Below are 144,179 nucleotides of genomic sequence, written 5' to 3' on the forward strand. Positions count from 1 at the left end.
ATAGTGACAAGTTATCGGTGACTTGTATTTTGGCATATTGACGCGTATTTTCACAAGTTGATGTTTGAGTTATATATTGAGAAACTGATTATGACGTGTATATTGACAAATATTTTCTATCTGTAAATTGACACATTTATATTGACTTGTACATTGTCAATTTGATGCCGACAAGTATATTTGCAGGTTGTAAAATGACAAGTTGTTATATACTGACAAGTTGATTTTGACGTGTAGTTTCAGCGTACGGCGGGGTTCACAGTATGGCACGACTCCAGAGAGAACTGTTCAAGAACTACTCAGCCGACATCCGACCGTGCCTCAACTACAGCCGTGCGACACACGTGCAGGCTAAGTTCTACATCGCCTCCGTCATGAGTTTGGTGAGGTGACACGTGACAGTTTGTGGCTTTTTGTAGTAGTGTGACTTCTTCTTCTTCTTTGTTCTTAATTTTTAGTTTTGGAAGGGATCCCCCTCCAAAACAATTAAGGATTACGTGTCAACTGTTTATGCGCCATTGAGGCCATTGACTCCGATTTCAGCCTGCTTTTCTTTTTGGGTTTGCTTCCCTAGCCTTTGTCCAACCAAGAACAAACTACAAAGCAGCAGTTGTTTGATTTTGGAGTTGTCTCTCCTAGAAGAGTGGCTGTCCCCAGCTAACGAGCCTCATCTGCCAGAGGGTTCGAGCTGGAGACTTTTCGGTTTAGCAACTATGAGCTTTACCGACTCGACCACGCCGACCCCTGTAGTAGTGTGACGTTTTGTGACATTATTGACATTATGTGACACGTTGTGTCGTTGTGTAATGGGTGACATTATGATACAGTATAGACTTAATGTGACAGTTATGTGGCATAAGGATATATCAAGTGATATCATGTAATATCATATTGTATCATATTGTAGTAAAGTGAAACTATGAGATATTATTGACATTATGTTACATTTTGTAACATTATGTAGTAGTTTGACAATATGCGGATATTATTGACATATTGTGCCAATGTTTGTCATATTTGTATGTCACTATGTCAAATTACCTGGCATTATGAATGATTATCAGCATTGTGACAAAAATATGTGACACTATGTGACATTTTGTGAGACAGTGTGACGTCGTATAACAACGAGTGACATTGTCACACATTTTGTGACACGCTATGCTATTTTACGATTTGATTTGATTTTCTCAGGGTTAGTTCCTCCTTCCCCCCTCCCTCTCTCTCTATTCAGCACAGTAACTAGTCTTCACAATGTATTAGCTGTCTAAGAACTGCAGTTGTTGAAGTTGTTTAAATGAGTACCTATTACATGATACATATTTTCGTATTCTGAGCCATTATTTTACAACACACACACATCAGAAACACACACATCCACATACATACCATATACACATACACACAGAGTTGGGGGAATACGAGGATTAAATTACACACGCAGATTCTCTCCCTTACATTCGCTTGGCTGCTTAGACTACACAACCTGAGTACACTCCCCTGTTTAAAGTTGTCCCAGGGGAGATAAGAATCTGGAAACGGAAAGATTGGAGAGCCTACGTCATTAATTCCCTTTTTTTTTGGCTCGATTGAATTGTGCAATGTGGTTGTAGGTTCGAAAGGTGATCCACTGATTTTAATGTGCTATAGAAAGGTGATCCACTGATTTTAATGTGTTCTAGAAACTGATTTTTACTCATAGATAGCCTGATTGGCTGCAATGGAAATATATTTGTGGAGAAAAATATTATAATTGTTTATATTTAGCTAAATGCCTTACATAAACATATATCGGGTGTTATAAGGAATGTAGTTTTAGAATTTCAACAGTTTCGAAATTAAAATACATCTAGTTAAATAAAACGGCACACACTTTCTGTTCATGCGTTTTCCTATATATTTATAAAAAAAAAAACTTCACTCAAACAATCAATTAACCACATTCAAAACAATTTCACATGCACACGTGAATATTCACAAATAACTGCACAAGAGTCGTAACAATTTTTACTTTCTCGTATATACGAAGTATAGAGAAAGTCTTGTAATCGTGCAAAAAAAAAAAAATCGAGATTTTTGCAAATCTCGACGTTTTACACCTCACTGATACGGAGAAACATAATTTTGCAATCTTGTCCATATGTCTGTGTGTCTGTCTGCCTGTCTGTCTGTGTGTGTGTCTGTGTGTAAACACGATAACTTGGGTACCGTTACAGCTAGGTTGATGAAATTTCATATATAAGTATTTTATCAAAATCGTAGATCCGTATCAACTTTTTAGCGATTTTCGATACCCGGAAGTGGTACTTTTTCTACTTTGAATTTTTCAAAAGCCTATAACTTAAGTACTATTTCAGATAGATAAATGAAATTTCACATGTAAGTAATAGATCTAATTCACTACCTTCTATCAAATTTTGAGTAATTTTCGTCGACCGGAAGTACTAATTTACGCTATTTCCGATTTCTCAAAAAACGCAAGTAAATTTATAAAGTACTAATAATATTGCGCACTATTATGCACATTTTGTTTCGGCGTTTGTTTGGTGCGCAATGTTTTTTGCTATGAGATTCTATTCTATTTTTAAAAGTTTAAGTAATTAAAAATCATGTCTACATTCCAAGTTATATAAGAACGAGCCGGCCCGCGGCATAACATACGCCGTTATTTAGTTGTTGTTTTTTCTACTTTTCAGTAATTCAAAATTTGTGAATTCGACAGTACCAATGCTGCCACTGAAAATATTTCTTTAAAACACTATAAGTAGCTCGTTAAGGACCATACCCCCCCCCCCTTCCTTCCCTCCCCCCCTCCTCCTCCCCCCCCCCCCCCCCCTACGTTTAAAATCGTTGGCTCTGCTTGTAAACATTTAGAGTGAACACAGCTCACTAAAACCATGTAGGGGTGGGGAGGTAGGGAGCGCGTTTACAGCTTGTTTTCTAGGCGCGTTTGCAGCTTGTTTTCTAGCGGCTCCCAGAAGAGAATTATATATATAGATATTCGAGAATGTTTAGGGGAGATCACTCCCGGTTTATTTTTTAAAAATAAGTTTTGTTATGAACCCCGTCTAGTACACAAATACATGCACATAAAATTAATTCACATAAATAATAGTAATAGTAATATGGTTGAAATTACTGCAAAAACAAATATTTTATGGACATTTTTTTTTCTCTTCTCTAGGACATCAAGAATCAGGTGTTGAAATTTAGTGGCTTTATTTCACTCGTAAGTCAATAATTGTGTTTCGTATGTCGCATTGGGTGGAGGTATATCAGAGGCGTAGCGACGGGAGGCGGGAGGGGGTACATATGTCCCCGGGCGCCGACCCTTGGAGCTCATTTTAGCTGCTATTTTGAATTATAAATATAAAAAAAATATATATGGGTGGGAGCGCCAAATTGTTTGTCCCCGGGCGCCGGGAGGGGTCGCTACGCCTCTGAGGTATATATGTAATATAAAAATACACATTATCAGCTTTTGTCTTTAACTAAACCCGCTCCTGATAAATATCATACACGCTATAGCAAAACAAAGGAACAACATTTATGTTTTCTTGTAAAATAAAGATTTCATGATAGGCCTTGACATTTTAAAAAAAAATCCAAAACGATGCTAGGATTATAATCAGTGTTTCTTTCAGACTTTTTTTCTGGGGGGGGGGGCGGACTAAATTTACCGGGGGGGGGGGCGGACACTTTTAAAGTATATATTTTCTATATAAATTCCATTTCGTATGGGGGGCCGTAGACTTTCTTTAGGGGGGGGGGGCAAAGAGAAGAGATTCTGGAAGAAAGTGTAAAACAACTCAATTTTCATTCACATTTTTTTTAAATTGTCAAGTAATAGTTCGCACTCTTATTTAAGAACATGGTTATTTTTAAAATAATGAAAGCCTATATGTATAATTTGAATGCTACATAATATCATTGGTAAGAAATAATTTTATGAAAAAAAATACGCAATTATCACAACTACAGTTTCGATACCAAATGGTGGTGCCTCGAGATAGATAAAACCAAAAGTTTAAGTATCTCGTAACTGTCTTGTTACCCCAATGTGACATTTTACACATTTTTTGTTACCCCAATGTGACATTTTACACATTTTTTGTTACCCCAATGTGACATTTTACAAATATGACATTTTACACATTATGTTGTTACCCAATGTGACATTTTACACATTTTTTGTTACCAAATGTGACATTTTACACATTTTTTGTTACCAAATGTGACTTTTACACATTTTTGTTACCCCAATGTGACATTTTACAAATATGACATTTTACACATTATGTTGTTACCCAATGTGACATTGTACACATTTTTTGTTACCAAATGTGACATTTTACATATTTTTTTAGTTACCCCAATGTGACATTTTACACATTTTTGTTACCCCAATGTGACATTTTACATATTTTTGTTACACCAATGTGACTTTTTACACATTTTTGTTACCCCAATGTGACATTTTACATATTTTTGTTACCCCAATGTGACATTGTACACATTTTTGTTACCCCAATGTGACTTTTTACACATTTTTGTTACCCCAATGTGACATTTTACACATTTTTGTTACCACAATGTGACTTTAACACATTTTTGTTACCCCAATGTGACAATGTCCAACAGGAGTGGAAGGATGAGTTGTTGATATGGAACCCAGAGGATTACGGTGGCATCAAGGACATGGTTCGGCCTCAGAAGACAATATGGAAACCGGATATCGCTGTGTACAACGCGTAAGTTATTTTTATCTTTTATTGGTCTTACAGTTTTGAGGTGTGTGTGTGTGTTTGTGTATGTATGTGCTGTTACAAATCTTATCTTGTTGTTACAAGTCTCAACTTTGAACTGTTTGTATGTGTACTTTTACAAGTTTCAACGTTGAACTTTGAACTGTTTGTGTGTGTGTACTGTTACAAGTCTCAACGTTGAACTTTGAACTGTTTGTGTGTGTACTGTTACAAGTCTCAACTTTGAACTTTGAACTGTTTGTATATGTACTGTTACAAGTCTCAACTTTGAACTTTCAACTGTTTGTATATATACTGTCAAAAGTCCTAGCTTTTTCTATATTTTCTATATTTGTTGTTGTACGTCTTACTTTCAACAATTTGAATGGATGCTGTTACTATTCTGCATATAAGACTTTTTTTGTTTAGAATTTACCTAAAATAATATACGCTTATGTTTAAATCACTTATTTACATTTACGTTGCTATTTTTATCCTATACTTTTAACTAAGCATGTGTTCTACTATTACCTAATTTCCAACCCAACTTTTTGCACCTGCGCCAGCATAGAGAAGGTTTACCTGGGTGACGACGAGGTTCTGGTAGAGATCAACTCTGACGGCACCATCAGGTGGGAGCCGGTGACCAACATGGAGGTCTCATGCAAGGTACTCACCTGTCATTAGCTGTTTCCGGTTTTACGTCTATTTGTTATTATAATCACCTATAACTTGCCATTGATTTCTACGATTGCCTAAAAGCTGTAAAATATTTTACTAGATTACTGTAGGGTATCCGAAGATGCAATCAAAATCAGTTTATTTAGTGTAAGTAAAAGTAAAGTTTCCCTTTCAAACCTGTCGGTCTACGGGGAAAGTGAATTAGAGTTCAGTTTTTTCTGTGATCTCGGCATATGAAGAGATAGTGTGGTCAGCACAAAGCCCAGCCGCCTTTATTTACCCTAACATGAGTTAGGTACCCATCAGAGTCGGGTGGTCTCAGGGACGATCCACTGACTTGAACCCGGATTCGAACTCGAGACTTACGGGTCTACCGCTAGACCACTCCGCCCCATTTTCCCACGTTTTCTTTAACTTGCTTTCGCGTCTGTTTGTTTGTTTGGTTCTCCAATCAAATCTTGCGATCGAAATTTCGGGCACTTCCCAGTTAGCTAGCGCTTCCCAGTTAGCTAGAGTGATCGCTTGCATTATTGTGATGTATAGCATTTATTTTCTACTTTTTAGTTCAATCAGAAAACGTGGGTTTTTTTTTAACTTTTTTAATGATAATTATTTTAGTGTAAGTTTCAACAACGTTGAGAGTTGGATCTTTTAAATATGAAGTTAGAAAACATAACCTCGACCTTCTATCAGCTCCAAAATATGCAGCGAGGTCATTATTTCCAACTCAATTTCACCTTAAGGTTAAGTAGTTCATCTGTTTCAAAGACCTCGGCATACAAGGGGATAATGTGGTCAGCACTATACCCAATCGCCTTTGTTTCTCTATCGTGAACTGGGTGGACTTAGGGACGTTCTACTGATTTTATCCCGGATTCGAACTCTACTGCTAGACCACGACACCAATTGTAGTTTGATGCAGTTACTTTTATTAATCTGCCCCATGTGTCTTGGGCTCGAACGGGAAAATATTATATCAATCTCCATGCTAATATTATATTATTATATTCTGCATTTAAAGTTATTCTATAATTAAAATTTAAATTGAACATCAGTGAAATAAGACGGTAAGAATGTTCGGCTAGACACGACCTTATGGTTGCACCTATCTGATCTAATGTGGTCACACCTATCTAATGTGGTTACACCTATCTGATCTAATGTGGTTACACCTATCTAATGTGGTTACACCTATATCGTCTGGTACAGGTCGACATCTCCAAGTACCCTTTTGACGAGACCACCTGCACCATCAACCTGACGTCATGGATGAGCGATATGTCTAGCGTCAATGTGAGTTCATTTCGTGAGTTTTACTAAGGGGCGGGTCAAAGGTCACAGGTCATAGGGTTACCTGTAGGCCAGTCGAAGGTCAGGTCATAGGGTTACCAGTGGGTCTGTCAAATGTCAAGTGTAGGCCGGTCAAAGGTCAGGTCATAGGGTTACTAGTAGGCTGGTCGAAGGTCAGGTCATAGGGTTACCATCAGGCCGGTCAAAGGTCACAAGTCATAAGGTTACCAGTAGGCCGGTCAAAGTTCAGGTCATAGGGTTACCAGTAGGTCAAAGGTCAAGTTTAATGGCCGAGAGTATGAGGGTAGGCTAAATGTCAGGTCAAACGGCCATCCAGAAGACACGTCAGAGGGTCTAACCCTAACCCTGGCCGACCAGAGATCAGGTTAAAGGTCAGGTCAAAGGTTACATCAAAGAGCAGGTCAAATGGCCAGTCATAGATCCGGCCAAAGGTCAAGTCAAATGGCTTGTCAAAGAGCAGGTCAAAGAGCAGGTAGAATAGAAGAAAAAAGGGTATGTCCAAAGACAGGCCAAAGTGTAGTTCAGAGGTCAGATCAAATATGAGGTCAAAAGGCACGACAATAAGCAGATCAAGTGGCAGATTAGAGTGCAGGTCAAAGGTCAGATTACAGTGCAGGTCAAAGGTCAGATTAAAGGGCAGGTTCAATTATAAAACAGTTGTTTTTAAACATTGGTATCTAAGAGACAGACTTTAAAATAGTGTTTAAAGGCGGAAGGGTTTGAAATGAACTTTTAGGGTAGAGGTTAAGATAGTGCTAATTGTATAAATTTTGAAGTAAGTTAACAAAAGACATTAATCATCATCTGGCTTTAGCTTCTCATTATTACTTAAATTAAAGAACAGTCCATTCCTCCCCCAGCTGTTCGCTAAGGACCCACCCATAGACTTGTCGAATATCGTGTTACTTAAATAAAAAAAACAATCCATTTGCCCCCAGCTGTCCGCCAAGGACCCACCTATCGACATGTCGAACATCGTGGTCAACGGTCAGTACTGGGTGACCTCTGGCGGGGTCACCCGTAGGATCCTCAACTACGACGGTACGGGATACATCTACCTGGGGTTCGAACTCAAGCTCAAGAGAAGGCCTGCCTACCTGGCTATCACGTGGGTATTTCTTTTGTGTTAATTCATGGTCTAAGTGTAAACATTACGTAGGTATTTTCTTTTGTCGAGTTCACGTAAAAAGGTCTGAGTGTAAACATCACGTGAGTATTTTGTTTTGTCGTGTTCATTCATGGAGGTCTGAGTGTAAACAAAAACTAAATCTAACGACATTTGTTTTTCTGTTGTAAAACAAAAGATCTGCTTCAAAATCATGGGTTTATTTCAGTTATTTGCTCCTGGGGTGCACTTAACCATTGAACTCCCCATTCCCGGAAGTTTAAAGTTAGAAGGGCGGCACCTTACACTTCCGGGAGTCGGGGGTGGGGGGGGGGAATAGTTAAGATGTATATTTTCTACATAAATTATACATTTTTTTATATTTTGTACGGAAGAGGAGGTAGTGAGTGAGGTGTGCTACGGAGGGTGGGGAGGGGGTGAGGGGGAAGTGGCACTTCACGAGATGCCTGACCGAAAGAAACACTGTTCAAAATATTGTATTTATATTTGCAAAAACAGAAAGTGCTAGATCACCAGTGTCGTTTTCTCTCTATTTTTATCGTTTTGTTCATGCTGAGTTATTTATGCGAAACATTTAATCAGAATTTTTTAAGCATCTCTTCCTTGTCCTCCTCCCCCACCCCTCTCCACCCGGACGAACAGAAAAAATATATATATAATTATATAGAAAATATATACTAGTCCGACCCAAAAAAAATTGTATGCACCTTTAAAGTTTACGGTGTCGTTCCTTCTCCAGAAATAAATGTCTGAAAGAAAAATCGCTATTCTGGGATGGTATTTTTTACCTTTAAAGATATCTACTACTTATAAAATGAACGTTAATTATGGTGATGTCATGGCCGACAAAGACAAACGTTTCTATGTAGTGTTTAGAGTTAGGTAATTAATTTTTCAAAACTAAAACTCACGTCAAAAACATTTTTTAATTAACGAGACAAACACTTCCACTTTTGTATAGTTTATATAACTAAAACAATGGTGAAATTTAATTTAAGCAGCATAGAGTTTTGACAAGAAAATAATATACCCTGTACTATTTGATTGGAACCTACTTTCTTCATGCATTTTAGCCGTACCGGGCAGGCTCCGCGAAAATACTACATGCAATGCAGTCATGTAAGAACAACATATTCTTACAATTCTTACAAATAAATGACTAGGTGTTGCTTGTGTGTCAATTATTCTGATCTAAAACCCGTGATCGACATAGTATTTATTAGTGGATACATTTTCTAATGAAAAAATAAAACAAAATTTCTTGACTAGGTATCATTGCTTTTAAATTAATGTTTTCAATAAAATCACATGTAATGACAATGCATTTGGTTAACGTTATTTTTTTTCTCAGTTGAAAACTAATACATTTGGGTTGAATTTTCCTGTTTGATAAAAAACAGTTTTGAATTAATTATTCGTGTTAAAAAACACACATTTGACAATATTTTTTTCAATAATATTTCTTATAGAGATTTTTTTTTACATAAAACAATTTTACGTTAATTTCTCCATTAAAAAAATATGACAAATTTCCGTTAAGATTTCCCTTTTAAATATGACAAATTTCCGTTAAATTTTCATTTCCCTTTTAAATAAGACAAATTTCCGTTAAGATTTCCCTTTTAAATATGACAAATTTCCGTTAAAATTTCATTTCCCTTTTAAATAAGACACATTTCCGTTAAGATTTCCCTTTTAAATATGACAAATTTCCGTTAAGATTTCCCTTATAAATATGACAAATTTCCGTTAAGATTTCCCTTTTAAATATGACAAATTTCCGTTAAGATTTCCCTTTTAAAAAACCAAACACACCTGACCGTTTTGGGTTAATTTTTCCCCGTCCCCTGTCAGCCTGCTGATGCCGGTGTCACTGTTGGCCGTGCTGAGTGTTGTTTCGTTTTTCCTGTCGCCCGAGGAGCCAGAAAAGGTGTCGCTGTCGATCACCATCCTGCTCTCGTTCACCGTCTTCCTCGGCGTCATTGACAACGACCTGCCCGAGGCATCAGATGACCTGTCCCTGTTGGGTGAGTCCAAATAAATTTCGTATTTTAATCTAATCCAGGTTTTATTGGCGCGGTGACACTTTGAAAGAAATTTAAATATGCACTAGATTAATTCACACAAGTAAAAAGAAATGTAAATAAATGAAACAAAAGAGTATTTGTAAAAGTGTATATCTTTGGTTGTTAAATTTTTTGAAAATTAATACATAATACAACTTGAAGTAGGGTTAAACCATTCTTTTAAAGTAAAAAACAAAAAAACATAATTTAGTGATCATAATTGCTGTTGAAATATGTAGATTTTTTAATACCTTATTTATTATAAGAACAATTTTTACCACCTAGAACTTAAATTCTAGTTTTATTTAGTTAATTTTTTCATATTTTATATTACATTGTATTTTTTTACTTAACTGTTGCAAATGATTCACCTTTGTTTGCAAATATTTTTCTTTATATTGTTTACAATGATAATTTGCTAGGGCTAGGATTTATCTCAAGCTAGAGGCTAGTTACATCTAAACTATTTCTTTTTTTTTCTCCTTCATAGCTTAACCACTAAACTAAAACTGTGTATTTTTTCCTTACATCACAGTTGTGTATGGAAGTTTTCTCTTTAAGCATATTTCTTGTTTAGTTTCTCATCACAGTGTCAACATCCTCTCTCCCACATTTGTGTATGTAGATCCCCCCCTCATCAACCCTCCCATTGTAAACCTCCCACCTAAAACCTCCTCTCTCCCACAGTTGTGTATCTCGGCTGTCTCCTCCTGCCCTCCTCCCTATTTAAACCTCCCACCTAAAACCTCCTTTCTCCCACAGTTGTGTATGTAGATCCACCCCTCACGCCCTCCTCTCATTTTAAACCTCCCACCTAAAACATCATCTCTCCCACATTTGCGTATGTCGGCTGCCTCCTCCTGCCCTCCTCCCATTATAAACCTCCCACCTAAAACCTCCTTTCTCCCACAGTTGTATATGTAGATCCCCCCCCCCCTCACGCCTTCCTCCCATTTTAAACCTCCCACCTAAAACCTCCTCTCTCCCACAGTGGTGTATGTCGGATGTCTCCTCCTGCTCTCCTTCCTGAGTGTGGGCGGTAACGCCGCGGTTTTAGTGCTCTACAGACGAGAGCTCGTCATGAAAATCAAGCGCCATCACCGCAAGAGATACCGTGCCAGACCATCTCAAGTTTGCCTCCCTTTCCGCTACCACGAAAACAGTTTACCAGTTCCGGCAGTCTCGGAAATCGACGATCAATCTGAAAAGATTGTGCATAGATTTAAATGTGAAAAAATAAAACATGGTACAACGGTGTGCTGTACTTACAAGATGGATTCCCGGAGACTGAATAACTACTTTTTTGGGGCAAATATTTTGGTGTTAATTGTATTACTCTCTGTAATTAGTTTCTTTATGTGGAAATAAAACAAACTCTCTTTTTTGACTACTGACTTTAAGCGTTTGATTGACAAAGAGTCGTAATTATAGTATAACGTTATTTTTTTTATCCAATGAGTTATTCCCAATACTAAAATTCGAAAAACATATTATGGTTGAGTGACAATGCTGTGGATTGATAGATTTAAAAATTAGAAATTCTTACGTTTTCCGCAGAGACGAATATATATTTTTACAGTTTAACGAAATCGTTGTATTAGAAGTGTGTCAAAATTGGCTTACAAAATTGTCCGCATACCCACAAACAGATATTATTTGAGAAGCTTTTATTTATTATTATAAACTTGAAAACACTTTTCATGAAAATTCACAATACAATAGAACTGATGAGATGGTAAAATTGAAGGCCAAATTTTGAGATAAATGAGTTCAACGATTAAAACTTTACCATAAATATAACGTTTTTTATAACGTTTTTATATTATTTGTTTGTTTGAAAGAGCCACTTAAATAAATTCTTCAGTTTAACTATTTGTATGTAAGATAAAGTTAAACTAGAGGAATAACGATCACTGCTTGGTTTGATTTTCACGAAAATGTGACTTTAGAACTTGTATCAGTAGGTTCTTGAAGTGTATGTATTATCTCATCGGTCCTATTGTATTGTGAATTTGTATGAAAAGTGTATTAAAGCTCATAGAAGAGAATATCTTATAATCTTAACGAAGAACTAGCACTCTAATGGAATGGGCTGGGGTAAAAAATAATTGTTTGCTTAGATAATGATAAATGTGATCAATTCAAATTTGTAGCATTTGAGCATAGACAGAATACCGTCTAACAAACGACTCAGACACCCCTTATATTACCAACATCACATTTATACAGAAAGTAGGCTACGTTCCGATGGAATGTCAAATGAAATCTAAGATAGCCAACTCACTTGCTACTGGAAAGCTTGGAGTTTATGAATCTCACAAACACAAAAGATTGGATGCAATGTGTGCAATGAAACACACACACATATATATATATATATATATATATATATATATATATATATATATATATATATATATATATAATATATATATATATATATATATATTATGACATATATATATATGATATATATATATGATATATATATATATATATATATATATATATATATATATATATATATATATATATATATATATATATATATATGTATATATATATGTATATATATATATATGTATATATATATGTATATATATATATATATATATATATATATTTATATATATATATATATATATATATATAATATATATCATATATATATATCATATATATATATATCATATATATATATATATATATATATATCATATATATATATCATATATATATATATCATATATATATATTATATATATATGTTTACGGTCAAAGCCCGAAGTGCGGCCAAAGCGCGGATTGGCCGGCCAATCCGCGGATTGGCCGGCTCTCTTGGCCAAAGCCCGAAGAACTTAGCATTAAGATCGTATTTTGTGCATTGGCCGGCCAATGCGCGGACTGGCCAGGACGTACTGGCCAAAGTCCGAAGCGCTTAAACTTGACAGCGTATTTTGTACATTGGCCGGCCAATGCGCGCACTGGCCGGCATGTCCTGGCCAATGTTCTATCTAGACTAAGTTGTGATCGCATTTTCATTATTCTGGTTGCGTTTTCATTGAGATCGTATTGTTTAGCTCTTGTTTGTATAGCATTCTATATGCAAGGCAACATGGATCAAAAGGGCCGTCAGACCATGAGACAGACATAGCAGATGGCTGTCAAAAGAAACAAATGTAAATCCATGTTAGTTTCCATATCAGGCTCCTCGATAAAATAGTTACTGAGGAAGATCTTGAGAACATTGAACAAGAAATGGAGGTTGCCATAATTGCAACGACATCCTCAGCTAACATATTTACTGCCGTGGCGGAACGTCCAGACCAGTTGCGTGACAATTATGTGGCCAACAGATTCTGTATAGTTTGTGAAAAACACTGTAGTGCAGCTCATTCTTGTGGATCCTGTGGCAACGATGTCCATGTTATGTGTGGGAATACCCAATGAAGCAGACGAAGGGTACGGAGGGAACATTATCTGCAGATTGTGTCACAACAAACAAGACATCATGGAACACAGATCAGCAGCTCATACTGGCTTGCAAAACTCGAGGTGCTAAGATGCTTAAAACATCAAATACAAAATTTAAAGATGGTGAAGTGGGTGACAATGTACGCATCCTTTTTCCAGATGTTAACAGAGGTCACGGTGATCCCCGAAGCGTGATTGCAGTTGTCATGAGCGTCGACATCGCTTTCTACAAGCTAGGAACGGAACGTAGTGTTCTAAAACAAATATATTCTAGAAGTGAGTTTTCAATTCTTCACGAAAAACTGCTCTTAAAGTCGTCAGTTGGCACTGAGGAAAAATCTCTACGTACCATCGCATCTTCACAATCATTGACTGGGGGCCAAGGCTACACTCGCTGCAATTGCACAACTAAGTGCACAACAAATCGCTTCAAGTGTAAAAATAACAAGCTGCTGTGTAATTCTAAATGCCATAAAAGTTCATCTTGTTGTAACAAATGATGATATTGATAGATTGAGACTATATTACAATAAAAACTTTGAATATTTCTGTCATTTACTTTTATTAATAATCAATAAAGACTTAATTTCATGATCCATACGGCATTTTAAAAAAAAATCTGCTCACGATCTTCTAATTCGGACTTTGGCCGGTCTTCCCTAGCCAGATGATCTTCTAATTAAGACTTTGGCCGGTCCACCATGGCCAGTCCGCGGACTGGCCGGCCAAAGGCCGAAATGAAGAGCTATTTCAGACTTTGGCCGGTCCACAATGGCCAGTCTGCGGATTAGCCGGCCAAAGACCGAAATCAAGCAAAGTTTCGGACTTTGACCGACCTATGGGAGGCGATATTGGCCAATGCGCGGATTGGCCGGCCAATCCTAGCATTGGCCGACTTCGGGCTTTGACCGTAACATATATATATATATATATATATATATATATCATATATATATATATATATATATATATATATATATATATATATATATATATATATATATATATATATATATATATATATATATATATATATATATATATATATATATATATCATATATATATATATGAACAACCAATAGCATAATGAATTGCATCGTTAACAAGTTAACTCCTCAATCTTTTACTTGTAACCTAGTATATTTCAAACAAACTCTTTTTATTAAATCAGTAAAAGAAAAGAAATACTCTCACTATAGCTAAGTTATATCAAATTGTAAACAATGATAATTATAGACAAGATGTAGGCTTGCTGAAAGAAAGAAATAGCCTACCTTAAATTGTCGGGGTTTTTTTGGTTTTTTTTTAAAGACGTGATTAGTTTGTTAAATAAATACTTCCACTATGGGTAAGTTATTTCAAATCGTAAACAATGATAATTATAGACAAGATGTAGGCTTGCTTAAAAAAATATATTGTGTTTTTTTAAAGACGCGTTTAGTTTGTTATTATTTATTCGAAGCCGTAACTAAAAGCAGTTACAGTATTAAGATAATATTAATACCCAAGGTCTACTGGTACTTATTTTGGTTATATTATTAGTATAAATTGCGCAATTGTTGTATTTTGAGTACTCATGGTATTTTAAAATCTAAAAGTTGGTCATAGCAACAAATAACCGCCAGTTTTTATTGTTATCAATGGAAATCACGTTTGAAAAAAATCAATTTAGTTCTAAAATGTGTATCTGCCTCTAGCTAATGAGGTTTCAAATTTTAAGCGAGAGAGAAGAGAGACTTAAAAGCCCTATTGCAATACTGTTGAATAGTTTCAATTGTTCTAATTAACATTCACGATTTAATTAGTGTCAATTCCCTCCCTTATCAGAATTCTTAACAACAAAGGGAAATAACACATCATAAGCTCCAAAGTATGAAACGAAATTTAATTTTAAATAAAAGTAACAAATACATGCAAAAACTTTAAAAATATTTTGTAGTAGTTTATATTATGTTACATAATTCTTTGTCAGTCTTTTACATTCTGATACATTTAGGATTCTCATTTTACTCTTTTCTTTCAATATAAGTTATAGTTTATCTACATTTAAAAATGTATAATTGTTTTTTACAATCTTATATCAACACTATAACCGGATAACAAATATTGTTTATCATTTGACTTTTTTTTTTCATATCACTCCCATCCGCATTGGGTTAATAGAAAATTTGTATAGCACAGGGGTCGGCAACCTGCGGCTCGCGAGGCCCGCATGCGACTCCTTTGCTGTCAAGATGCGGCTCTCCAGCTCCTTGCACAAATATTAATAGCTATATTATTTCTTCATCAAAACTCACACAAAAAAAACTATATACTGTAAAGAAACACAACTTTAAACAGAATAAAACACTCATCAGAGAACAGTGAGAGTAGGTGAGGTAGAAAGTAAATGGACAGCTGACAGCCGCTTGGGCACCAGGCCTAGCCCCACAGCCGCGCTATAGCCAGCCCCGTAGCGACAATTCAAGGCTTGCCACTGCCCAGGTGCCGACGTTTTTAATATCGTTAAATGGGGAATGTTATTTTATACATAATGCCTTTCTCTATCTGCTACTAATCATTTATTTGACCTGAGTGACCTAGATTTTTTTTTAGCTATAAGCTTCCTACGGTTTAGCCGGTACAAGACGGTGGGGTAAGAGTTTACCCTGCGTTCAGTGGGGTGGAAGATAAGCGTGGTGAGAACCAAAGGACAGAAGCGACCGATACACTGTTATCAAACCGATATCCAAGCCAGTTAGTCGCAGATTGAAGACAGATCCTGAAAGGTCATGTCGATAAAGAAAGAAAAAAAAGCTTCTAAAGTGGAAAAACACACACACACACACACACACACACACATATATATATATATATATATATATATATATATATATAGGCCTATATATATATATATATATATATATATATATATAGGCCTATATATATATATATATATATATATATATATATATATATATATTATATATATATATATATATATGTACCTGTTTTGTTAACTTCCGCTGTTTAGTTCGACATTATTTATTTTTTTAAAGTATCAACTTTCTTAAATATGTAAAGCGGAAGTTTATTTACTTACTGAAAAGAAGATATTTGTTGTTGTACATATACATGCCTGATAAAATGAATGAAAATTAAATTAAATTAAATTGTGCTGTTGTTGTGATTTTGTTCGTGCGATTCTCAACAAGGCCATGTAGTTGTTGTTCGTTTCTTTATACTTACAAGTCAAGTCATGATTTCAAGTCCACTTTATCTGAAGTAAAAACACGTTTACAATAGGAGGTGGAAAAAAGTTTGGAGATAAAAAAAAATGTTTAAACATGTGTCATGAAGGGAAATGTGTTTTAATAAATTCTCTACCTCGAGCTATTTAAATTTTAACTAAATTTGTGGTATTAATTATCATAAAGATGATTTTATAGATTTAACTTAACTGTTCAAAAAAGAAAAATCAACCCATGCCTTACCTGTCCAACCCATGCCTTACCTGTCCAACCCATGCCTTACCTGTCCAACCCATGCCTTACCTGTCCAACCCATTTCTTACCTGTCCAACCCATGCCTTACCTGTCCAACTCATGCCTTACCTGTCCAACCCATTTCTTACCTGTCCAACCTATGCCTTACCTGTCCAACCCATGCCTTACCTGTCCACCCCATTTCTTACCTGTCCAACACATGCCCTACCTGTCCAACTCATGCCCTACCTGTCCAACTCATGCCTTACCTGTCCAACCCATGCCTTACCTGTCCAACCTATGCCTTACCTGTCCAACCCATGCCTTACCTGTCCAACCCATTTCTTACCTGTCCAACCTATGCCTTACCTGTCCAACCCATTTCTTACCTGTCTAACCCATGCCTTACCTGTCTAACCCATGCCTTACCTGTCCAACCCATGCTTTACCTGTTCTTAATGCCGATCCAGGACTAACGTGTCCTCAGTGTCTATCCTTTGATTTACCTGTGCTCCGTGCTATTCATACGGCTTATACAAACGTAACTACCTCTCTCCACACCTGTAGGCTGATGATGCCAATTACCATGCTGGCACTGATGTCACCTGTCCCCTTCTTCCTCTCACCTGAGGAGCCGGAGAAGCTGATGGTGGCGCTGTCGCTGCTGCTGTCCTTCACCGTCTTCATCGACTTCATTGAGGGCAAACTGCCCCAGAACTCGGACAACATCTCGTTCCTTGGTGAGTGGGGGGAGGGGGGGGGGGTGGTGAGAGGTAGGCTGAGTGGGGGGTGGTGAGAGGTGGGGTGAGGGGGGAGGGGGGTGGTGAGAGGTGGGGTGAGAGGTGGGGTGAGTGGGGTGGGGATGGTGAGAGGTGGGGTGAGTGGTGGGGTGAGTGGGGTGGGGATGGTGAGAGGTGGGGTGAGTGGGGTGGGGATGGTGAGCGGTGGGGTGAGTGGGGTGGGGATGATGAGAGGTGGGGTGAGGGGGGAGGGGGGTGGTGAGAGGTGGGGTGAGTGGTCGGGTGAGTGGGGTGGGGATGGTGAGAGGTGGGGTGAGTGGTGGGGTGAGTGGGGTGGGGATGGTGAGAGGTGGGGTGAGTGGGGTGGGGATGGTGAGAGGTGGGGTGAGTGGTGGGGTGAGTGGGGGTGGGGGTGGTGAGAGGTGGGGTGAGTGGTGGGGTGAGTGGGGTGGGGATGGTGAGAGGTGGGGTGAGTGGTGGGGTGAGTGGGGTGGGGATGGTGAGAGGAGGGGTGAGTGGGGTGGGGATGGTGAGAGGTGGGGTGAGTGGTGGGGTGAGTGGGTTGGGGATGGTGAGAGGTGGGGTGAGGGGGGAGGGGGGTGGTGAGAGGTGGGGTGAGTGGTGGGGTGAGTGGGGTGGGGATGGTGAGAGGTGGGGTGAGTGGGGTGGGGATGGTGAGAGGTGGGGTGAGTGGGGTGGGGATGATGAGAGGTGGGGTGAGTGGGGTGGGGATGGTGAGAGGTGGGGTGAGTGGGGTGGGGATGGTGAGAGGTGGGGTGAGTGGGGTGGGGATGGTGAGAGGTGGGGTGAGTGGGGTGGGGATGGTGAGAGGTGGGGTGAGTGGGGGAGGTGGGGAGAAGGGGGGGTGAGAGGTGGGGTGAGGGGGGTGGTGGTGAGATATGGGGTGAGGGGGGTGGTGAGAGGTGAGGGGGGTGAAAATAATAGAGACACCGGGGAATTGGTGTATCTTGAAGAGGGATATTATGGTGTAGGAATAAAGTTGGCATTAGGGAATAGGTGTTTTATAGTAAAGGGTGAGGTGTTGTAGGAAAAATGGGGGGCACCAGGGATTTGGCGTTTTTTTGTTTGTTTTTTTTTTTTTGGTGATGGGTAGGGTGTTTTAGGAATAAAGTGGACACTAAATATGTCATGAATTTGTGCTGTTTCTTGGGTGAGACTATTTAACCAGATTTGTAAAAATATTTGTGATGGAGTGGTGTGAGAGAATTAAAAAAAACTGAGATGTATTGGAAATCAAATAAAGCTGTTCCAACATTTGTTTTTATCTATGAGAGGAAGGGAGATGAGAAAACGTCAGTCGTTGACCTTGTCAGACCCCAATTGTCACACCTCACTATCATATCCCCACTGTCACACCTCACTATCATAAACTCACCCCAGCTGTCATACCTCACTATCATACCTCACTATCATACCTCACTATCATACCCCCACCCCCAACTATCATACCTCACTATCAAACCCACACCCCCACTGTCACACCTACACCTCACTATCATATCCCCACTATCACACCTCACTATCATAAACTCACCCCAGCTGTCATACCTCACTATCATACCTCACTATCATACCTCACTATCATACCCCCACCCCCAACTATCATACCTCACTATCAAACCCACACCCCCACTGTCACACCTACACCTCACTATCATATCCCCACTATCACACCTCACTATCATACCTCACTATCATACCTCACTATCATACCTCACTATCATACCCCACTATCATACCCCACTATCATACCCACACCCACACCCCCACTGTCACACCTCACTATCATACCCCACTATCACACCCCCAGTTCACTCCACACTGGCACCCCCCATTCCTAACTATCACACCTTTTTTCCTCACTCTAACGTCCTTCCCCACTCCCTTGAATCACAACACTGCATCAGACTACCGCACATATACCCCACTCCCCCCACACTCACACACCTGTTATCGCCACACCTCCCCACCGCCTCTACCAATCAAACCTTCCCTCCTCAGTCATCTACCTGGCCGCCCTGTTCATCCAAGCCTTTCTCGGCGTCATCGGCAACACCATCGTCCTAATCCTCAACGCCCACGACACGCCGAAACCCAAGCCCAAGCCCATCAGGGGAGACCACGCACCAGCCCACACAACCACAGCCCACCACACCACCAATCTATCCGTGACGAAGAACTCCACACCAAACAACAGCGACTGCCTGGGATTCGAACCCCAGGAACAAACTACCCCCGGGGCTGCACCTTCTTCAAGAGCGTACAAGATGAACAAATGTTTCTTGGCTTTGAACACCACGGTGCTTCTGTTAAGCTCCTTCTTAGCGTGGTTCTTTATACTTTATTAGCTTTAAATAATTAACAATTAGGAAGGCAAATTTATAATTTATGCTGAATGTACATGGATATGGACCAAGTGATATATCATTCCATTTTCTTTGTTGCTTTTGTAATCTATAATAATAGTTTCGCTGTCTGTCTATCTATCTATCTATCTATCTATCTATCTATCTATCTATCTATCTATCTATCTATCTATCTATCTATCTATCTATCTATCTATCTATCTATCTATCTATCTATCTATCTATCTATCTATCTATCTATCTATCTATCTATCTATCTATCTATCTATCTATCTATCTATCTATCTATCTGTCAAGAACGCTCTAGAGAAAACACAAGGAAAATAAAAACATGCATAGTAATTCGAAAAACGAAGTATGACGTCGACACATTTAGCACAGAGTTGAAAATAATCTCAAACCAGAGAGTGCACACAGTAATATAATGACGTCATTGATTCTGGCGTAAACATTGAATAAAGAGGAAATGTTGTCTAATCTAAGTGGTTTGCGTGAAGAGTTTCTTGCATACAATTCTTCGGGTAGGGGCGAAGCCCCACCCCCCGCGTAAAAACGTCTGAGCCCCCCCCCCCCTCGGGGAGGGGGCGGACACTGGAAAAAGTATATAATTATATTTCGTTGAATGGGACGGTAGACATGTTTTTTTAGGGGGGTGGGGGGGGGGTGTGGGGTGTGGGGGGGGGGGGAGGTGGGGTGGTTTTAATTTAGACTTTTTCCTCCCCGGAGAGGGGTGGGGGTACTTGAAATTTTCGGTGGCGGGGGTAGAATTTTCGGGGAGGGGGCGGACACTGGAAAAAGTATATAATTATATTTCGTTGAATGGGACGGTAGACATGTTTTTTTTTGGGGGGGGGGGGGGGGGGGGTGGTGTGTGTGTGTGGGGGGGGGGGGTGGTGTGTGTGGGGGGTGGGGGTGGGGGGGTGGTTTTAGTTTAGACTTTTTCCTCCCCGGAGAGGGGTGGGGGGTACTTGAAATTTTCGGGGGCGGGGGTAGAATTTTCGGGGAGGGGGCGGACACTGGAAAAAGTATATAATTATATTTCGTTGAATGGGACGGTAGACATGTTTTTTTTTGGGGGGGGGGGGGGGGTGGTGTGTGTGTGTGGGGGGGGGGTGGTGTGTGTGGGGGGTGGGGGGGTGGTTTTAGTTTAGACTTTTTCCTCCCCGGAGAGGGGTGGGGGTACTTGAAATTTTCGGGGGCGGGGGGTAGAATTTTCGGGGAGGGGGCGGACACTGGAAAAAGTATATAATTATATTTCGTTGAATGGGACGGTATACATGTTTTTTGGGTTGTGGGGGGTGGGGGGTGTGGGGGGGGGGTGGGGGGGGGGTGTGTGTGTGGGTGGGGGGGTGGTGTGTGTGGGGGTGGGTGGGGGTGTGCGGGGGTGGGGTGGGGGTGTGTGGGGGGTGGTTTTAGTTTAGAGAAAAGAGACAGCACTATCAGCCTAGCGCCCGGTGTATCCTTCCTCAACGGGCCATTTTTCTCGTACCTCTATGTTATTCCATTTTCTTGATGTTGTATTTTTAATACCTCTATGTAGCAGTTTTAAAGCACACGTTTTTAATGTGGACCAGTATAGTCTACTTCAAGAAATAATTGTTTTGTAGTAATTTTTAATGAATTTTACTAAGTATTTTACTAACATCATGATATAGAGAAAGTTCACACAAAGACCTTAAAGATTAAAGTGTTTATGGCATATTATTATAATTTATACAACAGTTTAAAACAGGTCTAGATTAGACTGCTAAAACATTTTATAAACTTTAGTAGTGAGTACAGTTAACAGAACTATAATCGTGTGTAGTTGCTCACTGTTTGTGTACTTGTGTGTGCTTCTAATTTTTATATTTGGCATTATCATCTCATTGCCTTCATTCATTCCTGAACATGCTATCTCAATTTCATCACCTTCTTATCATTAACCTGATATTACAACGTCATCAATTAATTGTCATTTAGTTGACAATTTAGAAATAGTGTTGTACGACTTGGATGTGGGTGACATACAGGTGATTAAAAGAGTAGAAAGAACCAACTCTTCGTGCTTTTGGATAAGTAATTAACATTCTCCAATATTACAATAATATGTGCCTGGGGTGGTCTGGCGGTAGAGCCAGACTGCTTTAACCAGTGGTTCAAGTCAGTAATGGGACGGAGTGGTCTAGCGGTAGAGAGCTGGACTTCTAACCCGTAAGTCTCGAGTTCGAATCCGGGTTCAAGTCAGTAGACAGTCCCTGAGTCATCCAAACTCTGATGGGTGCCTAACTTACGTTAGGGAAAGTAAAAGCGGCTGGGCATAGTGCTGATCACACTATCTCTTCATATGCCGAGGTCACAGAAACAAGTGAACTTTATTTCACTTGTCCCATAGACCGTCAGGTTTGAAAACTGAACTTTTTCAAGTCAGTAGAATGTCTTTAAGTTCACCCAGGATCTCTGAAGCAGATGAGCTCTACTTCATATGTACCATAATGTCTTGGTCACGAACGGGAAAGATGATATAGCTATTACTAATAACAAATGCTGACAAGTATAGATTTTTTTTGTTAGATCAGTGATGTACGATTTACTATTTTGTCCTACTTTTCAAAACAAAACAAAACCTCTTACGGAAATCTATTATGTTGATTCAAAGCGATTTGATAAGAGTTTAATGAGCTTTATTTTTAAATACCTTTATATATGTGTGCATATAAGCGTCTATGTCTTGTAATATGTAAGCCGGTTTGTCTTTTGGGGATTTTTTTTTATTACAGGTAATTTCTTATGCACAATCTGTAGTATATTTGTTTACGATTGTTATCGATATTTCTAAACGCAAATGTTTAACGATGTTAGAGCACTTTTTTTAAATAACAGAAAAATAAACCAAGTTTTGAAGGTGCTGGATTATGAACTATGTGTAGTTTTTCTTTCATTATATAATGTTGATGTTGATGTGTAAGTGTATGGTGAGAATGTGTATGTTTTCTGTATGTGTGTGAGTGTGTGTGTGAGTCAAACGATTGTGAGAAATTGTAATAAAACAAGGCAATGTGACAAAATCTTTACTTCAATTAAGATTACACTTTAACTAAATCACAACCAGGAATTTTTAAAACATGTATTTGGAGCTGACACTTTGGGAGTTTTGTACGCCCCATCACTATACCGACCCATTTGGAGTCTTCCTGTTTTGCCCAGCAGAAGGGTGGCGGCGTGGTCGAGTCGGTAAAGTTCGAACCCTCGGGCAGATGAGGCTCGTTAGCTGGGGACAGCCGATTCTAGGAGAGACAACTCCAAAATCAAACAACTGCTGCCTTGTAATTAGTTCTTGGTTGGACAAAGGCTATGGAAGCTAATAAAAAAAAGCAGGCTGAAATCGCATGGCCTCAATGGCGCATAACAAGTTGACACGTATATGTAACCAGTGTTTCTTCCAGACTTTTTTCTCCGGGGGGGCACTTGAAATCTTCGGGGGGGGGGGGGGGGCGGTAAACTTTCTTCGGGGGGGGGGGGCGGACACTGTTAAAAGTATATATTTTCTATATAAATTATATAAATTTCATTTCGTTCGGGGGGGGGGGGCGGTAAAAAAAATTTCGGGGGGGGGGGGGGCTTTGCCCCCCCCCCCCCCCCCCCCGAAGAGATGCCTGGAAGAAACTCTGTATGTAACTGTGTTGGAGGGAATCTCTTTCAGCACTAAAAATAAGCATGCTGAAGAAGAAAAAGCCCCAGCTGAAGATTCAGAACGAACAACAGTCTCTCAGTGTCTTCCCCACAATGCTACTCAACAACGTTACAACAGTGTGATCGTTAACCAATAGGACAGTACAATGCATGGCTAAAACTTCATAATACTATTCGTTTAAAATAAGACCCTGTTCAAATGGGAACCGCTAAATAGGTTATATCCCATGATGGCGTCGCGTGGTCTGGTGGTAGAGCGCATAACTGCCAAACTGGATTTTTTTTTTCTCCGTGAAGGGGGGGGGGGGGTAAATTTCCGGCATGGCGGACATTGATTCGGCATGATTGGGTCGGCATGGTCGAGTCGGTAAAGCTCATGGTTGCTAAACCGAAAAGTCTCGAGTTCGCACCCTCGGGCGGATGAGGCTCGTTAGCTGGGGATAGCCACTCTTCTAGGAGAGACAACTCCAAAATTAAACAACTGCTGCCTTGTAGTTTGTTCTTGGTTGGACAAAGGCTATGGAAGCAAATCCAAACAGAAAAGCAGGCTGAAATCGGAGTCAATGGAGTCAATGGCCTCAATGGCGCATAACCAGTTGACACGTAACGCTTAATTGTGTTGGAGGCGTGGTCGAGTCGGCAAAAAGCTCATGGTTTATAAATTCGAACAAAGTCTCGAGTTCAAACCCACTGGCAGATAAATCTCGATCCCTTCCAACACTAATAATTAAGAACGAAGAAGAAAAAGAAGAAAGGACATTGATTTAATTTTATGTTTTATATAAACTGTTTTCTGTTTTGTTGGGGGGGGGGGGGAGGTTGACGTAAATGATGTATGAATAAATCTCGGCGAACCAGTCCCTGAGTCTACCGTCAGAGTTTCTTCCAGGCATCTCTTTTTTTTTTTTTTGGGGGGGGGGGGGTCTACTGCCCCCCCCCCTCCCAACGAAACGAAATTTATATAGAACATATATACTTTTTAACAGTGTCCGCCCCCCCCCCCCCCCGAAAAAAGTCTACCACCCCCCCCCCCCCCCTGAAAATTTCAAGTGCCCCCCCCCCCCCCCCCCCAGGAGAAAGTCTGGAAGAAACACTGTCTACCGGGCTCTAGTGAATAACTGATTAACATCATATATTCATTTCCCGTTCGCGCCCAAGACTTTTTAAAATAGAAAAGAATCTCATAGAAAAAATGCGCACTAAGTGAACAGCAAACAGTGTGTTTAATAGTGCGGAATACTAGCAGGCCTACTTTATAAATTCAAATGCCTTTTTTTAGAAATCACAAAAAGTCAAAAAGCGTAAATTACTACTTCCAGTCAACGGAATCTACTCAAAATTTGATAGAAGGCAGAGAATTAGATCTTTTACTTATATGTGAAATTTCGTTTAACTATCAGAAACAGTTCTTAAGTAATAGGACTTTGAAAAACCAAAATTGGAACCAGTTCCACTTCCGGTTACATGAAATTGCTGAAAAGTTGATACAGAACAAGAAATTAGATATAATACTTTAATATATTAAACTTCCTCAACCTAGCTGTAACGGTACTCAAGTTATCGTGTTCATAGACACACGACCACAATTGCGAAACTGTGTTTTTCCGACTCAAGGAGGTGTATAAGTATAACGTCGAAATTTGTGATACTTCCTTTATACTTCGTATACGAGAAAATAACATTAACAAGAAACTGATTCAAAATGGGACACATGTAGCCTACACTAAAGGATTTCGAATTGTAGGGACTAATGTTATTTGCTGTGGGGAGTATAGCTAAATAAAGCAATTAGTAAAAAAATAATTTTAAAATCAACACAGTTGATATTTTTATCATTATTTTATTTAAATTAATTTTAATTATCGTCCGTATAGTATATTATATTACCAGCATTACTTAAAATGTTAATTAGGTGTCGTCCATAAATGACGTCACACTCGTAGGGGGAGGGTGGTCCGTTATTGTGTGACGGTGTGTGATGAGGAAGGGGGGGGGGGGGGGGGTTCAGATGGTGCGACGTCACACTTTTCCATTATAAAAAAGCAATGTTAGAAAACGAATTTTAGCCGTTATTTCGCGTTTTAGAAAACTGTTTTAATAAATTGTAATAGGAATTTATTAAAATACTCAATGTTGATAGAGTTCAGACAAGATTTTGGAAAAAATATCCATCCATGTTTTAAGAAAAAATCAACTGCAATATTGAGGGGTGTTGTAGGCTGAGGTTTGGCGACGTATTAGAGAGGGGGGGGGGGGGTCTGGCTTTTTGTGACGATGTGTGACGCAGGGGAGGGGGGGGGGAGGTAAAATCGTCCAAAAAAGCGTGACGTCATTTGTGGGTGACCCCTTAGCATACATTCATTTTATCAAGTTGTCAAATAGCATACATTCATTTTATCAAGTTGTCAAATAGCATACATTCATTTTATCTAGTTGTCAAATAGCATACATTCATTTTATCTAGTCAAATAGCATACATTCATTTTATCTAGTTCTTAAACAGCATACATTCATTTTATTAAGTTGTTAAACAGCATACATTCAATTTATTAAGTTGTTAAATAGCATACATTCATTTTATCTAGTTAAATAGCATACATTCATTTTATCAAGTTGTTAAATAGCATAAATTCATTTTATCAAGTTGTGAAATAGCATACATTCATTTTATCTAGTTAAATAGCATACATTCATTTTATCTAGTTGTCAAATAGCAAACATTAATGTTATATAGTTGTTAAACAGCATACATTCATTTTATCTAGTTCTTAAACAGCATACATTCATTTTATTAAGTTGTTAAACAGCATACATTCAATTTATTAAGTTGTTAAATAGCATACATTCATTTTATCTAGTTAAATAGCATACATTCATTTTATCAAGTTGTTAAATAGCATAAATTCATTTTATCAAGTTGTGAAATAGCATACATTCATTTTATCTAGTTAAATAGCATACATTCATTTTATCTAGTTGTCAAATAGCAAACATTAATGTTATATAGTTGTTAAACAGCATACATTCATTTTATCTAGTTCTTAAACAGCATACATTCATTTTATTAAGTTGTTAAACAGCATACATTCAATTTATTAAGTTGTTAAATAGCATACATTCATTTTATCTAGTTAAATAGCATACATTCATTTTATCTAGTTGTCAAATAGCAAACATTAATGTTATATAGTTGTTAAACAGCATACATTCATTTTATCTAGTTCTTAAACAGCATACATTCATTTTATTAAGTTGTTAAATAGCATATATTCATTTTATCAAGTTTTTACTTACAATAAAGTATAAAGCCTAAAAAACACTGAGAACAAAAACCTTTTTATTTACTTATGCAGCCAAAAAAAAAACATACACACTCTTTACCCAATTTAATCCTAATGAACATAAATATGTATTTTTAATAGTTTGGTTATTATCAGAAAAATAGCATTATATCTTTTACAATTAAAATCTTTTAATCACTTTATCATCTACTATTAATTTGTAGTATTTTGTTCCATTACTTTTATAACTCCTTTATTAGAAATCATCCTTTTATCCCAATTTACTACTGACTAAAAGCAAAGATTTGGCGACAAGTTGATTATACTACACCCATTACCTCAGTTTAAAATATTGATCCAAGAAAATGTAATAAGAAAAATAGTTTAGCTAAAGAACAAATTGGCCAAATACAATGGAATTATTATGATGTGTAACTAAACAAAAAAAATTTTCAGTACTTGATTCTGTCGCTCAAGTATTTTAGGTCTAGTCTCTGATGCACGCTTCTATACCAAATGTATTAACAGATGTCTTGTTAAGGACGATCTGTAAGTAAAAGTTCTGTTACACAAACAGCATATTCCAATTTTCTCCTTTGAATGCACAAGCTGATGTCCTTTTAAATGATGTTTCAACTTAAAAGTCGCACCACAAATATTGCAAACAAATGGCCTCGTCCCTGTATGCACAACTTGATGTTTATATAGACCAGACAGAGAACTGAATGATTTGGAGCAAACAGTGCAAGTAGGCCTATTACTATTAGTAAATATCTTCTCTAGATGAGTGAAGCTATGCTGCTCCAAAGCTCCATTACCAGTAAAACATTTATTACAAGCTTTACAACTAAAAGAATTGTCTTTACCTTCTATATGGCTAATGAGATGATCTTCTATTGTAGATTTGTAGCCAAAAGTTCTGTTACACAAAATACATCTGACGGGTTTTATTATACTATGAGTATACTGATGACGTTTTAAATGATAATTTGTTGCAAAAGTTTTTGTACAAAGCCTGCAAGAATAAGGCTTCCCCTTTTCATGTAAATGCTGATGCCGTCGAAAACTTGTACGATTAACAAAAGTTTTACTACAAAAACTGCAAGAGAATGTTTGATCTTGTGCATGGCTAGCTTGGTGAACAAGCAAAGAACACTTAAAAGAAAACGATTTGAGACAAACATTGCAGGTGAATGGTTTCTCATGTGTATGCACTACCTGATGTGTTTTAAAACGACGCCTGGTAGTAAAAGATTTATGGCAAACAGGACATACAAATAAATCTCTAGACAGTGAATGTGTAAGACTGTGCTCACTGCAATGATGTTTAGTTAGAAATGTTTTGCTGCAAACACTGCATGAAAATGACTTAATCCCTGTATGCATTTGTAAGTGCCTAGTTAAATTAGATTTGTTGTTAAAAGTTTTTTTACACATGTCACAAGAAAATAAACACTTGGGTTTTGGCATAATGCAATTTTTAGACTTGTCTTGAAAAGAGAACTTTCTATTAAATTTCTTTTAAAGATGTGTTGGATATTTATCCTCTAGATTAATTAACAAGTGCTTGTAAGTTTGTGGTATTATCCTTAGAGAATGATTACACATGACACAATGATACTTTCAGATGTTTTTGTGTATGTGAAACTGTTATTATTAAGCACATGGTTATATAGACCATGCACCATTTGATATATTGTTATTCAACAAATCTAAAAAAAAAACACATTTGAATCTCCATGAAAATTGACTGGTTTTTTTAATGACTTGTAAGTTGTATAACATTGGACTGTAGAATCACATTCGGTGGACTGAGATTTAACTTGGAATGTTTACATCAAACAAAAAGCCTTCACTGCTGAATGGAAGGAGATTTGTACAGGAATTATATAACTAGTCAGCTCCAAATGGCACTATTTTGAGAAAGAAAAATGTATTAAGTTAATATTACACATTTTAACTAAAAGCTACAATACATATATTAGAATTATGGTATATGACTATTCACAAAAGAAATTAATAAATTTGGAGTTTTGCAAAACTTGTAATGGATATACATAGCAAGGGAGAATAGGTTAAATTTAAAAAATTCGGCCTAATGAGAAAAGTAGTCTAGATGGCTTAGTTACTACAACTAGTGCTAGAAACTAGAGCTAGTATTAGCAGTAAGTCATTTATTAGATTGTAGGAAAAAAAGTCACAGGAAAAAGTCACAAATATATATTTGCATGGGATTTGTTAATACTCGTGTGTATTAAATATTCAGAAAATGCAAATCAACTTACGATTAATTAAATATAATGAAATGTGCGAAGGTTGTATGCGTATAGTTATATTTATAACACACGAAAATATTTAGTGTGAAGTATTTACGTTTTAATTCCTTTATACATATGATATTTAATACAATTTAATAAAATGTTCAAACCTTCTCTTTTTTTATAGTGTTTGTTAAAACAAACTTTAAATTAGCGCAAAATGGCATAAAAACGTAGTTCATGTGAATTGCCACCAGTGTTTCTTCCAGACTTTTTTCTCCGGGGGGGCACTTGAAATCTTCGGGGGGGCGGTAAACTTTCTTCGGGGGGGCGGACACTGTTAAAAGTATATATTTTCTATATAAATTATATAAATTTCATTTCGTTCGGGGGGGCGGTAAAAAATTTTCGGGGGGGCTTTGCCCCCCCGAAGAGATGCCTGGAAGAAACTCTGATTGCCACCCTGAACTCATGGCCAAAATAGGTCAACCACCTGTACTGCCCACGTTTATCACGCTCATTACATAACAAAACAAAAGATCAAAACAGAAAACCGACTCCGTACAAAGGTTGTCATTGAGGCAAAACGTCAACAACAAGCAATATGGTCGGACGAGGAGAAGCCGACCAAGGAATGACCAACGGCAAAAACAAATATGCAAAGCACAATGATGTGCCAAAATTTCTTTTGTAATTAATTTTTCTACCGCGTATTAATATGTAACTTCTTCTTCTTCTTCGTTCTTAATTTTTGAATATGGTGGAGGATTCAGACAACAAGTCCAACTTCATGGACAAACCGGACTGTGGTTTCCAGTTTGTCAGGTGTCCCATATAATTTTTCCCTGAGTGGGGTGGGCTGGGGCCAGTGTCTGCCTCTTGCCTGGCTATACAGAGTACAATCCTGGAGTACGTGCTCCGTGTTTTCCGGGGCCTTGCCACAAGGGCACATTTCGCTACACCCAACCTTCAGTTTTTTGTGCATGTGTTGATTTAGTCTGTTGTGGCCTGTTCTAAGTCGAAAGATTATGTATTGTTGTTTTCGTGTTAAATTGTAATAGCCGTCGTCTTTAATGTAGTGAGGGTGTGTGACAGACCACATTTGCGTTTGTTTGTGTTTAATTATTCTTTTTATTTCTTTTGGGTGTAGCGAAATTTCCGGTTGTGGTTTCTTTCCCCCAATTTTTGCCAGCTGGTCTGCGATCTCGTTACCCTGGATCTGGCAGTGGCCCGGGATCCACTGCAGCACAATTCTGCTGCAGGTATTTTTTAGCCTCTCTAGTGCTGTCATGAGTGTTTGAATATAGGACTCCGGATTTTGTAGGGATTGCAGGACTGATTTGGCATCTGTAAGAAATACAATCTGACTATTCGGTGATTCAGGGTGTTCTGACAGGAGGTTTGCTGCGTGTTCTAAAGCTTCTTTTTCTGCCCTGAAATTGTCGGATAGGCTGCCTGTGGCTATTGCCTTTTCCAGGCTTTTTCCGCTTGGCCATTCAATAAGGATGCCAGCCCCGCCGTTTTTTGTGGCATCTTCAGCTGAGCCATCTGTGAAAACTCTAATCCAGGTATTGCTGGGGTACTGATCCTTAATGTGTTTATTTGTTATTTTCTTAAGTTCTTCTAGATCATAGTCAGATTTTTTTCCTATGGTGTCTATTGAGTCAATAATGGTTAAGTGACAGTGGGAGATCCAAGGCGGGGAGAGGTTTTGAGTTTTTATTGCTTCAGGAATGATATTTTCGATTTCATATTTCTTTTTCAGATTCTTTGCTTCTTTGATGAAACTTGTTCTTTGTAGACTGGTTGATGGACTGGGTTTCTGGAGTTTTTGTTTTAGGTTATGGTTTTCCAGTGCCTCTAGCTTTGTGTAATGAGTGAGGATTTTTGATTCTCTTCTTTCTTCTATTGAGCTAAGAGCGGCTATTTCCTCCATAGCTTTTATGGGTGTTGTTTTCATGGCTCCTGTCATTATTCTCAAACCAATGTTCTGAACTTTGTCAATTTTGCTAATATTTGTTTTTGCTGCTGAGCCCCAAGCCGAAGCACCATATTCTAACGTAGGTCTCACATAGCTGGTGTAGGTTTTTTTCAGGATGTGGTGATTTGCTCCCCAGTCTGTTCCTGCCAGTTTCCTCATTAGATTAAGTCTTTTGATCCCATTACTTTGTGTGTTTTCTATTTGTTTTCTCCAGGTAAGTCGAGTGTCAAAAGTGACTCCTAGGTATTTGGGGTGGTCATTTTTTTCTAGCTCTTGGTTTTCTAGGGTAAGTTTCATTTTTTGATGTTTAGTTGATAAGGTGAAGATTGAGTAAGTTGTTTTCTTGGTATTGATGGATAAGCCCCAGTTTTTGGTCCATTTGCCGAGCTTGTCAAGTGTTTCTTGAAGACGAAATTTTGAGGTACCAATATATTCCTCTGTGCTGATTAGTGAAAGGTCGTCTGCAAACATGCTTCTTTTTACTCTCCTTGGTATGTTTTCATTTAAGTCATTTATATAAATGAGGAAGAGAGTAGGAGACAAGACTCCTCCTTGAGGGACTCCATTTTTTATAGTTACTGTGTGACTTCTTTTTCCTTGCATGGAGACTGATGCTTTTCGGTTGCTTAGGTAACCTTTTATCCAGTTTAGCATGTTATGAGATACTTGATGGTTTATTAGCTTTAGAATTAAGCCTTGCTCCCAAACCTTGTCAAAGGCTTTTTCAAAGTCGACCCACACTATTGAGGTTGTTTTTTTTTCTTGAAAGCCATCTTATATTTCCTGAGAAATGAAGGTGATTTGGTCTTCAGTAGATCTGCACTTCCTGAAGCCTGCCTGTTCGTCTGCTAGTAGATTGTTCGATTCTAGAAACCAGGTCAGTCTGTTGTTTACTACTCTTTCCATCAGTTTACAAACGCAGCTTGTTAAACTTATTGGGCGATAGCTATCGACTTTGTTCCTGGGTTTTCCTATTTTTAGAACAGGTATCATGATTGCTTTTTTCCAAATATTTGGGATTTTCCCAGATTTCCAGCTTGCATTAAATATTTGGAGCAGTTTTTTCTTAGCATTGGGGCCCAAGTGCATGAGCATATCATTTGAGATTTTGTCAGGGCCTGGAGCTTGCTTAAGTTTGAGGAGCTTCATTGCTTCTCCGAGCTCCTTCTTGCTAATTCGAGCTACCATTCCAGTGGAGGAGGGGGGAGAGACTTTCTGTAGTTTTTCTTTAACTTCAGTTTGATTTTTAACCTCTTCTACTCTTTGGTGGCTGATATTTATTTGTCCCACTTTGCTGAAGTGGGTTATAAATTCTTTTGCTGCATCCTTTTCTGTTTTGATCGTGTTTTCAATGTCGATGACTATGGGAGTAGCTCTGTTTTCTTCTTGGTTTAGCCTTTTTGCAATACTCCATAGTTTGTGACCATCTCTATCTACATTGAGGTGTTCTGTTTTTTCTTGCCAGCTTTTCCTCAATGCAGTTAGATACTTTTTTCTAAAGACTGCGTTTGCTGATTTTAATTTTATGTTATTTTCTACAGTGGGATTTTCTTCAACAATGTTTCTAGCATCAATTGTCTCGTCATGGAGTGTCTGGAGTCCAGTTTGGGATATAATTTTTCCTTGCTCCCCTTGGAATAGATTTTTTGGCTGCTAACAGAACTGCTTTTGAGAAGGCTGTGTATGACTTGTTCACCTGTTTGGTTTTACAGTTGATTGGTCTTGTGTAGGAGTCTGTGAGGGAAGAGAAGAGCTCCCAATTAGCTTTTTTGTAGTTCCATCTAGGGCGGGGGTAGGCTTCAATTGGCCTGTTTGATGTTTCTATCTGGATCAGGATTGGTCGGTGGTCGCTAGTGGCTAGTTGATCTGCAACTTCTCTTTTGCATTTTTTGGATATGCCATTAGTAGCAAAAGCTAGGTCGGGGGTAGTCGTGGTTAACCAAGACCTTGAGTAAAAAGTTGGTTTATCATCAGGTTTATTTAGAAGGATGAGCCTATTTTCTGCTTGCCATTCTTCAATTTCCTCTCCTTTAGCATTGAGGTCAGGGTAACCCCAGCTCTGGGAGTGGCTGTTCATGTCTCCCACAACCAGGCACTCTTCGCTGTTTGGCAGGGAGATGCGGTCCAGTTCCAGGTCCTTATCAGGAGGACAGTAGCAATTGAAGATATTTAGGTTACCTTCTGCAAGTATGAGTTTGGTGCCCATTATCTCAGATGCTGTTGAGTTTGGTATAACGATATCTGTTGTTGGAATGTCATTTTTTATGAGAATGAGGATACCTCCTTTAGGTCTGTTTTCCCTGTCCTGCCTTATGCAGGTGTATCCTCTAATAGAGAAGCGAAGATTGTTGTTGAGGTGAGTTTCTTGAATACAAGCAACGTCTACTTTATTTTCATGTAGGAATATTTTTAAGGCTTCCTTTTTTTTATGAACTCCCTCTGCATTCCACTGCAGGATAACAAGTAATTTGTTGTTTTCCTCACTATTTTGGCCAGTAGAATTTACCTTCTGATCCTTGCCCCTGGCTGTCCAGGCAAGAATAGAGGAACCACCAGCTCGCTTTTGTGGGCTCCTTCGAGGCGGAGAGCCCGGCCCCCTACCTGCATATATGTAACAAAATTTGAGGTTTTTAAGTAAATTGCGTCATATTATTTTACGTATTATTGTTATAAATCATAATGCTCTTACGTTTGTAAAATGCTACTAAAACAAAAACAACCCACACCAATAAACACCCACAATTTTACAGTTCTTAACAATTAAATCAAAGTATTTCTTTTTAAAAAAATTGTGACTTTTTTCTGTGATTTTTTTCCCAATAAAATGTTTCATTTGTGACTTTTTTCGGTGACTTTTTTTCCTAGCAAAACCTGTGACTTTTTATCTGCGTTTTTTTTCCTGTGACTTTATTTCCGTACACCATTTATAATAGTAATAGATAGGCCTATATACTATATTATATTAGTTATATAGTACATAGGCCCAGCACAGTGGTTCTTAAAATTTTTGGACATACCAAACACCACTAGTTTCATATATGCATTCACCACACCCTTCCTTATAATTCTATCGTCCCCACTGACAAAATCAGATTGTGAATCATATGAATCAGGTGTGTCTTGACCTCCACTGAACCCATGAGACAGACTGAACCCCAGGGGATGGATTGAACTCAGGTTAAAACGCAATGCACTAGTGTGTGTGTGTATATATATAAGTGCGTTTTAGGTGCGTAAAATTGGCCAAGGCTAGTAATGTGAAAAAAGTTCCATTATTTTAAGGCTTTAATAAAAGTATATTTTGATATAGCCTATTTGTGTCAAATATTATAGATAACTGAATAATAAAACAAAATCAATAGCTAAATATATCCATATAGGCCTGAAATTAACTTTAAACAGCATTGTTTGCGGGCAAGATTTACTATATAAACAGCGGCCATCTGTAAATTAGCATGGTTTCCCCTGAATCTCAAACTATAATTTTACCAAAAAAAACTTAAACAAGATGGCTGCTAAAGTAAATGAGCTTGGTTGTCTCTTATGAAAACATCACTAGTCTTTATTTATCACTGAAAAGTTTTAGGCTAATACAATTGTTTAAAAACAGGTACATGAATGAAACTTTGAAACATTTGATTTTTGTAACTTTTAAAAATGTGAAATAGGCTTATTACTAAAATTTAATGAGTCACCTTTTTTCACATTACTTATTACTAGATCTAGTCTCAGACAATTTTACATACCTAAAAAAATAGATTACAATTTTTTTTTATTTGTGAGATTACCTAGATTTCTAGATCTAAATTAATAATCAAATCATCACAAAGTCAAATTTGTCCGAAAATGATAATAATTAGCTAAATTCAAAATTCATCAAATTATCCTAAATAAATAGGCCCCTACTATTAAATACTATTTTACTATTCCACTCACTGCCAGGAAAAATTGAAGGAGTATAATTCCTTCAATTTGTCAGGTTCAAGATTTTGTTATCATTTAAATAGATCTAGATTCTAGACTTGATCTGGATTATTAAAAAGGTAATCTATAGTTTTAGGTACGTAAAAATCGCCCACGGCTAGTAATGTACCAAAAAGGTACCTCATTGTCAAGGCTTTAGAAGTATAGTGTGATATATTTGTGTCAAATATTATAAATAAATGAATAATAAACCTAAATCAATGGCTAAATATATCAATATAGGCAAGAAATTAACTTTAAACAGCAGTGTTTGCGAACAGGATTTGCTATATATAAAAAGCGGCCATCTGTAAGTTAGAGAGACTTCCCCTGAATCTCGCGCTATAAGTTTATAAAAAAAAACTTCAACAAGATGGCTGCTATAGTTAATGAGCAATGTTGCATCTGTTGGAAACATCGCTAGTTTTCATTTATTACTGAAAAGTTTTAATTCAATTGTTTAAAAACAGGTACATAAATGAAACAGGGAAACATTTTTGTATTTTTCAAAACATAAATCCTCCTCAAAACGTGAAATAATTATTAAAATTTAAGGAGTCACCTGTTTTTCACATTACTAGTCGCGGGCGATTTTACGTACCTAAAATGATAGATTACCATTAAAAATTATATTATATTAGGCCAGGTCCTAGGTAAGTGCCTAGGCCTATTACCTATTACTATTATAATTATATTATTAAAAATGATTCATTAGGCCTACGAATTAGTCTAGGGTAAAACTCCATTTTAGCGTATTTTATTCTCTGTTGCTTGTTTACCTCCAGTTGAGCGTATTTTATTATAATAACCGAAACACACCAAAACATTAGGAAAAAACGATTTATTTAGGCTATTTGTATTGTATTTTTGTTTTAACAAATGAATAAAAATCAACAAAAATCAAAGAGACTGACTTTGTTTTAGATTTTGATAATTTACTTTTGTCAAAACTTAAAAAAATCCAAATTTAGAATATTGAATGTGCTAGATCTATGTTCGTGTGTCAGTTAGAATTTTTAAGGCAATGGGTGAAGTACGTACTCACAATTGCAAGGCGGTTAAGTTTGTATTGTTACAAGTATCTCCCAGGCATGATACTACTACTAGACTATAAATAAACATTTATTTATGAACTTGCAATGATGCCAAAACTGAGGCCAACACAATTTCAAACAGCTATGGTCCGAGCTATGACGTATGCCGATACATACAATTAAAGTCAATGTGAACTTACTGTGAATCCTCGACCGTGTAAGGATTTTTCTCCCGCTGACGATCACACGATATTTAATTGGAACAGTTCTAATGCTTTTTTATGTGTTTTTTTACATTTTCTAATCAAAAACCACATTCATAAAAAAATAAGTAGATCTAGTGTTTTCCTAACGTTTTTGTGTGTTTTGGTTGTGTTTATAATTTTAAGTTTATAATAATTTAATAATAAAATAAAAAATACGCTCAACTGGAGGTGAACGTGAAGCGGGGGAATAAAATACGCTAAAAAATACTTTAAAAAATGGCTAAAAATGGAGTTTTACCTTAGTCTAGTTAACTGTTTTTACCGTAGTCAAAGTTAGGAATTAAAATCGTGCATGTAGTTTTTACTTAGCACTAGAATCTAGATCTACTAAAATGAAAGTTTAAATTTCCTGCGTAAGCTACTGAAAAATTACTTCCTGACTTCCTCAACTTACTGCAATGATAAACATGCATAGGGTCGCCTAGTTTACGAAAACTCGCAATATATTAAAAAAATTTCATTCATCCATTAGTTTACTAATAAATAACAATTGCAGGAGTACAACATTTCTCTACACCACCCATGCCTCTTATTATAAAATATCAGAAAATGAAAATTCACCACCCTAATCCCTATTGACTTAAATTCTAATAAAGGTATTCCATAGGCTACATAAAATAGCGACCCACTCTTTTCTTTTTAGTTATTTGGTTAGTAATTCATTGAAATTTAAAGAAAATCATTTATTTTCTCATTTTAGCGCATTATTACACAAATGCTTGTTATTAAAAACGTTTTTTGTGCATTTTTTACAAGCTTTTATTTAATTTGCTCCCTTTGTGGTGCTTTTGTCTTAAGTTCTTAATGTTAATATTAGAGGGGATTTCTTCAATTTAAGAAATTAAAGTTATGCGTCATATCTGGATTTGCTCCCATATATTTTGTCCACTCAACAACAATATGCATCAGCTTTTGGAGTTTCCTCTCCTGGGGTCCGCTCTCGAAACTTTTTGGGTCAGTAGTCATGAGTAATCATCCATAAATGACGTCACGCAGTGGCGTAGCGAGGTCGGGTGTCACCCGGTGCGGCACTTAATGGTGTCACACCCCCCCCAGAGGCGTAGCGACCTTTCCCGGCGCCCGGGGACAAACTTTCAATTTTCGATTTGCACACCCCCCCCCCCCTCCACCGTTGTCGGGATTTGTCAAATTTCCTCTTTAAAAACTATTTAACACTCGAATTAGTCACTTAATTAAGTGGAATTATCATTTTTCTCTATATATTTTGCTATTTTTTGCCTTGGTGTCACCTCCCCCCTAAATGGTGTCACCCAGTGCGGTCCGCACTCCCCGCTTTGCCACCGACGTCAAGCTTTTCTGGAGATTTTTAAACACCCCCCCTCCCTAGGGACTTCACACGTTAGTCTACAACGCCCCCCCCCCCCCTCAAATTTGCAGTTGAATTTTTCTTGATATCATCGATATTTTTCTAAAATCTTGCTTGAACTCTGTCAACAGAGTATTTTAATTAATTTCTAGTTTGTTTGTTTTTTTAGTTCTAAACGAACATAGAATGTGAAAAGCTTGTCTTTAAAATGTCTGTCACAATTTTTTATATAATAACTTAATAACTCTTACTTGTAAAAGATTTGTAAAAAAAAAATCTTTTTGGTAGAGTAGAAGTGCTTTTGTTTTTTTTTCCTCTGTAACTGTAACTAAAAGTTCTGTTGCACAAAGTACAAATGAAAGTTTCTATTTCTTTATGGGTATGCCAGCAACCTTTTAAATAGATATTTAAAAGTTAAAGCCTTATTACAAATACTGCAAGAGTTAGGTTTTCCCTTTTCATACAGAGGCTTAGCTCATGTTGGTGAAAATAGTGCTGATTCATAAACATTTTGCAACAACATTACTCATTAGCAAGACATTACTTTTGCACTTGGAATTACCCTCAAAGCAAAAATTATTACAAATTAACAAACACTGCAAGATAATGTGCTCCTGTATGGACTACTTGGTGTGGTTTGAAGCTATGTTTGCAGAAAAATGTTTTATTATAAAAAAGAATTTCAAGCAAAAATGCCATGTGTAACTGAAAACATCAGTTGATGCTCAGCTAAATCTTCTTCTTCTTCTTCGTTCTTAATTATTAGTGTTGAAGGGGATCGAGATTTATCTGCCAGTGGGTTTGTTCGAATTTATCAACCATGAGCTTTTTGCAGACTCGACCACGCCTCCAACACAATTAAGCGTTACGTGTCAACTGGTTATGCGCCATTGAGGCCAATGACTCCGATTTCAGCCTGCTTTTCTTTTTGGATTTGCTTCCATAGCCTTTGTCCAACCAAGAACAAACTACAAGGCAGCAGTTGTTTAATTTTGGAGTTGTCTCTCCTAGAAGAGTGGCTGTACCCAGCTAACGAGCCTCATCTGCCCGAGGGTTCGAACTCAAGACTTTTCGGTTTAGCAACCATGAGCTTTACCGACTCGACCACGCCGACCCGCTCAGCTAAATAACTTCTAGCATCAAAACTTTTACTATAAATACTACTATTTAATTTAACTGCAAGTTAATAAATTCTGTCCTGTGTGAATGAAAAAGTGATTTTTCAAATAGCTATGTCAAGGAAAAGCTTGTCCATTTAATCTTTGTTCTTACTTGTAATTTTGAAAAAAATTTCCTCCAACATAAATAGTGAATTTTTTTTAGATTACTTGCCTTGTATTTCTTTAGATACTATTATTTAAGTTATAAAATTTTAATATTTTTTTACTTCAAATATTGAAACAGTTTTCTGGTACAATACTTGACCAATCTTGATTCTACTTCTTTGGTCTAAAGCACTAGTACTAGTATACCACATCAAAATAACATTCTCTCTGGACATCAAAACAACTCAATATCAACTTCACAAAACAATATTTGAATATCTAAAATCTCCTTTAAGTTCTATTTTTTCCATCATAGAATTTAAGTTGAAACTAATGACTGTGAATACCTAGTATTTTGACATTTATTTAACACAATTAAGAACCCACTCAGTCAAAATTCTATCAAATAAAACTTTATTAAATTGTTGGTAAAAATGAACATTATGCCAACTGCTTCTTTAATTCAGTTTGTCAATGTTTGTATTAACACTTCTTTAATAATTCAGCTCTTTTAATTCCTCTTCTGTGAACATCTGAGCCATTTTCAATTTGATCATTATTTGTCCTCTGGTTGAAAGCTTTTTAAAAAACTCTGCATACCCTAAGAAAAAATAATCCACTCTGTCTAAATCTGATTTTATTTCTTCAGATGAAACAGATGTATCAGAGTCAAAAGATACTTTTCTTTTTTTCTTGAGCCCATTGTGCTGTGAGGACCTAGCCTTGTCTTTGGTAGATGATGTGGGATATATTTCTGTTTTAATAGAAAGCTCAGGAGATGGAGGAGTGTTGGATTCGCATGACATTACGAAAGGTTCTGATTTGTTGGATTCACACGACATTACGAAAGTTTCTGATTTGTTCGATTCACATGACATTTCAAATGGCTCTGATTTGTTGGATTCACATGACATGACTAATGGTTCTGATTTGACCATTTCATCACCAGAAACAGAATCGACATTGTCATTTGTGACAGAGCTGCTAGATGTACCAAAATGTGGACGCATGAACTCCATATGATCCATCCACTTCCATTTAGACTGACCAGGTTTAGAATACTGACCCTTTATACTTCTAGCATAAGTATCTCGGAGGTTTTTCCACTTTCTTCTGATCTCTTCACCTGTCAAAAGAATGACATGATCATTTGGTTAATAGATCTATATTAATATGTTTTTATGTGTACAAAGTTAATTTAGTTATTTTAAAAGTGCATTTCATAAAAAAGTTAATCAAATCTACTTTCAATTTTTGAGCTCTATTTGTGAAATATTCTGAAATATTCAAGTCCTTCTACCTGTATAAATCTTAAAAAAGTCTCTATGTACATTTTTACACATATAAACACCTGAATTGCCTCTAGTTACTGATCCCAAAATGACCATTTACGTCATACATAGTTAATTTGTAATTTAACATTCCTTTTTACCCAATTAAAAAAAAATTTAATATAGCATATTTTTGTAGGATTCCATGACAGTAAGTTTTAGCCAAGTTATCCAAGGTCACTGTATTAGGGGTTTCGTCTGCTTATTTTAACAAATGGATATGTGAATTTAGGAACTGCTAATCAAACGGTCTGGAGTTCAAATACAGGCTTGGGTCTGTTAAATGTCCCTGAGTCCACCCAACTAATATGGGTATTACTAGCGTTAGGGAAAGCAAAGGCGGGCTGGCCATAGTGCTGACCACACTACCCCTTTATATGCTGAGGTCACTGAAACAGATGAACTCTACTTGCCCCATGGACAGACACAGGAAATCATACAATCCAAATTTAGTAACCCAATCTATTTAATCTGAGTGCAAAAAATCAAAGAACATGAAAATAAGAACTATAGGTGTATTTCACACAAGAAAAGATAGCTAGCCTAATAAAAAAAAATGCAATGTTAATTTATCCCTCTGTCGAATGCATGAAATGCTGACATTGTACTACTATTGTCATTGACGATAAAAATATATACAGAAATATAATATATTTCAAGTCCACATTGAGATGTGACACACACAAATATGTAGTCACAACTGTTATACTAAACAACTATACTTTTATTAATTACCCAAGTTTTACAGCATGTATCAGATTTTTATTTATAAATCTGTGCAAATCAGTGTAAATCAAGGTCCCATTCATGTTCAATCTGCATAAAAGACCTTGAAGAAAGTTTGTATCCTAAGAGTTACTAATATGATAATGCAATTTGGAAATGAAAATTTTTTTAGATGCGTTTTTTAGTCACTTTGGAAAAAAAAAAAACCTTTTTAAATTCTAACTACACTGAGAAAAATGCGTTTAAAAGGGCTTTTACTTTTAGCTTCAAGCACTTTTTGGTTAAAAAACTGAATCATGACATCAGTTGCCACCTAGGTAGGTGAGATGTATGGATGGATACTCCCCGCACCTTCACCCACATATAATTAATCGCAAAGCAAAAACGTTTAATATGAACAGTAGGCCTACCCAATTTAGAATCTACAATTAATACTAATAGTTTCGCTGTCTGTCTATCTATCTATCTGTCTGACAAGAACGCTCTAGAGAAAACACAAGCAAAATAAAAACATGCACAGTAATTCGAAAAACGAAGTATGACGCGGTCACATTTAGCATAGAGTAGAACATAATCTCAAACCGGAGAGTGCACACAGTAATACGACGTCATTGATTCTCGCGTAAACATTGAAAAAAAGGAAATTTTGTCTAATCTAAATGGTTTGCGTGAAGAGTTTCTTTCATACAATTCTTCGGGTAGGGGCGAAGCCCCACCCCCGCGTAAGAACGTCTGAGCCCCCCCCCCCCCCCCCCCGCCCCAACTCAAAAGAAATGTCGTAATCGATACTCTATAATAAAATTACCGCCTAATTAATGTGTCTAATCTAAAAAGTGGTTTTCTTGCAATTTTTTTAATGAAATTCTTCGGGTAGTGGCTAAGCGCGACACCAGTGTTTCTTTCAGACTTTTTCCTCCCCGGAGAGGGGTGGGGGTAATTGAAATTTTCGGGGGCGGGGGTAGAATTTTCGGGGAGGGGGGGCGGGACACTGGAAATAGTATATAATTATATTTCGTTGAATGGGACGGTAGACATGTTTTTTGAGGGGGGGTGGGGGGGGGGGGGGGGGGGGTGGGGGGGGGTGTGGGGGTGGGGGGGGTGGTGTGTGTGTGGGGGGGGGGGTGGGGGGGGTTAGTTTAGAGAAAAGAGACAGCACTATCAGCCTAGCGCCCGTTGTATCCTTCCTCAACGGGCCATTTTTCTCGTAAACAATAATTGTCATACACAACATCAAGTTCAGTTGGCCTATATGTTAAGTGAATAGGAATAGACCTACTGGACATGAAAGACCAAATATAATTTTAAAAGGTAGGCTTAATTTATAAATTTCAATTTTAAAAAGTTAATTGATAAACGGTCTACACATTTTTAAACACACTGTATTTTTTTTAAAAATAGCGCCATATAAAATATCATTAAAATGGTTTACAGTACTTTCTCCAGTCAGTGTATTTCCAAACAGAGTGTATGCTATTGTTTTACAGTCACAGTTATTTACATATTTACGGAAGAATACCAAAGCTATATCTGATGAAATAGTGGGATTACCCTCATTAAGACAATATAAAGTTTAATTAGGCATATGTTTTTTTTTTTACTATATGACATAGGATAGGCCTACTATTAATTTAATCGAAGTGACTACGAGGAAAAAGATTTTTCTGCAAAAAATATGAAACTCAATAGTTCTGCGCATGTGCAGTGATCTTAATAACTGTGCTAGGGCTAGTGTTAGGGTTCTGCAGTTTGTTTGTAAACACACGCATGCGCAGCACCATCAAAAACATCGCGATATCTTTTTCTGGCTAGAATCAACCTAATTTACTATGTTTATTAAAAAAAAACAAATGGTAGCTGCAGTGAGGTTAATGTAATTAGTAATAAAACAGATAGTATTAGTTACCTCACAAGTTAAAGACAGTTACGATAGATTACCGGAAATCCTGCTCACAAACACTGCTGTTAAAAGTTAATTTCTTGCCTATATCTATATTCTATATTGATATAGAATATAGAATTATACTAATCTACTTAGATATTGATTTAGGTTTATTATTCATTTCTATAATATTTGACACAAATATATGAAAATATACTTTTAAAAGCCTTGACAATGAGGTAACTTTTTCGTACATTACTAGCCGCGGGCGATTTTACGTACCCAAAACGATAGATTACCAAATTCTCGACTACTAGATCTAGATCTAGGTCTAGATCTAGATTAGATCTAGATCTAGATCTAGACAGAGTAGAGTTCAGTAGAGTCAGTAGAGGCTTAACTGAATTTTATCATAATTTTATGAGTTACCATCTTCACCCAGAACGCTTCCAATCTCATCAAAAATTTCATCTTTGAGACTGTTATTTTTAAAATCAGGATGTCCTGCGTCATACATTATTGGGTAACGTTGAATCATTCGTATTAAATCTTCGGTACGTTTCTTTCTAGCCGCCATTCTCGTTGATTTACCAGCAGTAAAAAAATGTAGATCTGGGTAGATCTTTATCAGTTATAAATCTACCTACCGCAAAGAGAAAACAAATCCGAAAAAAGTCGCAACACATTGTCATGCCGATACTAATACACCAGTCTGTCGAGGCGAAGTGACCCTGTGAGATATGGACTAGTGTTTAGTAGACCAGTTTTAATAATACCCGGGGGATGGAAGTATATTAAAAATAAAATAGTGATGCCAAAATACTAAAATAGAAATCGCGGTGACCAGATGTTCTGTGTGGCAAGTTGTTCAGCAGCAGTTAAGCTTATTTCTACCACTCTATTAAGTTGACAACATTTTGATCGACTAAAATAAGTTAAAAAGTAACAGGTTTGATTATTATTGACTAAAGGACCTCTGAAGGACTAAAGTAATTTTTTTTTGGATTTTTTAGTTGATGTAGTTGCCCGTCTTGTGGAAACAAAAATTCAAAAATCTACCGGCCGTATACGAGAAATAAACAAATTCACATATCTGAGAAGCGTGATCAATAGAGACTGAAGGGGACGGGAGGAGGGGGGGGGGGGGGGGGGGAACAGAAGCAGTGTTTCTTCCAGACTTTTTTTCTCCGGGGGGGGGGGGTACTTGAAATTTTTCGGGGGGGGGGGGGGCGGGTAGACTTTCTTTGGGGAGGGAGGGGGGGCGGACACTGTTAAAAGTATATATGTTCAATATAAATTTCATAGTAGAGGCCCACAGGCGTAGTGAGGGGATAGCGGATTGCACCGGGTGACGCCATTTAAGGATGGGAGGTGACATCAAGACAAAAAATAGAGAAACATAGGGAAATAAAAATGATCACTCCAGTTTAAAAAAATGATTAATTAGAGTTAAATAGACAGTTAAGAGCTCAGTAGACAAATCCCGACAAGGGGGGGGGGGGGGTGACACAGTGATACAAATCTGCTAACGATTAGGGAAAACTATGCCACACCCAGCTGTATTAATAACCGACTAAACATCATTAGTATTATCTGTAAACAGTTTTAAAGCTATCACGTAAGGGGGGGGGGGGGGGGGGGGGGGGGGGGTTAGGGTTTACACCAACTAAACGTTGCAAAAATTTGCCTAAGGAGAAAGTGGGGGGGGGGGGGGGGGGGAGACACCATTAGGTGTCCCAACGTGACAGCTATTTGTTCATTAATAATTGAATGGAATGGCAAAATAAAAGAAACGCTGCTTGAACTAATGATTTGGTGATTAAAATGGCTCTTTTTATTTAAAGTTTAAACATTTATTACAGGGGAAATTTCTAATCAATGTCAACAGAGTTTCTTCCAGGCATCTCTTGGGGGGGGGGGGGGGGGAGATTTTTAACCCCCCCCCCCCCCCCGAACGAAATGAAATTTATATAGAAAATATATACTTTCAACAGTGTCCGCCCCCCCCCCCCCCCCCAAAAAAAAAATTTCAAGTGCCCCCCCCCCCCCCCCCCCCCCCGGAGAAAAAAGTCTGGAAGAAACACTGAATGTCAATATTTATAAGCTAGTGGTTATTTAATTTAGAACTTAAATTTTTTAACCACGGCCTATGCATCTGGATATCTACAGTGAGCTGCCTTCCATGAACAAGTATGGAGATCTTCAATCATGTATATTATTTACAATTTTGGCATAGTATTGTTAATGTAGATATAGTTAAGACAAACTTTAAACCTTTAAACTCACAACAGACAAAAATACTTTGCTTTGTTTTCAAGCATAATTTATTAAATTGTAAAATATTGTTTAAACAACAATAAAGTTTTGATACATTTTAGTTGTTAAAAAAAGAAAATCCAATCCACCAAAATAAAACCCAATTCAAATACTGAAATAGTTGAAAAAATGTAAATTTCAATAAAATTACCTGATAGTATACTATTTTAACAGAATGTAATTGTTGTAATCTATTATTTAAACTTCTGCCTATGCACTTGATAATGCCTTATTAAATGACTGTTTCTTGAAAATTTTCTACCACAATCAATGCAAGAAAATCTTTTCTCCCCAGTATGCACCATCTGATGCTCTTTTAGATGACCACTTTGGCGAAATGTTTTACCACAAGTGTTGCAAAGATATGGTTTCTCTTTTGTGTGAAGAGTTTGATGCTCTTTCAACAGTTTTTTTGCGTGCGAAAGGCTTAGCACAAACGAGACAAACAAAAGGTTTCTCCATTTTGTGCACTATCTGATGCTGCGTGAGGTATTTTAAACAAATAAAAGCTTTACCACATTCAGTGCAGGTAAAAATCTTCTTATTACGATGTGTCAGATGATGATGAGTTAAACTGCTCCTATCAGAAAACATCTTATTACAAACAGTACATAAAAAGGACTTTTCCTGTGTGTGTACAAGCATATGGCGAATTAAATGGCTGTTTCGAATAAATGTTTTACCACAATCATTGCAAGAGAACCGTCTCTCCATTGTGTGTGTTTGTTGATGCTCTTTTAAATGACCATTGTTGCTAAAGCTTTTACCACATACATTGCAACTGAAGCATTTTTGCTTTGTATGGCGATGTTCATTTGTCATGTTATTATAAGATTGACTGTGTGTAGTGTGAGGAAAAAACATGTCACTTAAGTTCTCAGATTTAGGATTCAAATATCCCATAACAGGGAAATTATGTACATAAGGCTTATCTTTAGTATGTACAATATGATGTCGATTCAAATGGCTCTTTCGAGCAAATTTTCTACCACATACCTTGCAAGCAAATTTTTTTTCTCCTGTATGTACTAAATAATGCTCTTTTAAATGGCAATTTCTGTAAAAGGTTTTGTAACAAACATTACAAGTAAATCTTGCTTCTAAATGAACAAGCACATGATTGTTTAATTGCCATTCATCTGAGAAAGTTTTACTACAAATACTGCAGGCTAGAGGTCTATCTTTTAAATGTACATTATAATGACGTATTAAATGACTATTTCGAGCAAAGCCTCTACCGCAAACACTGCAAACAAAGTTCTTTTTTCCTGTATGCAAGAGTTGATGCTCCTTCATATGACTTTTCTGACGAAACATTTTCCCACAAACATCGCAAGCAAACCTCTTTTCTATCACATGCATGCATGGGTGCTCTTTTATATGGTTATTTTGTACAAAGAGCTCATTACAAAAACTACAAGCAAATGGATTGTACTTTGTATGAAGAAATAAATGATGTTTCAAAAGACATTTCAGTTTAAAGCTCTTGTTACACAAGTTGCAAGAAAAAGTTTTCTGTTGTACTTTTGAAGGTACAGAAAAATCAGCTTTGATAGGGTAATTGCATATTTTACAGTTCTCATGTTCCTCTGAGTGAAATTTAATATGTTTTACTATACAGTGTCTTGTCTTATACCATTTATTACACAGGTCACATCTATAAATTTTTGGGAATGTCTGTTGAAATATATTACTTATCTCATTATTTTTAAAGTCTTGATAAGCAACTGTTGGCTGTATATCCGCAGTTGTGTCAACTGTTGACATATAATTGCCAGTAAAATATGTTTGCCCCACGGCATCATCAGTATCAACAATTTCTGATTTAATCTGTACTGGCATTAAGAATCGAGTTGATCTTGCCTTTGCATCTGTTGTACAAGGATCATCATCTGATTCTAATTGCACATTATTTGTATGATCCATTATGGTAAGTTAGCAGTTTGTTCAGGTAGACCTGTAGTAAAATTAAAAGTTCACTTAGTGGGTTTAGTCTGTAAATCGTTTACGTTTTTCTAGAAAAAAAAATTAATTCCATACATCTCATAGCATTATTTATTTGTGTGATGAAGATCAGATGATAAATAATTTTAAATAAAAAAGATTCCCTTTATGCTTATTTAAATGGTTTTACAAAAAAAAAATAATAATTATCAAGATATAGGATAAAAATATAAGATATAACAGTTAGGATATAGCTAAATATGGCCAAAAGAAAAAGACATCATTTAACAAAATGATCTAAAAATTTATTGGTGTATTTTATTGAGTAAATAATGATAAATAATTGTTTTAAATAGGTTGAAATCTTGAAAGTGAAAGACATTTTTAAGAAAAAATTGAGTGCATGTTTTATTATACAACATGATCATACAAATTTTATATGTATACTTTGCATTACTTTTGTACAAGTAAAATTCCCTTTTGGTCCTGATGGCCAAGGGGTGGGCAAAGTAGAGTTCACATGTTTCTGTGACCTCTGCATCAGAAGGGATAATGTGGTCAGCAATATGATACATGATACAACTTTAACCAGGAACCTGAACTCCAGACTTAATGCCCTTATGACTTATGAGTTAGCATACAAACGCTTTATAATTCAAACAAGCCGTCACACTTTTTTACAAAGTATATGTATTTTTTTGTTCTTAATTTCATAATTTGTTTATAATTAAACAATATTTGTTTTAAAAAGCCGAAACTATAGTTTTTTCTTGTTGTCACATGAGACTATGAATGTAATTTAAATGTAAACTATCTTTAGCCTTAGCGGTAATTAACTGAGTTATCCAGATGAATTCCATAAAATTAGCCTATATTACATATTATTATAATTTTATATACTATATTCTATATAAAGTATATAATAAAGTAAATAAAGTATATTATAGTATTTATAGTATAGGGCATAGCCTATTCATGTCATAGGGCATATTAAAATTCAGAAAATGAAAATAAATTAGTGCAAAATTAACAGCAGCTGATATACCTAAAATAATTGCTGCTAGCCTATATTAAACATTTGGTAGACCTACGTGGTAACAAGTTCAAGTACTTACTACAGACTACAGACCACATCCATCATATATTATTTTTAATATTTAATATTTTAATATGATCATTATATTGCGACATCATATTATAGAATATATTATTAATAAATTAATAATTATTACCTACTTTATTAGTTATTACTATTATTAAGCTACTAAATAGTAGGCCTAAATAAATTACTTTGTTCATAGAATCTAGTTTCAGTTATCTTAAATAATGATTCTTTAGAAGTTTAGATGTAGTATGTACTATGCATATTTAGATCTTAATTTAGAAGATCTAGATCTAGATTCTAGTAACTAGTTGTAAAGATGCCATCATATTCATGGGTGTTAAGTGGTTTCCCTTGGTTATTTATATGGTAGCTTAGTTACCGTACATTACCGTTACAGTTTTGTGACGCCTCTGCCTCAAACTATCACCTCATCGAAATTGCAATTCTAGTAGAGTGCCATACAAGAAAGAGGTGCCTATTTATCGCAATGTCAGTGCACTTTTGCATCTATCTTTGGGATAGTTACATCATCATTTTATGGATGTGGGCTATCAGCAACAGAGCGTTTTATCCAGGTTATTTACATGACGGGCAGTGTTTCTTTCAGACATTTTACTCCAAGGGGCGGGAGAGAGGGGGGATTATTGTTGTTTAAGATGTATAGAATTTTAACGATTGTTTCTCAAAATAAAGGCAAATAATGTTAGTTTTTTTTTTAAATTGTTAGACATGGCATTTCTGGGGGTAAGATACGCCTGTACGCGCCTAGATGTATTGGCTATGAAACTGGATGATCAGATTCAGATTCGTTGTAATACACTAGGGCTTGCTGGTCTTAGTGTTTAACACATCTGGCCCGATTCCATCTGATGGGAACTGGTGGTCTCGAAACCATACTTATCATCACTCTGCTTTATTTCAAAATGTAAAATACCCCTGCTTTATTACAAAATGTAAATTATCCCTAATTGATTACAAAATATAATTCCTGATCAGTAGACAGAAACGCCATAATCAGTGTTTCTTTCAGATTTTTGTTCTCCAAATGGGCACTCGAAATTTCCGAGGGGGGCGGACAATGGTAAAGATATTTCGTTCGGTGAGCAGAAGACGGTGGGTTTTTTTTTGGGAGGGGGGGGGGGGTTAGAGTGATGGGATCAAGACCATTAAAAAATGCCCGTCATATTACAACAATAGCAAAATCTTAAATATCAGGTGCTTTAAATATAACAAGTTTTTCATGTTCGCCGTGTAGATTTTATGGCCAAGTGTGTATAGCTTTATCAACTTTAAAAAAAATATTCTTTACTGATTGTCTGCTGCGCGCTTCTGTGGGTCATAAGTAACGCCCGCAACACTACGGCTATCAAAGCAGACCAGGGGTCTCCAAACTTTTCAGTCCGAGGGCCGCATTAACTATCAATTTTAAGTTCGGGGGCCAGTTTCTTCCCGGCATGTCTTTGATTTTTCTGGGCAAAGTTCCTCAGCCATCACCAACAAACGTTTTTTTTCCGTGGACAAAAAGATCTCCGCGGGCCGGATGAGAGGACCTCGCGGGCCGCATCCGGCCCGCGGGCCATAGTTCGGAGACCCCTGAAGTAGACCATCAGGAAAGCGTTGCTGTAGGAAGCCTAGCTGGTCGAAGGGATTACAGTTCTACAGAGGCGTAGCGAGGGGGGGTGAGGGGACATATGTCCCCGGGCGCTGACCTTAGGGGGGCGCCAAAATGGGTTGAAAAAATAATTTGAAAAGTTGAGAGGGGGGGGGTGCAAATCGAAATCTTGAGGGGGATGCAAATCGAAAGTTTGTCCCCGGGCGCGGGAAGGGTCGCTACGCCTCTACAGTTCTACCCACTCTACCAAGCACGAAGCGGTGGGCTCTAAACTAGCCTGGTCATTTATTGCTGTCATTACATTCGCATTTGGGTCTAAATCATTGCTCCATTTAGACATCGTTTAAATAAATCTTTTTTTTTCTTAAAGTTTTTATCTGTTCTTGTATCTGTTATTCTGTTTGTTTTATCAAATTTTGTAACTCAACTATCTGTCATCATATTGTATTAGGCATCATCGGAAAGCTGGATTTCTCATGTATTTAATAGTATTTTCCGTCATCTCGGAAACACAGAGCTTACAATCGGCTTTACAAATTACACAGAAATATATTTTCGTGACCTACTTTTTATCGGGAAATTTCGAAGGAAATCGCTGCATTAGAAGATGTCAAAATACAATATGATGACGGATATTACATTTTCGTAGAGAGCTTGAAAGATTGGAAAAACATTTTTTTTTTCAATTAGGAGTCATCCATAAATGACGTCACGCTTTTTTTGACGATTTTTACTAAACTATTACAATTTATTAAAACAGTTATCTAAAACGCGAAATAACGTCTAAAATTCGTTTTCTAACATTGCTTTTTTATAATACAAAATTGTGACGTCGCAACATCTGAACCCCCTCCCCCCCCCCATCACACATCGTCATAAAATTACGGACCCCCCCTCCCACTTACGAGTGTGACGTCATTTATGGATGACCCCTTAATAATAGGGTCATAAAAATGGTATTTTAAACACATTAAAATGCCTCATTTAAAGTTATTATTTTCTTAATACAAAAGTATCCAAGGGTGCAAGAAACCCATTATGATGAAAAATCAGGATTTTGGTAATTTTTTTAATGCGCATAAAAGCCACCCTTAAAATATATATATATATTAAGTAATTATTAAGCTTGATTGCCGCGAATAACTGTTGTGAACTATTTTAACGCATACAATTCGAACACGGACATTATTTGCAAAGGGCAGTACAATTATTGCCAGCACTTGTTGGGTTTTTAAAAAACAAATATTAATTGTCTTAAAAGTAGGCTACTGATTGTTTTTTTTTGTTGTTTTTTTTTTTTAAACTTAAAAATCGAATATTTTTTTATTTTTAAAATTCAAAATTACTAAAATGTAAAAAAATAATATATTAAAAAAAACGTGAAAAAAAGGAGAAAAACAACGTTCTTTCATAAGTCAAACATAGAAATCTCTTACATATTTTAGTGATAAAAGCTAATACTAAAAGAGCTAGTATGTTTTTTTATTATTACTTTCAGTGAATTTAAAAACCTAAAAGGTTTGATGGTTGTTTTTTTTAAAATAATATCCATCGTTTTTAAAATTAGAAACTAATGATTAGTTTACGAGATCTAACTTACCATCTACATAAAATAATCGCAATTGTCCGTATGGAAATTGCGCTAAAAAAAGATTCCTCTTTCTTTAGACCTAACGATCAATTGGGCAGATGAAGTGGCGTCCATGTGTTTCTCGACCTCGCCTTATAAAGGGATAATGTGGTCAATACTATGCCCAGCCGCCTTTACTTTCCCTAACGTGAGTTAGGTACCCATCAGAGTTGGGTGGACTCAGGGACGTTCCACTGGCTTAAACCCGGATTTGAACTCGAAACTATCGGGTTGACAGTCTAGTGATTACCATCTACGTTTCCTAATAAATAATCGAGGAAAGGAAAGTAATGACATGGTTATGGCTGTTGCAGAGGCGTAGCGAGGGGGGGGGGGGATGCGGACCGCACCGGGTGACACCATTTAGGGGGGTGACACCAAGGCAAAAAATAGTAAAATAGTAAAATATATAGAGAGCAATTTGACGGGGGGGGGGGGGGGAATCGAAAGTTTGAGAGGGGGGGGCGGGTGCAAATCGAAAGTTTGAGGGGGGTGCAAATTGAAAGTTTGTCCCCGGGAAGAGTCGCTACGCCTCTGGGGGGGGGGGGGGGGTGACACCATTAAGTGCCGCACAGGGTGACACCCGACCTCGCTACACCACTGGGCTGTTGTATTATGGATTGAAGTCATTTTGTTACAGCAGGGGGAATGAGTACTTGCACATATGCATAATCATACGAATAAACATTGCATTATATCCAGTAGTGTAATACAATTTTCACAAAGGTAAAAGATCTCCTAAAATGCATTGTCTGGTATGGAATCCCCAGTCATAACAGGAACCATTAAAGAAAATTTTGCCTAGGTGTTCAAAGAATACAGATATTTAAAGAGACAAGAGAGAATGTATCTTCTCTGGGGATGGTAAAATTATTAAATTAAACCATGAGGAGTTTGGATACATGGATTAGCAAAGTGGCTACTGGCAAGTGGTTTCTGGGACTGGGTAGTGTTTCTAGCAAGTGGTTTTTATATTATTGTATGTGTAGTCTATATGCATTAGAGGCTTATATCTGAATAAAATATATTTGTTTTATAATGGAAGAACATTGAGATAATACCAGTTTTCATGAAGTCTACTGCAAATTTCTGAATCACTGAAACAATAATAACACATTTAATTTTATTTTAATATGAGAGTTATAAAGCTACATAAAAATTGATAATGTAAGCTAAATATGATTTATTTTGAGCAAACTTGCTAAGTAATAATAAGGCATGAATAAAAACCTTTAAAATAACAAACGTTTAAATGAATCACTATATTTTCCTGTACATGCTCAGGACATATGCAGGAGAGGAAGTAAAGTTCATTTGTTTCAATGACCTGGGTACATATGGAGAAAGCGTGGTCAGCACTATGCCCAGCCGTCTTTGTTTCCCTAACATGAGTCAGGTAATAAATCAAAGCTGAGTGGACATTCTACAGACTAAATCCAAATGGACATACAATTAAAAAAACATGTATTTTATTTTGCAATGGTCATAAAACTAAAAGCGTTGGTTATTTTATACTATCTACTGTATAACAACGATTGAAATATGTATTCAAAAAACACTCTTGTCGCAAAGACGTTGAGTTATTATTAACAGGTTATATCTTCCTATATAGGCCCTACTAGGCCCTATGTAGCCTATAGATACAGAACTACAGAACCATTTTAATGTGTCTTCAAACAAATTTTTAACTCGAGCACAGCTGACAAAATTTTTACCACAAAACTAGACCAAAGAAATTTTTTGCACAAAACTCGACCACTGCCAACAAAATTTAGCATAAAACTAGACTGTTATGATGCATGTTATAATCTATGCTATAGATTGGCGCGAATGAATGTTGTTGCGAAAGGTATGTTGAACGCAAGGAATGATGACGCGTATGGTGCGACAGTGACGTTCTGGTGTAGAGACTGGTTGCTAGGTATTGTGCGTGAGTAGTATGATTTTCTTCGCCTTGGTGGAAGGATGTATGTGAGTTGAGAGTACAGAATTAAAGATAAGAAAAGAAGCCTGCGTTCCTCTCATTGATTGTTGGTCGTCCACGTCGTCTTAGTGAATGATGGTACAATGTATGTCTGTGAACACATCTCCACATGGTAGTGGTTAAGAAAAAATGGTATTGGATCAAATAACCAAAGACCCTCACTCAGCGTAACATAGACCACGAGGACTTTTTTCAGGAGGTCAACTTGGACTTTTACTGCTGTTCCTAGGACCCAGTCCACCTATGATAGCACAAAACTTGACCACTGCCAACAAATCTATAGCACAAAACTTGACCACCTGACATTTGTATGTTATTTAACCACTGACATTTTTAACAAGCTGTAATAGATTGAGATAATTGTGAGGTCAAGGGAACTCACTCTTCTGTATTAGTTATATTTATAATATTGTTATCTTGAGTGATGTCCCTTGTGCTTTGTACTTCCTTCCTCTCTGGTTGTCAACATGTAGTTAGACCCAATAAACGTTATATACAACCACATGCTTCTATCGTCAATCCATCACATTTTGGCGACGAGGATAAAAATCTACTAGAAAGAGCACCTACTTACGCAAAAAAGAGGTTTGCTAGAGCTTATTAGCTAAGTATTTCTAGAATAATGGCGCTGTATGGCCAAATAAAAGAATTTGATGCGAATGATGAAATCATTCAAGATTACCTAGATAGGTTAAGCTTTTACCTTGAAGCAAACGACGTGACGATAGAAGCCAAAAAGAGAGCTGTTTTGTTAACAGTCATAGGGCCTCAACAATTTAGGCTACTAAAAGACTTATGCGCACCAGCTAGTCTAACTACCAAGAGCTTTAACGAGCTGAGCAAATTGCTAACAGACCACCATGCGCCTACCCCATCAAAGTTTCTATGTCGAGCTAGATTTGACAGTAGGACTCGTCAACCAAACGAGTCAATATCAGAATATGTTGCTGCTTTACGTCAATTAAGTAGATTTTGTGAATTCGGAGACACGCTGTCTGACAGACTATGTGAAAAGTTTGTGACAGGTGTAAACAGCCCTGATATTCAAAGAAAGTTGCTGCTCGAGTCAGATCTAACATTAGAAAAAGCAATACAACTTGCAACTTCATTCCAGCAGTCATCAGATGCGGCGAAATCTCTTACGCCTTTAGAGATCCATGCAGTAAACAGCAGGTTAGTCAATAAACATCAACCCCAACAGAGCATTCCAACTTATGCTAAACAGCCTGCACGTTTAAAGCCTAGATCTAAATCTAGTAATAATTATCAAAAATGTCATCGATGCAAAGGTCCCCATGCATCTCATCGGTGCAAGTTCAAGTCTGCAACTTGTTATAAGTGCAGTAAGCAAGGTCACATCGCTAAGGCCTGCTTTGCAAAGTCTTCGTCTGTTGCTAAATCTAGCCAGTCAAGACAGTACCGCAACCAAAAGCAGCACTATGTTAACTCTCACCAAGACTACCTAACCCAAACAATGAACCACTCTACCTGTGAAAATTCTCAAACTGATTCGCAGCCGGATTTCAACCTGTTCTCTGTGAAATCAATAAGTCATGCTCCCATCAATGTACCAGTTTATATCAACGGTAAGAGCATCAGCTTCCAACTTGACACTGGAGCATCTCTAACAGTCATAACAAAGAAAGATTTTGACGCTGTCACAGGAGGATCAGTGCCTCTACAGCCATGTCACAAGTGCCTAACAACATACACTGGTGACAATGTTCCGGTAATAGGAGAGTGTATGGTTCATGTAAGTTATAATGGTCAAAGTGTTAAACTTCCTCTTCTTGTGGTTGAAGGAAATGGACCACCATTACTAGGTAGGAACTGGTTAAGTGATCTTAAGTTAAATTGGAAGAGTATATGTTCATTGAACTATACAAGAGAATCTAGTCTTACTTCACTAGATAAAGTAATATCTGAAAATAAAAGTGTTTTTGGCAATTCTGGATTACTAAATGATAGAACAGTGAAGATAAGCATTAAAGACACAAATCCAAGATACTGCAAAGCTAGAGTTTCACCTTATGCAATGAGGAATAAAATTGAAAATGAGCTAAGTAGATTGGAATCTAATGGCATCATAAAGAAGGTAGACTATTCCGATTGGGCAACGCCCATTGTGCCAGTGTTAAAGAAGGATGGTTCTATAAGAATTTGTGGAGACTATAAAGCTACACTGAATAAGCAAATAGAGCTAAATAGGTACCCTATTCCTAACATTGAGGAAATTTCTTTGAATTTGGCAGGAGGAGACAAATTCACTGAATTAGACTTTAGTCATGCTTACACTCAACTAGAACTGCATCCAGATTCAAAAGTCTATACGACAATAAACACACATAAAGGACTCTACCAATATGAAAGACTATGTTTTGGCATATCATCTAGCCCTGGAATTTTCCAAGCTGTCATGGACAGTATTTTTAAGGACATTCCAAATGTTTGTGTTTACTTTGACAATGTGTACATATCTGGTAAGAATGACACTGAACATCTTAAAACACTTGATAAAGTATTGAAAATTGTTGGTGAAAAAGGTTTAAAGATAAACAAAGATAAATGTCAATTCATGCTGACAGAAATTAGTTTTCTTGGTTATATATTAAGCAAGCAAGGTATCAGACCTCAACCTGAGAAAACAAAAGCCATTAAAGAAGCACCCAAACCTGAAAATACCCAACAACTAAGAGCTTTTTTGGGCTTGATAAATTACTATGCAAAGTTCATAGGAAATCTGTCTGGTAAACTATCACCACTGTACAAGCTGCTACAGAAAAATGCAACTTGGCACTGGGGTAAACAACAAGAAGCTGCTTTTAATACAACAAAAGAGGCTTTGTCTTCTGACACCTTACTAACTCACTATGACCCAGGGAAAAGACTTATATTAACATGTGATGCTTCACCAGATGGTGTAGGAGCAGTCTTGTCCCACATGGATGAGAAGGGTGACAGACCCATTGCTTTTGCCAGTAGATCTTTGAACCAGGCTGAGAAAAATTATTCTCAGTTAGATAGGGAAGGCTTAGGCATCATTTTTGGTGTTAAGAAATTTCATAAGTTTCTGTTTGGTAGGAAGTTCACCATCTTTACAGATCATAAACCATTGCTAGGTTTATTTGGAGAAAACAAAACCCTACCTGAGCATGCCTCACCAAGAATTCAAAGATGGGCTATCACACTAACTGCATACAATTATGAATTGAGATACAAACCTGGATCTGAGAATAGTGCAGATAGTCTTAGTAGATTACCTTTAAAAAACCAAAGCCTGAGCTATGTACCAGAAGATGTATTTGTTCTCTTCACTATCATGGATAACTCCAAAATAAATGTGAATGATGACTTAAGGCCATATAAAATAAGAAATAAAAACCTTTGTGAAGATAATATAAAAGATGGAGAAGATGCAGTCCATTATCAGTCAGAGTTGCCTAAACAAAGTATTTGTAACTTAATAAATGATTATGGTGATATGGCAATTTCAAATGTGATCATCAAACAACCTTGCTAACATCATTAGCACTTACAGAAACTAAAAGGGTAACATCAAAAGAAAAAAAAAAGATTTTTGACATTTAATACTTTCAGATGCCAATTCAAAAATAGTTCCATTAAATCATGACAACACATGCATTGAAAGAGAATTTGGTGTTAATGATAATGTGTATCTAAGAAATTATGGGAGAAAGGAAAAATAGATACCAGGTCAAATTGTTCAATGTACAGGACCTGTGTCTTATAAAGTTAAAAATAACTTGTGCAGATAATAAGTGTGAATCTATCAATCCCACCAAATCTGAACAGTTCACACCAACTCAGTTTGTTCCACAACCAAGTTCTGTTGATATGAGTGAACCAAGTTGTCTGGAGTCAGAAAATGTAAATTCTGGAGTTAATGATTTAAATCCTAGACCTCCTGAGATAGAGAATCCAAATGGTCAGAATATTGAGTCACCAAATCAAAAGCCACTGAGAAGGTCAAACAGGACAATCAAAGTCCCAAATAAGTTAGACCTATGATTTTAAAGGTCAAAAGGACTTTGACATCATTGTTTTGTATTTTAATTATGTTGTAACATATTGTGCATTGTTTGTAAGGATGTAATCTACCATAGTGTTCATGTTACAATATAATTGGTGATTTTAGGATACTATCAATTGTTCTATTGAGAGATGTGTTATTGTGTTCTAAGGGTAAAGGGATGTAATAGATTGAGATAATTGTGAGGTCAAGGGAACTCACTCTTCTGTATTAGTTATATTTATAATATTGTTATCTTGAGTGATGTCCCTTGTGCTTTGTACTTCCTTCCTCTCTGGTTGTCAACATGTAGTTAGACCCAATAAACGTTATATACAACCACATGCTTCTATCGTCAATCCATCACACAAGCTATATCTTAAATTACAGATATTGAACCATTTTAATCAGCAAAGCAATAAAAACTTATGAGAATGGAATAGTTGAAATTTAAAATGGAGCATAAGTCAACACGAAATTGCAGTTACGATAATAAAATATAGTAGCTCTCCTTAGCAGAATTCACTGCTATTACAACTATAGAGTGTGATACAATAGTAACTTATATTCACAGTTAAATTATTTATAGAGCTTACATAGAGACAAAACCAAGCAGATAAGTATTAAGCATAAAGCATGCATAAATTTTATAAATATTGAAAGTTGAAATGTAATTATGCAAAAGACATCTAGTATATTCTTTTCAAAAAATTTTGCCACTTGATTGCTGTTATTTTAGATAAAAATAATTTCGTTTTTACGTTAAATCTAATGTCTTTAAAATGTTAAATTACTAAAGAACAATATAAAACTAGTGAACCAAACATTTAATTGAAAATGTGAATTTCATGCTATAAAATAGACATAATATCTACTACCAAATAATTTTACAAAATTGATATTATTACAAAACTAGTAAAAAAAATAGAAGTTTAAGTAACCACTGTAATTAGGTTTCCGGGTGATTAAGTCTTGAAAATCTTGAAACATGTTCAGTCTAGAAAATAAAGAAGCAAATAATATAAGCTTATATGTCAACGGGAGGGTTAAAATCTATTTGACATTATATATATATTAAAATATATATATATATATATATATATATATATATATATATATATATATATATATATATATATATATATAGGCTATATATTTAAACAAGTAAAATTAAGGTATTATGAGATTTGGAAATTGTAATATTACCATAAGCACACCATGATAGAACCTTAATTCTGGAGATACCTATCCTCCATTGCACCTTGGCTTACGGTATGTAAGTATAGGAAAATAATACTTTAATATACTTAAACTTACTTGAAATTTAGGAAAACGAACAAGAACATCACATTGTATTGGTAGATGGCAGGTATAAGTAGCTTCTTTTAGCCAGTATTTTTTCAGAGAACTTCCATTTTTAATAACTTCAATAGTGTAGCCATCCTTAAAATTAATATTCAAACAAGTCAAAGTTTAAATAAAGCCATTTGACTCTAACTTAAAACAAATATATGTCTTTTTTAAAATGACATAATCAAACACTTCAATATTTTCATGTAAAAACTATCATAAAACAGATTTTCCTATTTCTATTTATTTCTTGTGCAATTAATTCATACATTCAGTGATTCTTTGAAAATAAATTATGTTATTTAGTTGTACAGTGACTATTTTTATATTGCTGATTATCTTATAAAAATTAAAGAGGACAATAATTAAAGCTGTTACAACTGTGAATTATTAATAATATAATAATAACTGTACTTCATAAAGTCTTTAAGTGGAAATATACATACAAGAATATTTATTAAAACAAGCTATTAGACAGCTTATGAATTATGATTCGATTATTAAAATTCCATACTCTATGAACAATGTGTAAGTAGTCGTAGTAAAAGTAATACATATGGTGTATAAAATTTAAGAATTATGGTTTTAAATTATAGAAGGGCTTTTAAATTTCATACTTATGTTGATCGTACTGTATAATAAAAGCAAACATATTATTATATTCAATTTTGAGCAATTTAAAAAAGATTATGTCAATGTTTATATATGTTTTCTATAGTTTCATGTTTTACCAAGTTCAAATAATTTAGGCACTGATATTCTTTATTTAAAACAAAAAAAAAACTGTTGTTTACAGTCAAGTCCTTTGTTGCTAGGATAAGCTCTTTCTGTTCTTTTGAATCATAAGACTTAGATTTAGTAGGTTTCTGAAGGGTCCATCTAAAGTAAATTTAAAAAATATAAATGTAGATGTAATTTATACTGATAAGTATAGTGGTAGATGAAGATATTGAAAATTATATAAATACAAATACAATGACAAAAACAAATATAAATAAATAATTATCTATCTATATAATTATATATACACATACATATTTACATATATCTGTGTGTGTGTGTGTGTGTGTGTAATAATATACATCCACAAATACACAAACATAAGTTTATATTAAAGATAAATATAAATTAAACATAAATAAAGAAATAACCCCTACCGAAATATAAAATTTGAAGCCATTAAAAAAACTGTGTTTGCACATGTTTATACATAGGTGTGAAGCCCTTTGTCCAGAAAATAAAACATTTGGTAACTTAACACATATGTAGGTCTACATATCATAGACAGTTAAACATTTTTTTAAACCTGTGCGTCATTAAGCTGTCAGGATCTGTATCAAAATAAATCTTCTCGACATCATCCATGCCCACTGGCTCATCCATATCTATTGGAAACCATTGTACCTCAAAGGTTCTTATCCCTTCACCTAGCATTATAAAATAAACAATTTTGAGAATAGTAAATGATCTATTAACCAACGACATCTAAAATCAGATTTAATAATAAATTCAAATAATGGACATAGGATGTTACATAAATTAATTTTAAAAAATAATTTTTTTTTAATCAAGTTTAGAGTTTGAACAAATCAAAATTAATTAGGTAATGAGTAGTATTTCATAGGATTTCCCCTTATGTTATACATTAACTGAATTATAATTATCCTCATCAGATTCTTTAGTAACTGAATTATAATTATGTTCATCCAATTCAATAAAAAAAAGGTTTTAATGTGTATACATACTCAGGTATTTGTCAACTGGTACGCATATGGCACAATGCTTAAGACTTCCCAGACAGCTAATCACTGTAGATGATTCTAGTTGAGGAGTCATCTATGTTTTAATAAATAAAATTGATGTATTATCACCATTTTGTTATATAATAATCTAATGTTGTAATTATCCAAACTTATATTTAAAAAATATAATATTATATATAATATGGTACTGAAAACAATTAATTTTTAATCAATGATAAATCTTTCAAGCGAAGAGACATTAAAACAGAACTGAATTACTAATTTAGGAATCTCTCTAGATATATGTGCCAAGGTTGCCAATGGTTCAATGGCTATGTACATTCGGTAAGTGCCTGAGTGCTCTGTGAGTGGAACATTAAAAAAAGGTGATTGGCCTTGACTTCAAAGAACATGTGCCATGTTTTTATCTGCCCCTTTTATTATTGAATTTAATAATCTTTTAATTAATTTTTAATGTTTAATCTAAGATGTAGTGACTAAAATTAGATATTCTTGCATTGTAGTCAGAGATAAATATATCTGGAAAATTTGAATTAAAGTGCTGTGTTAAAAGTGGGTTAAAATTAAGTAACAAGATTGCCACAAACAGACAAACAAGCAAGCAAACAGACACACAAACAAAAATATCATGCTAGCTAGCAAGCTAGCAAAGATACAAAAAAATAAACAAATAAAACAGCAGAAAATAAATTTAGTAACACAAATCACTCACCCTGAATCCGATACTTTTCATTGTCGGGTTGTAGATCAGTAGCCAATAATGATCAAATCTGTTTGATAGGCCAACGGTGGTTGCAGGGCTGTTAATCAAAACAAATTTAAGTATCTATTTACAAAATTAGTAGGTTAAAAATAAGCAATACTACTTGGCATATTTCAGATATGTTAACAATCAATAAAATCATTGCTTTGTATTAAAAGTACACAAATGAAAAATTCACCACTTTACACATTATACGTTTTGCAGCAATTGCCATTGATTGTTTCAAACAGTATTTTTTGTGTACACTATAATAAATTTTAATTTTGTTTTTTAATTGTAATCAAATTTTAAAACAAAGAGAATTTTCTTGAAAAAATAAAATGAGTTACTATTATGTAAGACATTTTCTTGAAACTGCATTTTTAAGTCAAGCTAAGCTCCAGTGGTGTTCTGTTGATTGCAGTAGGCCTATATTTTGGTAGCTTTAAAAACACTTACATTTTTACACAATTATATAATTTGATGCTTAGTTTAGTATTAATTCTGATTTAAGAAACCGTTGACATTTATAACATTTATTATTTGTTACTTGTGTAATGACAATATAATTTTACTTTTATTAAAACCCTACAGTAGTTAAGTTAAAATCACTAGCACAAAAGGTAAAAGAAACTTATTATTAATAGAAACAGACAATAACAATTACAAAAATTAATAAAAATAGTTTACAAAAAATATATAAAAATGCAAGACTGATGCTTATTTTAACACTTCTTCTGGTAATATCCAAACTATTTCACATTAAATTTATATTTGCACTGTTCTTTCTTTACATGGGTTGAGTAGAAATTCAAGTGTATATTACCTAAACCACATGTTTTCATACTTTTTAACATCATATGCTTGTGGAAAATCTAATTGCTAAAACAGAAGAAAAAAATTTGTTTGTATATATTTACATATATATATATACATATTGTAATATAGTGAGACTTGTGAAGTCAAGGGAACTCACTCTTCTTGTATTAGTATTATATTTATACTGTTATCTTGAGTGATGTCCCTTACATGTATACATATCTTTGTCTCTCGTCACTTCCGTATTATCTCGTTATCATCATGTAGTTGAAGGCCAATAAACGTTTTATATACAACCACATGCTTCTATCGTCAATCCATTACACATATATATATATATATAGGTTTATATAATTACTGTAGATCTTTTGCTAACATTGTTTTTTTTACAATAAAAGAAGAGATTGTTTCTACCTCTTCAGTCCCATCAATTTGCCATGGTTCTTTCTCCAAAAGATGAACAGCCTCAAAATAAGAGCCAAAAGCTATGATAGCATGTAAATTGTTTATGTCTTTCAGTTCTTCTGTTCTGTAAATCTTAAAGTTAAATACATGCCATATGAAGTAGTTCAATTTGAAAGTCAGTTTTAAAATCTTAAAATAATTTATTTTAAATTCAAATTATATTTGATTTCTGTACATTTGTTGAACAAAAAGCATCAAATAAATTCCAAAAATCTTGTGAAACAAATTGAAAAATTTAATACCATAGCTCCATTGTGGTAAAACTGTATACATTTCTTCTTAAAGTCAAGCTCACACTTCATAGTGTCCCCTGTCTTACATACGTGTCTTGTCGAGAATTGTTTTTCCTTGAGGTAAATACTGCAAAAAAAATAATAAAATGGGAAAAAAACATTGTTAAACATGTATTAATCAAATTTGTTAAAATAAACAATAAAATATAATTATACTTACTTAAGGAACAAAATAAGATTTAAATTTAAAGACATAATCATCAGATTAGGCCATTAAAAATGGTTTGATCATTAAGAAAAATTCAACCAACAAATTATTATGTTCATCAAAGACTAAATAAATGATACAATAGAATAAAATAAAATATTATGATGCAAAAATAGTTTAAAACCAAATTAAATTTTTAGTCTAAAACAAAAATAATCACTTTATTGAAAAAAAAAGTGAAAAAAAAATGACTACCATCCATCATCGGCATGAAATCCAAATGAGTCTTGTGTATGCCCAGGTAGATCAATTTTAGAAAAATTCTGATTGCAAAGGCCTATGGCAATTACGCTCTTGCTACCCAGGTTTATTATCCCTAAGAAAAAGTGTTTAAGATCAGAAAATAATATGACAACAATTTAAAATAGCACATAATTTAAAAAAAATTTTTTTCTTCTTTTAAAATAGAGATCTATCTACAACAAATTTAGCTAACATAAATATAATGTTTATAAAATTTAGTCATGGTTACATAGCCCAAAATAGTACCTTAAAGATGAAACAATAAAAAGAATAAAAGTAATCAGAGTTTCTATCAAGTATTTGTCTGAGGCTTAAGGGAATAACTTGCTAAACAATTACATTTTTTCCTTCCAAAATTAAGAAAACACATGATACATCAGAAGGTATACCTTTTTAATGCAGTAAACTTACTAATTGAGAAGGATGGGCATTTAGGAGTTAAAGGTCTGGCACTTAAAAACTGACCAAAAGTATTTCTACCATATATGCTGTTAGCTGGGTATGCGGTGTGTCTGTTAGATATTTGAAAAAGCATGTGTAAAATTCCTAAATAAAGATGTAGTTCTTCATTTTAATAATAGTTTTTGTAGCTTAAGTAGTACTTAAACTTAAGAAGAAAAAAAATGTCTGCATAGAAAATTAAAAGTAAGATGAGGGCCTACATGCTTAACTTCAAATTAATTTTTTTAACAGAAATCCTAAAACTTTGATAAATTTCAAGAAATTTAGAATAAGCCAATGTTGTATGAGCCACTTAATTTTTTTTTTAAGGTTGTTTCATTGCAGGATAAAGGATGCATGCATACACATACAGGTTAAACTAATTAAAGTAAAACTATAAACTTAAAATGCTTTATTTAATGTACAGTAAAATGATTAACACAAACTGAAAACTTACAATAATAATCCAAATTCATGACACACAGCCACAAATTGATTCTTACAGGAAAAGTATGCTGGAGTTATAGGATTCTCCATTTCAGAAGTTGATTTTCTAAATTTCTATAGCATGAACAATTAAAAAAATAAAGAAAGAAGATGTTCTATGTTTGTATATAATTAATCCTGTCTTCATTCATGAAATAGGACAGACTTATATTAAATAAAGATTATTTGACTGACACTTTTGTTAGTAAAGGAAATTTTGGTTTTATAGTTATTGTAAAACTTTTAAAAACTAGCCCCTGAAAATCTGTCAAATAAAATAATTGAAAAAAATCACTACAAAAAAAAAAAAATATTATAAGCTAGTATGTAGCTTAAAAATATTAATTTTTTGGCTTTTCAAGTGGACAGATGTTGTGATAAAATAATATGCAATGCAAAAATAGTTATAATGTTTTAAGCTAAAAAAATATGCCAAAGGTAAATCACATTGGGGTATTTTAATGATTATGTACAGATTTATGTAATGGTAATTGACAAACTTATAAGAAACATCAAAACATTTTACCAAAATTTTTTCAAACTTGAACACAACAGTATCACCTCGATTAAAACCTAGTGTTTTGTCGATTTGATTCTGGAAAATTGAATTAAAGTAAAGTGTTAGTTTTATTACCCTTAATTCAATAGACTATGGGACTGGATAGCACAGGATTCAAAACCAAAAATTTGAGTTGAGATTAAAGGCTTGAGTCTGTACGGTTAAAATAAGGCCTACATATTTTCTATATAATTTATGTATTTTTTTCTATTTCATCTGGGATGGGTGGTGGTGGTGATGAGGGGGAGGAGAAGAAGAACACACATCAGAGATGACATAAATAAACTGTTAATTTAATCTCTTATGATATATCTTTACATACTTCTAAGCCAATTTTTATACTCTTACTTATACTTATTATTGGTGTAAAAAACATTAAGATTTAATTAGACTTACACAGTTTTAATCTAATAAGGTTAATTAGTCCCTACAATAAAAAGCTACATTACACACTCAATGACAAATACCCTACCCTAATTTCTCTTAACTATAGTCACATTCTGCAACAGAATATTTTTGTATTGTTCTTATGTTTTAGGCACAGAAATCAGAAATATATTTATAATTGATTCTAAGTAAAACCAGATATTAATTGAAAATGAAACTTTAGTAACAATTCTAAAATAATATGCTTATAACAAAAATTGTTGAGGTTAACATATATTAATTAATAATATCTATACAAAAATGTGAATTTTATACTCACTGATTGATGCCAATAACTCACATCATTCTGAAGTTGATTTTTATAAGTATATTCAAAGGCTTTGAATGGGAATATTTTAATAAGCCTTCTCTTTTGTTGTCTCTGCTTATTAATATCAATATCCCTATAAAATAATGTGTAAATAAATATATAAATATAGCCTAGCTAGATCTACATACCAATAACTATCCACCTATACAAAGATTCAAAGCATTTCTTTTTTATTACATGTGTATTGTTGATTCTAAAAAAAACTATTTAATTTAAAATTAATATATTACATTACCTTTGGTACATGGCATAGGACATAAAGGAAATAAATATTAATGTTACCTTAGAAAAATTAATATTTATTTACATTTTTAGGCACAGTGGTGCCTTAGACCTTCCTAGATTTGTAAACTCAACCTCATCATAAGCTGACAGAAGCAATGGAGTTGTTGGCATTGCTTTCATTTGTTCATAGCTTGTTACCTCTAAATTAGGTCGGAGATATGATTCCACAGCCTGACAAGGATTTTGAAAATGTATCAGAAATTTCTTGCTGTTAGATTTAAAAAATGTCAAATTTTTAAATTTTAAAAGATTGAAAAACATATAGATCTATATCAGAAATACAAATAAATGTTTTTTTTAGTAGCACATACTGTTTTTAAGTTCATTGTTCAATGTTGAAATAATAAACAATAATAAACATGTTCAGATTTTCAATAATAAGACTAACACCATTGATAAATATTTGAATCATCAAAGATTTATTGTGGCATCTGAGGTAACATACCTCATTGTTGGGCGCTCATCTATTATAAACTATCTTCTTAGAAATTTCCAAAGGTTTATATGCACAAAAATATGGATACATGTCTATTGGGACGTCAAAAAAAGAAGTGCAATGTATTGGTTATTGTTATGGTTTTTCATATATTGATATTTAAATATTTTTTTATAGCAATCTCTGTAAATTGTTATTGTAATTTGGAATAAACATGTATGAGAAACTGTATAAATATTCCCCATGTTTTAAAATTAACATTTTGATTAGGCAAGAGGCCAATTAAAATTATTAGTGAGCTAATGTTATATGAAAATGTCATCAGATTTGCTCAATGTGCCACTTAAACCCTTAAATACATAAACAACTCCTTACCCAGGTCATCTCAGCACAATTTTTACAAACACCACAATGTTTACATCCAGTTACATGTGTCTCACAACAACACTTGTGTAGGTTATCTCCTTTGACCCCATTAAATTCACAGTAGAGTCCCTTTTCACAGCAATTTCCACATAAAGTACAAATTGTTTTTCTGCTATGTTCTTCTGAGAGTTCCCATTGGTGGATACAGCCAATAGAGCCATTCACTAACAATTATAGTAAAATATTAATAAACACTTAATGTTACATTAATGTCTAAAAGTAAATAATTTTTAAAAAGCTAGTCATTTCAATAGTAAATTGTAGTTAAAAATTTAAAAAAATCTTTTACCAAGTTTAGAAGGAATTAATTCTTTATAAACAAAACTAATTCCCATTCTTTTTATTATTTCATCTATAACATCAACAAAAATTGAGAATAGAGTGAAAGTGTTTTCTTGAATTTCTAGCATTGATTCTTGGCTCAGCTTGTCAGTATTTTGAGGTTGGAAGCAATGAGATTTAACCTTCAAAACATGATCTGTAAATCAATTTAATACTAATTTTAATTTAAAAAAAAACAACCCCAAAATTAAGCTTTAATTTCATAAATTAAAACGTGGCCCAAAATAGCAGGTTATGGTTATATTTAATAAAAAAATAAAACCAAACTATAACAACATTGAAAAAACTGAATAATGGGCATGCATAATCTGACAACAATTTTTGAAAATTGAGCTTAACTTATTCTTGTAAACAAAGATTCAATTGTCTAATTGAAATGTGCGAGTTACTTATTAAATAAATTTATATCTAATATTTTTACCTCCTTTAGTATAAAATATTGTTTGAATATCTCCATTCTGAAAAACACACCATTCTTGTCCAATCACTATGGCTTTTGAAAAAGTCAAAAATCTTGATACACATATTGAAAACATGTGCTTGGCTGATGTATGAAGCAAATGGTATTTCCTTTCAAGTTCTGTGGCATTTGTATTAGCTGATTGTATGAAGTCAGACTACAATCAAACAAATAGAAATAAAAGGTTTAGGATTATTATAAAGTAATGACAATGGAAAAGTATTTTTACCAGTGAATTTCTGCAACTAAATTGTAGCCTATTAGAAATAAAGTTTTAAAACTCAATAAAGAAGTATTTACAGGCTTTTTAAAAAACAAACACAAGATTATGATATTAAGGAAGAAGATTTTTAATTAAACTTTGACTTACAAGCTGCAAGGCCTGTTGATCAATCTGCATACAATAGCAAAAAACTGGGTCATCTCTGCTTGATCGAAGACACGGAATCCGTTTGATACCAATAATGGACAACACTTTAATTATAGTCTCCATCTGAAAGAAATATTTGCATTGCATTTAATAGCTCGCATTTACATTCAAGCATTTCTAGACTTTTATGTACATTTTAAACTCATTGTCATGTGTTTAAACATTTTTAACCGGCTAAATAGAAATATGGTTTAAAAGGAATGGAACTCCCACCTTGCTTATTTTAAATTCATTTTTAGAGACAACTTTCATTTAATGCTAGCTGAGGGCATGTGCACTATGTAGCCTTCTCACCAACTAATATTATAAAAAAATACAAATAATCTTACTTTTAATGAGGAAAAAACTCACTTGTGAAAAAGAGAGATTTTTTGTGTTTGGAATAATGTCTGTCAAATTATTCAAAATGTTTGTCTTTTCACCAATGCATTGTGCTTGTTTGCCTGACAATGCACTTGGCAAATTCTTGAATTTTCCTTCTAGTTGCAAGAGAAATTCCCTATCAACTGCAACTTTTGCTTCATTCATTGTAAAACACAAAATCTGACCCTGTAATTAAAAAAAAAGTACAAAATTATGTTATTATACATTACTTTAAAAATTTAAAACAAAATTAATTGTCAATTTTAATATTAATGTAGATAAAAAAAAACTGTAATTAAAACTAAAATGGGCAAAAAAAAAACAACCCAACCATTTTTGTAAACTTCTTGACACAACCAATGTTATTTACCTTATTCTTAAGATAACCAATTTTAATTACCTTATTCTTAAGATAACTAACAGCAGCTTCACAAATATGAGTATTGGTCCCAAACGCATTAGGTTCAGCTTTTAACAGGTGATCTATAAACATAATATTTTCTTTCTTCAAAACTTCTCTAATCTTATGTAGCCCTTCAGCAACTTTTTCACTCAGACTATAGAATTGTCTATGATAGGTTAGGTCAGCCTCACACACATCAATAATATGTTTGCACAGCTCTTCATGACCCTGAAGTTTATTTGAATAAATAAAAAAAATGTTAAAATAATGCAGCTTAAGTACATGAACCAAAGAAATGAGAGATTTATAACCAGCCTAGTCTGGTGTGTTTTGGTGTTATGTATATTTTTATATCGTACCTTGCCTGATGAAAGATTGACAGTCTTTAAAGTAACTCTTAGATTCTTTAGAAACCTTTCAAGGCATTCTTTTTGCCAACAAAGATTACTATAGAGTTCTTGCTTTTGGAAATCCATTGATTTCAGTTCACTGAATATGTAGAAAATATAAATCATGTTCAAAATGTTTGTGACAATTAAACTATAATACATTTTAAAATTATGAATTTTTCATAATTTTACCTTTCATACTGATGGATGTATTGTGTTATCAATTCTATGATTGAAAACTGAATTCCTTCACTTAAAGTTTTCTCTATCAAATGAAGCTTTTCATTCAGGTTGCCATCATTTTCTTCCAGCCCAACTAATGTAAATCTGCAACCTTCTATAAAGTTTGCAACATCTTTTGGTGGTATTGATGCTACCTACAAGTTGAAAAGTATAAATCTTTAGGAAGATGTATAGCTTAATTAAAAAAAGCAAAACATTTTAAATTCAGCACCATGTTACGCTTAAATTGTTTTTGATTTTACTATAGTCATGGAAATCAAACATTTTAATAGTTTTTTTTTTAAACACTGACATAATTTATACATGTTTTGTAATTTCATATTATTTTTGATATATGACTATATATTAAAGTATTCTACCACAATATTTGTCCATTTAAAAAACAATTAACAATTTTTTTGTGATACAAACTTTAAAGTTTTTTGAAACAAAATGATAATTAAAAAATGGAATGAACAATTGGAAGTGTTTAGGGTTGTTGAAAGCCATCAATAAGAACTGACAACTAAAATAAATCTACACCACTAACATTGGGAAACCTGATTATGTGAAAAATGTCTCAGATTTATTTAAAATTCTTTATCAAATACATAGGCTACAATACCAGAATATTATTGACTCAGAAACACAGAAAAACCATCTGAAATTATGATAAAATGTAATCTTTTTGATGGCATGCAGAAATGAGACATTTTTCAAACTAATCCTGTTCATGAATAATACAATTAGCAGACTCCTTGCACTTTTCCTAATATTACTTATAGATTTTTTTTGGATATATAATGGGAAACAATTCTTTTATTTCAAATCCAAATTTATAATGAATCACTTTTCCAAAAGATATTTCAATGTACCTAATCTTGATGAAATTAATAAATCTTGCTGTAGTGATAAAATTAAGTAATGCACACATATTAAAATAGACCAAAAATGCAATCATTATAATTGTTTTTTTTTTAAACTAAAATCTCAGGTAGGCATAAAATTAAAGTTTAAACAGAAGCATTTTTAAAATGTTTAACTATTTTTAAAATTAAAATTTATTAAACTAGAAAATACTATAGTAAATTATTTTGTTAAATGTACATAATTTGTTATCTAGGAAATAGCCTACATTTAATAAAAAAATTACAAAATAGCAGATTAACTAAATATTATTAACTTTTGTTTATTTTTTAAGGATTTTTATATGAACACAAAAAAAACCACAAGTACATAAAAATATACGCTTTAGTGTAAGTACATAGTTTTAATGAATGTGTGTATTAACATAATCACCTTTTTGGTAGCTTTATTCTCTGAATCTTGAAAGTAATTGTGTAAAATAACCCCATTCCCTCCAGGGTAAACATTCACTGCTGGATAAATTCCATTTGATTTGTATTCAAAATCAACTTCTTGCACCTGAGAAATTTAAAAAACAGACATGATTGTTTTTTTTAAAAATATATTCTAAATAGTTAAGGAAAATTATTAATTAGAAAATAATTTTTAATATTTACACAACCATAGTTGATAGTTGTGCTGCTATAATTTTAAAATCTTTTTTATCTTACTGTACTCGACCAATTTATTAGTCATGATACTAAAGTAAGTAAGTAAGCAGTTCCCTTTTGAACCTGACAGTTCTTAGGGCAGGTGAATTAGAGTTCACCTGTTTCTGTGACCTCGACATACGAAGAGACAGTGTGGGCAGCAGTATGCCCAGCAGCCTTTACTTTCACTATCGTGAGCTGGATGGACTGAGGGACTTTGTACATACTTGAACCCAGATTTGAAATTTGAGACTTTCAGGTTAGCAATTGTATGTTCTACCATTTGACTACTCCTTCCCAGAAATATTAAAATTTAGGCTATATTCACAGTTTTTTTTTAACTAACATGGCTGTCATAACATTGCACTGGATCTTGCTTTAGCAATAATTGTAACCCTCAACTTAAAACTAAAACTAGGTTCTAGTCCTGGCTTATTACTGGTCCTAGTTCTTGTAAACTGGCCAGACATTGTTAAACACATAGAAGTTAGCTGAATCAGAAGTAGATTTTATTTTTAAAAGTGGTGGTGGATAAGGAGCACAACCAGAAAGGTCCAAAAAAACATCACAAGCCAAACACTGGATTGGAACTCACACCGAAAAAACAAGGGGTTTATGCCAGAAATGTCCTGTGTAAGATGTTTTAAGCCCAAAATGGGAGATGCTAGATTGACATGACCAGATAGGAAATAAAAATATTCCTTAAGGAACCAAAAAGAATAATTATAAGAAACCCTAATTATGATCCTCAACCTTGGGCAATGCCAGCATGAAAAATAAATAGTTACAACACATTAATACTGTCTCGTTGGCATTTTAATAGAAGCAAACAGGGATTTTTAAAAATTATTAAGTATTGTCTCGTTACAAATTCAATTACTTTTCCTTATAGAAGTTTAATATTTTTTTGCTAGTTTATGGTAATAAAAAATAAAAAATATTAAGAAAACAATAGCAAGTTTTAGTTAGTTGTTCATAAAAAAAAATTATACTTTGATATTGTTCTTTGTAAAGTAAAATTGAAGAGTTTGTTCATTCTCAAGCAATCCATTTTCTCTGAACTTTGCCCTCTCTACATTCAGACCACAGCCAACTGTGTCTCCTGCTTTAAAAGCTGTCAGGGTTGTGTCTTCATCAAAATTGACTGAACTCAAGTCTTTTGAAATTCTAAAATAAATAAAGATTAATTTAAATGAAACAAAACATAAAAAAAACCTGCAGAATTTATTTTTAAAAAATATTGCATTTAAATACTTCTTGTCTAAGTCAATAAAATAACATGATTCATTTTTATAAAAACTTTTTTATTTTTCATTTTTAATTAACAATTTTTAACAATAATACCCTAAACTGAATCTAGTATTGAAGAACAATCCACCTATATAGTTATATTATTATACTAGATCTAGGTAATAGTTTTGGGTCAACAATATATAAAATTTCAGCTCTATTGTAAATGTTGTTGACCAGAAATAAATGTAACATGAAAATGTGCAATGATTGATTGCAAAAAAGAAACAAAATTAAGAAATACAAACTTACACCTTTATAGTTTTATATGGTAATATTTCATGGCAAGATATTTTATTATACTATACTTTACATGTGGTCATTGTTTGCTAACGTCTTTGAAATATCAATTTTTAAAAATATCCTTTGCACACTTTTTGTACACAATAATCTGTTACACTTTTTTTCTGGGAATCGTTAATGTTGTGGATTTAATGCTAACGCCTTGCAATATACTACATATACAAAGATGGAAACAAATTAGCAAAATAGTGTTAATCTTGGCTTATAAATACTGCTTATTTATGGTTTCACCTGTTATAAGGTTGGGTCTAAACTTTACATTAGGTATTAGCATTGATATTCTTGATTATGATGACAGCAAAATTATAGAAATTATCAGCCAAATTTGTAATTGTACACATTTAACTTAGATTTACAATTTTAAAAGAAGGCCTGTTATTGAGTAGGCATATATCAATTAGAGATAACGCTTTCAACATTTTAAAATAAACTTAAATATACTACAACTTACCTTCCATTATAAAAGTATCCAACTGAGTTTGGATTATTTCCAAGAGTATTGTCCACTGGATAATCAAAATCAGCAAACCCAATCACAGCTGCACTGTCTGTTACTTGCATTTCAAAGTATGTTAAGTCTTTGTTAAATGGGGTGTTTGAGATGAACAATCCATGACATGCCATTGCACTTTCTCTAAAAAAATTTTTTTGAAATAGTTTTAATCAAATTAACTTTAAATAACAAGTAGTCAGAAATAATACAAGTTAAACCTATATATATATATATATATATATATATATATATATATATATATATATATATATATATATATATATATATATATTTATGCATACATATATGTTTATGCATATGTATACATAGATGTATATATATACACATAGATGTATATTTAGGCATATGTATATAAGCATACATATGTATGTATATAGGCTAATTAAGGTATATATGAATCAGATGAACTCTACTTCATCTGCCCCATGTGTCTAGGGCACTAATGGGATTAAGAAGAAGATATATATGTATATCTGTTTATATGCATATATGTATATAGGTATGTACATATGTATGTATGTATGTATGTATGTATGTATGTATGTATGTATGTATGTATGTATGTATGTATGTATGTATGTATGTATGTATGTATGTATGTATGTATGTATGTATGTATGTATGTATGTATGTATGTATGTATGTATGTATGTATGTATGTATGTATGTATGTATGTATGTATGTATGTATATATATATATATATATATATATATATATATATATATATATATATATATATTTATATATGTATTTATATGTATATACATATATGTATATATTATGTATACATATAAGTTTATGCATATGTATACATAGATATATATATATATATATATATATATAAAGGCCTACCTAAATGTCAATCTTCCATCATCATATATATTTAGGAATTCTGATCTTCCCATTGTTAACTTATCATAATGACCAACCTATATTGAATAGTTTATTACAAGTTATAGTGGGATATTTAAAAAAAAACATTTTGAAATTATTTTGAAAAAGCCTACAGTGATATTTAAAATAATCTCAATAATCAAACATTATGTAATAAACAGGCATTGGATGGTTGCATATAGTTTTTGTGTACTCTATAGGCTTCATGTTTTTTTTATTTTTATTGACAAAAAGTAGTTATGAGGTAAAACATTTACTTTTGCCATTAATCTGAGGTTTTATATTTTCTTCATTAAACACAATCAGTGCTTACAGGAATGAATAATACTCGATCCTCTTCCATAATAGTTATATCAAGTTACTTGGTTAGTGCAAAATAAAAAAGGTCATGAAAGATGTGTTTATAATTTTTTTGTTAACAATGTTGTCAACCACTCTGACTCTGATCTATTTTCTATAGTGTGCCTTTCTAATCAAACAAAAACACAATTATTCAAAGCTTTTTTATTAGCTATTTTTATTCTATTCTCTAGAGTGGCTGACTGTCATGTCAATAAAAGTAATATGTCCAAACTCCATTTTGAGTACATCTGCACAAAACCAAATGTGTAGTCATTTCGAAATTTATTTTCTCTTTGTTGGTTTTGAAAGACAATCATAACATATTTATTTTTCAAAAATTAGGAGCATAAACAGTAATGGTATTCATATTTATCATGTCAGTATGAAACACAGCATCACCCCTTCAAAATATTGAGAAAATGTTAAATTATCTGTTTTCAAATAGTCTAATCTCTTGCATATATTTCATACACATCCTTAGGCTACAGACATTGTTATCTTAGAACAATCTATGAAGCGTATCCTCTTAAGTTGTTAGAAAGGCCAACTTTCCCCCCATTATAATCTCCTAAATACAGGAACATCCCACCATTACCACATTACAACCCATCCCTTGACCCTGAATCTTTAATTCTTCACCAACTTGCATTCCCTATGTCCACCTTTTGCACACAACGAATTATAAAGAACTGACTTTGTATTTATTTTAATACAGGAAAGCATTAATGCAAATAGTGTTTCCATTGCAAAATCTTGCGCCTAGGTCTACATACCATTTGTTTGAATTATTGTGGTATCTCACTTACAGGAGCACTGAATGGGGCTTGCCAGTTCTTTAATTGAAATTCACTTTCTATTTTCATCCAAACCATGAAAACAATGCGAATGCCAGGCATAATGCCTTCGATTTTTGTCTTAACTGTAGAGATCTACAACAACAAAAAACAAAAATGTACAAAATGATGAACAAAATTAAATTTAAAAGATTCAACTTAAAAGTGCTAAAAAGCAATTATATAGCTTTGTAAAAAAAAAAAACAGAATCGCAACAAATGTAGCTAGATCTACTAGCTTGTTACTTGATATAGTTTGTCCATACCAGAATTTCATCCAGAAAGAAACTGACTTCAACTTCATCCCCATTCTGAATGGATTCTGCTTGTCCAGAAAATTTAACTTGGACAGTGATCACTTTTCCTTCTTTTATATCTGCTTTTCTATGATAAACTTCACTAGCTGTGTTCCTACCAGACTCATTTTGAATGTAAGCACTGAAAAAATTAAAACTTTTTAGTCACATGAGCTTTTCAGAAATATATATTCTTTTTAATGATAAAATATTGTTATATCACATCTTTATATTATGATTTAAGAATAAAATGTTATCAGTAAATAATAAAACTGATTTTTTTTTTTACAAAGCCTTTTGCTTTTCTTTTCAACCAAAGTAGAATTGTATGGTTTTAAAGCATTTTAATTATAGGCATCTCTATACAGGTTACACATTTCAATGTTGCTTTTCTTTTCAACCAAAGTAGAATTGTATGGTTTCAAAGCATTTTAATTATAGGCATCTCTATACAGGTTACACATTTCAATGTTGCTTTTCTTTTCAACAAAAGTAGAATTGTATGGTTTCAAAGTATTTTAATTATAGGCATCTCTATACAGGTTACACATTTCAATGTTCTAAGTTATATTAAATATATAGTATAGCTCAAGTAGGTCATAATAGTAACTTTTTTTCCTATAAAAATGTCAAGCTTACTTCCTTATATTATTTAATCTACTTAAAACTTTCTGGAAACATAAATGTATTAATTTTGTATCATCAATTTTTAATAATCAATTTGCTTTTTAAATTTAAAACATGTGATTCCAAGATACATATTAAGTAATACATATGTGAATAAAAAATGTCTACAATATGAATGAAAAGTAGGCTAACAACATTAGTTTTGTTTTATTCAAAAACTAATTAAGAAATATTAAAATAAATGAGTTAAATTTTCACAAAATCTGAACATTGTGATTCACTGCTTATGTTTCAATGCATGATTTAGATTTTTATTTTTACAGTTATTTGAATAAAAATGTTCTTACTGTCCATCTCCACAATTAAGTTCAATGGCAAATTTTTCCTGGTTTGGATAATTATATAAGCAATATGTTTCTGGTGCTATACCCATGCAGATGTTTTTGGGATTTTTCTTCAGACAAATTGAAAATATGTTATGATTTCTTGTTATTTCTTGACTGCATAACATGATTCCTGATCTAACAACAGTATGAACATAATTACCGAATCTGAAAGCAAAAATTAAAAATATATGGGATTCTAAAAAAATTGAAATGGGAAATAATCTATTTGATGGTAACATGTTAAATTAAAATATAAATCAAACAAATACTAATAGAAGAAAAACATCTGTTTTTGTGTACTTTTTAAGTTTATTTTTTTAATGTCCAAACCTAACAATGCCAGCATCATTACAAATCATGTTATGAAGCATTCCTGGTGTCAAGACAGCATTGTTATCGTTTACATCAGTCTGTATAGAAATAAACATTCTCATTCAATTAGGTAATTATAGCTTGATTCACACTTATACTTCTTAATCTAGGCTTCTTATTTTATTATGAAATAAAGGTAAACACTTTCACTTTAAGCCTTTTTAAAAAACTAACCAATATTTAATTAATTTTTAGATGTTTAACCTAGTTTTGGAAGATTTAGGGAGATATTTTATTCTATTTAAGATCTAAAGCCTTTTCAATACTATTGCTATGTTTGGCACATGAAAGTAAGTATTAAACAGGAAAAAAAGGATTGAAAACAATTTTGGTTGTAATGGAAACCCAAAAAAACCCTCCACCATTTTGAATTTTTTGTACTTTTAAAAATGCTAATGCTTTTTTATTTATGCACTTATAGCAATCAAATTTAAACTGCTTATTTTTCAGTATATTTTAAAACTTTTGTCATGACAATTTTTTGAAATAGCCTCTAGTAAGAATTTAGTATCCAAAATTTTAAAAATGTGCATATTAATTACCAAATACTTTTTTTCTATGAAAGCCATCACAATTCCCCCATGAAAGAAAATGTATTTTTGCATGAAGAACAATTACTGAAAATATGGTGGGCATTGTTTAATAAATAAAAAGTAGTAGGCTTTTTAGTGTTAAAAACCTGCAAACTTAGAAAAACAGCAAAAAGTAATTAAGCTAAATTTCTTTACATAAATTTATGTTTTTACCACAAAATGTAAATCCATGTTTAAAAGCTTGATTTCCCCACTGGTACAAATGAAAGGATACATTCCTGGCTGAGGATTTCTTTTTAATATATTAACGACACTTGGTTTTGCCTGTAAGTTTTAATATGTTTTTATGTCAATCGCTTTTGTAAAGCAGATGAAAAATAATAATCACATTTAAGATAATTTAATTATAGAAATTTGCATTGGTTTTGGGTCATCGTTAAATTACATCACACTCTTTGGGAAGTCAGCTCTGATGGGTACCTAACTCACATTAGGGAAAGTAAAGGCGGCTGGGCATGGATAAATTGTTTTGTTAATTTATTGGGCGGATCTCACTTTTTGTGAAGATGTGTGAAAATGGGGAAGGGTAGGTCAAAAGTCAACAAAAGAAACATGACATTATTTATGGAAGACCCCTTGGATTAATTAATAGGCTTAAAAAGTAAATGATTACAGTATTTAAAATTAACCTTTTCTTGGTTCAATAATTTCCCATTTTTAGTAACATAGTAGCAACAATCATCATCTGGTATGTACTCTGATATCCAATTCCCAGAAACACCAAATCCATAAATGGCATCTTTTTCCAGTTTTAGACTGGTGAAGGAAGAAATTTGTAAAAAATTATTTGGAAATCTAAAGTTGTGCACAATATTAACATTCAATAAACTTAAATTTTGCTCACATATCGACTGCCAATTCATTCGTCTTCATAGATATTAGTGGAATTCGTATATGAACTTGTTGGTCATTAAGAACTCCAATCATTAACCAGGTATTTTCTTGGCTTGAAGTACATTGTATTTCATAATAGCTGTTGGTACGACTTAGACTTTTATGAAATAACACAGAGCCCATGTCAGTTTCTAAATCTGGTGATAGTCTTTTCTTATTCAGTGGATTGTTGCTTGAAGTGGGTCTTTAATTATAAAAAATTAGTAAAAAGCATTAAATTTGTGTTTATAGTATATATACATATATATGTATATATGTATATATATATATATATATATATATATATATATATATATATATATATATATATATATATATATATATATATATATATATATATACATATATATATATATATATATATATATATATATATATATATATATATATATATATATATATATATATATATATATATATAGTTTAATTTTGTCTTGCAAGACAAATATTTAAAATATTTAAAAAATAATTAGTAGTATAGGCTAATATAATAGGATGTAGTTGTTTGTTTTTGATCTCTTTAGATATTATATTTTTATATTTAACATTTACAATTTGTATTCAAAAGAGAGATATGTTTGTACAAGATCCACATATATGTAGAAATCCTAGTTTTTATAGGCCCCAAGGATTCCTAATGCATTGGCTGGTGTATTCACACATATCAGATCAAGAGAGTATTAAAAAAAATAATAACACATTTTCTTTACCTAAAAATGCCATCCTTCTTTATAAAACCTTTGTACAGGGTATGCTTTTGAAACACATATCTGGATTCAAGTTTATTAACTTCAACATTATGAGCTGGATTAGGTTTCTCCTTGTGATATATAATAAACAAAAGCATTAATTTTTTGGTTAGCCTAGTAAATATAGTTTTAATTATTAATTGTTTTACTACCTAGTATAAAGCTTTGTTATCATTACTATCAAAATAATTTTTGTATCTAATTCAAAAAAATTATGGGATTAAACTTGTGTGTGCTCTAGCATCTGACCATGCCATCCTGTATGTTTAACTACATATTAATACTAATAGTTTCGCTGTCTGTCTATCTGACAAGAACGCTCTAGAGAAAACACATGCAAATTAAAAACATGCATAGTAATTCGAAAAACGAAATATATGACGTCACATTGAGCATAGAGTAGAAAATAATATCAAGCCAGAGAGTGCACACAGTAATATGACGTCATTGATTCTCGAGTAAACATTGAATAAAAAGGAAATTTTGTCTAATCTAAGTGGTTTGTGTGAAGAGTCTTTCATACAATTCTTCAGGTAGGGGCGAAGCCCCACCCCCGCATAAGAACGTCTGAGCCCCCCCCCCTCCCTAACTCAAAAGAAATTTCTTCATCGATACTCTATAATAAAATTACCGCCTAATTAATGTGTCTAATCTAAAAAGTGGTTTTCTTGCAATTTCTTTAATGCAATTCTTCGGGTAGTGGGTAAGCGTGACACCAGTGTTTCTTTCAGACTTTTTCCTCCCCAGAGAGGGGTGGGGGTACTTGAAATTTTCGGGGGCGGGGGTAGAATTTTCGGGGAAGGGGCGGACACTGGAAAAAGTATATAATTATATTTCGTTGAATGGGACGGTAGACATGTTTTTTTTTGGGGGGGGGGGGGGGTTGGGGGTGTGTGTGGGGGGGGGGGGGGGGCGGGGTGGGGTGGTTTTAGTTTAGAGAAAAGAGACAGCACTATCAGCCTAGCGCCCGTTGTATCCTTCCTCAACGGGCCATTTTTCTCGTTTATGAATAAGGGTAGTGTTATATATTAAACTTATTTTAACAGTAATCATATTTTCCCCTTATAGTTTCATTTATGTCATACATGTATCATAAAAGCTTAAATTAATTTTAGCTTAATTCTTACCTTGCTTAGAATATGAGCAATGATATTAATGAATTGTTCTTTTAGTTCACTCATACTGCTTTTGGCATCAAATGGAATGATGACATGAACTGGATTCATTGGTGAAATGCTTTCAAATAGAACCTAATTTTTTTTGTAAATATTAAATTTTAAAAAGTATGTTTTTTTTTAAATATTTAAAACAGTAAACAGTAAGTTATCTTTCAATGTTAAACTGATAATTTTAATGTTTTGTATTTTATAAATTTGTTACTTTAAAAAAAAATTACATGATCTTTTTCAATTTCTGTAACATTAATCTCCCAATCAGCAAGCTGTATGCTTTGTATATCATGAATAGCTTCCCTTTCTTTTTGAGCATTTGATTTGATATATTCTGCTAAACTCCATTTGGTTCCAACAGGAACTATTAGCAAGAAAGCTGTTTTCTGTATTTTTGTCTGCATGCCTGTTTAAAAAAGTTAGAACATTTTTCCTTTCAATACTAATAAAATAGCTAACATTTGTGTTTTTTTAACTACACACAAAAAAAGTTTTATATCAGTTTAAAAAGATGTATATATTTTAAAATTAAATTGCACTAGATCATGATGTTTATTTTTGTAATATGCATTTTTTCAACTTATAATATCTTAATAAAATGATAACATAAGCATAGGGTTTGATCAGGTTTACAGGCTTTAAATGGTTGCACCAAGTACAAAAAAATAGCTCCAGGTTCCTGATATATATATATATATATATATATATATATATATATATATATATATATATATATATATATATATATATATATATATATATATATATATATATACATACATTATATATACATACATTATATATGCAGATTATTATTTATACTGATATATATAGACAACATATAATATTTATATTATTATTTATGCCGATATATATAGACATAATTCTATGAACATATGTGAGTGTGTGTGTTTAATTGACAATGTACTGCTATCCTAAACTGTTTTGATAAAATAAATAATTTTGGAATCTATGTGAATGCTCTTAGTTATATTTGTTCTTAAACAATTGTATTTTACTTAATGGTAAAAACCACACCTTTTGAAAATCTTTAAATATACAGGCAAGCAAAAAAAAAAGGCAGTCTAAAGAAAACATTGAAAGACAGGAGAGTAGATGGGTTTAACACCCTGTGAATACACCTTTAATATGTACCACATTTCTATCATTATAGACAATGTTTAAACAATTTTGTCTAATTTAAATTTATATGAAAAGCATAAGATGATTACTATTATATTATTTAATTGATAGTAAAAATAGCAAAGAACAAACCTGTTTGATCAATGAGCAGTGGACATCCAATAGTTGAAGCAAAATCTTTGAGATGTGCAACAGATGTGCACATTGCCTCAACGTGTCTTTCACCTGGTGCATTAAACAATGTGGCAAGACCTCCATCAGTGACTCTGGTACAGCCATTTATGTTTATCTTGTAAAGATTAAAACAAGGTTTATATACAAATTTTTTTTACTCAAAATAAATATAGGCAAGTCAAGAAATATAGTTGTATAAAAAATGAGAAGCTATATATATATATATATATATATATATATATATATATATATATATATATATATATATATATATATATATATATATATATATATATATATATATATATATATATAATGTTGTAAATGTATTCCATTCAATTCCTCTTTATTACACATAATACATTTTAGAGTTCAAATTTTCAAATATATACTTAAAAGTTTTAAAAGTATAATACAACATTTAAATGAGTCTGACTAAACATACATCAACTGTGTTTTTGTTTAAAGTTAAGCTCTGAGCTAGCCAGTGTAATCCCACATCTGTTAACATGCTGCAACCTTCCAATGTAATTTTATTCACATGTGAAAAAAACATCTGAAAATCATAACATAGTTATAAAAATTGTATCATTTTAATTTATCCATATTTATTTTAATTTTAAATCATTATGTCCTTTTTATTTGATGTATTCAAGAGTGTGCTATATTGTTACATAATACAAGCAATTTTAAAAAGTAAAAAAAAAAAATTAAGCGCTTCTTTTTTCAATTACTACAAAATATTTAAATAAATAAATCGTGTATTAACAGAAAATCACATACAGTAGTTTAATGGCTACAACTTTTACTGATGACACAAGTATATAAATCTTTAAGCTACATTTATGTTTTTTTAATTTATGAAGTTAAAAACTTATTAAAGCATTCAGTATTACTGTCAGTAGAAAACAGAACACTTAAAACACAACCTTTTTAGCACAAATATATCTCTTTAAAATAATGTTTTTTTTTATATCTATAAGGATATACACATTCACATACACAAGTATATAAACATATGCATACACTAAACATATATACATATAGAGAGATTGATATATAGATATGTAATATGAATGTATGTGTTACGTTCTGGGTTCGTTTCAAATCATCAACAACACTTCGTGTATAACTTCACTCCTTTTATTTGTCTCAATGCATTCAAGCGTACCATAACAGCCCTCGTCCTAACCGCTACTAACCCGCTGACTGCCCCCCACAATCGTTCACTCCCCCTTTTATACCCGCATTCGACCTTGGGATTACAAGACATAAACACACAAGGGTAACTACACAGTAAGGTGAACTCCACTCACACAGGCACTCTCCCCTAGTTCTAGACTATTCTAACCTATTCTAAACTAACCTACAACTGGCCCGTAACACTACCCCCCCACCTAAGTATTTGTAGTAATAACTACAAATACTGACTAACAAATCCTAGCTAAATAGAAAACACAAAGCCTTTCATACACATACACTAGTAGACAAGTTAAAAATATACATTCCGAAGAATGTATATGACAGATTGTATATACAATGAAATACATAATGACAACATACAGAACTGCTACAATTTCGAGCTAGCACAAATCATCCGTGTAACTAACAAACAAAAAAAAAAAAATCACACACACCCAGTTGCATCGTACCGAATCTAAGAACTTTCCAGACCACAATTTTTTTGAGTCTACCCTGTGCGCTCTCTGGCTGCACTGGTTTATGACTCCTACCCATATCTCAAACATTCTACATCACAAAAAAAATTTGAGTCAACCTGCGCTCTATGGCTACACTGGTTTACGACTCCTACCCATATCTCAACCATTCTACATCACAAAAAAATTTGAGTCAACCTGCGCTCTATGGCTACACTGGTTTATGACTCCTACCCATATCTCAACCATTCTACATCACACAAAAAATGTGAGTCACCCTGCGCTCTATGGCTACACTGGTTTATGACTCCTACCCATATCTCAACCATTCTACATCACAAAAATTTGAGACAACCTGCGCTCTATGGCTACACTGGTTTATGACTCCTACCTATATCTCAACCATTCTACATCACAAAAAATTTGAGTCAACCTGCGCTCTATGGCTACACTGGTTTATGACTCCTACCCATATCTCAACCATTCTACATCACATAAAAAATTTGAGTCAACCTGCGCTCTATGGCTACACTGGTTTACGACTCCTACTCATATCTCAACCATTCTACATCACAAAAATTTGAGTCTACCCTGTGCGCTCTATGGCTACACTGGTTTACGACTCCTACCTATATCTCAACCATTCTACATCACAAAAAATTTGAGTCAACCTGCGCTCTATGGCTACACTGGTTTACGACTCCTACTCATATCTCAAACATTCTACATCACAAAAATTTGAGTCTACCCTGTGCGCTCTATGGCTACACTGGTTTACGACTCCTACTCTTATCTCAAACATTTTACATCACAAAACTTTGCAACTCACAGTCGATGTTGTTACATACTCTGTCAAACAGCTATAGCATCGGGCTAACGGCATCCCCACAGCATCCAACAAACGTCAGGACAGCAACCGGCAAACATCAGGACAGCAACCGGCAAACATCAGGACAGCAACCGGCAAGCATCAGGACAGCAACCGGCACACATCAGGACAGCAACCGGCAAACATCAGGACAGCAACCGGCAAACATCAGGACAGCCACCGGCAAACATCAGGACAGCATCAGGCAAACGACAGGACAGCATCAGGCAAACGACAGGACAGCATCAGGCAAGCATCAGGACAGCAACCGGCACACATCAGGACAGCAACCGTCAAACATCAGGACAGTAACCGGCAAACATCAGGACAGCAACCGGCAAGCATCAGGACAGCAACCGGCAAACATCAGGACAGCAACCGGCAAACATCAGGACAGCAACCGGCAAACATCAGGACAGCAACCGGCAAACATCAGGACAGCAACCGGCAAACATCAGGACACCAACCGGCAAACATCAGGACAGCAACCGGCAAACATCAGGACAGCAACCGGCAAACATCAGGACAGCAACCGGCAAACATCAGGACAGCAACCGGCAAACATCAGGACAGCAACCGGCAAACATCAGGACAGCAACCGGCAAACATCAGGACAGCAACCGGCAAGCATCAGGACAGCAACCGGCAAGCATCAGGACAGCAACCGGCAAACGTCAGGACAGCAACCGGCAAACATTAGGACAGCAACCGGCAAACATCATAACAGCAACTGGCAAGCATCAAGACAGCATCCGGCAAACGTCAGGACAGCAACCGGCAAACATCAGGACAGCAACCGGCAAACATCAGGACAGCAACTGGCAAACATCAGGACAGCATCAGGCAAACGACAGGACAGCATCAGGCAAATGACAGGACAGCATCAGGCAAACGTCAGGACAGCATCAGGCAAAAGACAGGACAGCATCAAGTTTATGCTTCTACTTGATTCATACTGGCCACCAGTTGTTACGTTCTGGGTTCGTTTCAAATCATCAACAACACTTCGTGTATAACTTCACTCCTTTTATTTGTCTCAATGCATTCAAGCGTACCATAACAGCCCTCGTCCTAACCGCTACTAACCCGCTGACTGCCCCCCACAATCGTTCACTCCCCCTTTTATACCCGCATTCGACCTTGGGATTACAAGACATAAACACACAAGGGTAACTACACAGTAAGGTGAACTCCACTCACACAGGCACTCTCCCCTAGTTCTAGACTATTCTAACCTATTCTAAACTAACCTACAACTGGCCCGTAACAGTATGTATGTTTATTTCTACTGTAAAATATTTCTACTGGGAGTTTAGAAACTAGCATTAAATAATGTTTTCACAAATTAATAAGTCTTCTTAGTTCTTAACAATCAGTTAAATATTTTAAGTGAAAAATTATCAACTTCAATAGTTAGATATATAAAACTAAATTTGAACCATAATTAAATAGTGAAATATAGATATTTCACTTGTGCATCAATAAACCACTATATCTGTAGGATAAGAATGTAAATTTGTGATGGTAAAAACTATATAAAAATTATCAAACCTTGTGATTTGCCAGTGCATTGGATAAAATTTTGATAGCAGCATCAGTGATGTACCCATTTCTGCCAAAATCAATTTCTTGAAGGTAAATATTCTTTTCAGTTAGCTCGTTTTGTAATAACTATTAATAAAAAAAGAAGTTATTTTTTCTGAAAATCAAATTTATTAATTGTGAACTACATACTAGATCTACATGTGGATATTAATGTGGATTATTAGTAATTACACCTTGTCTGACAGAAAGATAACATTATTTTATTTTTTACCTAATCCTTCAAGATCTCATTTAATATTTAATATTAGACAACAATTACTTATTATAAATAGTTAGGCATCTAAAATGACATAATTCATAGTATTTTAAAGAACCTTTAGCCTTTACCCAAACGAAATCAAGACCCAAACCAGTGGCAATTTGGCATTGAAAAAAATATTCGATCAAAAAAGTGAAACATCATTTGAGATATAAATAATTGTTTATTTCGTCAGTATTAGAAGCAATATATTAAAATACATTGTTGTACCTCTACGCAATGTAGCACAGTATAATAATATAACAAAGCACCACTCGTTCCTCTACGTGTTAACTTTAATATTTGCAAATTCCTTTATTCAGTATTTGAGAATTTGTACATTAACATTTACCTTCAGATGGTCGACGAATTCATTCAAGGGGAGGTAACCATTAGAAAAGCTGTCACTAAAGTTGGCTGTGAGTTTTGCGTGTTCGCGTTCATCTGTTAACTTCGTGACTTGCCCATCAGATTCCATTGTTGTTGTCTCTCATCTGTAAATCGTTTCACTAAATTATTTTTAAATAGAATATACTTTGCTGATTTTATTCTTAGTTTACTGACTAGGCTACTGTTTTTAATGAGTTGGTCTAAAATATTGTTTAGGAGGTCATCCATATATAATATATGACGTCATCATAAATAACAACACTGGTTCTACGTTCATTTTTAATCCGTTAAAGAGAAAATACAAATAGCTGGATATCACTGCTTAGTGTTACCACAGCATTTACAATGTAATTTTGAGGCCTGCATTTTTTTTCAAAGACAGCTTTTTTTTTTCGACGAATGACGAAAAATGGAGGAACGAACGGGGGGCGGGGCACTCCCCCCCCCTCCCTCCGAATATTTCTCAGTAGGTCCCCGTCAACGGCTTAGATCTGTATTTGTCCTATTAGTGATTTAATTCTTTGTTAAATTGTTCGTGTTGCGGTCTATTTTTTGTACTTTGGCACAGTGTATAGTTCAGTACTGCAGCTCAGGATGAGCTCATATAATAATTTTTTATTTTACTTCTTTTGGCGTGAACCTACGGTCTGTAAGACCACCCCACCAGCCCACCTCTAGCTCTGCTTCTGCTCTAAGCATCAGAGTAAATTAGAAAGTTTTAATCAAATTTTGATGTTAGGGGGGGGGGCAGTGGCGTAACGAGGGCAGGCGTCACCCGGTGCGGCACTTAATGGTGTCACCCCCCCCCCCCCAGAGGCGTAGCGACCCTTCCCGGCGCCCGGGAACAAACTTTTAATTTTCGATTTGCACCCCACCCCCCTCAAACTTTCGATTTGCACCCCCTACTCCACCCTTGTCGGGATTTGTCAAATTTGCACTTAAAAGACATTTTAACACTCGAATTAATCACTTACTTAAGTGGACTTATCACTTTTTGCTATTTTTGGCCTTGGTGTCACCCCCCCCCCCCACCTAAATTACTCTCCCCACCCTCGCTACGCCACTGGGGGGGGGGGAGAGAAGAGGTAAAGGGGAAGTTTCAGTCGTGTGTTTTATTATCATATCCCACAAGCGCCTACGGTCGTCTCATTTTTGTCTACGACCTCCTATCTGCGTCTCTATATCAATTTTGTTCGCCTCATTTTTCAGTAGAATACTCTTCTAACAAAACATTTCTAATACTTTTTGCTAGACTGTCTTAGCATCGACAGCAACAGCTCATGCTATTTGTTGTGTAGTTGGCTTTCAATAAACTTCTAACTTCCGACTTCATATATATATGTATATATATATATATATATATATATATATATATATATATATATATATATATATATATATATATATATATATATATATATATATATACATATAAATATATATACATATATATATATATATATATATATATATATATATATATATATATATATATATATATATATATATAATGGAATTTATAGACAAATTCTATAGATAATGTTAACTTAAGAATTAACTTTTCCCGGGTAAAAGCTTATAAAATTAATTATTAAAAATGATTGAATTATTTTGCAAAATAGGCCACAGTTTATTGTCTATGATGGTCACTTAATTGAAAATGCCAATTCAAATAAAGAAGCACACTTTTTAAAAAAAAACTTACGTTTATTACACCTTAGGTGTTGTTCTGTAGCCAAATTTTCCAATACGCCTTTGCGCTCGTATTGTCACAAGTAAAAAAGTAAAGTCCCGTCTCAAAACTGACGGTCTATGGGGCAAGTGAAGTCACAAGAGGAAGTAAAAAAAATAAGGTAAAAACAACAAGAGCACTTCGATCTAAAAATAAACTCCCAGACGATTCTGTGGAAAAAAAACCCAGTCTAATATGGAATGGCACTACTTTGCGGTTGTTGTTGTTGTAAAATAAGGCCAAGGTACCAATAGCCGGCCCCGTTCCGCTCCATCGAAGACGGCAAATAGAAATAATAAATGGGTGTGTGATGCATGAAGTTGTGCTATAATTTTAACACGCCTTTTACTATCTCGTATATACGAAGTTGGCCTATAGAAAAAAATCTTCTAATCTTGCAAAAAAATATAAAAAATCGAGATTTTTGAAAATCTCGACGTTTTACACCTCCCTGAGTCGGAAAAACACAATTTTGCAATCTTGTCCGTCTGTGTGTGTGTGTGTGTGTGTGTGTGAGTGAGTCTGTGTGTGTCTGTAAACACAAAAACTTGAAGTACCGCTACAGCTAGGTTGATGAAATTTCATATTTAACTATTATATCAAAATCGTAGATCCGTATCAACTTTTAAGCGATTTCCGATGAAATTTCACATGTAAGTAAAAGATCTAATTTTCTGCCTTCTGTCAAATTTTGAGTAATTTCCGTTGACCGGAAGTAGTAATTTTTGCTATTTCCGATTTCTCAAAAAAAAAAACGCATGTGAAGAAAGTCTACCCCCCCCCCCCCCCGAACGAAATGGAATTTATATAGAAAATATATACTAATAACAGTTTCCGCCCCCCTCCCCCCCCCCCGAAAATTTCAAGTACCCCCCCCCCCCGGAGAAAAAAGTCTGGAAGAAACACTTTGAAGTACTATACTATTCCGCACTATATATACACATTTTGTTTTGCGTTCACTTGGTGTGCAATCCTTTTTTTCTACGAGATTTTATTCTATTTTTAAAACTTTAAAATAATTAAAAATGGATTAAAAATCATGTCTATATCCCGACTTGTCGTTCCCTTTTATTTATAAAAGAATATTCGAGAAAGTTTAGGGGAGGTCACTCTTTTTAAAAGAGTGACAATGTCAGCCAGCGACTAGAAGCCTGCTATTTCTGTCTGTCTGTCAGATTGGCTATCTGTCTTTCTGTCTGCCTGCCTGTCTGCCCGTCTGTATGCTTGCTTGCCTGCCTGCCTGCCTGTCTGTCTGTCTGTCTGTCTGTCTGTCTGTCTGTCTGCCTGCCTGTCTGCCCGTCTGTATGCTTGCTTGCCTGCCTGCCTGCCTGCCTGCCTGTCTGTCTGTTTGCCTGTTTTGCTAACGTTTTTATTTTTAAAAGATTATTATTCTAAATTGTGTATTTTTATTTTATTATTACCTAGCAAGTTATACTACTAGGCGAAAGGTAGATAATATTCACATTTACGATAGGCTTACTTGTGTAACTTTAGGCCTATATCTTACTAAAAGTTAATAAATGTGTTATTGTTAAAAGATTTGCAATAAACTTGAAAAAGCATGTAATATCTATTTTTTCCTACAGAAAACAAAATGTATTTAAATTAGCTATGTCATGTTTGATCTACTTAAAAAGGTTTTTACATGTCGGTCTCCTTCCATTCTTTTTCTTAATACGTATTTTATTTTTATATATTTTTCATTTTATTGATTGTACACATCCTTATGTTCTCATATTGTTAATAGGTGTTTGCTTTCAAAAGACGATAAACTAATGGGCTGAGAAAGATATTTTAAAAAGCACATTAGTCATAAAAAGATACGGGTTGTCGTCAAAATAAATGCGTAAGGTTATTTGGAGTTTCTAAACGCATTTAATTTTATGTCCTCATTTTTAAAAATAAAAACACATTTAGAAGTGATGGGGTGCCCATACAATGCCCCACACGTAGTAAAAAAAAAAGATATAGTTAACCAAGAACAAGTTGAAAAAAATCCGCTTTAGCAGAAAATATGTAATTTGGATTTTAAAAATTAAATTTAACATTTGAACATATATAATGCGTATTTTACTGAATATCTATGTAGGTAGAGCTTATCATTTTGCGACGGAAAAGGTCATACATTGACTATTGTATTCCAATCAACACATTATATATACTTGTTTCTTCATACCCTTTGGTACTTCTTAGTCTCTCAAGTTGTAGAATACTATTTGGACCTATATGCAGAGGCGTAGCGAGGGGGGGGGGGGGGGGGGGGCAGGAGGTGCGGACCACACCGGGTGACACCATTTAGTGGTGTGACACCAAGGGAAAAAATAGCAAAATATATAGAGAAAAACTTGAGGGGGGGGGGGGGGGGGCAAATAAAAAATCTGAGGAGGGTGGGTGCAAATAAAAAATCTGAGGGGGAGGGGGGGGGGGGTGCAAATCGAAAACTTGAGGGGGGGGGGGGTGCAAATCGAAAGTTTGAGGGGGGTGCAAATCGAAAATTTGAGGGGGGTGCAAATCGAAAATTTGAAAGTTTGTCCCCGGGAAGGGTCGCTACGCCTCTGTGGGGTGACACCCGACCTCGCTACGCCAATGCCTATATGCAAGTAATTTTAACCGTTTTATTTTACTTACATATCTTCACATGCCACTAGGAATTAGTACAACTAATAGACTATATCATGCAGGATGACTGATAAAATCAAATTGTCGTAATACTAATAGGCTAGTAAGTATATTTATGAAGGCCGGAGTCACGGCTCTTTTCGGCTTTTTTATCTTTGTTGCGGTAGATAGGCTTTACCTATTTTTACCGCATATAAATCAACAAAAATGGCTGCTAAAAAGAATAATATTGAGGAGTTAATACAAATGATCCAATGTTACCCAATGTTGTATGATGCGTCACATCCTGATTTTAAAAAAAAGAAAGATCCAATTTATGAAGAGATAGGAAACATTCTGGGTGAAAGTGGTAATTCATAAAATTCAGTACATTTAGGCTAAATAAAATTAATGTCTGTTGAGTGAGCTCGGTACTAGGATAAATTTTCAAAATTGGGTTTTTGGGGAAACAACTACTACAGTTAAAAGGAGCAGAAAATTACAATAACAGAACAGTTTTCATTTTTGATGTAGCTCAAACGGTTAAATAGTTATGATTTTTTTTCGTATTAAAAAAAGCGTTTTTTTTTAACATAGGATTTTTTTCAATTTCTGTGTTAGAATTTTTTTAAGCGTTTACTAAAATTGTCATAGCCTGTAAACCGTGTGATCAAATTTGTTATAACTTTGTAGTAACTTAAGTTATCATATATGTTAACATAATAAAAAATAAAAAGAGAACTTCATAGGTAGAATTCTAAAAAAAACTGGAGGGGAGGAGGGGACCCCCTTATTTTTGCATTCACAGTGCTTTCATACAATCACAGTTTAAAGTTAAACTATTTGAAATATCAAGCTGAAAATTGCTCAGAATGTGTGGCTATGGATGAGATCATTAATACCATCAAAATATTGATCATAATTTGAAAGTTTTTTGTTCAAAGAGCAAATGAGCTGATAAATTATGCATTTTTACAAAAACCGAAATCTGGTTAGTGTAAAATGGAAAATGATGCCAAATTTGAACTTTTAAGTATTTATGTCTCAAAATTGGCCTGATTGTAGTTAACCCTAAACCTAAATAGATACAATCAAATTGTATGTTTTAGTTATATATGTTTGCCTAAAATAGGGGGTGGAAGAATGTACCCCTCTATATTTTTAACACCGAAACTTTTCACACAACTCAAAATTAACTCAAACTATTTAAAATATCAAGCTGAAAACTGATCAGAATGAAGTTCTGTAAGTGTGTCTGTTAATATTATATAAATATTGATATTGGTAAGTTTTATAAATGGTTATATGTGAATTCTAATTTTTTTTAATATATGAAACCATATTTTAAACTATTGTAATTTGTTTTAGAAAATTAAAGATGAACAAGTGATTTATTTCCATCAAAGAAATTTAATTTTCATCACTGTTTAATATTACATTGTTCTTCCTGTGCCTGTGCTGTAGAATTGCAGTTTCTATCTGGAATAATGAACATTACTTTAGTAACATGTCATTAAAATAAATGAAACATAACTAATTAGTAAACTGACCAACCACTGTAGACATACGGTCATTAAGATCGACTTATTAAAATTCCCGACAAACCCCTTGACATCATTAATGACTTATTGTGCGTGACAATAACTCCCGTCATTAATGCTCACGGCAATCTGTGCGTGACAATAACTCCCGTCATTAATGCTCACGGCAATCTGTGCGTGACAATAACTCCCGTCATTAATGCTCACGGCAATCTGTGCGTGACAATGACTCCCGTCATTAATGCTCACGGCTATCTGTGCGTGACAATGACTCCCGTCATTAATGCTCACGGCTATCTGTGCGTGACAATAACTCCCGTCATTAATGCTCACGGCAATCTGTGCGTGACAATGACTCCCGTCATTAATGCTCACGGCAATCTGTGCGTGACAATAACTCCCGTCATTAATGCTCACGGCAATATGTGCGTGACAATAACTCCCGTCATTAATGCTCACGGCTATCTGTGCGTGACAATGACTCCCGTCATTAATGCTCACGGCTATACAGTTCTAGAATCTAGCTCTCGTCGAAATGGCTCAAAATAAACGCCGTAGATAAAAAAAAACTAATTTTGTTAGTATTCAAGATCTAAAAAGTCCACAACATTAATCTTAGAAGAATTCAAATAAACAGGACTACTGCGTTTCAATCAGAACAGAGCGTTGAAAACTTGGAATACTGTTTTAAATCCTTCATTATAAACTACGGTAAACGATCTTCCATAAGTGACGTCATTAACCCTCCCCCTATCCTCATTGGTACACTACGTCACCTTTCTTAACCCCAACCTTCGATGCTCACGTAGAACAATGTCAACCTCGGGTCAACGCGTCGTTCAGTGACGTCAGAGGACTGAGGACAGATTCCCGGTGAACGTCGTTAATTTAGGGGAAAAAAATCACAACCAACAATAATAATGTCAGTTTCGCGTGTTGGTTTAGTAATTTAGTAGTGGGCCATCCATACAATAGATCTACATGACGTCACGGAACTGGAGTCCACCGTACTTACTCAACCCCCCCCCCCCCCCCGTATGCAATGTATGCGGCGTATATGACAGCATTTCAAATAATAAAATATATAATATATAGGCCTAAATAAAGAGTCAATGGGGAATGTGCTATTATTTTCTAGAACTGTCAATTCAAACGATATAGTGATATTAATTAAACAAAGTCTATACTAAATAATAAAAAAATAACTGAATACAGTGTAAATTGAAAGTCATTTTTAATAAGTCGGTAGTGTTGTTAGCGTGATCAGGCTAGGCCTCCCACGGTACTTCCGGCTTTCCTTTCGTTTTGAGCCGTAACCATCAGAAATGGCGAAGTACATACCTTTTTAGGGAGTGAACCATTAACAATGGGAGCAACTTAGAACTCTAAATTAATAAAGATAATACGTAGAAATGGTCCCTTTGTTTGATTCTCTACATAAAGTGCGCGTGTCTTCAATAGTTTTTTTGTAATGAATAAAATAAACTTACCTTATTTTCAAAGAATAACTCCTCTTTTTTGGGTCCAGAAGAAAAAAACAAAAAAATACAAACAAGCTTGATATCCATTTTTATCCTTAAAACAATCATCACAAGAAAATTGATCACACGGAAGCGGCTAATTAAGCAAATTTTCGAACATCGTCACTCGCGCGATCGCCGAAAACGCAACAGCCTGGTAACGGGAGAAAAATGACGCCTCGGACGCCGCGGCGCGAGCGTAATCCTAGTACCTAAGTGAGACTAAAAAAAAGTTAAAACAACTTTGTCAATGTAAACTAAAATTTCAACCTGAGTGATGATCATCAACTTCCTGGACCTTGATTCTAAATCTAGATCTAGATTAGGGTAAAACTCCATTTTATCGTATTTTATTCACTGCTTCACGTTCACCTCTGAGTCTGGTTGAGCGTATTAAGGCGTATTTTATTATAAACATAACCGAAACAGTAAAAACTTTAAGAAAACACTTTAGGCCTAGGCCTAATTTTTAGGATTAGATCTAGGCTTAGAAGGCCTACTTAATTTTTTTTTCTAAATTTGTGTTTTATTTAGAACAATTAAAAAAAATATAAATAAGCATTAGGCCTACAGTTCCAATTTAGAATCTAGTAGCGGTGATCGCCAGCTCGCGTTTTCTTGTCAGCGGGAGAAAAATCCCTAGATCTACATGCCTACATACTACATGGTCAAGGGTACACAGTGAGTTCACATTCACTTTAATTATCATACGTCAAAGCCATAGCTATTGAAATTATGGTGATGCCAGTTTTTGGGCCATTGTGAGTTCATATAAAGTAGGCCTATAAATAATATAAGTTTATAGTATCATGTGTAGTGTGTGTGATACTTGTAAGAATATAAACTTAAAACGCTTTGCAATTATGAGTTTCATACTTGACCCATTGCCATGAAATTTTAACTGACACGAACATATTTTCAAGAGTAAAAATTAATGTTTCAAATTTGGATTTTTCTTAAGTTTTGACACAAGTAAATTATCAGAAAACTAAAACATAAATAAATAGGCCTAGCGTTTTCCTAACGTTTTTATGTGTTTCGGTTGTGTTTATAATAAAATATGCTCAACTGGAGGTGAACGTGAAGTGGCGAATAAAATACGCTAAAATGGCGTTTTACCCTTGATTAGATCTAGATCTACTAGTTGAGTACTAGAGTACTATACTAGGATTAGATAAATTTCAAATATTAGTATTGAGTAGGTTTTGAGTTGGTCTATCGACTATATTGAATATTAAGTAATGTTTGTAGTATTTTTGTTACTGTTAGTTAGAGTCAAACAAATAATGCATGGTGGATGTTACTGATTACTGTGGAAAGTGTAAACTTTTAGCTTAATTTCAAATTAATTTGACTGTTGAAATAATAAATAACGGACTGCTACCACACAAAGTTGGTTTTAGTTTTAATGTTGTATAAAGATAGGCTATTTGATCTTTCATTTTATGGGTCGTTGTGATCCGAAAAGTCCAGAGTTTGAACTCCTGGGCAGATGAGGCTTGAAAGCTGGGAACAGTAACTCATCTTGGAGAGAAAACTCCAAAATTAAACTGGCGATAACACTGCATAACTGGGCGTATGGCCTTAAGTACAACTAAACGTCACCGGCCATGGGACAAAAGTTCCTTAAATGAACTTCAACGGTGACATGTATGTGACCAAGGCGAGCTACCTAAATGGAGGCATCTGGCTGTGGTCAGGCATGGAGAGGGGTGGGCACTGCCATGCCACACTTAGCCCTTAGACACACTACTTTGTGGTGCCCCAATGACCCAAACAAGGGCTAAGGGATGATTTAGATTTTTAAAAAAAATTTATTTTCTAAAAATGGTTAACTTCAGGAAGACTTTCAGAGAGTCATTTCCTTATTCGTCCAATATAAAAATGTTGCATTGTCATTGTCTGATTGAATGATGTTAACCATATTAAGGAACTCGCAGTATTGATCGTGAATTTTGAAGGTTCTCTTTGGCAGCTAGAGTGATTCCACTTGAACTGTGTTGATACGTGTATTGTATTGTAAAATAAATGTAATCATCCATTCATTCAATCCTGCTTTTATCATAACTATCCATGTCCTTAATAGCTTTACTTTTAATGTGGTATGGAAACGTACTGACTATGTGTTACTTTCTTTTCACAATGATGATTTTTTGCACACCATTTTTCTCTGTGTGTCTTTCTTTCCTTAAATCTCACCTTTTCACTTGTTTGCTTATGGTAGTTTAGACTGGTTGCTAAGTGTAAGACTGGTGGTTGAGCAGCGAGAGAACTGTGGATTCCATTCCAATTGGGATCATTTATATTTTATACATTTCTTGTATGTGTAGTTCATAAAAAAAAAAATTAGGCTAAATACTTTAAGAGATAATAGCAGTAAAAGGGTCCAGCTTACTGTCTTTTTTTAAAAATTTGAATCTGAATTGTGAATTAGCTCTAGTCACTTAGTGTTAATCCCTTTCCCATCAAGAACTCTGCCTATCTTTTCAAAGGTAAAACTATAAATGGAATCTTGAGCTAGGTTAATTACTTGTTAGTACGTTCAAGAAAATTATTGATGTGATAGAACAATCAGATTTATACTGGGCAGTTACTTTCATTTGATCATATACTTTATCCAATGGCAGTCAAACAAATTAACAGTGAACCTGGTCCCCTCTAGCACTGTTTTGTAACCGTATACATGCACAATGTACTGAAAATTTTCTTTTCATTGTGCATGCTATTTTTATTAGAGTATGACACTTTTAAAAAAAATAAATAAAAAACAAAACAAAAATATGCCTATTGGTCACTAAATTACTTGTTAGTGGGAAAAAAAAACTAAAAAAAAAAAACATTGAATGACTTAATAATGATGATTTTCATTTTTGTGACAGGTGAAGATGTAAAACGAAAGTGGCGCAACCTAAAAGATACATTTACGAGAAGCATAAGGGGTCAGAGTTTTTATAAAAATGGTCAGACCAAATGGAAATGGACAGATCAAATGGAGTTCATGCGGCCACATTTTAATATGTGCAGCAGTACTGGGGCAAATGACAGTGTAAATTCTGTTTCATGTGATGATATGATCAAAACAGAACCATTTGAAATTTCGTGTGAATCTGACATTCCTGCCTCGCCCGAGCTTCCGACTGCGACAGAAATATATCCCACATCCTCTACCAGAGAGAAGACAAATTTCACACAGCCACATGTGCCTAAGAAAAGAAGACGAGTGTCTTTTGACTCAGATGCGTCGGTTACATCTGAAGAAATAAAAACAGATTTAGACAGAGTGGATTATTTTTTCTTAGGGTATGCAGAGTTTTTTAAAAAGCTCTCACCCAGTGGACAGATAAGGATCAAATTAAAAATGGCTCAAATGTTCACAGAAGAGGAATTGAAAGAGCTAAATGATTAGAGAACTGTTGATATGAACACTGTTAAATTGGCGTAATTTTTACATACCGTTTATTAAAGTTTTATATTATTAAATGACTTTGAGTTTTTGATAATGTATAAAATGTTTCGAAATTCTTACATGTATTAAGTTATATTCACCATTAATAAATAGTATCTACTAATGCTCTCAACCGTAATGGGACTTTTATAGAACTTAAAGTAGATTTTAAATTATTAACTAAATTATTTTGTGTAGTTATGAATGCATTGTTTTGATGTCCAGAAACAATGTTGGTTTATTTTGATGTGGTGGGTTACTATAGGCTGTTGGAAACACATAGTCAAAAAATGTTCAAGTATTGCACCAGTAATTTGTTTCAATGTTTGAAGTGAAAATAATTTAAAATCTGTTGCCCAAATATTATATCACAGCGCGGTCAAATTGTAGAGTGTTTGACTGTTAACGAAAAGTTCAAATCACGGTTCAAGTCCCTAGAACGTACCTGAGTCCAACCAGCACTGATGGGTACCTGACTCACATTAGGGAAAGTAAAGGCAGCTGGGTAATCTGCTGACCACACTGTCCCTTTATATGCAAAGGTCACAGAAACAGATTAACTCTACTTCACGTGACCTAGGGCTGTCAGGTTCAAAAGGGAACTTTTACCTACCACTTACTCAAATAACTTATCCATCTTCACATTATGTCCTTAGTTAGGAAACCAATACCTTGAAGTAATTATATAGTTTGAAATTTTTTTTTTTTAGAAAAAACATCTTTTGTTTTTAACAATATTTTAAATTGTTACCTAGGTTTGATTATTTTGTTTATTGTGAAAAAGATCAAGTGTGGTACCCCACTGACCCATGGGGTTAAAGGATGGCTGATTGAATGTAACGACAAAAATACACGTCCAGTTAACTACAAATCTATATAAACAAATAAATTTAAATATAAATTAAAATAATGTTTATCAGTTTTAAAATAATTTTGAAATAGCCACAATTTATACTGGTTAGAAATGTTTGTGTATTGTTTGTAGTGTTAAAACTGCCACCATTTTAGTTGTCGGCAATAGTGTATTTACACAGTTATATCTTTAAAATCCTACAGAAATGTCATTTAAGTTTAAATATAAAGGAAAATATTTATGAAGTTCAGAGCATATGCTTTGATGAAGTAAATAAAAGAAGAAAAAATAATCATTCTATACAACTACTCAGTTTATTTTTTAAAGATGCAAATACTTATTTTTCAAAACTCTATTTGAATAAAACAAAAACAACACCTTGTAATTGTACATGTTATAAATAAAATATTTTACTTGAAATTTATGTACAAATAATACAATGAATTGTATTAAAATTTTACCAAAAAAAATAATCAATTAACGTTAAAGAATACTTTTGGTTAGCCAATCTTAACAATGAAAGATAGATTAAGTGTAGATTCAGTTTTTTGGGAGCTGACTTAAACATAACTAGGGTATAGAGAGGAACTAAAACTACTAGTAAGGACAAGTAGACCTATAATTTTGTCAAAATGTTATTGAGTGATTACATTTATTTTACATGTGTGAATATAAAACTGTTTGTTTCAAAATACAATTCCAGGGTATTGATAAATTAATTATAATGATTAACTAAATAATTACCTTTATTAATGAGTCATAAACATAAATCAATGGAGTTCTAAGTCTTAATTAGATACAGTAAAGCTGTAATAAACAGTCGTCATAATTGTGAGATGATTATGTATAAGTTAAGCAGGGTTTCTTTGTGAAATTTTTCTCTTGTTGAGGAAGGGAACACTACATAAAGATTTAAAAAATAAATAAATAGATAATATATTTTTTCTCTTTTTTTTTCGGTGTATAAGTTAAGCAGGGTTTCTTTGTGAAATTTTTCTCTTGTTGAGGAAGGGAACACTACCTAAAGATTTAAAAAATAAATAAATAGATAATATATTTTTTCTCTTTTTTTTTTCGGTGGGGTGGGGCAGGGAAAGTGAGAAGCAGTGCCCCCAGCGATGTCTATAAGAAGGTTTAAGTCTAGCTCAGTGTTTAAAAAATAAATAAACGGTGGTAATTAATTAAAGACAAGACTGAGGTAGAAGTATGTGCCATATGTAGGTCTAGAAGTCGCATGAAAGGTAATAATAATAGGTAGAAACTTTGGTTATATCCAGGTGTAGGTCCATTTGTTGTTAAAAGAACGTTTAATCAAAGAGATACACTTTTGTAGAAGTGTGTGTATATGTAGTTCGTTGCGAAGTGAAAAGGAAGAGTTGACCAGTGGGCTAAACTAAATTGTGAATAAAATTGTTGGAAAGAGGTTGGTACAGTTTTAAAGGGAGGCTATAAATGTTTAAGGAAATGAAAATGTTTCTACGATTATTGCCCTTAGATTTAAAAATCCCATAGACTGAGTAGATAATATAAGCGGAAAAATTAACTAAAGTCATTGCTGAAAACGGTCAAATTATGTTATTTTTACTGTCCACTCCACCCATAGGTATAAGTAGTGAGGAAGGAGCAGGGTAAGCGGCTTCCCAGTGTAATGGGCCCGGGCCCTTTTCGTAGATTATCCCAAAAAGAAAAGTTCAGGCTACAAAAAATTTCCTCACATTACACCGTGTTTACACTCAGAGGCGTCGCTAGGTCGGGTGTCACCCGGTGCGTCACTTCTTGGTGTCACCCCTCCCCCACAAGAAACAATAATTAAAATATATGCCGCATACGCGTACATGTATGTGTATATGCATTTTTGTCTTGGTGTCACCCCCTAAATGGTGTCACCCGGTGCGATCCACAACCCGCCTCTGTTTACACTTGCAACATGTATAGCACACAAGAAAGCACACTCGTTCTGTGGGAAAAAAAAATTGCATATAACATTAAGCTGCTGCTAGTTTTGTTTTCCCCACTTCTATAGTATACATGTAGGTATTCAAAATGAAATTTTTATAATGAAATTAAATAAAATTTAACACTTCCACCTGATAGAGACTGTTTTCATCAGAACAGAAACACCAAATTTATTGATGTATGTCCATTTTTAAAAAAGTTATGAATTTTTTAAAACTTAAAAAATGCGTTCGCTTTTTGAACAGTAAAGGGTCTATTTGAGACCCCTACTAACTTCTACAATAACTAAGTTAGAACTCTCAAATTTCTTGCACACACAGCCAGTAATACAAATAGCAAACCCAATTTTTTTCAAGGTAGTCAGACAGATGTAAATAGAAAATTTATTCACATAAAAATGAGCCAAAGCACAATTTTACCGAAGTACGAAAAGGGAGACAAAAAGTTAATTTACAGTCATTTTTAAAAAATCATAGAAAATCAACTAATTAAGCCACATTAATAATATAAATGTTCTAAGAAAGGAAATTCAAACCATGTTAATATAAAATAAGCAGGTAAAGAATTAATAAAGAAAGTAATTAGCGAGACCAGATTCAGCAAGGTCAGTTTATAAAAATTAGAAATTTCATCCTTTTTCAAAAAATTATTAAAAAATATTTAAGTAAGGTATCTTAATAAATTTTACACCAACTTAAAGCACATGATGTTCTTAATATATAATAAACACAGAGACATAAAATAATCATTCTGCAAAACAATACAAGGCATCCTTCCTTAACGCCCAAAATCAAGAATTTTCATTACCTAACATCTTGCAAAAAGTGTTCTTACTTTTAAGAAAGTAATATAAATTGTGTAGGAAACATGTTAGCATTACTTTGTTATAAAAAACTAAATAACTATACTACTTCTTTACTTATATACTATAATAAGAAGAAATTCCATGCATTTTAAAAACTGACGAAGTAAGATAACTAATTAAACTGAAATTCTTTTTAAATTACCCTAATAGAGTTGTGATGTTCATCTAGTTTTGTTACTCTGGTTCCTAATAAATTTACTTGTTACTAGTATATTTATTTCTTCTAGTTAGTTATTGATCAAAGTCAACTTCTGGAAATGTCTAGGTCCTAACTTATACAATTATCAGAAATCTTAGAGCAGGTTCAAAAAGACAGGTGAATATCCTGATTGGGAAATTTCTCTATGAGGTTGGGTAGCATTGTAATTAATAGTCAATATCCTGGTTGAGTTTGTCTTCTTCAAGGTTACAGATCAAATTATGGAATCTAGTAAGGGATCCTTCCATTGGTCCAGAGTATAGAAAATGTCTGTGAATAAAAACAATTAATTAGCATTTCAAATATACTGACTTATATAACAGGCCTGTATATCTTTATACCAACTTAAATATCAATCATGTAACATTACATCATTATAAATAATAAGCAAAGTGCATACAATACTAACATTTGACATATGGTTTCCTTCAAAAGTATTCAGGAGTCCTGTTGTTGCTTTCACAACAATACAAAATTTTTGGTAGGCCAATGAGTTTCCCCTTTCTTTCATGCTAATATCTTGCTCTGTAAATAGAATAATAATAATATTAAAAGTAAGGCTGCTCAATGCTTTTTAGATATTAAATGTAAGCACTTTAGATAGTTATACTACTACATCTAAATATTAACATGAAAGCAATAGTGAATCTAACTAATCTAAGTAGATCTAGACTAAATCTAGAAACAACTTTGGACTAAACTATTATGGAAGGGGGGCTACATTTTATTTTAAGTCGTCTTTACAATAAATCTAGAGATAAAAAATGTAAAAGATCGTAATATTCTAAAATTTAATATAACTACTGCACATATATAGAATAGTTAACTATGAAACTAGGAAAGACAAAAAGAAAACAATGCTACAATAAATTGAAAGTATGCTGTTAACCGCTGCGGTAATATAATAGTTGAACCCAACACTACGAGAAAGTAAAAAAAAACATGGCGGACAATCGGCTTGAAATATCGACAAAATATTGATAGTTTAATCGGCCAATGTTATTAACTAACATAATTTACTAAAACAAATTAAATTCTATCATCCTTTTAAACATCTTTTTGATTTAATTGCGCATTCCTTTTTTATTTCAGTGACCATAAATTAAATACAACTGACTTTTAAAAAAGGCTAGATAATTTTTTGGAAAATTTTTTTTTAAGCGTGGAGCAATTACCGATAAGAGGACACTAATATTCAAATGTATTAAAGCAGCAGTTAATCATAAATAAATAGAATATAGCTAGTAATATAATATGCATTCAACTTACCTGCACGTGTTTTTAAGTCCACTGTAATCAACGAATAAACACAAAATCTTGCTCTGAACCGAGGTCGGGTGTTCCGGAATTCAACACAATCTTGACTCGAGCCGGCGAAATTTAGATGCGGGTCGTCGCGATTTGTATACATTGGTTTCATTTACTGCGGTCCGACCCCATACATGGAGTGTTCATTAAATCGTAACAGTTTTATGACAAATTGGATGCCCTTTCGGAATATACAACTTTGGCGGCTGTAAAATTATTTTTTCATGGAAAAAAATCATTTTAAAATTTTAAATTGAACATTTTTAGCATTTAATTATATTATACAGCTGGCAAAGTTATACCATCTTACAGAGCTACCATTCTTCTTTCTAAATCAGTGGTTTCTAATTGCGTATGTATTATGGGGTCGGACCGCCGCGCGATGCCGCAACGCGACCAAAAAATTTTAAAACCGGCTTAAATTTTTCGGCTCATTTAGAATACCTAATACATGTCGCAAGTGTAAACAGAAACCACTAACTTAAAACTTATAACAACTTTATTTCCATGGTCAAATTTATGTCATGTAATGATGTATCATCTTTCCCAGTTCGTGCTCAAGACACATGGGAAAGATGAAGTAGAGCTCATCTATTTCAATAACCTCTATTTGTAACGTTCGGTTTGCTTGAGGTGGCCGTATCGATTCAACGTTTTGTATTTAAGATTAGTTAGGAGGCGTATTTAAAAAAAATACTATTGTTGATCATTAAAATGTAGGGTCTTCACCAGTCTACTGACATAGGTTAACAAACACACCACCTTCCAATAGAGCCCCATTTCTTTGTTATTTCCTCAACCTCTAATAGCCAGAGCTAAGGGGGTTACCCATAAACGACGTCACGCTTTTTCGGAATTTTTTTTACCCCCCCCCCTCTCCCCTCCGTCACACATCGTCACAAAAAGCCAGACCCCCCTTAAAATGACGTCACACCTCAGCCTACAACCCCCCTCAGAATTGCAGTTATAAAGTGTGGCGTCACACTATCTGAACCCCCTCCTCATCACACAACGTCACAAAATAACGGACCCCCCTACCCCCTACAAGTGTGATGTCATTTATGGACGACCCCTAACAGACGCTTTCTTTAGCACCCCATATCAGCATATCTAACAGTCGCTCCCTCTAGTGCCCCTATCACCAGAAATCAGCTGTTACTTCTTCTAGCGCCCTCTAGTATAGAACTAAACAATCGCTTCTTCCAACGCCTCCAATCGCCAAAACTAGCTGTTCTTCCAGCGCCCTTTATCACCAAATCTTTCGTGGTACGGATATACCGACTCAGGAGTCTGCCTCCCATTAGCCAGGCTGGCCTCGACGAAGCGAACTCCGACTAACTGACTTAGAAGATGCCAGTTTGATACGCTACATGTTGGTCGCTTTTCATCCGTAGGTTCTCGTCAGGCTTGCCTCCCCTCCCACCAGACGCGGGACTCCGCGTCCCAGTGGCGTAGCCAGGAATTGGTTATGGGAGAGGTTCGAATATGTTTCCATTGGTATAAAATCATATATATATATATATATATATATATATATATATATATATATATATATATATATATATATATATATATATATATATATAGGGTTGTGAGTCCATGGGAGCGGTTTTAACCCCCCCCCCCTGCCTACGCCACTGCCGCGTCCTACCACCTGGTACCCAGCTTGACCGTGTGGAGATCACCAGAACTGCTACTTCTAGCGCCCTCTATCGCCATAAATTATAATTCGCTATTTCTAAAGATTTCTATAACCAGTACTCATCAGTATAGATTATTCACATTGCTTTCCTCACAGTTCTCCCATTTCCACCCCTCCCCTCCCCGCACACACACGCACACACACAACCCCTCACACACGTACATCCGCAACACAAGACCTTTACTGACTCGTGATATGAGAGCTAGGTGGCGGTTTTAGCAGCTTCCTGTCATGCGCACAACATCCGTTTGTAAAAAAAAAATGGGTCAGAGAATGATGTTAATGTTAAAACAATTTGTTTAAATAGCGCTAAAAAAGATCTCAAAGTACTAATCCTCAAAGAATAAAAAAAAACGTACATTATAGATCTTAGCTGGAGCCTACTTTATTGTCTTGAATTATTTTTTTTTAATCCATCACTATACAATAAAGTAAATAAAATACAGTTTAAAAAAAGTTTTCATTGATTTTTGTGTGTATTTTTTATAAAATAATTAATTTTGACAATGGTAATAAAACGGACATTAATTAACCAGACCTCGAAGCAATGCCATTAAAAGATGTTTATGTCCATTGTTTCTTTCTGGGGGGGGGGGGTTACTTTAAAATATCGAGGGGGGGAGGGTTACTTGAAACTTTTTGGGAGGGGGGGGGGGGGCTGACTAAAAAAAATTCCGGGCGTGCTGATACCCCCTCCCGAAGAGATGCCTGAAAGAAACACTGTTTATGTTGAATATCTATTAACTCTAATTAATTAAAACGGGTTTAGGGATCTACTATAAATGACTTCACATTTCTAGGGGGAGAAGAGTTCAGAAAGTGAGACTTCAGACTTTGGTATTTTAAAAAGTAATGTTGGAAACTGAATTTTAGCTGTTTATTTCTCGTTTTAGGAAAGTTTAAAAAAAAATTGAAATAGAAATTGATTAATTTTAGCCTACTCTATGTTGACCGAGCTCAGTCCATATTTTGCAAAGAAATCGATGTTAAAAAAACAAACAAAACAAACCTGTCATTTTGAAGGCGGTTGTAGTCATTTTAGTTGGCGTGGAGGGGGGGGGGGCGAAGGTGGGGTATGTTTTTTGTGACGATGTATGACGGTGGGGAGGGGAAGATAAAAATAGCTAAAAAGCGTGACGTCTTTTATGAATGACCCCTTAGATTGGACGTATTTGATGTTTTTAGTATTTTCCGTAACAAACGCATTTTTTTTTTAAAATGCAAAAAAAAACAACTATTTGTTTTCATTTGGTCTCTGAAATTTTACATATAGCACTGTATAGCTAGACCTCGTGGTTTAAAAAGTATAATTTTATTGAAAAATGTCATCGAAAAAGTTGTGAGTACAAATTCCAAGAAGTTTGAGTTTTAAGAGGATCGATCAAGGAGTTTTTCTACTGCCAATCAATGCCTGTCTTAAGAAAGAAAAAACTTCAGATTATAAATTAGGCTTTAATGAAAATAAATTGTAATTTAGCGTTAAAACACACAATTTTTTAATTATTTCAATTTCTCTTCATTTGCAACTTTTACATCACTGATTCTTAAAATATTAAAATTTAAAAATATTTTAAGCTTAAGATTTTAAAACATTTTTTTACGGCCGCCATAAAGGCACAAATTGAGATAAACACGATTTTTATCCCTGTCAACAGTAATGATGGAAGGATTCTCGGCAACTTGATGAAGTCCATTATTTATAGTACGAACCCTTAAGATAAAATATTCTGGAAAAATATCATACTGCGACTCGTGACAAAGCAAAAACAATAGCCAATAGTCATGGGTATTGAAGTTCCCAACATGGCTTGTAAGCCGCCATTTTGTTTGTTATCAATGGGAATGACGTTCAAAAAATTAATTTAGTTCAAAAATTGATATCTCTCCCTTCTTTCTTCTTCTTCCTTCTTAATTTTACTGTTGGGAGGGATTCCCTCCAGCACAATTAAGTACACGTGTTATCTAGTTATGCGCCATCGAGGCTATTGACTCCTATTACAGCCTGCTTTTCTTTTTTGGATTTGCTTCCATAGCCTTTGTCCAACCAAGGACAAACTACAAGGCAGCAGTTGTTTAATTTTGGAGTTGTCTCTCCTAGAAGAGTGGCTGTCCCCAGCTATCGAGCCTCATCTGCCCGATTCTCTCCCTGACTAAGAGGATTTCGAATTTTTAGCTAGAGAAACCGCATACACGCCTTATTAAGAATGGACCGGGCACATAGAGAGTAGAGAAAATGTTCTTCATTGCGGAGTAAGTGTTGGACTGGAACTCCCAGGAGAAAAGAAAAGAAGTCCGGCCTAAACAATCCTAGAGATGTACCGTGGAAGGAGAATTAATGGCTTCGGATCTTACTTGGGCTCAACTAAAGAGAACTGCCCCGAATCGAGCTTGGTGGAGGTTCGTAGCTACCAGAGCAGTCTTTTTGCTCTTCTGTGTCTTCTTCACAGGACTAAGCAGAGGCGTCGTGAGGCGGGAGCGGGGGATGCGGACCGCACCGGGTGACACCATTTAGATGGATGACACCAAGACGAACAATGGCAAAGTATATAGAAGAAAAATGCTTTTTGCCTGTTCATCTAATGAATAATTAGAGTTTAAAAGTCTTATAACTACACATTGACCATCTCAACAATACATACACTCACACACACACGCACATACCCACCCATCCCATATATATATATATATATATATATATATATATATATATATATATATATATATATATATATATATACTTATTTACTTTTTTCAACTTGTTGTGTGTAGGGAGGGGTTGACATCATGAAGTGCCACACCCGGTGACACCCGACCTAGCTACGCCACTGGGACTAAGTCAAAGTCAGTTTATTGTAGAAAAAAACCCCACACAAATAAAACGTTAAAATTAACTTAAAAACGTTTTATTTTAAAATCAAGTTTACAATTTTGAGTTGTATGTCATATCTTTTCATATCAATGTGACGACGTGGTCTGATGCCAGAGCACATGGCAGCTAACTCGATATTCTCGAGTTCGGATCCCAAGCTCGAGTCTGTAGGACATCCCTGGCTCTACCCAGCCCGGATGGGTACCTGACTCATTTTGGAGACAGTAAAGGCGGCTGGTTATTGTGTTGACCACATCATCAAATGTGGCAAATATGCTCTAGCGCACGGGTTCCCAACCTGGGGGTCGCGACCCCCCTGGGGGTCGCGAAGGTCTTTCTGGGGGGTCGCCAACTGGTATACTAAACCTTAGTAATTTGAAACAAAACATTAATATTTAGAAGAATTTTTGAAATTCGGCTTCATTAATATCAATGGAAATGTAATAGAGAAGAAACAAAGCGCACTGTACAAAGCTGTTCTCAATCACGAATCTATGAAATCTTCAAAACTAAAACGTCATTTGAGATAAGTCATTCTGAACACACCAAAAATTTATGGAGTTCTTTTGTTGGTAAGAAGCTAGTTGCAAACGCCAGAGACTTGATCGAACAGGAAGTTTTCACCAGCATTAGTGCAAGCATCAAATGAAGTCGCAATAGAAAATGCCAAGCTAAAAAAAAAAAAAAAAAAAAAAAAAAACAATAGTAGAAAATCTCATCAAACGCTGCATGTACGTAAATGTTAAATAACACATTTTTATTGAAATTACGCTTTCACCGTTGTTTGCTTTTCAAGTTGATAAATCAACAGACGTGAGTTAGTGTTCGCAGTTGCTGGTTTGTGTCTATATTCATGCGGATGATAGCAAAGAAGAGTTGCTCTTTTTAATGAAGATAGAATGGAGAAAATAAACACCTTTTTAAAAACTGGATGATTAAAATGGGTTAGAACGGCTGTGGGGGTTTGTACGGATGGTGCGCCATCTATGTTTAGCTCAAAATCGGGCTTTCGGAAAACAAAAGATTTAGCTCCCTAACCACTCCCCTAACCAATCGACATAAGAGTCCATTGCTAGTATAAGTCGTAAACTCTATAAAATCTGGAGCCTTCAAATAAGAACTGAGCAAAAACATTAATACAGATCACGAGGTTCTGCTCTTCTACACTACAGTACGCTGGCTGTCAAACGAAATGTTGTAAATTATGTTTTTGAATTGAAATCTGAAATCAAATTGTTCTTGGAAGTGCAAAGGAAACAATACTTTTTGGTATACTTAAAACGACATAGAGTGGTTGGAGAGAATAGCATACCTAGCAGATATGTTCGAACATCAAGATAAGCTTAACCTGAAGCTTCAGGGAAAATGAGCGAATATTGTAACTTTCCATGAAAATCTCGGGGCATTTTTATCAAAGCTGCAAAATCGGTAAAGAAGATAAATCTAGGAAATATTGTAAATTTGAGAAACTCTGCAGTGTGGTGGATGAATATAATTGTGAGATAATTAAAATTTTGAAAGTATCGATTTCTGGGCATCTTGAATCTCTTGAAAACGAACTGCATCGCTATTTCTCTGAGCTGAAAAAAGAAGAATCTGCATTTACGCATTACTCATTCTCTTCTTCCCTTGATGTTGCCAGCATTCCCGATGAATTACAAGATGAATTCTTTGATTTGCAGAATGATTCCGAGTAAGATGAAAAACTGCAGACACAATTTTGGTGTAGTATTCACCATTCATACCCAAACGTAAAATTGATTGACTTTTCGAGAATAAACTTTCAACACTGTTGTTCGATTAAACAAGTAATTAAAAAAAGGTCTAGTGACAATTTTAGCGCAATTTCCTTATGTTATCTAAAAATAGCTCTGTCGTAGCGTAAATCAAGAGCAGGGTTAGTAAAACCATTGGTTAGTTATTACAACGTTTTTTATTAAAAAAAAATTTCAGTATTTTACATGTTTTATTTACAATAGAGTAACATGACTAAAAACCATTGCGCGCCTAGCTACCGAACGTGATGTCGCAGCCATTGAACGTGATGGCGCAGCTATTGAACGTGATGACGCGTGTGGTGTGGTTGCATAAATGTCTACTAATTCGGTCCAAATTTTAATTAATTCAAATTTTTTTTGTGACCAAACGAAAGGATATTTTTGAAAACTTTCTTCGGCAATATTGTTCTAAATTATGGCAGGAATCGATTGGTACATGTTTCAAGTCGCTAAGTGGTCTGGTTGCCGAGATATGGTCCAAAACCCGATTTTTTTTTTAGGTTTTTTGGCTTTTCCGGGAAATCCATGAAAGAAACCCGGAATTTTTATGGCCTATGTTCATCCTCGTAACTTGCTTAACATAATTGTTTTTGGAACTAGTCACCGATATTGCTTCGTTGAGGAGGAGATACGACTTAAAGCTGCGGACACACATCCATACATTCATCCATCCATCCATCCAGAAATGACGGGTTAATAAACGCAATTCTCCAGAATGGAAATTGCGCTAAAAAAATAAAAATAAAGATAATTATAATGACATAGGATGGTGTTAACAAAAAATTGTTTTAATTAAAAACTTAACCACGAAGGTTTAGTGAATAGTATGCAATTTTACTCATGCTATTAAAACAGTTATCAAGAGTAGTTCAAATTGAAAGCCTACTAGAAAATCTTATTTTAGTGATTATTAATTTCCATACTAATTTCGGCTTTTTAATTCTATGGGGGTCGCGGGTCACTTACTTTTTATAAAAGGGGGTCGCCACTCGAAAAAGGTTGGGAACCACTGCTCTAGCGAGTCATACCGCACATAAATAAATATAGCCGCAGCTACAGAATGACCTGTTTAGTCTAGGGTTTGTCTCGTTGGACAAGAGGTCCCTTAATAGTAATATTGCGTTTATTAATGTTGTGTTATTATTATTGACTGATTGCCGATATTTGGCTCAGTGAAAAGGGTTAAAATTATGATTGAGTAATCAACTCAGTTTCACAATCCTTTAACTTTTATTAATACATTAATTATTGGCATAGTAATAACGATACAATTTAAAGTAGCCTGGAAGGGGCGACTGGTCTTCAGGGCGGCGTGGTCACACTTCCTCACACACAGACCTCTGTACTAAGTTTTAGCCCCAAGCTGGCCGGCTGTAAAATACATGTGACAACTTCCTAACATATGTGTGATATACACATTCATTCAGACACATACAAGTTTACAATTGTTACCAAGATAATACATTTACATTAGCCTTACATAAGGCCTATAATAAACATTACTAGAAAATATGCTTTTCATTCATACATTGTTTTCTACTCATTCCATACTTATGAATTAGTATTATAACATTACAGCTAATAAAAGTAAGTGTTAATTACCTTCCAAAGAAGCCACACAGTCCTCTACACACGTTGCCAAACGTACGTTTAATTTCTCCGAGGAGAACAAGTGCCGTAGCACCAAAATAATTATAATGTAATAATGGCTAGTGCCTAAGCACCAAAAAAAAACGTGTACCTCCGAAGAGGGGAGAAGGTAGAGTGACCGGACTGTAGCGTCCCTACCCTACAGGTCACATGACTTAGGCTCCGCCCTCGTGACCGCAGTCTGAGGTCGATCCCCGGTCAGCCTTACAATACCGCTGGTCTCAGGTCCAGGTGTGTACCGTTACCTGTGGGGTAGCAAGAAGGGGGGAGAGGTGGAGACACCATGATAGATATTTATAATCTATCATAACAATCCCTTCAAATGCCGAGTTCACAAAAAAAAAATAATAAACTCTACTTCATCTGTCCATGGACGATTCGGTTCGAAAGGGTAACTTTGTTTTTTTTTCCTTATCAAGGTAACCAGTGTTAACAAACTGTCAAGATCGATCGCTGCTGCGAGAAAAAAAAATCTGCTTACGTCCTTATCTAGGTCACTGACCTGTGGTGTAAGAACACATCCGGTTTTAAAAATTCTGAATTAGGATTAGGATTAGGATTATATAAAATAAATTTAGCAGCCGTCCCTTAGTGCTAAAACAAAATCGCAACGACTTTTTACTATTTGTATATATGTTAATCTAGAAAATTCATAATATACATTATAATGTTTATATTCATTTGCACGATTTAAATTGATGGCGGCTGGGCAAATAATACTAAATTTAGCCTAGTTAGGGGCGGTAAGTCAAACAAAAGACAAAAAAAAACTCCACAGAAATTCCATTAAATTAATTTCATATAAAGCTAAAGCGTGACTCAAAAAAAAAAAATGGAAAAAATCATGCATTTTTTTTTACTGAACGAATATTACTTTACCTTACCAACACAATGACATTTTAAATAAATTATTTCCCCTTAAGCTCTTTAAAATCGTGCATTCAAAATAATTTGAAAAAGCTTTTAACCTAAAAAAAATTATCATGAGTACATTAGCTATTTTATGGTCTGTTACCTTAAGTCTTTAGCAGGGAAGGCTTAAGAAAATCGTTAACTTTTAAAAGATTTCATTTTGTTATGGTCAGATGCTTTCTTTTGTCATTATAAATACGACTGTAGAAGGGAAGAAATTTATTATAAAATGGTGTGAAACATGGAGTTTTCACGTGAAAAGTATTGAACGTACTCAACGTTTTAGGTGATGGTTCAAAGTACATCCATTTTACTTAGGAGGTCAAACAGGTTCGTTTTTGTTTTTCAACATTTGAATAACTTCAAATTACTTTAAAAATGTTTCTCTACTTTGAATAAAAAAATAAACCGGGAGTGATCTCCCCTAAACTTTCTCGAATATTTTTATATAAAATAACAGGGGATGGGAACTCGGGCTATAGACATGATTTTTAATCCATTTTAAATGCTTAAAGTTTTAAAAATAGAATAAAATCTCGTAGACAAATTAATTGCACACCAAGTGAACGCAAATAAAAAAAGCGCATAATAGTGCGCAATATTATTAGTACTTTTAAAATTTACATTAGTTTTTTGAGAAATCGGAAGTAGCGTAAATTACTACTTCCAGTCAACGGAAATTACTCAAAATTTAACAGAAGGTAGAGAATTAGATCTTTTACTTACATGTGAAATTTCATTTATCTATCTGAAATAGTACTCAAGTTATAGGCTTTTAAAAAATTCAAAGTAGGAAAAGTACCACTTCCGGTTATCGGAAATCGCTCAAAAGTTGATACGGATCTACGATTTTGATAAAATACTTATATATGAAATTTCATCAACCTAGCTGTAACGGTACTCAAGTTATCGTGTTTACACACGGACAGACACACACACGGACAGACACACACACACAGAGACATACGGACAAGATTGCAAAATTATGTTTTTCCGTATCAGTGAGGTGTAAAACGTCGAGATTTGTAAAAATCTCGATTTTTTTTTTTGCACGATTACAATACTTTCTCTATACTACGTATATACGAGAAAGTAATAATGAAAACAACATCAAGTCGTTTATTGAATGTTTTAAAGAATGTGCATACATTTACAATTACTGGTTTTGCTAATATTTCTTATGATCATTTTTTAAAAATAATTGTATCTATTACTAGACGAATTTGTATAATCAATAAAAGAAGGCATACGTCAATGTATAATTTCAACCATTTAAAAAAAAAACAACCGCGACTGAAAAAAAAGATTATCGACGTGAACAAATACCACCTTTACTCCTTCAGACTAGGTAAATATTAACGAAGGTTCTAGAATAAATTGAACTCATTTTACCCCCATCGATTTTTACCGTGACGTCATTCTGCCCACAATGACCCAAGCTAATTGGAGTACAGTTCAGAAGATTTTGAAAAAAAAAAAAAAAAACCCACACATTTAGAAATGAATATCCATTTAATATCATGAGAAGATTAACGGCACAATTCAAAGGGAAGGTGTTCGTGAGATTTTCAAGGGAGGGAATCACGTTCTCTGTAAGACAGGAAAACTTTTTCAACTCTGTGACGACATAAGCAAGTTCTGAGCAGCAGAAGGAAAAGAACATTTTATTTCTATTTGGTTACGGAGCAACTAAACTAAGCAACACTTTAGTTTGTGCCAGGGTTTGTTTCACAAAATCAACGTGGTATAAGCCTAGAGCATTTTTTTCTTTTTTCCTATACGTCTGTCATATTTAGAGGATAAATTATGGTTTAAAAAAGTATTCACATCAATAAGTCATTATTTAAAGTTAAACAACCGCGAGCTATTTAATATAAATTATTTTACTAAATTTGGACGTTTTTTTTCCCAAGATTTTCATCACTGTTTTTCCTGTGTTTATTGAAGTCGGACGTCTCTAAAGAAAAGTTTGTTCCGTTCTCAAGCTCAAATTTTACAGAAATATTTATCTTTTCATCTACCAAACGGCCGCATCTAAAGGAATTTTGTTTTACAAAATATTTCTTCTACTTTCATACAAGTCGGCCGCAGTTAAAGGAAATTTGTGCTGTTCAAGTTCATGTTTTACAAAATATTTCTTTTACAAGTCGGCCGCAATTAATAGAAATTTGTTCTGTTCAAAGTTTTAGAAAAACAAAGTTCTCCTTTATCCATACAAGTTGGCCAACTCTAAAGAAAAGTTTGTTCTGTTCAAGTTTTACAAAATATGTCTTCTATTTTCATATAATTCGGCCTCAATTAAAGGAAATTTGTTCTGTTCAAGTTTTACAAAATATTTTTTCTATTTTCATACAAGTCTGCCAACTTTAAAGAAAAGTTTGTCCTGTTCAAGTTTTACAATATTTCGTCTGTGTTCTACAACTCGAACAAAACTAAAGGAAATTTGTTCTATTCAAAGTTACATCAATATTTCACCTTAGTTCTACAAATGGGAAATATTTAAATGAATCTGCTTTTACACGTTTTTACAACAGTTTTTTGCCTGTCTTCTACAACTTGACCGAAAATAAAGGAAATTTGTTCTATTCAAATTTTACACCGATATTTCTCTTTAGTTCTACAAATGGGACACGTTTAAATGTAATTCCCGCTTTTTCAAGTTTTCAACACAATTTTTCTATAGTTCACAAGTCAGGCACATCTAAAGGAATGATAGTTCTGCAGAAATTACCTCAATTACCAAGACAATTACGCAACAAATTTTTTTTATCAGCAACGATTTTGTCTGACCTTAGGAGCGGAATGACGTTCGGGAAATTATCGCTAATCTGTTCACGTGAGGGACCTCGGTAAAGACTACATTGACGTGATGTTGATCACTTCGATTGATTCCTGCCAATCACGCATCGATTAGCTAGCAAGTCAATTACAGAAGAACAATGGTTGTTGAACAAAATTATTTTGACGTTTGAGAGGTGTGTGAATAGAATTCTATTCGGGATTTATTGCTGGTTGAGGAAACTTTAAAGTATTGAAATCTAAATAAAATACACCTTTTTTAGAATTTCGGACACGTTGATACTAATTCAATGTGAACATTTGGTTGCTGATGGTGGTAACAATATGGTTCATATTATACTTTTGACAAAGCCTGTCAATGTGAATGTTTTATGCCTCAAATATACTTTTTAAAAAGTTTGGACACGTTAATTCAGTTGCAATATTTGTTGGATATGTAGAGTTGTAGTGTAGTTCGTACACGATTTTGAATAAATCCTATTCAATTGGGATATTTATAGAAGCTATACTGCGAAGAGGTTCTGTGTTAATTATTCTTTAAGACAAAAAATCTCAACTTTCATTTACTAAAGAATTTTGACTCGTAGTGAGTAAGGAAAACCAGCAATGGTATATTTTATGACTTCAAACTTTACTTGATTATTTTAATCTATAAACATGGATAAAAACTCGAATAATTACTGAAAAAAAACAACAACTGTGAGATAGTAGTTCCAGTTTATGTTCAGATTTAGTCAAATATATGTGCTTCAAAGGAGAATAAATATTCGTAAAAAGGTTGCTTTATGTAAATGCAAATTTTTACCACTATAATTGCAAGTGCAAAGTTGCTTTGAATGTCTTAACATCATTTACCACGATAGTTGCAAGTATAAAGTTACTTTGTGAGTCAACCCATTTTCACCTAAATATGCTTTATGTTTCTACACATTTTCTCATCCACACAGTCGCAAGTTGGTCTTTAGCCATGGCATCTGTACTCTAAACTCCACAACAACATGACTATCACTTCCAGCGTTAACAGAACGAGCGAATCCACTGAAATCACGGCCGTCGATGCGTGTTTGTTCATTCTCGCTCTGTTACTCTCCCTCTTTATATGCACGGTAAATATTGTAACAATTATACTGCTATGGCGCACCGAAACGCTCCGGACACTGGCCAACTTGTACCTGGCCAGTTTGGCCGCGGCGGATTTGGTGGTGGGGCTGGGGCTTGTTCCCATGGCCTTGTTCCTGTTGCCGCCCACGCGAGTGAGTTTGTTCAACCGGTACAGCAACCTTTGCGTGCTGATCAGCGGTCTAAACCTGGGCATGGCCGGTAACTCTATCATCCACATGGCCTTTGTGTCTGTCGACAGGTACCTCTTCATATCCAAACCTTACACCTACCAGCGCGTTATGAACGTGCGCATCGTCGTTATCAACGTGACGTCAGCTTGGGTCATCGGCGTCTCCTACACCTTCCTCCCCCAGTTCATCCACCAGTCGTTCACCGACGGTGTCAAATGCGACATCACGGAGCTGCTGCCGATGTGGTACCTGGCGTACGGCGCCTGGGGGTTCTACTTCACCTCGGTCGTCGTCATCCTAGTCATGTACACCTTGATCCTACGCACCGCTTTCAAACAGCGTAAATCCATCCAAACCGCCGCGCCTTTCGGTGCGCCCGCGAACGGGAATTCCCGAAACACCATCTCGAAGAGCACTTTAAAAAGTTTAAAATTTTTCTTCACAGTGTTCGGGATTTTCTTCCTGTGCATGACGCCCATCGTGATATCCCTGGGCGTGGATTACTACGTCAACGTGCCGGTGACCCTGTATCGAATCCTGGTCATACTGGCGCTGACCAACTCTGGCATGAACTTCGTCATCTTCACCGTCCAGAACGGGCAGTTCCGGCGTGCGGTTTTTAAATTTTTCCGGTGCTATTCATTAATTAGAGAGCTAAACGAGGACCAGGCAATGGTTAGTGCTATCACATAATACAGTATAACAATTAGGAAAAGTAAATTGTCTGCAGTGTACATGTGTGTAGGAGAATAACTCTATAAATATTTATAAATTTATATTCATTTTTTTGTGTGTGGAGTGAACGTTGATTGAATGACATGGTTGCCTTTTCGGATCTGTAGTTCAATGGACAAATTAAAATAGAATTCATAGATAAAATGGTCTGTGTTCAGTTTTTATTCCAAGCCGTGATCCCCCTTTTTTACGTAAGTTAGTTACACGTCAAAGCTGGGTAAAATTAAATCATGACGGTACACGGGGCAGGGGCGTAGCGAGGGGGGGGGGGCGGGGTGCGGACCGCACCGGGTGACACCATTTAGGGGGGTGACACCAAGGCAAAAAATAGCAAAATATATAGAGAAAAACTTGAGGGGGGGGTGCAAATCGTAAGTTTGAGGGGGAGGGGGTGCAAATCGAAAACTTGAGGGGGGGGGGGGTGCAAATCAAAAGTTTGAGGGGGGGGGGGGCAAATCGAAAATTTGAAAGTTTGTCGCTACGCCTCTGGGGGGACGGGACACCATTAAGTGCCGCAGGGGGTGACACCCGACCTCGCTACGCCACTGACACGGGGCAAGTGAAGTAGAGTTCTTCTGTTTCTGTGAAGTCGCCGTATGAAGGGATAGTGTGGTCAGTATTACACCCAGCCGACTGAACTCTCCCTAACATAAGTCAGGTACCCATGAGAGCTGGGTGGACTCGGGGACGTTCTACTCACCTGAACCTGGATTCGAACTCTACCGCTAGGCCACCCAAAGCAAAGTTTTTGGATCCAAACTAGAGACCTTCATGTAATAAGGGCGTGCTCTCTTCACAAAAACATAGTGGAAAAAAAAAACAAAAAAAATAAAAAAAAATTTTTAAAAAAATCAGGAAAATCACAAAATATACATTAATTTTTATTACATCCTGTTTGAAATAGTCGGACAAGAATGCTTCCATTATGCTTGAGTGTTACAGAAGTCGATTTTTCTGTAACAGCTGAAAGCATTTTACGATCTAGTTAAATGTACTTTCAAGCCAGATGTGGAATATCAACGCCCCCCCCCCCCCCATCCCCGGCCTTTCCTTCGTTTCATTTGATACGACAAGGTGCACAGGGGCATTGTTATTATTGTTCTTTTATGCATATACGTCTTGTTTATAATGCATTTTTAAAGCTTATACATTTAGATAATTCATTTAACCGACTATGATATTTGATTTGTGATTTTCAAAAACAATACAGACACTTTTCTTGTAACTCAGATTCGTTAGATTCTGACAACAACGGAAAAATAGTCCGTAAGTCTCGCGTTCGAATCAGGGTTCAAGTCAGTAGACCGTCCCTGAGTCCACCCAGCTCTGATGAGTACCTAACTCACGTAAGCGTGAGTAAAGGCGGTGTAGCATAGTGCTGACCACACTATCCTTTCATATGCCGAGGTCACAGAAACAAGTGAACTTGCCCCATAGACCGTCAGGTTTGAAAGGGAACTTTACTTTTACTTTACTTTACAAGTTTCTATAGGAGACAAACTACTAACTGACGGACAATATTCACGTAGTGATTTGCATATGAGAACATTATCAATATTAAGTCGATCGAGTGTATATAATATTTTAAATGCACCATAGGTTAGACTTAGAAGGATCGGGTTGGTTTAAAAATGTATATTTAAAAAAAATACCATTACTTTTAAAGCTTAAATATCGGCCAAGTATTATTTCTTTACAATATCTAAATACTCATAAGCAGGGTATTAGACAATTATTAGATGAGAAAAAAAACTTCTTTTACTATTACAGTAAAAATAAAAGTATTAATCACAGCATTTCGAGCAGATATCAACGGTTTTTATTTTTACTCAGTTTTAAAGAACAAATAAACAATTAAACATACATTTTCCTAAGCATATATATACTTAGTTCTGACATTTACTAAAATATTTATTATAGTTTACTAAAAGCTTTTTATCATACATTTTTTTTATACCTGTTTCATTCAAAACTCACTGACTTTGTTCCATGAGGAATTATTTCAGCATTCCTCAGCCAACTGACCCCCATCGATTTCGGACAATGGTTGGTTACTCATGTCCACACGTCCTAGAGACATAATCCCTAATCACACAGCAATCGGTAGTTTCGATCCGCGGTCGCACAGTAATCGATAACCGTTATCAACGCGTCGACAGATTTTCAATTGGTTTATCTCAACTGGATTAGGCTGTAGTTACTTTAAAGTTGTGTTGACCTTTAGCCTGATTTATATTCGTTTTGTCTAATGTTATTTTCAAAAGTCTCGCCAGTAATTCACACATTTTGTAAGAAAACAATGACTTATAGACTGACCTTTAGCCTTATTCATATTAGTTCTATCTAATGTTTTTTTTTAACAGTCCGGCCAATAATTAACACATTTTTATTAGAAAACAATTACTTCTAGTGTGACCCTTAGCTAAATTTATATTCGTTTTCTAATATTTTTGAAAGGCTGGCCAATAGTCCACACATTTTATAAGAAAATAATTACTTCTACGGTGACCCTTAGCAGAGGCGTAGCGACCCTTCCCGGCGCCCGGGGACAAACTTTTCGATTTGCACCCCCCCCCCCCTTCGAGATTTCGATTTGCATCTCCCCCCCTCAAACTTTCGATTTGCACCCCCCCTGGAGATTTCGATTTGCACCCCCTCAACCTTTCAATTTATTTTTCCAACCCATTTTGGCGCCCCCTAAGGACATATGTCCCCCCTCCCCGCTGCTACGCTACTGACCCATTAGCCAAAATCATATTCGTTTTATCTAACGCTATTTTGAACAGTCTGGCCAGTAATTCACACATTTTGTAAGAAAACAATTACTTCTAGTGTAACCTTTCGCTAAATTTATATTCGTTTTCTAATATTTTTGAAAGTCTAGCCAATAATTCACATATTTTACAAGAAAATAATTACTTCTACGGTGACCCTTAGCCAAAATCATATTCGTTTTATCTAACGCTATTTTGAACAGTCTGGCCACTAATTCACACATTTTGTAAGAAAACAATTACTTCTAATGTAACCTTTCGCTAAATTCATATTGGATTAGTGTAATGTTATTTTAAAAGTCTGGCCTTCAATTAATACATTTTGTAAAAAAAAAAAACCATTGATTTCTACCGTGACTTTTAGCCTAAATTCATATTGGATTAACTTAATGTTATTTTGAAAAGTCGGGTCGTTTCTAACACATTTCGTAAGGAATAAATCATCCCTACGGTGACATTTAATCAAACTAATGACCGTTTAGTGCATATGTTGGTTTAAAATTTTGGACCGGCAATCAGAGGCGTAGCGACACAATCCGACGCCCGGGGCAAGCTATACATTGTAAGCCCCCCCCCCCCCTGTTTATAGATTTATGGGACGGCGAAGGTCTCGAGTTCGAATCCGGGTCCATGTCAGTACTATGTCAGTGAGTCCACCTAGCTCTGATGGTTACCTAACATGTTAGGGAATGTAAAGGCGGCTGGCAAAGTGTTGACCACACCTTCCCTTCTTATTCACCTTAGAACCCCCCCCCCCACCAATCCTCACGACTAACGTGAGTAAATATATAAATAGCAGAGGCGTAGCGACCCTTCCCGGCGCCCGGGAACATACTTTCAATTTGGCGCCCCCCTCGGGAGCAAATTTTCGATTTGCACCCCCCCCTCGAACTTTTCATTTGCACACCCCACTCAAACTTTCGATTTGCACCCCCCCCTCGAACTTTTGATTTCCACCCCCCCCCCCTCAAACTTTCAATTTGGCGCCCCCCCCCTAAGGTCGGCGCCCGGGGACATATGTCCCCCCCCGCCCCCCCCCCCTCGCTACGCCTCTGATAAATAGAAGTAGAACCTCTATAAACCTATTGATAAATTGATGTAGAAAACGTCCATAAAGCCAAGTAGCAGCTTATTTTATTGAGTTTGACTGTGTATAATTAAGTAATGCAGCTTAGAATAAACTTTTTACTTTTATTTTTCTACCCCGTTTGTCGCTACCGGGGCGGTCACCCCACCCCCTCCCCTTGATCCGCCTCTGTCGGTCAGCTTATTTTATTAGACACCAATCACCAAAAGGGTGGCGTTTAGTCGAAGTCTGTTGGTTTAGTGTAATGGTAATTTAAAAAGTTGGGCAGGTAACCAGATTTTTAAATATGTTGATTTAGTGTACTGGTAATTTAAAAAGTTGGACTGGTAACCACCAGATTTTTTTTAAAGAAAACAAACATTGGGTTTTTTTTTGTGCTCAATACTGTACTTAAAAATCGTAATCGAAAAAAATAGCAATTAACTCTTGGCTTATCATTTTGATTGTTTATTTAAAAAAAATATTACTAGTAAAATAAGAGTAAAATATGCAAGCTATTACAATATTGTTAATGAGAAATTTGTAATATATTTTACAAATAGGCGTCTGTCAAGTTTTTTTTTTACGTTTCTGTAATTTAAAATGCTATTTTCAGTGAGGCCCCTAAAATATTTTGAAAAATGTTATATAATTCGGTCTTTTAAAAAAATACTGTTGCCGAGGCTGACCTATGCAATAGCTAGGTTGTGAATAAAACATGTAACATAAAAATGTTTCAACAGGAAAAGAAAACATTGCGCGGAATGAATAAAATATCTTGTCTCTGACCTAAGGGAGGTAATTCAAATAATGTCACGTATCCGTTAATCAATGGTGTTAAACAACATCTAACATGTTAAAACTGCAGAGGTAAGAAAAAAAAATGATTGAGAATATTGTGTTAGTATGTCTTTATAATAAAATTGATTTTTTAACACATTAATATAAATAAGTGTTGGGTTTATGCGCAGGTCTCGATGTTAATTAGGGTTCAACATTTTATTGGGTTATTATTAGAGGTACCAGCTTTACTAGAATGGACAATACAAGAGTAGATAATAAGTTAAGTAATACACGTTGTCATATAGTAGTTTGTCACTAGGCGAGGGCTGGGGTATAAATCGTGTGACACCATGTAATTGGTGACACCATTAAATTGATGACACCATTAAATTGGTGACACCATTTAATTGACAATATCATTTAATTGGTGACACCATTAAATTGGTGACACCATTTAATTGACAATATCATTTAATTGGTGACGCCATTTAATTGGTGACACCATTGAATTGACGACACCATTAAATTGGTGACACCATTGAATTGGTGATACCATGTAATTGGTGACACCATTGAATTGGTGATACCATGTAATTGGTGACACCATTAAATTGATGACACCATTTAATTGGTGATACCATTTAATTGGTGACGCCATTTATTTTGTGACGCCATTTAATTGGTGACGCCATTTAATTGGTGACACAATTTAATGGGTGATACCATTTAATTGGTGGCACCTAATCGTAACATCTAATGCTAAAATATTCTTTAATCCAGTTAATTAAATAATAAAATAGCGGCGTGAAAGGACTGACTCTATATCTAAAATGAGAGTTATCGTTGTAGGGGTGGGGTGACACCTTCATTCACCGAACCGGGTGACACCCGACCTAGTGACGCCACGGTCGTAATATATCCGCATTCAACTTTTCCTTCATCCTAATCCGTGTTTTATTTTTAGACACAATTAGGTTAGACTAGCGTGTCACCCCTTCTTGGGACACATACAGCTGACAAGAATTTTCCAGGCATCTCAGTCCTGGGCTAGTCTCTCCAACTGTCCCCAGGTGTATCCAATCTTCTTGGTGTCTTCTTCCAAGTCACGTCTCCAAGTCCTCATTGTACTGTCACTTTCTCTTCTGCGCTATAGATTCCAGGTGAGGGCCTGTCTTGTTATGTCTACAGACTTCCTGAGTATGTGGCCCTCCAACTCAGTGGCGTAGCCAGGAACTGGTCATGGGAGGGGTTCAAAATTGTTTCCATAAGTATATATATATATATATATATATATATATATATATATATATATATATATATATATATATATATATATATATATATATAATATATGACTACCGGTGTATATATATATATATATATATATATATATATATATATATATATATATATATATATATATATATATATGACTTTATATATATGACTATATATTTGACTATATATGACTATATATATATATAGGGGTCGGGGTGTCCATGGGAGGGGTTATAACCCCCCTCCTTAACCCCACCTTGCCTACGCCACTGCTCTAACTAGGGGGTTGAACATAAGGTCATCAACCTTATATCATATGAAACAACACTCAACAGAAACTCCGAGAGAAATACTGAAAATACGAAGACAAAATTACCAATAGTATAATTTTGACATAAGGAATCAGAACGAGGCTTCGTTCTAGCCCTTGACCTTGAGAACATGCACTTTTAGGAGAGACCATTTTGACAAAGTACGTGGGATAAGTTGCTTGCTTGATCTTGTAAAGGGCGAGTACTCTAGACACAAATTGATAATTGCCACAGTTATGCTATTACCAACAACGATAAAAAGATGTGAAAATGTTTTTGCGAGCTAATTGGAGTCTGTTAAAACTTTTTTTCAATCAGACAAGACTGTTCAAATTGAGTGTCAAAACCGATTGTTCGCTGAACTTTTGTTAAAGGCTGAATTCATTAAAAAGATAACTATTCTAATTATGTGTCGCGATTCCTATTTTATCTTAGTTCATTTCAAAAATTGTTTCATTCCTTCCATTGTTTATCAGAGATGTTATCGATTTTATTGATTTTATATTAAAAACAGATTGTAAGCTTACTAATACATACGTACCTTTGGTAACCAAAAATAATGAGCTACTAGCTTGATTAGCTTAGCATGAACTGTAAGCTACCTGTAGTAAAAATATTTTACTTGATACAAGTTTCAAACCAACTTTGACTCAAAAATTATTTTGATGATTGAACTTAATCATCTCATCTTTTTCCCGTTCGTGCCTAGGACACATGGGGTAGATGAAGTAGAGTTCATCAGTTTTCAGTGACGTTGGCATATGAATGGATAATGTGGTCAGAACCAAGCCCAGCCGTCTTATTTTCCCTTTAGGTACCCATCAGAGCTGGGTAGACTCAAGGAACCTTCTAGTGACTTGAACCCGGATTCGAACTCGAGACTTTCGGGCTCTCTCCGGCTAAGCCACGCAGTCCCACTGAACTCTATACAGCTCTTCAAACAACCTTGGTGCAATGTTATTGTGTGTGTGTGGGGGGGGGGGGTCCGATACAGATTTTAAACACCTTTAGCTTAATCATATATTGTTGTGGGTTATGTAAGCGATTAAAAAAAACAACTTTAGATTTATCTTATTTTAAGGAGAATGGTTTGGGGGATTCTCGATGTATCAGGGAAATAGACTGTCACATGTAAATCTCGATATATCTTGGTACTAAATCCAGACTGAGACGTTTCACAGATTGGATTATCCGCCCCTGGCTTCAATAGTGTAGGCTGTATACACCGCTTGATATCGGCTTTACTAAATCCATAAGCTTACATAATCCAAGACTCGATGTCTGTGCTTATGTTTTAGGACTGGCTCAGATGGTCGTGTAAGTTAATCTTATAATCCTCTTACTCCTTGTGGAGATAAGTAGGGGCTCGGGTTCAAGGCCAGTGACCAAACAGACCAGTGGTGTAGCCAGGAATTGGTCATGGGAGGGGTTCAAACATTTTTCCATATGTATACAATCATATATATATATATATATATATATATAAGGATCCATGGGAGGGGAAATAACCCCCCTAACCCCCCCCCCTTGCCTACGCCACTGAAACAGACGGATTAGGAGACATGTATAAGAAGCCCTTAACATAGTTTTTAAAGTATGTACATATGGGGGGGGGGGGGGGGGACTATTACTGACCGGAAGAAGTTGTTAGCTGAAAAGGCAACAAAATGTACTTTAGATAGGTTTTTAAAACTTTCTATTTGTGCAAATTGAAGACTATTTTCTTCTTCTTTTCCAACTTAAAAGTGCAATGCTGATAGCATCATAAGATAAGCAATGTCTATCACCAAACAAGATTGTCCGTCCTCTTGTTTCTTTCACTACATGAAGCTGGTGAGCAGAGTTTCTGGATAATTAGATAAATTAAAGTGCCATTTCATTTATAATAAAGGGAATGCCATTTTTAAAAAAAAAAGTGAAAAGATGTCGTAAAAACTTTAACAATGTCATTAAGTCAAGGTTATAAATAATCCATTATCATAATTGTCTCATAATGACGTCGTTCGTAACTATATCATAATGTCTTTATTTATAATTATTAAAATGCATTATTTATAATTGGAGACTTTTGGGTTAGTAGACTAGCGCTCTACCACTAGGCCACGCCGTCCCATCAGTAGTTATTATTATTAAATTGCATAATTTCTAATTATATCATTAATAATAACAAACTGCACCATTAGTCTCGAGTTCGAATCCGGGTTTAAATCAGTAAATCACTCGTGATGTGTAACCTAACTCACGTTATGGAATGTAAAGGCGGATGGGTACACTATCCTTTATATGCCGAGGTCACATAATCAGTTGAATTTTACTTCACTTGCCCCATAGACCGTCAGGTTCGAAACGGGAACTTTACTAACGTATAATGCCAACCTAACAAAAGTATAAATGATTCATTGAAATCAAAACTTGACCTATAAAAAAACCCACCAGATTAAATACTCAAACCTGTTAAAAATGTAAACCTTCTAAGATGTTTTCGAAACCATCATCATTTATTAAAACGATGACGAAATACATCTAATTTCCTGTAAACCTCTAATTTCCTCAGCCTTGCACTTTATTGTCGTCGACATTCCCTTATCTTCTGCTTGACCTTGGGTCAGTTCCCGATGCGGACCGCAGGGAAAGCAGAGCGGACGGTCTCACTAGACATTGATTGGCTAAAGCAATTAAGCGTGCTGATTGGCGCATCGCGATTGTGATGCTTCAATTATTTGATGATTTTTTTTTCTCCCTTTTACCTCAGCTGTTGTTTAAAATATCCTAACTTAGATATGTTACTGGAATATTCTGCACACAGACGTGATTTTAACTGAGAAGTTAGTCCGAATAGGATTGGAGATAATGTTGTTTAGTTTATTTTTTAAAATGTATAGGGAATACAACTTTATATAATACTTCATGTGAATATTTTAGTGTAAAACTATTTGACGGAGTTGGTTCTGAAAGTTGAAATATATCATCCAATATGTATAATTGGAAAACCAAATTACGAAAAAGCCAACTCAGCATATTTTCAATATTAAGTTATTACAAGATGACAAATATTACTTGCTGATGGTGTTCTATGTTTACTTGTGATTTATTTCATTTGTAAGATTGATGCTTTTTTAGAATTTTAGATTTCCATTATAGGAAATTCATTTCACTTCTTGTTGCCAAATGTGATTGTTCGTTTCAGAGATGGAATCTTAAATTCGGATACAATGTAACTAAAAAACGGATTGTAGCAAATATTTTTCTGATATTTAGGCTGTAGGTATGTGTAGAAACTCGGAGATTTGTTAAATTAAGGCTATCTCTGATGTACAGTCTGGTACCGTTTGTCTAGTTTGTAGTTCCATGGTATGATGAAAATCGTCATTTAGACCGCAACTATTCAATTCTCACCTATCTAGATCTAGATTCTAGTACTTCTCCTAAATGTGGTTTATTATTCTTCGTTTCTTATGCAAATATTTGCATACAAGCATTAAAACTTTCGAATAAAAGGCATAAAAAAAAAAAAAAAAAAAAAAAAAAAAAAAAAAACCAAAAAACTAACGAAACAATAATTCGTTAAATCTAAATATAATTTTACTTTGTTTCGATTTCCCTGTTTTCTTTTTGGATTGAAGTGTTTTAGGTGTTTCTTTAGTTGTTCATCTTTAGAGTTATAGACAAGCTAATGTAGCCAATGTTTATACAAGGATTATCATTAAAAACATGGAATCGAATGTTTTTTAACAAAACAAATACAATGAATTCTTCGATCAACTCCAGCGCAATTTCCACGACCGAAACCTACGTCACAGAACTGGACGTGGTCATCTTCTCCTTAGCGATGATGTTGTCCTTCTTTATCTGCACGGTCAACATCTTGACCATCCTCGTCATTTGGCGAACGCCACAGCTCCGCACGTTCGCCAACGTCTACGTCACCAGCCTCGCTTTGGCCGACTTCCTGATCGGCCTTGAACTGGCCTTCACCTCCTTCTTCTTCCTGCCATCCACGCGTGTGGATATCTTCTACAAGCACATCCGCGCATGTCTCATGATGAATGGATTCAACATCGGGATGACGGGGGTATCCATTATCCACATGGCGATTGTGGCTGTGGATCGCTACATCTACATCACCAAGCCGTATTTTTACGAGAGAGCCATAACCAAGCGTGTCGTTGTGTTTTTTATTTTACTAGCGTGGATCGTAGGGCTAACCTATAGCATCCTGCCGCAGTTTTACCATAACAATTACGGGGAAATCCCCGTATGTCACGTTACTGAAATTTTCCCGATTTGGCATCTTTTCTACGGTTCATGGAGCTTATACTTCATCACATCAACCGTCATACTCATCATGTATTTACTCATACTGCGCGCCGCTGTTAAACAGCGCAAGGCAATCCACGCTTTCGGCCCTACGGGAATTCCCTCAAACTCACAAATAAACAACGGGTTTTCCCGGCACGCTATGAAAACCCTCAAGTTTTTTTTCACCGTTTTCGGTGCCTTTTTCGTGTGCCTGACTCCGTGTGTTGTCGTCTTGGGCGTGGACTTCTACGTCACGGTGCCGGCCATGCTGTACCGGGTGCTCTCTGTACTGGCCTTCACCAACTCTGGGATGAACTTCATCATTTTCACCGCCCAGAACCGCTGCTTCCGTCACGCTCTGCTGAAGATGCTGCGGTGCCCGGTCAAGCAGAGACACAACCCGTTTGATATTGAATGCACGTTCACAACCAACCAAGCGCATCGTTCTAGCAGATAATGCACCGTCAGAAGCACAAAGTTATCTTCAAGAAAAGTGAGAATTCTAGTACATCAACAAGAGAATTCGCTTGAATCACTAAAACAAGCAGAATTCAACATACTACAAATTGCTTGAATCACTAAAACAAGCAGAATTCAACATACTACAAATTGCTTGAATCACTAAAACAAGCAGAATTCAACATGTTAAAAATTGCTTGAATGACCAAAACAAGCAGAATTCAACATACTACAAATTGCTTGAATCAATAAAACCAGCAAAATTCACAATACTACAAATCACTAAAACAAGGAAAATTCAAAAATTCAACATTCAACAAAAATATTTGCTAAAAATTGCTTGGATCACTAAAACGAGCAAATTTTAACATAGTCTTCAATGCAATCGGACATGTTTTCTCTGTTCTTCTTGAAATTTTCATTGGATTATCAGACTTTTCTTTTTTTTTATTTATTTTTTTATTTATTTTTTTTTTTAATTTAATACTTTTATTTGCAATTAAACAAGTACATCAACATCAAATTTTTTAACATAATTTTGAACATCAAATGAAAACGAAAGGTTTTGCAAATGTACATAATGAATATTTACATGATGTCATGTATTTGATTATAAAAAATTGCAAAGGATGACAGTAAAAGGGGTGAAGGTCAAATGAAAGTGTCAGAAGTCTGGGTGGGGAGAGGAAAGGAAATTTTTCAGAGAGGGTCAATGGGACAGTGAAGCATTTTCTATGTAGGGAAACAACTTAAGTTGACTAGTTGAAAGGGTGTTGTAGTGGTCGCATTGAGTTGTCAAAAGGTTGCTTTGTGAAAGATGAGGGGAAAGAGACAAGATTTAGAACTTTAAATAAGTTCTGGATATTGATGTTGCGGTGGGTGGTGGGGTCGTTGGAACAGTTAAAGAGATTGTGGGGTTATCATGTCTGAGGGTAAAGTGGATAGAGGGGGAGAGAGGAGGGGGTAGATTTTTTTTTTAAATTTTAATTGTTTTAAACATTTAAATCAGTAATAATAATATATTTGATAGATTTTACACAGCATCAAAGACATGAACAATGAACATCAATTGCATATATAATAATCAAAGGGAAAAGATAAAATGGCATAAGAACTAGATTAAAATAAGGTGTGCAAACTAGGTTTCTCTTCACTGCTTAGTTTAGTGTGCTGCGGAGTCAAAAGTTCACATGGACAGAAATAGAAACGACCGTGGGAGAAGTGTCTCTGTAATCACGTACTGATCTATCATTCCAAAACTTTCCATGACATAAAATTGACCCTTGGCAATGAGGGCACGCTACCTTAAAATATCCGCCAGTCCGGTTGAGTAGGGGGGGGGAAGTGTGTGTGTGTGTGTTGGGGGGGGGGGGGGGTTGAGGTGGGTATCTCTTTCTACCATTCAGGTTGTGCATTTTAAAACCCGGGAAACAGAAGACTGTTCTAATGTTAATTTACTTGGGGGCTGATCGCGTGATGTTTGGCTTGAGACTGTCTAAATTAAAATTAATACTTTATTTATTTCTTTCCTGTATATTTCTTTTTTTTCTCAGTTAAGTGAGAGTTCCCAGTCTATGTCTTAGCTTTGCTTGAAATATTTCTTTTAACTCGATGTCCGTGTTTTTTGTGAAAAAATATCTGACTTTATTCCTAATTTGCCATATAGTCGAATCAGACTTTTCTTTTTTTTTTTTTTTTTTTTTTTTTTGAAAGTATTGAAAATTAAATATTTTATTTCAGTATGATAAAAATGATAACAAGTAAGAAATAATAAATGGACAAGTTAACAATAGCTCAAGCTACAGTATCCACCAGAACCCACTTATAATCATGACCATCCATCCATTGCCCTCAGTCAAACATACACTGACACAAGGATAAATTTAAGCATTCCTAAACAATGAATAGACAACATCCATGTATAAGAGATTATTGATTCTTAGAGAATAAAGAATGGGACGCATCCTCATCAAACATTGAGTGTGATGGGTCTTTATAAAAGCTTAGCTCTGTTTAATAACATAGTTCTGTTTGTATCTGAGAATATTCTAAATGCATTTCTTACTTTTTATTAAATGCCTACTATTAGCAAATATTACTTTTAAGAGTATAAATGTTAACATTATTAGAATAAAAAAATAAAAATCATCTTGTATTGCTGTTTCAGAAATAAATAAAACAATATACTGCTTTGGTCAAGATAGATTACTTCCCTTGTTATGTTTAAACAAAAATATCTATTTGCGTAGTGTGTAGCGTGACATGACTCGCTAAGATCTGGAAATCATCCTCACTGCAGCAGAGAACTAAAATAAGGATCTATAAGTCAATTGTACGTTCTGTACTCCTCTACGCTGCAGAGTCATGGAAACTAAACAAGAAAGTAGACAGCCGACTCAGAGGCTTTGAAAGAAGATCCCTCCAACGCATCCTCAGGATAAAGTGGGACGACAAAGTCCCGAACAAGGAAATATGGCGAAGGACAGGATTAAACGACATTGTCTCAGAAGTTAGAACGAGGAGATGGAGATGGCTGGGCCATGTCCTACGCATGAGCAAAAAAAGACTCCCCAACATGGCGCTGAAGTGGAACCCACCCGGAAAGAGAAATAGAGGAAGACCACTGGGAACATGGAGGAGGGAGATGGAAGAAGAAGTACAGGCTACTGGCAAAACCTGGCATGAACTAAAGTGGCTCGCCCAGGACAGGGTGGAATGGCGGAGATTTGTTGCTGCCCTATACTCCACAGGGAGTGATGAGGATTAAGTTAAGTTAAGTAAGTAAGTAGCGTGACATAACTGAAAACTGAAATGTTGATCAAGTAGGAAGGAAAGATATATCCAAATTTATTATGTGCATTTTAAACTGCAATCTATCTTTAATTAAATTTTTAAAACTTTACAAATTTATGTTTATTATGCTTTTAGTTAAAGAATGTTAGATTTTTGCGTTGATTTATGACTAATAACTCTAACAAAGGTTTTTTTTTAATCTCCCCCCCCCCCACTTCTTAATTACGTAAGCGTTTGATTTTAAACTTCAAGTTCTATTTAACGTGTTCCCAACTGATAATTTAAGTGAAGTTTTCTTTTAGGATGTCTAAAAATTGGTCAATACAATAACTAAAAAATCATCATGGACTAAAATTAACTTACTTATACCGCATTAGACAAAAGGTAGCCATTCACGACTGGTGTTAACTTGTGACTTGGATATTTCTTGCTAGCTTATGCTACCCATTGTTGAAAAAATTCAAACGTTGTTAAATGTTAGCGTCCCCTGATAATGGTTGCTAAACCGAAAAGTCTCGAGCTCGAACCCCCCTCGGGCAGATGAGGCTCGTTAGCTGGGGACAGCCACTCTTCTAGGAGAGACAACTCCAAAATCAATCAACTGCTGCCTTGTAGTTTGTTCTTGGTGGGACAAAGGCTATGGAAGCAAATCCAAAAAGAAAATCAGGCTGAAATCGGAGTCGACGACCTGTATGTCGCATAACAAGTTAACACGTAATTCGTAATTGTAAGGGATTTCTTCCAACACTAAAATTAAGAAAGTAGAAGAAGAACAAACGTCCCCTGGTTAAACAATGAGAGAATTATTTCTTTCTACAGCTAATTGCAAAAAAAAAAAAAAAAAAAAAAAAAAATTAACAAAAAACTCTTTTAATTTGAGCATCCGTTATTGCTGGTGCGAGTAGTAAGTCACGTGCGCCCGTGGTGAGCAAACAGGAAGTGATGAGGGCGGCGTTTTTAAAGGGTTAATGCCACTTAGTTCAATGTTTATTTTTGACAAACAGTTATTTTACTGGGCTCTAGACATCAAGAGAATTTTGTCCTAATCACAGTGACGTGGTATTTATGACATGGGCGCTTACATGGCGCTTACATTTCATGGGCGCTTACATTTCATGAGAGCTTACTTACATGGGCGTTTACATTTCATGAGAGCTTACTTACATGGGCGTTTACATTTCATGGTCGTTTACCTACATGGGCGTTTATATGGGCGCTTACATTTCATGAGAGCTTACTTACATGGGCGCTTACATTTCATGGTCGTTTACCTACATGGGCGTTTATATGGGCGCTTACATTTCATGGTCGTTTACTTACATGGGCGCTAACATGTCATGGGCGTTTGCTTACATGGGCGCTTACATTTCATGAGAACTTACTTACATGGGCGCTTACATGTCATGGGCGGTTACAGTTCATGAGCGTTTACTTACATCAGCGTAAACATTTCAAGGGAGGTTAGATTTCATGGGGGGTTTCATTTCATGTGCGGTTTCATTTCATGGGCGTTTACTTACATGAGCGGTTACATTTCATTGGCGTTTACTTACATGGGCGCTTACATTTCATGGGCGTTTACTTAAATGGGCGGTTACATTTCATGGGCGTTTACATTCATGGGCGCTTACATTTAATGGGCGTTTACTTACATGGGCGATTACATTTCATGGGCGTTTGCTTACATGGGCGCTTACATTTAATGGGCGTTTACTTACATGGGCGGTTATATTTCATGGGAGTTTGCTTACATGGGCGACTACATTTAATGGGCGGTTACTTACATGAGCGCTTACTTACATGGGCGCTTACATTCCGTGAGCGCTTACTACATTGTCGCTTACAAGCTTACATTCCATGGTCGCATACCTACATGGGCGTTTAACTACATTGGCGTATTCTTTCTATCGCTTATTATAATTATGTTACTCTGAGTTGAAAGTTTCTATAAGAAGATAGTACCAAGCTCAAAGGGAGTATCGCGAACAGCCTTAAGCTTTCATGTGGCTCCCTTGTGCACTTGATTCCTGTTCCTTCATTTTATTAAACGCGCCTCAACTTGTTTGTAAATTCCAGTGTTTTTTTTAAACCGGTGTTTTCTAAATAATGGCGATTGTTTGTGAACCGTTAAGCGGTGGAGGTTGTGATATTTAAAGGGGGATGTTTAAACCACAATATGTGATATTTAAAGGGGAATGTTTAAACCACAATATGTGATATTTAAAGGGGGATGTTTAAACCACAATATGTGATATATAAAGGGAATGTTTAAACCACAATATGTGATATATAAAGGGGATGTTTAACCAACAATATGAGATATATAAAAGGGATGTTTAAACCACAATATGTGATATATAAAGGGGAATGTTTAAACCACAATATGTGATATTTAAAGGGGAATGTTTAAACCACAATATGTGATATATAAAGGGGATGTTTAAACCACAATATGTGATATATAAAGGGAATGTTTAAACCACAATATGTGATATATAAAGGGGATGTTTAACCAACAATATGAGATATATAAAAGGGATGTTTAAACCACAATATGTGATATATAAAGGGGATGTTTAAACCACAATATGTGATATATAAAAGGGATGTTTAAACCACAATATGTGATATATAAAGGGGGTGTTTAAGCCACAATATGTTATATATAAAGGGGATTTTTAAATCACAATATGTGATATATAAAGGGGATGTTTAAACCACAATATGTGATATATAAAGGGGGTATTTAAACCACAATATGTGCTATATAAAGGGGATGTTTAAACAACAATATGTGATATATAAAGGGGATGTTTAAACCACACTATTTGATATATAAAGGAGTGTGTTTAAGCCACAATATGAGATATATAAAGGGGGATGTTTAAACCACAATATGTGATATATAAAAGGGGGTGTACCACAATATGTGATATATAAAGGGGGATGTTTAAACTACAATATGTGATATATAAAGGGGGATGTTTAAACCACAATATGTGATATATAAAAGGGGGTGTACCACAATATGTGATATATAAAGTGGGATGTTTAAACCACAATATGTGATACATAAAAAGGATGTTTAAAACACAATATGTGATATATAAAAGGGGGTGTACCACAATATGTGATATATAAAAAGGATGTTTAAACCACAATACGTGATAAATAATATATTATATTACAAATGATACAATACTCCCCCGCTAGAGAGTAGTTAGAATTTTAAACGAAGGAAATTAATTGGTTTTTGTTTTACGCTAATTAGATATATATTTTGAAAAAAATAAGTAAATACCATTCAAACTGACCTGTCGTTTATACATTAAAGATGAATTGAAATATTTTAATTACTACTAAAATAAGTACTTTACTCATATTAGGGAAAGTAAAGGCGGCCGGGCAAAATGCTGACCACACCTTCCTTTCACATATCGAGGTCAAGAAACATATATACTCTACTTCATCTACCTAATTGATCTCCAAATCTAAAGATAATTCTTTACTTTTTAAAAAAAATAAGGTAAAGGCCTGCATATTATGTATAGTAGAATATGATCAGTTAGATCGAAAAAATTATTCGAGATAATTAACTTAGTTATAGGATAAAAACAAAAATACATTGCAAATATTATTTTCGCAAAACACTTATCGATTTGAGTTATTAGCGAATATCGATTCAACCAGTTCAGGTATTACCACCACCAACACTAAAGCACCACCAAGCTTTAAGCACCACCAGTAAAGGTCAAAAGCTGATAACTATTTTCCCTGACAGTATTTCAATAACTTTATTCAATGTTTCAATGCTATTATTTTGACTGGTACTTTAGCGTTGGTTTGTAAATCAATGAAGCTAAAGCGATACATTCAAATACGACTATTTCGTTAGGAAAATCCTTGTATTGAAATTGATGTTTACGTGATGGCGCTCATTGAATATAGTCAAATTGATAAACTCTACATTTTAATTAGTTGGCCTACTATCAACAGTTATACTGTAAGATATTTCAGAATTTGGGCTCGGATAATTCATTTTATTCACTTTTTTTTTTTCTTTCTTTTTTTTTTTTTTTTTTTTTCTTTTTTTTGCTTTCTAGTGTAAAAATAAACCGGGAGTGATCTCCCCTAAACTTTCTCGAATATTCTTATATAAAATAACAGGGGATGGGAACTCGGGCTATAGACATGATTTTTAATCCATTTTAAATACTTAAAGTTTTAAAAATAGAATAAAATCTCGTAGACAAAAGAATTGCACACCAAGTGAACGCGCAATGAAAAAGTGCATAATAGTGCGCAATATTATTAGTACTTTAAAAATTTACATTAGTTTTTTTGAGAAATTGGTAGTAGCGTAAATTACTACTTCCGGTCAACGGAAATTACTCAAAATTTAACAGAAGGTAGAGTATTAGATCTTTTACTTACATGTGAAATTTCATTTACGTATCTGAAATAGTACACAAGTTATAGGCTTTTGAAAAATTCAAAGTACAAAAAGTACCATTTCCGGTTATCGGAAATCGCTCAAAAGTTGATACGGATCTACGATTTTGATAAAATACTTATACATGAAATTTCATCAACCTAGCTGTAACGGTACTCAAGTTATCGTGTTTACACACGGACACACACACAGACACACACACAGACATACGGACAGAATTGCAAAGCCCAGATTTTCAGACTGCATTACGCATAAAACCTCTTAATTTTGATAAATCTGGATTGATAATTTTTGCCCGATTAAAATAAGTCCTCTATATATCGGATGTGATGAAGGACTGAGGTATAATACGGTGAAAATAGTTAAAATTTCAAGTGATTTTTGTGCACGATTACAATACTTTCTCTATACTTCGTATATAAGAGAAAGTAATATGTGAAAAGCCGTTCAAAAAATCTTAAAAATTTTTATTCACTGAGGAAATAATATATTTTTAGCTAACAGTAGAGTATTTCATCCTTTACAATTTTTTAAATTTTAAGTTATTAAACATTAGGATTGGATGGGTAAAAGTCTATAGAAAACTAACATGTATTTTATAAAATTATAACTCAATCTGCAATAACTGACAATATTTAATGAGTAAAAAGATAGAAAACTTACTTATATTTTTATGTTTACCTTATTTTGTATATTTAATAATCCATTGTTATTTTTTGTATTTATATTCACAAAGCGGTCTAGTAGCGAAGTTATGTCCCCTGAAAGTAACTATTATGACGTCAAATATTTCGAAAGGCTGTATAATAGACTGGTTGTGAATGGCTGATGATGTGTTTCCTCATGTGTTTAAATGATTGTGAGTGAATGGATGTAACTGATATTATGTATAATTATGTCGAAATGATTGTATTAGTATGATTTTAAGCGTGATGTGAATGTGCGTGTTTATTTACAAATGTGTAGTTGTGTGTCTGTGGGTATGTGTTTTATATATTTAATAATATACGTCTTATTACATATATATATATATATATATATATATATATATATATATATATATATATATTATATATATTTGCGTGTGTATATGTATATATGTGTGTGCGTGTGTGTCTGTATTTACGTGGTCAAACAAATAAGCGTTCGGATCTCGGTTCCGACTTGTGACTGTTGGACGTCCCTGAGCCCACCCAGCTTTGATGGGTACCTGACTTACGTTGGGGCAAGTAAAGTGGCTGGGCATAGTGCTGACCACACCATCACTCCATAAGCAGAGGTTAAGAAACATGAACTCTACTTCATCTTCTAAATAGCTCGCTAAGTCTAAAGAGGATTTTAAAAATATCATATGAGTAATTTATCGTTAAATTATAGTTTTTAAAGTTGGATTATATAATGTTTTTCTTTTTCTGTAAAGAAATAAAAAAAGCCGAATATATATATATATATATATATATATATATATATATATATATATATATATATATATATATATATATATATATATATATATATATATATATATATATATATATATATATATATATATATATATATATATATATATATATATATATATCTTAAAAGATTTACTCGAAAACCGGACGACTAGACCTTATCCTTGTATTCAACTTCAGATTTACCGTAAAGATTTGTGTAAGTAAATCACAATTGTATGTATGACTGCGACAGCTCATTGGGTGTCATAGTTGCCATTAGTTACAGCCACCTATAAAAGTTGACTACACATTAGTTCAATCTCATTCCGACATCTACTCTATTACTTATGTTATTTTACTTACAGAAAAAAAGAAAACTTCTGACGACTTTGAAAAAACATTAGCTATCGTCTAGAATATTATTTGTCCAGTTTATTATCTAGTTCTTCTAGATTAAAAAAAAGTTTTGGCTTATTTATAATCAACTTTATCAACAGTTATTTTGATCGATTGAGGCCGTCTTTACTGTTAATAAATAACGAATTTATTCAAATCGAGTTTTAGAATAAGAAGACTTAACGAATACCTCTGGATTATTTTAAAACACAAAAAAATAAATATTAATTATTTTCTTTTAAATTCTGGAGCTGCAACCTTTTTATTTTTAAAGTTATTTCTGTGCTATCTAGGATTAGATTTACGTGGGATTAACGTGGTTTAAGCCATTTGATTATCGGCCAGAGTTTTTGTGTGTGTCTAAATTAGGCCTCTGTGTGTAAATAACCTTCAAGCGAGCTGAAAATATTGATTAGAAAATGTCAAAATATTTGTTAAATATATTATATCCCCAGGCTAATAGCTGTATGATTTTAATTAAAATACAAGTTAATTAAACATTCTTGTATTTTGAAATATTAGTTATTTACGTGTTTTATTTCAACAGTGCAATAAAATTTTTAAAATTTTGTACTTGGAAATTATTTTTGGAAAAATAAATATTTAATGAAAATATTTTTTTGGCAATACAGTTAGCCATTTAAACTGTTTTCCTCAGATATTTTTTGGAAAAAAAAAATATTAATCACAATATTATTTGGCAAAGCAGTTAGTCATTTAAACATTTTTCATTGGATATTTCATTGGATATTATTCTTTGGAAAAATAAATATTTAATTCGAATGTTATTTGGCAATAAAGCTAACCATTTAAACATTTTTCATTGGATATTATTCTTTGGAGAAATAAATATTTAATTGGAAATACTATTTGGCAATACGGCTAGCCATTTAAACATTTGGCATGTCCGACAACTCAACCCTGGCAACCTTGGTAACCCAGGCAACCACAGAGGATCCCACCAAGGTCACCTTCATCGACGCCGTCATCGTTTTCCTCTGCATCAGCCTGTCCGTCCTCATCTCCGCGGTCAACGCGTTGACGATAGTCGTCATCCGTGCCACCCCCTCCCTCCGGACTCTAACCAACGCCTATGTCGTCAGCCTGGCAGCGGCGGATCTCATCGTGGGGATCTCCCTGACCCCCACGGGATTATTCTTCCTACCCCCGACCCGGTATTCTCTATTCTTCCGCTTCGTCAACCTCTGTCTTTTAATCAACGCCATCAATATCGGCATGGCTGGAACATCATTCGTCCACCTAGCCATGGTATCAATAGATCGATATTTATACATCTCCAAACCGTTTATCTACGAAAAATACATGACCGTCAACGTCGCTTTAGGATTTATCATCCTATGCTGGATAACCGGTGCAGTGTATGTTTTTCTACCGCAGATTTTCCACAACCCTTACGGTGCTGTACCAGTTTGCAGCCCAACAATTTTATTCCCAGAATGGTACATGTTCTACGGAGCCTGGGTTGCTTTTTTCCTATGCGCCGCTGTCATCTTCACCATGTGCTACCTCATCATCCGCACGGCCGTCAAACAACGCAACGCAATCCGGGCTACGGATACCACCGGAAATTCCAACACCACCGTCGGAATTTCCCGATCGACCATGAAAACTCTCAAATACTTCTTCACCGTGTTTGGGGTGTTCTTCGTGTGCATCACGCCGACTGTGCTGTGCATGGGGCTGGACTATTACATCCGGGTCCCGGCTTTCGTCTTCAACGCGTTCGCCATGTTGGCTCTCACAAACTCGGGAATGAACTTTATAATCCTGACAGTCCAAAACAAAGGGTTCAGGCGCTCCATGTTCAAGATGCTGAGCTGTTACGTGTGTTTTGATAGCTGGAAGGAGAATTTGAATAGTCTCTCCCCAACACACGTTTAGGTTATTTGTTTTTTTTTTTGTTTTTTTTTCAATAATTTTATTTTTTAAATTGTATTGAAAATTTATAATATACATGTTTATGGGATGGCGTGGTTGAATGGTAGAGCGTTTGATTGCAAGTCCGAAGGTCTCGAGTTCGAATCTCGGTTCGGATGTTTGACTGTATGACGTCTCTGAGTTCTCCCAGCTCTGATGGGTACCTGATATGTTGGGGAATTAATGACGGCTAGGTATAGTGCCAGTGTTTCTCTCAGAGTTTTTTTTCAGGAGGGCGAGGGGGCACTTGAAACTTTCGGGAGAGGGGGTGGGACCGACTTTTCTGGGGGGATGGTATGTACATTGTTAAAAGTATATATTTTCTGTGTAAACTCTATTTTGTCTGGAGGGGCGGTAGTCGTGCTTCGGGGGTGGGGTGGGGTGGGTGGGGGCGCCGCGAAGAGATGCCTAAAAGAAACTTCATAGCGCTGACCACAGCATCCCTTCAAATGCCGAGGTTAAGAAACATTAACTCTTCCCCATTTGCTCAATGTATCGCTAAGTGTAAAGAGGAATGTTTAAATTTTGTAATCCACATGTTTCATAGTTAATCTGAATTTTAAAATATAGTCTTTGAATGGTTATCTTAGAATAGAAATTAGAATTTAATAAAAAATATAAAAGCTATTTTCCCTATAACATTCCTTGTGTTAACGTTTATGCTCTGACTAGCAAGTTTATCATGTGGAATTCTTTAGTAAACTATTCGGTGTTTTAGAAGATAAAAGGTCTTTTAATCTCTTGAGTTACGATATGACTTTTACAACTAGTGTTATTCCATGCAATTCTTTTTTTCTGGGATTTAACTGTTTGATATATTCACCCCGTTATTTTTGAATTTGATATAGATGATGAAAATAAAATAATTAAAATCAAACGAACGTGTTGCTGTTTTGTTCAAATTAATTTGTGAGGGTTGATTTGGCAATGATTTAGCGTTAGTCTTCAGACAAGTCGCATTGTAAAATATATCAACTAAGACCATAAAATAAATGTTTATTATTTTATTATGACTGTTTATCATTTTAGAAACATGTGTGTCTTTGTTGTTGTATCTTTGATGCAACTTGTGTGAGAAAATGTTAATTGGATAATGTCTACATGGCAATGTACATTTATGGAATGACGTGGTCAAGTTGTAGAGCTCACCCACCTCCTCATCAGAAAGTTTCGAACTCAGTTACCAGTCAGGTTAGTAGCATGTGTGCACTAGAAGCTGTCTTGGCTACTGTCTAGAGTCGGATTAAATAAAGACAGTTGGGGATAGGGCTGATTTCACGATCCCTTTGTTTCTTAAAATCAAAAGATACTGACGTGCTCTACTTCAGCTACACTACTGATCGTTGAGTCTAGAACTTAACTTGTAATCCGCTTAAAATTTATGGGTATGTTGGTATTACCGAGGGGGATGGAGTGTTCTGGTAAAGCTCAAGGTTGCTAAACTGAAAACTCTCGAGTTCGAACCCTCGGGCAGATGAGGCTCGTTACCTGGGGACAGCCACTCTTCTAGGAGAGACAACTTCAAAATCAAACAACTGCTGCCTTGTAGTTTGTAATTGGTTGGACAAAGGCTATGGAAGCAAATCCATACAAAAAAGTAGGCTGAAATCGGAGTCAATGGCCTCAATGGCGCATAACCAGTTTACACGTATACTTAATTGTGTTGGGGATACCTTTCAACACTAAAATTAAGAACGAAGAAGAAGAAGAAAAAAAGAAACTGAGGTACTCTACTTCAGCTACACTACTGATCGTTGAGTCTAGAACTTAACTTGTAATCCGCTTTAAAAAATATGGGAATATTGGTATTACCGATATACGAAATAGGTGTGTTAGGTTATTGAAATCTTAGGCTTAATATTATGGTAAGAAATAAGGGTTAAAGTTATGGTTGGATTGAGGTAAGGTTTAGGATTAACGTCGACAATGGCAAGTCATATTTGTGTTTAGTAAACTTTAAGTAAACTAACATCCATTTTTAACACCGCCTTTACACTTGCGACTTATATACTACACATGTTTAGAAAAAACAACAGCATCTAAGTATATATGTTCCGTGAGAACAATGTTTTCATATAACCAAAACATGTTGCAAGATTTTGTCCCTAAACATGTATAGTATACATGTATAGTATACTTGTATAGTATACATGTATAGTTTACATGTATAGTATACATGTATAGTAAACATGTCGCAAATGTCAACACGGTGTGAGATCCTGATATTCCTGCTTTACAGGACACGGGTGTATCACATACCCATACATACAAATACAGGGAATTTATGAGTTTATTAAAAACTATGACTAGAAAAAAACCATACAATAACCATTACGGCTACACATACACAACTTTACAACACACATAGATCACAACGTGTAACTTAGCTTGATTGTTGTCGTTAACACAGATTGAGTATTGTTAAGGGTATGATGAAAACCAAATTAGTTAAAATGCTTATTTCTAAACCTAATGCTATCTTAGTCTAAATTTTTAGACTTAACTCTTTGAGTTTTAACTATATGCTAGATATGGTAGCTTTACTGTTACGTCCAGGTTTGTTTCCGATAAACAACAACGCTTCGTGACTACGTTCAGTACTTTTATTCCGTCTCAAATATATACATTCAAGAGTAGCCCTCGTCCTAATCGCTAGCAACTGACCGCTGACCTCCCACAATCGTTCACTCGCACTTCTATACCCGCATTCGACCTTGGGATAACAATAAATAAACACACCGTGGTTAACTACACAGTAGGGTGAACTCAACTCACACACGCACTCTCCCCTAAGTTCGAGACTATTCTAACCTCTTCTAATCTGACCTACAACCAGTGGCGTAGCGAGGTCGGGTGTCACCCGGTGCGGCACTTAATGGAGTCACCCCCCCCCCCCCCCCAGAGGCGTAGCGACCCTTCCCGGGGACAAACTTTCAAATTTCGATTTGCACTCCCCCCTCAAACTTTCGATTTGCACCCCATCCCTCAAGTTTTCGATTTGCACCCCCCCCAAACTTTCGATTCGCACCCCCCCTCAAGTTTTTTTCTATCTATTTTGCTATTTTTTTGCCTTGGTGTCACCCCCCTAAATGGTGTCACCCGGTGCGGTCCACACCCCCGCCCCCTCCCCCCCCCCCCTCGCTACGCCCCTGCCTACAACTGACCCGTAACAAGCCTTTTGGGTAATTTGTTATTCATCATCCGCCTATGTCCTTAATGTCTCCAAACACAGATTTAGTAAATTTAAAGTGTCAATCAGTACGACATTTGATTGACACAAACTCTTATTTTAACAACTTCCTACAATCAAGTTCCATCACGGGTCATTTATTTCGCTAAGAAACTCCGATGCAGTGTTTTAAATGACTCCTGAATCAATATTTCCACGACCCCCGGCTAATGCACTACTGCGCGTCGGGACATTGATTTTAAGAAGAGATTCTACTGTACACAAAAAGCAGATGAAGTAGAGATTTTGTTGGTTAATGTGACCAATGTATAGAGTTTGAACAGAAGCAACTCACTGACCAGCAGAATGACCACAGCTAATTACGGATTAGAAGATTGACCACAGCTAATAACGAATTAGCAGATTGACCACAGCTAATTACTGACCAGGAGATTGATTAGAGCTAATTACTGACCAATTATTGACCACAGCTAATTACTGACCAGCAGATTGACCACAGTTAATTACAGACCAGCAGATTGATTAGAGCTAATTACTGATCAGCAGATTGACTACAGCTAATTATTGACCAGCAGATTGACAACAGCTAATTACTGACCAACAGAATGGCCACAGCTAATTACTGACCGGCTGAATGGCCACAGCTAATTACTGACCAACAGAATGGCCACAGCTAATTACAGACCAGCAGTTGACAACAGCTAATTACTGACCAGCAGATTGATCACAGCTAATTACTGACCAGCCGATTGACCACAGCTAATTACTGACCAACATATTGACCACAGCTAATTACGGACCAGCAGAATGGCCACAGCTAATTACTGACCAGCAGATTGACCACAGCTAGATACTGACCAGCAGATTGACCACAGCTAATTACAGACCAGCAGAATGACCACAGCTAATTACAGACCAGCAGAATGGCCACAGCTAATTACGGACCAGCAGAATGACCACAGCTAATTACTGACCAGCAGAATGACCACAGCTATTTACTGACCAGCAGAATGACCACAGCTAATTACTGACCAGCAGGTTGACCACAGCTAATTACTGACCAGCAGAATGACCACAGCTATTTACTGACCAGCAGTTGACCACAGCTAATTACTGACCAGCAGAATGACCAAAGCTAATTACTGACCAGCAGAATGACCACAGCTAATTACTGACCAGCAGAATGACCACAGCTAATTACTGACCAGCAGAATGACCACAGCTAATTACAGGCCAGCAGAATGACCACAGCTAATTACTGACCAGCAGAATGACCACAGCTAATTACTGACCAGCAGATTGACCACAGCTAATTACTGGTAACACCTGGTTATTCTCAACTTATAAGGACCCAGGCTTTGGGCTTGGATTTCCAATGCGTAATCATCCGATGATTCGATGATCTAGCTAAATAATTTTTAAATAAATTTAGTAAAACAATGAATTCAACAGTAGTGGAATACAACGGAAACTAGTGTAAAATAAACCGGGAGTGTTCTCCCCTAAACTTTCTCGAATATTCTTATATAAAATAACAGGGGATGGAAACTCGGGCTATAAGGCTGGTAAGTATGTCTCCTGCCAGTTCTACGGCTCAATAAAACCTGCATGAGCCATAGAACTGGTTGGTGACCTACTTACAAGCCCTATAGACATGATTTTTAATCCATTTTAAATACTTAAAGTTTTAAAAATAGAATAAAATCTCGTAGACAAATTAATTGCACACCAAGTGAACGCAAATAAAAAAAGCGCATAATAGTGCGCAATATTATTAGTACTTTTAAAATTTACATTAGTTTTTTGAGAAATCGGAAGTAGCGTAAATTACTACTTCCAGTCAACGGAAATTACTCAAAATTTAACAGAAGGTAGAGAATTAGATCTTTTACTTACATGTGAAATTTCATTTATCTATCTGAAATAGTACTCAAGTTATAGGCTTTTAAAAAATTCAAAGTAGGAAAAGTACCACTTCCGGTTATCGGAAATCGCTCAAAAGTTGATACGGATCTACGATTTTGATAAAATACTTATATATGAAATTTCATCAACCTAGCTGTAACGGTACTCAAGTTATCGTGTTTACACACGGACAGACACACAGACACACACACACACAGACATACGGACAAGATTGCAAAATTATGTTTTTCCGTATCAGTGAGGTGTAAAACGTCGAGATTTGTAAAAATCTCGATTTTTTTTTTTTGCACGATTACAATACTTTCTCTATACTACGTATATACGAGAAAGTAAAAACATGTTGCTATATCTAGAGTATTTATATAACGGAAAAAACAAAACCAAAAAACCAAAAAACAAAGAAACAAACACATAAAGGAGAAGAACATTTTAGCATTAATTTAAACGACAGTCTAAAAATAGCATCAACGTGACATTTTAATTGACACAATCGAATCTGGCTGCAACTAATTAAAGAAGTAATTGCTTAAAATAAAACCTTAAGTTAATGCAACAACGCAGAAAACGCAGAACGAATTATTCTAAATTTAAAACTCTTTTGACGTGCAATTAAACATTAGAAGCAAACCTAGTGTGAATGTAGGCTATAGAAATAGTTACACAAATCAGTTTAATTTTTCACTGAATAGATACATATAGATGTCGTAACCTGTCCATTAAACTTATATAAAATCATAAATGTCTTAAATAATCAAATTTTTTAGGGTTAAAAAATAATGAGTAAACCATGTTCTATTAATGAAGGTACATGTAAGAAAGAAGTATTAATACTGTTAATCAGAATACATATTCAAAGGATAATGATAAAAACTGTAATACTAATGCTAGCTAACATGGCAAGGCAAAAAAAAAAAAAAAAAAAATAAAGAAAAAGAAAAA

General features: G+C 34.9%; 10 protein-coding genes and 1 long non-coding RNA gene across 14 annotated transcripts; 5 read left to right on the top strand and 6 right to left on the bottom strand.

Annotated features, from left to right (window-relative positions):
* The first annotated feature begins 17,455 nt into the window (after window positions 1-17,455).
* Window positions 17,456-19,978, top strand: LOC131939092 (acetylcholine receptor subunit beta-like). The gene is made up of 2 exons (XM_059297323.1): window positions 17,456-17,609; window positions 19,632-19,978. The coding sequence occupies exons 1-2, from the start codon at window positions 17,456-17,458 to the stop codon at window positions 19,976-19,978; spliced, it is 501 nt and encodes a 166-aa protein (XP_059153306.1).
* A 5,944-nt stretch (window positions 19,979-25,922) lies between these two features.
* On the bottom strand, window positions 25,923-36,863 carry LOC131939047 (putative zinc finger protein 840). 3 transcript variants are annotated; one of them, XM_059297295.1, is made up of 2 exons: window positions 36,846-36,863; window positions 25,923-28,862 (listed from the first exon to the last, which is right to left on the bottom strand). In XM_059297295.1, exon 2 carries the CDS (start codon window positions 28,417-28,419, stop codon window positions 27,457-27,459), a length of 963 nt encoding a protein of 320 aa, XP_059153278.1. In that variant the 5' UTR covers window positions 28,420-28,862; window positions 36,846-36,863; the 3' UTR covers window positions 25,923-27,456. The 3 variants fall into 3 exon arrangements, with proteins under 3 accessions (XP_059153278.1, XP_059153277.1, XP_059153276.1); XM_059297294.1 differs by having other exon boundaries at window positions 36,780-36,848; XM_059297293.1 differs by having other exon boundaries at window positions 36,714-36,848.
* Window positions 36,864-39,341: 2,478 nt separating this feature from the next.
* LOC131939104 (transcription factor Adf-1) lies at window positions 39,342-43,595 on the bottom strand. The gene is made up of 2 exons (XM_059297334.1): window positions 43,409-43,595; window positions 39,342-40,169 (listed from the first exon to the last, which is right to left on the bottom strand). Exons 1-2 carry the CDS (start codon window positions 43,554-43,556, stop codon window positions 39,538-39,540), a joined length of 780 nt encoding a protein of 259 aa, XP_059153317.1. The 5' UTR covers window positions 43,557-43,595; the 3' UTR covers window positions 39,342-39,537.
* Window positions 43,596-45,497: 1,902 nt separating this feature from the next.
* Window positions 45,498-48,671, bottom strand: LOC131939105 (zinc finger protein 883). The gene is made up of 2 exons (XM_059297335.1): window positions 48,530-48,671; window positions 45,498-47,252 (listed from the first exon to the last, which is right to left on the bottom strand). Exon 2 carries the CDS (start codon window positions 47,219-47,221, stop codon window positions 45,638-45,640), a length of 1,584 nt encoding a protein of 527 aa, XP_059153318.1. The 5' UTR covers window positions 47,222-47,252; window positions 48,530-48,671; the 3' UTR covers window positions 45,498-45,637.
* Window positions 48,672-57,991: 9,320 nt separating this feature from the next.
* On the bottom strand, window positions 57,992-60,371 carry LOC131939042 (uncharacterized). The gene is made up of 4 exons (XM_059297289.1): window positions 60,257-60,371; window positions 59,745-59,829; window positions 58,918-59,043; window positions 57,992-58,597 (listed from the first exon to the last, which is right to left on the bottom strand). The coding sequence occupies exons 1-4, from the start codon at window positions 60,331-60,333 to the stop codon at window positions 58,550-58,552; spliced, it is 336 nt and encodes a 111-aa protein (XP_059153272.1). The 5' UTR covers window positions 60,334-60,371; the 3' UTR covers window positions 57,992-58,549.
* Window positions 60,372-60,653: 282 nt separating this feature from the next.
* LOC131939043 (uncharacterized) lies at window positions 60,654-78,549 on the bottom strand. 2 transcript variants are annotated; one of them, XM_059297291.1, is made up of 29 exons: window positions 78,335-78,549; window positions 78,120-78,246; window positions 77,644-77,754; window positions 76,826-76,935; window positions 76,487-76,690; window positions 75,483-75,654; window positions 75,190-75,312; window positions 73,083-73,265; window positions 72,031-72,205; window positions 70,782-70,907; window positions 69,453-69,637; window positions 69,231-69,360; window positions 68,869-69,099; window positions 68,457-68,654; window positions 68,046-68,168; window positions 67,637-67,832; window positions 67,163-67,351; window positions 66,823-67,037; window positions 66,034-66,182; window positions 65,676-65,799; window positions 64,937-65,005; window positions 64,382-64,485; window positions 63,895-63,995; window positions 63,436-63,556; window positions 62,982-63,099; window positions 62,689-62,811; window positions 62,282-62,337; window positions 61,426-61,513; window positions 60,654-60,786 (listed from the first exon to the last, which is right to left on the bottom strand). In XM_059297291.1, the coding sequence occupies exons 8-29, from the start codon at window positions 73,253-73,255 to the stop codon at window positions 60,679-60,681; spliced, it is 3,102 nt and encodes a 1,033-aa protein (XP_059153274.1). In that variant the 5' UTR covers window positions 73,256-73,265; window positions 75,190-75,312; window positions 75,483-75,654; window positions 76,487-76,690; window positions 76,826-76,935; window positions 77,644-77,754; window positions 78,120-78,246; window positions 78,335-78,549; the 3' UTR covers window positions 60,654-60,678. The 2 variants fall into 2 exon arrangements, with proteins under 2 accessions (XP_059153274.1, XP_059153273.1); XM_059297290.1 differs by lacking the exons at window positions 75,190-75,312; window positions 75,483-75,654; window positions 76,487-76,690; ... (2 more) ...; window positions 78,120-78,246; window positions 78,335-78,549 and adding an exon at window positions 74,000-74,070.
* A 12,367-nt stretch (window positions 78,550-90,916) lies between these two features.
* LOC131939125 (uncharacterized) lies at window positions 90,917-97,242 on the top strand. The gene is made up of 2 exons (XM_059297348.1): window positions 90,917-91,078; window positions 96,649-97,242. Exons 1-2 carry the CDS (start codon window positions 90,937-90,939, stop codon window positions 97,173-97,175), a joined length of 669 nt encoding a protein of 222 aa, XP_059153331.1. The 5' UTR covers window positions 90,917-90,936; the 3' UTR covers window positions 97,176-97,242.
* Window positions 97,243-100,401: 3,159 nt separating this feature from the next.
* Window positions 100,402-102,372, bottom strand: LOC131939121 (uncharacterized). The gene is made up of 3 exons (XR_009386388.1): window positions 102,357-102,372; window positions 101,497-101,612; window positions 100,402-101,357 (listed from the first exon to the last, which is right to left on the bottom strand). It is a non-coding gene; the product is annotated as an uncharacterized LOC131939121 (long non-coding RNA).
* Window positions 102,373-115,103: 12,731 nt separating this feature from the next.
* Window positions 115,104-116,090, top strand: LOC131939093 (beta-1 adrenergic receptor-like). Its single transcript, XM_059297324.1, has one exon. It carries the CDS (start codon window positions 115,104-115,106, stop codon window positions 116,088-116,090), a length of 987 nt encoding a protein of 328 aa, XP_059153307.1.
* Window positions 116,091-126,089: 9,999 nt separating this feature from the next.
* Window positions 126,090-127,100, top strand: LOC131939094 (adenosine receptor A3-like). Its single transcript, XM_059297326.1, has one exon. It carries the CDS (start codon window positions 126,090-126,092, stop codon window positions 127,098-127,100), a length of 1,011 nt encoding a protein of 336 aa, XP_059153309.1.
* A 9,989-nt stretch (window positions 127,101-137,089) lies between these two features.
* LOC131939095 (beta-1 adrenergic receptor-like) lies at window positions 137,090-138,088 on the top strand. Its single transcript, XM_059297327.1, has one exon. It carries the CDS (start codon window positions 137,090-137,092, stop codon window positions 138,086-138,088), a length of 999 nt encoding a protein of 332 aa, XP_059153310.1.
* Window positions 138,089-144,179: the final 6,091 nt, after the last annotated feature.

The sequence above is a fragment of the Physella acuta genome, unplaced genomic scaffold, assembly GCF_028476545.2.
Source record: "Physella acuta isolate Inbredline_101_S28 unplaced genomic scaffold, ASM2847654v3 ptg000264l, whole genome shotgun sequence".
Lineage (NCBI taxonomy): Eukaryota > Metazoa > Mollusca > Gastropoda > Physidae > Physella > Physella acuta.

Bases quoted from the DNA above. Each gene is read 5' to 3' on its own strand.
- LOC131939092 (XM_059297323.1), top strand. From the start codon at position 17,456: ATGCTGGCACTGATGTCACCTGTCCCCTTCTTCCTCTCACCTGAGGAG. The intron at 17,610-19,631 runs GTGAGTGGGGGG...TTCCCTCCTCAG, and splicing joins GGACAACATCTCGTTCCTTG to TCATCTACCTGGCCGCCCTG.
- LOC131939047 (XM_059297295.1), bottom strand. From the start codon at position 28,419: ATGCCAAAACCCAAGTGTTTATTTTCTTGTGACATGTGTAAAAAAACT.
- LOC131939104 (XM_059297334.1), bottom strand. From the start codon at position 43,556: ATGGCGGCTAGAAAGAAACGTACCGAAGATTTAATACGAATGATTCAA. The intron at 40,170-43,408 runs GTAACTCATAAA...TTCTTTTGACAG, and splicing joins AAGCGTTCTGGGTGAAGATG to GTGAAGAGATCAGAAGAAAG.
- LOC131939105 (XM_059297335.1), bottom strand. From the start codon at position 47,221: ATGGATCATACAAATAATGTGCAATTAGAATCAGATGATGATCCTTGT.
- LOC131939042 (XM_059297289.1), bottom strand. From the start codon at position 60,333: ATGGATGAGCCAGTGGGCATGGATGATGTCGAGAAGATTTATTTTGAT. The intron at 59,830-60,256 runs GTTTAAAAAAAT...AATTTACTTTAG, and splicing joins GACAGCTTAATGACGCACAG to ATGGACCCTTCAGAAACCTA. The intron at 59,044-59,744 runs GTAAACAACAGT...ATTAATTTTAAG, and splicing joins TAGCAACAAAGGACTTGACT to GATGGCTACACTATTGAAGT.
- LOC131939043 (XM_059297290.1), bottom strand. From the start codon at position 74,052: ATGGGAAGATCAGAATTCCTAAATATATATGATGATGGAAGATTGACA. The intron at 73,266-73,999 runs GTAGGCCTTTAT...AAATTTTTTTAG, and splicing joins GATGGAAGATTGACATTTAG to AGAAAGTGCAATGGCATGTC. The intron at 67,038-67,162 runs GTAAAAGATTTT...TATAATTGTTAG, and splicing joins ATTAATTCCTTCTAAACTTG to TGAATGGCTCTATTGGCTGT.
- LOC131939125 (XM_059297348.1), top strand. From the start codon at position 90,937: ATGGCTGCTAAAAAGAATAATATTGAGGAGTTAATACAAATGATCCAA. The intron at 91,079-96,648 runs GTAATTCATAAA...TTTTTGTGACAG, and splicing joins AAACATTCTGGGTGAAAGTG to GTGAAGATGTAAAACGAAAG.
- LOC131939093 (XM_059297324.1), top strand. From the start codon at position 115,104: ATGACTATCACTTCCAGCGTTAACAGAACGAGCGAATCCACTGAAATC.
- LOC131939094 (XM_059297326.1), top strand. From the start codon at position 126,090: ATGAATTCTTCGATCAACTCCAGCGCAATTTCCACGACCGAAACCTAC.
- LOC131939095 (XM_059297327.1), top strand. From the start codon at position 137,090: ATGTCCGACAACTCAACCCTGGCAACCTTGGTAACCCAGGCAACCACA.